Source organism: Lissotriton vulgaris, chromosome 10 (assembly GCF_964263255.1).
Source record: "Lissotriton vulgaris chromosome 10, aLisVul1.2, whole genome shotgun sequence".
Taxonomy (NCBI): domain Eukaryota; kingdom Metazoa; phylum Chordata; class Amphibia; order Caudata; family Salamandridae; genus Lissotriton; species Lissotriton vulgaris.
In genome coordinates this window covers 521,391,770-521,535,948 of record NC_141698.1, presented here as the reverse complement: position 1 = coordinate 521,535,948, position 144,179 = coordinate 521,391,770, and positions in this window count along the sequence as shown.

Here is a 144,179-nt window from a genome sequence, read left to right as displayed (position 1 = left end):
CCGACCTGGCTAGGCGCCGAAATCATACTCATATTCAAGAAAGCTTTTCCCCTGGACCCGGCCAATTACCGACCGATAAGCCTGATTGACGTCCTCCAGAAGCTTTTTTCCAGAGTCCTCCTGACCATGTTGCAGAGTTGGATGGACGATAACAACGTCCTGTCCTCTCTGCAGGTCGGATTTAGAGCGGGGGTGTCGCGATAGACCAGCTTTTTAGACTCCAGCTGGTCCATTGGAAGTCTGTTACTCTGGGGGGCAGCAGTCTGTACTTGATATTTGTGGACCATCGGTCGGCTTTTGACCTGGTTCAGAGGGACAAGCTCTGGGTCATCCTAACCGAGATGGGTGCTCCGGTTTACCTGTGCGAGCTTTTTAAGAGGCCGCATATGGGCACGTACGCATGGGTGAGGTTTGGGAAGGGGGGCACTGACTTCCCCTTTCCCAGTGGAAAGGGGAGTCAGGCAAGGATGTGTACCAGCGCCCACACTCTTCTCCCTATTCCTCAATGGCCTCATTGCCCATTTACTGGGAGTGAACAATCTAGACTCCCCTACACTAGCTGGTAGGAAAATCCCGGCGTTAATGTTCGCTGACGATACCCTCCTACTGTCCAAAACACTGGGGGGTATCCAGCGCACATTGGAAGCATTCTCCAGCTTCTGTAAACTGACGAACTTGGAAATCAATTTCGCCAAAACGATATAAATGGTGTATAACTCGATCCATCCGAACTGTCCCCACCCACATCTGGATGGAACGGCTCTTGATAGAGTCTCAACCTTTGATTATCTGGGGGTCACCCTCAATGATAAAATGAACTGGGGTTCGCAGATTGCTAAAGCCAACCTGAAACTCGCCCAGTCATCAGGCAGGATCTTAAAAGTCCATAGTGAATCTTCCCTCAAACTCACAGGACCGCCTGTAGAAATCTATAAGGCGCAGGCAAGAGGTGGTGCACTCTATGGTGCAGAACTCTGGGGGCATGTAAGTATGGCTCCTCTTTCCCTTACTGAGAACAGTTTTATAAGACGGCTTTTGCGTCTTCCCCAGAGCACTCCCCTCGTCCCCTTGAGGTTGGACTTAGGTCTGGTGCCAATACACGAGGTTGTTTCAAATCGCCCCCTGCTTTATTGGAGACGGCTATGGGCTACCCCGGAACTTGAGAGCTATAGGGAAGACTTGCTAGCCAGAGGGGGTGTGGGTAGGATCCCATGGCTGAAGTACATTCGAAGCCTCATACAGAATTTGGGCAGGGGGGACCTGTGGTCCTCCCCTGAACAGCCTTGCGCCTCGCTCTCTAGAAAAGCTTTGATCATAGCGCTGAAAGAGCATGGTAGGGCTCTCCTATTATCAAACCCATCCCTGGGCAGGCTCACTAATACCTTCCTAGAGATTAAGACCCTCCCTTCCTTTGAAAGATTCTTAGACCAAATTCAGCCACCTTTGGCTAAGAAACTTTACCTCCAGTTTAGGCATGGAACACTTCCCTTAAGGGAAACCACCGACAAGTGGTCAAAAACACCACTCCCTGCAAGTACTTGCCCAGGATGTGAGGCTAGCAGAGAGACAGATCTTCACGTTCTGCTCTTCTGCCCCTCTTACTCTAGGGCAAGAACCAAATGGTTAGTTCAGTGTTGTTGGTCTACAGGCATAAGGGACTACAGAGAAGCCTTTAGACTCTTCAAATCAGGTTGCGCAGGTGCTGCCACAGTGTCTGGAGGAGGCCCTGGCCATGCTCTCCTGTACTGTTGCCTAAGGGGGAGACGCATCAAATTTGACCATCCGGTGTGTGCTGGACACAGCCGACTCACTGGGCAGGAAGATTCCCACGTCAGTAGCACTGAGACTCTACGCCTGGTTGTGCTCCACTGTTTTTTCACGGGATGTCCAAGCAACGCTTTTGGACATGCACTTTGATGGCCGCCGCCTGTTTGGCAACAAGGCAAACAGCGCTTAAGGATACCAGAGCTACGACCAGATCCTTGGGCCTCAATTCCACCTCCTGCCCGGCGCAGTCTGCTTTTCCCCTCCCTTTCAGGTCTACAGAAGAGGTTCCCCGCCTGTTCCATCAGAGCCACAGGCCTGCACAAGCTATCCAACCTCTGCGCGTCCGAGGATGTGGATCCTACTGCCGTGGGTCAGGTGGGCCATCGGGCGGGTCAGTCTACCAGCGCCCCCTCTGCAGCAGCCTCCAAACTCTCCTTGTCCAACCTTTCAGGCCCATCATTCGCCAGTGGGCGGCAGGATTCGCCATTACCTTCCCCACTGGCTCAACATCACATTGGACAGGTGGGTTTTGCAGATAGTCCGAAGGGGCTACTCCCTCCCCTTTGAGACTAACTCTTCATCCATACAACCTCAGTTCCATTGCATGCCTGAGGATCACCTGGCCCTTTTCCAACAGGAAGTTACAGCTCTCTTGGCAAAGAGAGCCATTGAGTGCGTTCCTGTCCAAGAAGTAGGTTGTGGTTGTTATACCCACTACTTTCTGGTGCTAAAGAAGGACAAGGGGCTGCGTTCTATCTAGGATCTCCGGAACGTCAACCACTTTCTCCGGAAGGAGAAGTTCAAGATGTTGACTCTGGCTCAGGTTCTGTCTGCTCTCGACCCTGGAGACTGGATGGTAGTGTTGGACTTGCAGGACGCCTATTTTCACATCCCCATCCTGCCGGCCATCAGGCGTTACCTGCGGTTCACAGTAGACCACAAGCACTTTCAGTTTACTGTGCTAACCTTTGGCATTACCAGCGCCCCTCGGGTGTTCACGAAAGTGAAGCTCATCTGCTCAGGTCAGGGTTCCAGTCTTCTCCAATCTCGATGGCTGGCTATTGAAGGCGGGCTCACCCCAGGCAGTCGTCGCCCACCTCCAGACTACTGCAGACCTCCTGCATTGGCTGGGGTTCACTATCAACGTGCCAAAGTCACACCTGACTCCCTCTCAAAAGCTCCTTTTCATGAGAGCCGTTCTGGACACAATGCAGTTTCAGGTTTATCCTCCCGAGCAGGGAGTTTGGGATATTCAGGCCATGATTCCGATATTCAGCCTCTAACCCGGGTTTTGGTCAGAATGACCCTGAGGCTGCTGGGCCTCATGGCCTCCTGCATCCTGCTGGTGGATCATGTCAAGTGGCATATGCAGGCTCTGCAGTGGGACCTGAAGTTCCAGTGGGCACAGCATCAGGGGAATCTGTTTGATTGCATCCAGACCTCGGAGGGCACTGCTCAACAATTACAGCGGTGGCTCACGAACCAGGATTGAGTCAAGGGCAGATCCCTCTCCCTTCCCCTACCAGGGTTTACAGTGGTGACGGATGCATTTCTTCTGGGGTGGGACAGCCACATGGGAGAAGCAGAGATCAGAGGCCTCTGGTCTCCGGCGGAGCCTAGGCTCCACATCAACCTTCTGGAGCTTTGGGCGATTTGTCTTGCACTAAAGGCATTCCTTCCCTCTGTCCGGGAAAGAGTAGTGCAGGTGTTCACGGACAACAACACCTTCATGTGGTACTGCAACAAATAGGGTGGGGTCGTGGACCCTATGTCAAGAGTCTCTCCTACTTTGGAAATGTCTGGAACATCAGGGCATATCCCTGATGGTACAACACCTGGCGGGTTCTCTGAATGCCAAAGCGGACAAACTCAGCCGCAGGTGCATGAGGGATCACGAATGGCGTCTTCACTCGAATGTGATGCAAGGTCTCTTTCAGCAATGGAAAGAGCCTTGGTTAGATCTATTCGCCACCGAAAAGAATGTGCAATGTCAGCAGTTATGCACGTTGGAATTTAAAAAGCGGCTAGGTGACGCTTTTCGTCGCAAGTGGAGTTGCGATCTTCTATACGCCTTTCTGCCTATACCACCTCTGCCCTCAGTGCTGAAGAAGATCAACGCAACCGGCCCCAGTCATTCTTGTGGCTCTCAATTGGGCATGAAAAGTCTGGTATCCTGAGCTGTTTAACATGCCCTTCGATCCTCCGATCAGACTGCCTCTTCGGGAGGATCTTCTGTCGCAGCAGAGGGGACGGTCCTCCACCCGAACCTGTTCAGCACCCACCTTCTTGCGTGGATATTGACCAGCGGCAGTTGATGTCGTTTGACCTGCCTCCCAAAGTCTCCCTGAACTGGTTCCAACTGGAGTATGCCAGCAGGGCACCAAATGTGCTCTTCGAAGCAGTCTGGTCGCACTGGCAAGAGCCCCACCCCAGCCCAAAACACTAAGTCCTGTTTGGGAGGTTGTTACACCTCCCGGTGACAGGAAACCTATTGTTATACCTTCCCCTGATTGAGCCTGGCTCAGCAGCAGAATGGCAGAATCATGTTTGCTGTTAGACCATAAAAGGCTGGTGCTGGGAATGCAAAAGGGATCCCTAAGGGAGCCCCCTGTAAATGGGATCCTACATCCAACACTGGACTCAGTGTTGGGGTAGGATTCCAACATGTTTGATACCAAACATGACCGGTTTCAGTGAGCCAATATATAATTAATCATCTTGTAATTTACTTGCTGTCCACTATATGCCTAAAATGGCTGACCACACTTACAAAGCTGGGAGAATTGACTCCTTTATAGTAGGTGTTGTGAGAAGTTAGCCTCGCATATGATGTCCACTAGTTCTAGTGGGCACCTTGCACCAGTCTAATCAACCCTTTTTGATGGTGGTTGTAAACTCAACCTTATAGAAAGCTATCCTAGTGGTAGCATGAACCAGCAGTCTTCAGGCTAAGACTTCAGTAGGCGAGTTAATCAAGTTGTTTTACCAATTATAATCCCTCGGGTACCAAATGAAAGGACACCACACAAGGTATACATTAAATATATATGTTTTTAATCTAAACACAACACGTCTGCACTCTTAATGAGGTCAGAGGTAAAAATACAAGTCACACAGTTAATATACGATAAGTTGCACAGTATACGTTATGCCCTTAGGGGCCTCACAAACCATATACTAAGAAAGTGGTATAAGTACCACATCAGAATTAGAAAGCAGGCCTAGGGCCTGTGGAATCGCTTGGGCTACACTAATCGACCAAAGGTTAGGAAGTAGGAGGCCCACGGGAGCCACGCGCAGTGTCTAAACATAGGTGCGGGTTACCATTGACTTTCTATCGAGTTCATAAAAGTTACAATTAAACAATTTAAGGACACTTCCGGATGGACTAGGATGGAACCCTTTTAAACTAGGACACTTCGAGAGTCAAGACCCACGGGAGCACCGGAGTACTCGTGTTACCTCACCCAAGGAAGCTGGGTGCATAGGTGTCTTTTCGTGTCGGGTTTCGTCATCGTTTTCTATGGAGCGCTGCAAAGAAGTGATGCAGGCGACCAGAGGAAAAGTGTTCGGGTGGATCCGAGGGTGGATCGAAAATCTGAAGACCCAGAAAGCAGAAGGGAACAGAGTCTGGGTCACTAGACAGTGACCAGGAAGGAACCAGGAAGAAACCAGGCTATGTCGGGTGATTTCAGGTGAAGTAGTAAAACTTGTCTCTTCAGCTACGAGGTCCAGGAGGCATCGACGATGACCAGGCGCTGGATTCGAGCTGTCCCACAATGGATCTAGATGACTGCGGTGTTGGTATCCGGATTGGACCCAACAAGCCTTAGCAACCGCAAACCACGCAGGATGTTGAGATTGGCTCTGTTGCAGACCAGCAAGGTCTGTGGCACTTCTCCCTTTCAGGAAAGCTGTAGCAACCCTGGAGCAACCAGGAACACAAGTTAAATTCAAAGAAAGATCTTCAGGGGGCTCACTAGCCAACGGACTAGGAACTGAGAAGACATGTCGAGCTCAAATGCAAAAGCGGAGCCCACGGAACACTCGTGGAGTGTGGGAGCCTGGGCTTCAATGCAAATGGTGCTCGGGGCTGGGGCTTCAAGCACCCCAAAGCACAACTTTGAGATACCTCGTTGAAGGAGTGCAGCTTGCAAAATGCAGGATGTCCAGGAGTTACGGTCCCACGTCCTTAGTGTCCGCCATGGGTCTCAGCTTTGCTGTGGATGTGGGTCGGGGTCAGAGAAATCTGGAAGTCCAGTTCCTGTGTCGCAGATTCTTCGGGATCCAGCTGGAGCCTCAAAAATGCAGACCAGCAAGCAAAGTTGCTATTGGTGCCTGTTTGAACAGCGTGGTCACTCCTGGACCACAAGGGAGATATCTTCCGTCTTCCAGTCAGAATGGAACATTGAAGGTCCAGGATATGTCTTTCCCAGATTCGTCCAGGGTAATCTAAAGTCCTAAGGACACAGCTCCCATACTTACACTAAGGATGGGGGTTGGACTACCTGGATAGGTCCCTCCTTTGGGTGGACCTGAGAAGGGGGTGGTTACACCCTTTTCCCTTTGTCCAGTTTCACACCAGAGCTGGGGCTGTGTGCCCCAGCAACCGGTTTGAACTGGGCTATGCATGGAGCACCTTGTGTGCCCCAGGCAGTGTCTAGAAGCATTCACTGAATGCAGCCCTCCCTGCCCCAATACACAAAACCCCTGTCTGGGGGGGTGCCAGCACCTCCCTGGACAGGAAACCTATTGTCCAGGCCTCCCCTGCTGGAGTTTCATCCAGCAACAGGAGGTCAGACTCGTGTCTGTGGCAGCAGCATCCATTTTGTGATGCTGAGGCTCTGTTTAACTTTAACCGGGTAAAGCAGTAACTACATGTCTTTTCCTTCTAGAAGAGTGGAATGCTACCCGCCCCCGCCAGGACTGGGGGAGCGGGTAGTATTCCAAAGTGTTTGACACCTTACAGAAATGTTTTTTGATAAAGCCAAACTAAAGTTAGCATTAAGCGCAAGGGTTATAATGCACTTAAGCGTATATGGTATGGCTATATCATAGAACACCGATTAGGAGATGGTTTCGAAAGCTACAGAGGGGCTCAGATCATGCTAGGGCATCCTCTCCCCTAAAACCAAGCACTCTGCCGCCAGGATTGTCGAGGTCTACCATAGGAGTGGCTTATAGGTGTATATGTGTCTACATATAAAGGTAGATATAGGATATCTAAGTAAGGGGTGATTACACCACCTTACCCAGGCTGTGGGAACAGACCTGTGGTGTCAGTTTGGAAGGCAAACCAGGGGTGGCACAATACATGCTCCAGCCCCTGTTAGGCCTAAGGTGCACCTATGCCCTGGGTACCTATGGTACACTATACATGGGCTCACAAGGGTGACCCAGTAACCAATCTGGTATGTACCTAAAGTACATGGTATCACTTTAGAGAGAGAGAACAGCTTGGCTGTGGGTCTGATTAGCAGGCCACACTAAAGTCGAAAAACCAGAGAATCACAGCAAAAAGTGGGGCTGACTATAGGAAGCAGACGCTACTCTCCTACAGGTGTTCTCCTCATGCAGGGCACCGTCACACTTATAACCAAGCACTCTGCCTTCAGGACTGAAAGGCCTACGTAAGCGGTGACTTAAAGGTTTTAAGAGCAGTAACCTCAGATTTAAGAAAACTTATATTAGTTGTGAGTGGTGCTAGGACCAGCTTACACAGGTTGCAATGGCAGGCCTTAAGTCACAGTTTGAGTGGCCTCTCACGGGTGGCACAATACATGCTGCAGCCAATGGGAGCCCCTTGGTGTGGCTATGCCCTGGGTACCTTAGTACCATATAGTAGGGACTTAGAAGGGTACACAAGTTACCAATTAGGAAGGTAGCAAAAGTACTTATCAAGTCCAATTTAGGGAGCAATCACAGTGACTGTGGTCCTAAATATTAGGATCCCAGTCAAACTAGTAAAAAAAAATGAATGACACCAGCAAACGGTGGGGATGGCCATAAATGCAGATCCTACTTTCCATACAACCTCTCCCCCCATGTAAGGAGATAAGACTAACTTTGCCCAGTTGAGTCTTTTTTTTTCTAAGTGGAATTACCTGGAGTGTCCATCTGCGTTGGCATAGTTACTCCCAGGCCTGTGTTCCACTGAAAAGTCTATCCCCTGTAGGGATATGGACCACCTCAAAAGTTTGGGATTTTCACCCTTTATTCGTTTAAGCCATAAGAGGGGCTTATGGTCTGTCTAAACAAGGAAGTGAGTATCAAACAGGTATGGCCTCAACTTTTTCGAGGCCCAGACCAAAGCAAAGGCCTCCCTTTCTAAAGCTGACCAACGTTTCTCCCTGGGGGTCAACCTTCTGCTTCTGAAAGCAACTGGTTGGCCCTGGCCCTCTGCATTAAGTTGTGATGACACAGCTCCTACCTCTGCCTCACAGAAGCATCTGTCTGTACAATGAAGGTTTTGGAGTAATCAGGACTTTTCAGAATGGGAGCAGTGCACATGGCCTGCTTCAGGTCTTCAAATGCCTTTGACAGTTAACTGTCCACTGAACTTTCTTTGGCATTCTTTTGGAGGTGAGATCATTAAGGGCAGTCACAATGGACCCATTTCCCTTAAAAAACCTCCTGTAGTACCCATTCTGATGGATACATCTGCCTGTGGATTCCTCACCTTTTGAATTACCCCATGCGCAGCATTTCACTGAAACTTTTCTCCATAACTCCACATCGGGGAGGACGTCACAATGGAACGGCTCCGCAAGCGACTCCGCATGATGCAACCGGGACCACCAACGCCAATGTTCTCGACACCGGTGCAGTCCCTAAAGGAAAGAGTGCCATTGGACTGATTTCTATGACGCTATCTGGATCCGGTCCGGGACTCTCACAACCTTGTCCGGCCTCTTCTACTGTCCCAGTGGAGCTTCCATCGACGCCGGTCTCAAAGTCATCAACGCCACATCTGGCACCACCGACGCCGGTCCCAAGCATGAGATTTGGCAGAGTGGGAGGAGGAAAAGAAAGGAAAGGCAGAAAATAGCCCTCCTGAATGATCTGCAAGACCCACTTGTCCGATGTTATGCACCACAAGTGGGAGAGATGAGGATGGATTCTCCCACCAACTGGAGTGGTGTGGTCTTGCAGAGTCAGACTAGGAGTGCTTACAGGCTGCGGCTGCCGAGGGCAGGGTGGCTGACTACTTCTGGCTTCAATTCCTTAGCTAGAATGAACTGCATCCACATACTTGCATGGCTTGGGAAGCTTGTGCAGGGCGGTGGCTTGGATAGGTCTGACGTGGCTGGAAACCCCTCCCATTTCCATGAAAGGGGAGAAAGGTAGACTTGCCACATGGAGTAGAAGAGAGGCCCAAGGATTTGACCGTAGCTCGAGAGTCCTTGAACCACACTAGGGTTGAATCTGCCTTTTCCCAAAAAGGCGGGTTCAATCAAATGGCAAATCAAAGGGCATGTTCATCAAGTTAGTCTGGACATTACACAAGAAGTTAGTTGTCCTAAGCCAGGCCTATCGCCTCGAGGCCACTGTCGCGGAAATCAATCTGATCAGCTAATCTGTTGTATCAAGGCCACACCTTATAGTGAATTTTTTTGCATCTCGCCGGTCCTTAACTGCCAGAGAGAGACACTTCTGGCTTCCTACGTGACTTGTGGCAGCACTTGCTCAACCATTTCACAAAGGGAATGGGAGAAACGGCCCAACAAGCATGCATTAGTCATCAACCTCAATGCCAGGCTGGAGGAAGAAAACATGTTCATACCAAATGAATCCAGCCTCTTGGATTCCCTATCTGATGGGGAGGAAGGAACGCCCTGTGATGTGGAGGCCTGAACCACCAAACTTTCTGGGGTGAGGTGTTGGCTGAGGAACTTTTGGTCATCGGGATATGGGCGATGGAGGTGTCCAATTGTCCTATTTACAGGAGCCCCTGTGCTAGTGTTGGACCACTTGCCTAGACGAGCATCGGTAAGTGCATCATAAAAGAGCAAAAGGGGTTCTGAGATGGAAGCCCCAGGCTGAAGCACTTTAGTCAGGAGATTAGTCTTGACCTCCATGGAGGGCAACTCCAGTCCAAGGACCTCAGCTGCCCTCTTGACCACTATGACATTTGATGCCCCCTTCTCCGTAGCCACAGTTGTCGGAGAGAGCAAGCCAGTATCTGGAGAAGTATCCAGTCCACTGGCCTCCCCAAGTTCCCCATACCAGTCCAACTGCTCTACAGAGTCCTCCTGATGTCCCAAAGGGTCCATAGACCCCTTCCACTCCTCTCCAGAGTCTAATACATCCTCGAAGTGTTCAGGGTACAACATAGAATCTCTGGGTTCAATCGGCACTTGAATCGATGTCAGTCAACATTGTTCCGACTCCATTTCATCAGGGATAAGGATGGTGCTGATACCACTGATGGGTGCCTGCGGCACTGAAGGCACCGACTTCTGGTCTGATGCTGGGGAGGTTGCGGTGGCACAACTGGTGTCGATCCAGATCAGTGATCGGATCTTTGAGGTCCCACCGGCACAGTGGCCGGAGCTGATGGCGTTGAATCCAATTGGGCCCATTCCGACCCCGCGGGTCCCGATGGCTCACCAGAGGGGTTGGCCTGCTCAAAAAACTGGTGCATGGGCTCGTAGAATTCTTTGATTTGAGCGTGGGTTGCTCCGGCTCCAGGAAAGGGAGGGAGGCACGAGGTCGACTCTGACTCTGGCTCCGCTGAACCGTGTCTAGAGTGTTGGTGCTCCTTACCTCCTTCGTTGATGGACGACGTTCGATGTGAAGATGAAGCCTGTTTGGACTTCTTCTTCTTGTTACTCTTGCTTAAGTGTCCCGGCGGCTTTGAGTGGGACTAAGATGACTTTGGGCTCTGGGAGCCCCTTGCTGTGCCTATGCCCTGGGTACCTTAGTAGACCTGGGTACCTTAGCAGACCTGTTTTAACGAGACTCCTGTGGCGGATGCCTGTCGGAGTGAGCTTCACATACCTAGCGTTTTAATAAATTGTCTTTGCACTTTCCTGCGCGCTGTTTTTAAATTGCATTTACACTGTGTCTTGACTTGTGCCATTGTTTTAATTGTCCACTTTCCTCTCTCCTGAGGCGAAAAGCCGGGAGATCTCTGTCTGTACTTTTGCATCGGGTGGGGGACTCGCTCTCTTACCTACTTGGGGGCAGTTGCGCACCTACCTGCATTACTTGTGGCTGCGCAGCTCTTCCCCTGCCACTCTCTTGCCGTGCTCTTCTGGGCGCCCCCCTCTCAGCCGATTAGGAGCTGAGGGACAGACGGGGAGGCTGCGCAAATGTATGGCGGCCATCTTGGGTGAGGCAGGCTTGCTAGTCTGCGGACTAGGCTTGCTGCCTCACGGGCGGCAAGTATAAATTTAGCTTCCTTCCTGGGCTCTGGTCAGACCTGTTTTAACGAGACTCCCGTGGCGGATGCCTGTCGGAGTGAGCTTCACATACCTAGCGTTTTAATAAATTGTCTTTTCACTTTCCTGTGCGCTGTTTTTAAATTGCATTTGCACTGTGTCTTGACTTGTGCCCTTGTTTTAATTGTCCACTTTCCTCTCCTGAGGCGAAAAGCCGGGAGATCTCTGTCTGTACTTTTTCATTGGGTGGGGGACCCGCTCTCTTACCTATTTGGGGGCAGTTGCGCACCTACCTGCATTACTGGTGGCCGTGCCACTCTCCCCCTGCCACTCTCTTGCCATGCTCTTCTGGGCGACCCCCTCTCAGCCGATTAGGAGCTGAGGGACAGACGGGGAGGCTGTGCAAAAGTATGGCGGCCATCTTGGGTGAGGCAGGCTTGCTAGAGTGCGACTAGGCTTGCTGCCTCACGGGCGGGAAGAATAAATTTAGACGGGGATGGCTCGACGCAGCGGACACGTGCAGCGGATGCTCCTAACCCGCGCCGAAAGAGCGCCTAAGGAAAGCCCGTCTGCGCCCGTCAGCGTCTCGGAGGCGGACGGGTGCGGACGGGTGGGCGACCTTCGGACACAGCATCTGGGAGAAACCGGGGGCTACTCCGCAGCACAACTCCTGGGCCTAAGACAGTGTACTAACAGAAGTTGCACTGTCCATGACCACTGTTTCAAGGCGGATTCCCACTGTACTGGCTGTGGGTGGTCATTGAGGAAAGTGTGGGCAGAGAGGGGTCCCGCTGAGTTAGGGTATCATGACATCCCGGTGGGACAGGGATCATCTGACCGCTTTTTCAGCTGCGCCCTTTTAAACACTTGATCTGTGCGCAAACATGCTCAGGATCTGTTTACCTACCTTTCAGACTCTAATTCCGCCTGCCTTTTCCTTACGGAAACTTGGCTTGGCGAAGCCTCAAATCCAGATGTAGCTAATGCCCTGCCTTCTAACTATTTTATGTTGAGGAAAGACTGGTGCACAGGTAAAGGAGGGGGAGTGGCTTTAATGATAGATAGACAATATAAGTGTTCTATCATACCTACGAAGACATCCCTGGGGCGGAAGCATTGGGATTTTGTCTGACACTTTCACCCGCCCAATCTTGCGCAGGTCTGCTGGTTTACAGACCCCCAGGTCCTATTGGATCGTTTCACGAGGGGCTTGATTCCGTGGTTTCGGAAATGAGAGTACAGTTTAAACACTTCGTTCTTCTGGGCGATTTTAACATTCATTTCGATGTAGCGGATGCTGTGGATACCACCAAAGTCTTAGACATCACTACTCCTCTGGGCTTGTCACCCTATGTAGTGTCTCCTACCCACAACAAGGGGCATATATTGGAACAAATTTTCTCCACTATGCCTATTACAGCGGCTCCCCCCTTCCTGTGTTGTGGTCTGACCATATACTGGTGACCTTTAATATCCAGTATAAAACCACCCTGACTATTAGGGACAATGGGTGTCAGCCCCGGATGTCCAGTGCCCTCCATCGAGTAACACCGGATATGATTGAACAATATCTGTTAACTCATCCCTGTGCTTCGACGGGCGACATAGAGGAGGACTTAGTCCGCTTTCAAACGTGGCTCACGCAGTGTTTGGGGGAATTGGCACCACCTAAACAGACCTCTAAGAACTCTACTCGAGCGTCTGCCCCATGGTTCACGTCAGCGCTCAATACCAGTTGAAGCTCTGCAAGAAGGCCGAAAGAGCATGGCGATCAAACTATCTGGAACCATCGAGGGAGGCCTATAGGTGCCGTATTAAGGCCTATCACAAGGAAATCTATTTTGCCAAGCAAGCCTATTTTGCTCGAAGGATCGAGGAGGCTACCAACTCCAGCAAAGAGATCTTCGTGATTGTGAAGGAATTCACATCGCCAATCTCCATCACTCCGAAGTGCTCCTTCTGAGAACCTTGGGTTACGAAAATGGCAAGCTTCTTTGCTTATAAGATCAAAAGCATCCAGGCAACTTTTCCATCTGCTGTGATAGGGGAAGTGTCTAATCCAGGACCCATTCCTTTAGATCTGACTCGGGACAGCCCAGTTTGTCTAGCTTTCCTCCCATTGAGCCTCAAGTCTCACTGGAATTTCTTTCTAAAATGAGATCTGGCTCCCCGCTGGACCCATGCCCCGCTAAGTTTCTAGCCAAGGTGGCACATGTCATCAACCTCATTGTTTATCCGATTTTAAATCGGTCATTGGAGACAGGGATAGTGCCGCCTGCCTGGAAGCAGGCGTTGGTTCTTCCTCTTCTGAAGAAATCCTCTTTGGACCCCGCCATCCATGCTAATTACCGGCCTATCTCTTTGCTCCCGGTCCTGGCGAAGGTGGCGGAAAAGCATGTTCAGTCCGTTCTCTCAGACTTTGTTGAGTCACACGGTGTCCTTCATTATACCCAATCCAGTTTCCGTGCGAATATAAGCACGGAAACGGCACTGCTGGAGGTGGTGGAGGCTATTAAGGAGGTTCAGGACACCGGAGGGAAGGCTCTGCTGGTGCTGCTCGATCTCTCGGCGGCGTTTGACACCGTTCCACACGACCGCCTATTGGCTAGACTCTTGGAGATTGGCGTCGGTGGAACGGTGTTCAGATGGTTTAAGTCCTTCCTCTCTAACCGGCAACAGACAGTCTGGGCTCCTCTGTACTCGGCGGCAGTGCCGTCACTGGAGGTGGGAGTGCCCCAAGGGTCGATATTAAGCCCCACTCCTTTCAACATATATATGTCCCCTTTGGCGGCGCTGGTTGAGTCATTTGGCGCCCAGATTGTCTCATACGCTGATGACACTCAGCTTCTTTTCACATGTGGGAAAAATATGGACTTTAACGGGGATCGTATTAAAAGCTGTCTGGGAGCAGTTTTTGCCTGGTTTCAACTTAACCAGCTGAAATGCAACTCAGACAAATCTGAGGTTCTTTTCTTTGGCTGTCCTCCAAATCCCTGTTGGAAGTCCTAGTGGCCGGTGGATATGTTTCCTCCTTCTGCTGTGGACTCAGTGGCTAGGAATCTCGGTGTTAGGATGGACAATTGTCTTACTTTTAAATCTCAGATTCTGAGCCTGGTCGGTCAGTGCTTCGGGATACTGAAAATACTAAGGAAATTCCTCCCTTTTCCATCCATCGCCCACAGGAAAACCACGGTCCAAGCTATGATAGGATCAAGGCTGGACTACGCGAATGCCCTCTACTTGGGTCTCCCGAAGTACCTCCTTTCACGCTTGCAGGTGGTGCAGAATTCGGCTGCACGGGCAATCTTTGGCCTCGCCGTTGATCCCATGCTGCGGGACTGTTGGAGTCTCTTCATTGGCTACCAATTCAGAAACGCATTGAGTTTAAGGCGCTCACCATGGCGTTTAAGGCGCTCCATGGCACTGGTGCCCTCTATTTAAGGAAGAGAATTGGTTTTCATCTCCCCTCCAGGGCCTTGTGCTCGGCGTCACTGTCTCTGACCACGGTCCCAATAATTAGGCGTGCTCGGATCGGTGGGCGGTCTTTTAAATATCTTGCACCCCGGGCCTGGAATGCTCTCCCTTTGTCCTTAAGAAAGAGTGAGAGCCTACTGTCGTTCAGAAAGGAGCTCAAAACGTGGCTGTTTGGCCAATAAGTCTCTTCCTTTCACCGGGGCTTTGTTGTTATGGGTCTGATAGCGCCGGGACACTCTGCTAGAGTAGCTGAGCGCTCAATAAAACACCAGCTAACAAACACTAGCTAACAAGGTCGACTCTGACTCTGGCTCCGCTGAACCGTGTCTAGAGTGTTGGTGCTCCTTACCTCCTTCGTTGATGGATGACGATCGATGTGAAGATGAAGTCTGTTTGGACTTCTTCTTCTTGTTACTCTTGCATAAGTGTCCCGGCGGCTTTGAGTGGGACTAAGATGACTTTGGTCTCCGGGGGCCCCTTGGTGTGCCTATGCCCTGGGTACCATAGTACCATATAGTAGGGACTTAGAAGGGTAAACAAGTTGAAAATTAGGAAGGTAGCAAAAGTACTTATCAAGTCCAATTTAGGGAGCGAGCACAGTGACTGTGGTCCTAAATAGTAGGATCCCAGTCTAGTCAAAAAAAATTAATGACACCAGTAAACGGTGGGGGTGGCCATAAAAGCAGATCCTACTTTCCCACACAACCTCCCCCCCACCCCCCAATGAAAGGAGATAAGACTAACCTTGCACAGTTGAGTCTTCTTTTTTTCTAAGTGGAATTACCTGGAGTGCCCATCTGCGTTGGCATGGTTACTCCCAGGCCTTTGTTCCACTGAAAAGTCCATCCCCTGTAGGGATATGGACCACCTCAAAAGTTTGGGATTTTCCCCCTTTATTCGTTTAAGCCATAAGAGGGGCTTATGGTCTGTCTAACCAAGTAAGTGAGTATCAAACAGGTATGGCCTCAACTTTTTCGAGGCCCAGACCAAAGCAAAGGCCTCCCTTTCTAAAGCTGACCAACGTTTCTCTCTGGGGGTCAATCTTCTGCTTCTGAAAGCTACTGGTTGGCCCTGGCCCTCTGCATTAAGTTGTGATGACACAGCTCCTACCTCTGCCTCACAGAAGCATCTGTCTGTACAATGAAGGTTTTGGAGTAATCAGGACTTTTCAGAATGGGAGCAGTGCACATGGCCTGCTTCAGGTCTTCAAATGCCTTTGACAGTTAACTGTCCACTGAACTTTCTTTGGCATTCTTTTGGAGGTGAGATCATTAAGGGCAGTCACAATGGACCCATTTCCCTTAAAAAACCTCCTGTAGTACCCATTCTGATGGATACATCTGCCTGTGGATTCCTCACCTTTTGAATTACCCCATGCGCAGCATTTCACTGAAACTTTTCTCCATAACTCCACATCGGGGAGGACGTCACAATGGAACGGCTCCGCAAGCGACTCCGCATGATGCAACCGGGACCACCAACGCCAATGTTCTCGACACCGGTGCAGTCCCTAAAGGGAAGAGTGCCATTGGACTGATTTCTATGACGCTATCTGGATCCGGTCCGGGACTCTCACAACCTTGTCCGGCCTCTTCTACTGTCCCAGTGGAGCTTCCATCGACGCCGGTCTCAAAGTCATCAACGCCACATCTGGCACCACCGACGCCGGTCCCAAGCATGAGATTTGGCAGAGTGGGAGGAGGAAAAGAAAGGAAAGGCAGAAAATAGCCCTCCTGAATGATCTGCAAGACCCACTTGTCCGATGTTATGCACCACAAGTGGGAGAGATGAGGATGGATTCTCCCACCAACTGGAGTGGTGTGGTCTTGCAGAGTCAGACTAGGAGTGCTTACAGGCTGCGGCTGCCGAGGGCAGGGTGGCTGACTACTTCTGGCTTCAATTCCTTAGCTAGAATGAACTGCATCCACATACTTGCATGGCTTGGGAAGCTTGTGCAGGGCGGTGGCTTGGATAGGTCTGACGTGGCTGGAAACCCCTCCCATTTCCATGAAAGGGGAGAAAGGTAGACTTGCCACATGGAGTAGAAGAGAGGCCCAAGGATTTGACCGTAGCTCGAGAGTCCTTGAACCACACTAGGGTTGAATCTGCCTTTTCCCAAAAAGGCGGGTTCAATCAAATGGCAAATCAAAGGGCATGTTCATCAAGTTAGTCTGGACATTACACAAGAAGTTAGTTGTCCTAAGCCAGGCCTATCGCCTCGAGGCCACTGTCGCGGAAATCAATCTGATCAGCTAATCTGTTGTATCAAGGCCACACCTTATAGTGAATTTTTTTGCATCTCGCCGGTCCTTAACTGCCAGAGAGAGACACTTCTGGCTTCCTACGTGACTTGTGGCAGCACTTGCTCAACCATTTCACAAAGGGAATGGGAGAAACGGCCCAACAAGCATGCATTAGTCATCAACCTCAATGCCAGGCTGGAGGAAGAAAACATGTTCATACCAAATGAATCCAGCCTCTTGGATTCCCTATCTGATGGGGAGGAAGGAACGCCCTGTGATGTGGAGGCCTGAACCACCAAACTTTCTGGGGTGAGGTGTTGGCTGAGGAACTTTTGGTCATCGGGATATGGGCGATGGAGGTGTCCAATTGTCCTATTTACAGGAGCCCCTGTGCTAGTGTTGGACCACTTGCCTAGACGAGCATCGGTAAGTGCATCATAAAAGAGCAAAAGGGGTTCTGAGATGGAAGCCCCAGGCTGAAGCACTTTAGTCAGGAGATTAGTCTTGACCTCCATGGAGGGCAACTCCAGTCCAAGGACCTCAGCTGCCCTCTTGACCACTATGACATTTGATGCCCCCTTCTCCGTAGCCACAGTTGTCGGAGAGAGCAAGCCAGTATCTGGAGAAGTATCCAGTCCACTGGCCTCCCCAAGTTCCCCATACCAGTCCAACTGCTCTACAGAGTCCTCCTGATGTCCCAAAGGGTCCATAGACCCCTTCCACTCCTCTCCAGAGTCTAATACATCCTCGAAGTGTTCAGGGTACAACATAGAATCTCTGCTTTCAATCGGCACTTGAATCGATGTCAGTCAACATTGTTCCGACTCCATTTCATCAGGGATAAGGATGGTGCTGATACCACTGATGGGTGCCTGCGGCACTGAAGGCACCGACTTCTGGTCTGATGCTGGGGAGGTTGCGGTGGCACAACTGGTGTCGATCCAGATCAGTGATCGGATCTTTGAGGTCCCACCGGCACAGTGGCCGGAGCTGATGGCGTTGAATCCAATTGGGCCCATTCCGACCCCGCGGGTCCCGATGGCTCACCAGAGGGGTTGGCCTGCTCAAAAAACTGGTGCATGGGCTCGTAGAATTCTTTGATTTGAGCGTGGGTTGCTCCGGCTCCAGGAAAGGGAGGGAGGCACGAGGTCGACTCTGACTCTGGCTCCGCTGAACCGTGTCTAGAGTGTTGGTGCTCCTTACCTCCTTCGTTGATGGACGACGTTCGATGTGAAGATGAAGCCTGTTTGGACTTCTTCTTCTTGTTACTCTTGCTTAAGTGTCCCGGCGGCTTTGAGTGGGACTAAGATGACTTTGGGCTCTGGGAGCCCCTTGCTGTGCCTATGCCCTGGGTACCTTAGTAGACCTGGGTACCTTAGCAGACCTGTTTTAACGAGACTCCTGTGGCGGATGCCTGTCGGAGTGAGCTTCACATACCTAGCGTTTTAATAAATTGTCTTTGCACTTTCCTGCGCGCTGTTTTTAAATTGCATTTACACTGTGTCTTGACTTGTGCCATTGTTTTAATTGTCCACTTTCCTCTCTCCTGAGGCGAAAAGCCGGGAGATCTCTGTCTGTACTTTTGCATCGGGTGGGGGACTCGCTCTCTTACCTACTTGGGGGCAGTTGCACACCTACCTGCATTACTTGTGGCTGCGCAGCTCTTCCCCTGCCACTCTTGCCGTGCTCTTCTGGGCGCCCCCCTCTCAGCCGATTAGGAGCTGAGGGACAGACGGGGAGGCTGCGCAAATGTATGGCGGCCATCTTGGGTGAGGCAGGCTTGCTAGTCTGCGGACTAGGCTTGCTGCCTCACGGGCAGCAAGTATAAATTTAGCTTCCTTCCTGGGCTCTGGTCAGACCTGTTTTAACGAGACTCCCGTGGCGGATGCCTGTCGGAGTGAGCTTCACATACCTAGCGTTTTAATAAATTGTCTTTTCACTTTCCTGTGCGCTGTTTTTAAATTGCATTTGCACTGTGTCTTGACTTGTGCCCTTGTTTTAATTGTCCACTTTCCTCTCCTGAGGCGAAAAGCCGGGAGATCTCTGTCTGTACTTTTTCATTGGGTGGGGGACCCGCTCTCTTACCTATTTGGGGGCAGTTGCGCACCTACCTGCATTACTGGTGGCCGTGCCACTCTCCCCCTGCCACTCTCTTGCCATGCTCTTCTGGGCGACCCCCTCTCAGCCGATTAGGAGCTGAGGGACAGACGGGGAGGCTGTGCAAAAGTATGGCGGCCATCTTGGGTGAGGCAGGCTTGCTAGATTGCGACTAGGCTTGCTGCCTCACGGGCGGGAAGAATAAATTTAGACGGGGATGGCTCGACGCAGCGGACACGTGCAGCGGATGCTCCTAACCCGCGCCGAAAGAGCGCCTAAGGAAAGCCCGTCTGCGCCCGTCAGCGTCTCGGAGGCGGACGGGTGCGGACGGGTTGGCGACCTTCGGACACAGCATCTGGGAGAAACCGGGGGCTACTCCGCAGCACAACTCCTGGGCCTAAGACAGTGTACTAACAGAAGTTGCACTGTCCATGACCACTGTTTCAAGGCGGATTCCCACTGTACTGGCTGTGGGTGGTCATTGAGGAAAGTGTGGGCAGAGAGGGGTCCCGCTGAGTTAGGGTATCATGACATCCCGGTGGGACAGGGATCATCTGACCGCTTTTTCAGCTGCGCCCTTTTAAACACTTGATCTGTGCGCAAACATGCTCAGGATCTGTTTACCTACCTTTCAGACTCTAATTCCGCCTGCCTTTTCCTTACGGAAACTTGGCTTGGCGAAGCCTCAAATCCAGATGTAGCTAATGCCCTGCCTTCTAACTATTTTATGTTGAGGAAAGACTGGTGCACAGGTAAAGGAGGGGGAGTGGCTTTAATGATAGGTAGACAATATAAGTGTTCTATCATACCTACGAAGACATCCCTGGGGCGGAAGCATTGGGATTTTGTCTGACACTTTCACCCGCCCAATCTTGCGCAGGTCTGCTGGTTTACAGACCCCCAGGTCCTATTGGATCGTTTCACGAGGGGCTTGATTCCGTGGTTTCGGAAATGAGAGTACAGTTTAAACACTTCGTTCTTCTGGGCGATTTTAACATTCATTTCGATGTAGCGGATGCTGTGGATACCACCAAAGTCTTAGACATCACTACTCCTCTGGGCTTGTCACCCTATGTAGTGTCTCCTACCCACAACAAGGGGCATATATTGGAACAAATTTTCTCCACTATGCCTATTACAGCGGCTCCCCCCTTCCTGTTTTGTGGTCTGACCATATACTGGTGACCTTTAATATCCAGTATAAAACCACCCTGACTATTAGGGACAATGGGTGTCAGCCCCGGATGTCCAGTGCCCTCCATCGAGTAACACCGGATATGATTGAACAATATCTGTTAACTCATCCCTGTGCTTCGACGGGCGACATAGAGGAGGACTTAGTCCGCTTTCAAACGTGGCTCACGCAGTGTTTGGGGGAATTGGCACCACCTAAACAGACCTCTAAGAACTCTACTCGAGCGTCTGCCCCATGGTTCACGTCAGCGCTCAATACCAGTTGAAGCTCTGCAAGAAGGCCGAAAGAGCATGGCGATCAAACTATCTGGAACCATCGAGGGAGGCCTATAGGTGCCGTATTAAGGCCTATCACAAGGAAATCTATTTTGCCAAGCAAGCCTATTTTGCTCGAAGGATCGAGGAGGCTACCAACTCCAGCAAAGAGATCTTCGTGATTGTGAAGGAATTCACATCGCCAATCTCCATCACTCCGAAGTGCTCCTTCTGAGAACCTTGGGTTACGAAAATGGCAAGCTTCTTTGCTTATAAGATCAAAAGCATCCAGGCAACTTTTCCATCTGCTGTGATAGGGGAAGTGTCTAATCCAGGACCCATTCCTTTAGATCTGACTCGGGACAGCCCAGTTTGTCTAGCTTTCCTCCCATTGAGCCTCAAGTCTCACTGGAATTTCTTTCTAAAATGAGATCTGGCTCCCCGCTGGACCCATGCCCCGCTAAGTTTCTAGCCAAGGTGGCACATGTCATCAACCTCATTGTTTATCCGATTTTAAATCGGTCATTGGAGACAGGGATAGTGCCGCCTGCCTGGAAGCAGGCGTTGGTTCTTCCTCTTCTGAAGAAATCCTCTTTGGACCCCGCCATCCATGCTAATTACCGGCCTATCTCTTTGCTCCCGGTCCTGGCGAAGGTGGCGGAAAAGCATGTTCAGTCCGTTCTCTCAGACTTTGTTGAGTCACACGGTGTCCTTCATTATACCCAATCCAGTTTCCGTGCGAATATAAGCACGGAAACGGCACTGCTGGAGGTGGCGGAGGCTATTAAGGAGGTTCAGGACACCGGAGGGAAGGCTCTGCTGGTGCTGCTCGATCTCTCGGCGGCGTTTGACACCGTTCCACACGACCGCCTATTGGCTAGACTCTTGGAGATTGGCGTCGGTGGAACGGTGTTCAGATGGTTTAAGTCCTTCCTCTCTAACCGGCAACAGACAGTCTGGGCTCCTCTGTACTCGGCGGCAGTGCCGTCACTGGAGGTGGGAGTGCCCCAAGGGTCGATATTAAGCCCCACTCCTTTCAACATATATATGTCCCCTTTGGCGGCGCTGGTTGAGTCATTTGGCGCCCAGATTGTCTCATACGCTGATGACACTCAGCTTCTTTTCACATGTGGGAAAAATATGGACTTTAACGGGGATCGTATTAAAAGCTGTCTGGGAGCAGTTTTTGCCTGGTTTCAACTTAACCAGCTGAAATGCAACTCAGACAAATCTGAGGTTCTTTTCTTTGGCTGTCCTCCAAATCCCTGTTGGAAGTCCTAGTGGCAGGTGGATATGTTTTCTCCTTCTGCTGTGGACTCAGTGGCTAGGAATCTCGGTGTTAGGATGGACAATTGTCTTACTTTTAAATCTCAGATTCTGAGCCTGGTCGGTCAGTGCTTCGGGATACTGAAAATACTAAGGAAATTCCTCCCTTTTCCATCCATCGCCCACAGGAAAACCACGGTCCAAGCTATGATAGGATCAAGGCTGGACTACGCGAATGCCCTCTACTTGGGTCTCCCGAAGTACCTCCTTTCACGCTTGCAGGTGGTGCAGAATTCGGCTGCACGGGCAATCTTTGGCCTCGCCGTTGATCCCATGCTGCGGGACTGTTGGAGTCTCTTCATTGGCTACCAATTCAGAAACGCATTGAGTTTAAGGCGCTCACCATGGCGTTTAAGGCGCTCCATGGCACTGGTGCCCTCTATTTAAGGAAGAGAATTGGTTTTCATCTCCCCTCCAGGGCCTTGTGCTCGGCGTCACTGTCTCTGACCACGGTCCCAATAATTAGGCGTGCTCGGATCGGTGGGCGGTCTTTTAAATATCTTGCACCCCGGGCCTGGAATGCTCTCCCTTTGTCCTTAAGAAAGAGTGAGAGCCTACTGTCGTTCAGAAAGGAGCTCAAAACGTGGCTGTTTGGCCAATAAGTCTCTTCCTTTCACCGGGGCTTTGTTGTTATGGGTCTGATAGCGCCGGGACACTCTGCTAGAGTAGCTGAGCGCTCAATAAAACACCAGCTAACAAACACTAGCTAACAAGGTCGACTCTGACTCTGGCTCCGCTGAACCGTGTCTAGAGTGTTGGTGCTCCTTACCTCCTTCGTTGATGGACGACGATCGATGTGAAGATGAAGTCTGTTTGGACTTCTTCTTCTTGTTACTCTTGCATAAGTGTCCCGGCGGCTTTGAGTGGGACTAAGATGACTTTGGTCTCCGGGGGCCCCTTGGTGTGCCTATGCCCTGGGTACCATAGTACCATATAGTAGGGACTTAGAAGGGTAAACAAGTTGAAAATTAGGAAGGTAGCAAAAGTACTTATCAAGTCCAATTTAGGGAGCGAGCACAGTGACTGTGGTCCTAAATAGTAGGATCCCAGTCTAGTCAAAAAAAATTAATGACACCAGTAAACGGTGGGGGTGGCCATAAAAGCAGATCCTACTTTCCCACACAACCTCCCCCCCACCCCCCAATGAAAGGAGATAAGACTAACCTTGCACAGTTGAGTCTTCTTTTTTTCTAAGTGGAATTACCTGGAGTGCCCATCTGCGTTGGCATGGTTACTCCCAGGCCTTTGTTCCACTGAAAAGTCCATCCCCTGTAGGGATATGGACCACCTCAAAAGTTTGGGATTTTCCCCCTTTATTCGTTTAAGCCATAAGAGGGGCTTATGGTCTGTCTAACCAAGTAAGTGAGTATCAAACAGGTATGGCCTCAACTTTTTCGAGGCCCAGACCAAAGCAAAGGCCTCCCTTTCTAAAGCTGACCAACGTTTCTCTCTGGGGGTCAATCTTCTGCTTCTGAAAGCTACTGGTTGGCCCTGGCCCTCTGCATTAAGTTGTGATGACACAGCTCCTACCTCTGCCTCACAGAAGCATCTGTCTGTACAATGAAGGTTTTGGAGTAATCAGGACTTTTCAGAATGGGAGCAGTGCACATGGTCTGCTTCAGGTCTTCAAATGCCTTTGACAGCTAACTGTCCACTGAACTTTCTTTGGCATTCTTTTGGAGGTGAGATCCTTAAGGGGAGTCACAATGGACCCATATCCCTTAACAAACCTCCTGTAGTACCCAATCTGATGGATACATCTGACTGTGGATTCCTCACCTTTTGAATTAGCCCTGCGCAGCATTTCACTGAAACTTTTCTCCATAACTCCACATCGGGGAGGACGTCACAAAGGAACGGCACCGCATGCGACTCCGCATGATGCAACTTGGACCACCAACGCCAATGTTCTCGACACCGGTGCAGTCCCTAAAGGGAAGAGTGCCATTGGACCGATCTCTCTGACGCTATCTGGATCCTGTCCGGGGCTCTAACAACCTTGTCCGGCCTCTTCTACTGTCCCAGTGGAGCTTCCATCGACTCGGTCTCAAAGTCATCAACGCCACATCTGGCACCACCGACGCCGGTCCCAAGCATGAGATTTGGCAGAGTGGGAGGAGGAAAAGAAAGAAAAGGCAGAAAATAGCCCTCCTGAATGATCTGCAAGACCCACTTGTCCGATGTTATGCACCTCAAGCGGGAGAGATGAGAATGGATTCTCCCACCAACTGGAGTGGTGTGGTCTTGCAGAGTCAGACTAGGAGTGCTTACAGGCTGCGGCAGCCGAGGGCAGGGTGGCTGACTACTTCTGGCTTCAATTCCTCAGCTAGAATGAACTGCATCCACATCCTTGCATGGCTTGGGAAGCTTGTGCAGGGCGGTGGCTTGGATAGGTCTGACGTGGCTGGAAACCCCTCCCATTTCCATGAAAGGGTAGAAAGGTAGACTTGCCACATGGAGTAGAAGAGAGGCCCAATGATTTGACCGTAGCTCGAGAGTCCTTGAACCACACTAGGGTTGAATCTGCCTTTTCCCCAAAAAGGCGGGTTCAATCAAATGGCAAATCAAAGGGCATGTTCATCAAATTAGTCTGGACATTACACGAGAAGTTAGTTGTCCTAAGCCAGGCCTATCGCCTCGAGGCCACTGTCACGGAAATCAATCTGATCAGCGAATCTGTTGTATCAAGGCCACACCTTAAAGTGAATTTTGCTGCATCTCGCCAGTCCTTAACTGCCAGAGAGAGACACTTCTGGCTTCCTCTGTGACTTGTGGCAGCACTTGCGCAACCGTTTCACAAAGGGAATGGGAGAAACGGCCCAACAAGCATGCATTAGTCATCAACCTCAATGCCAGGCTGGAGGAAGAAAACATTTTCATACCAAATGAATCCAGCCTCTTGGATTCCCTATCTGATGGGGAGGAAGGAACACACCCTGTGATGTGGAGGCCTGCACCACCAAACTTTCTGGGGTGTGGTGTTGGCTGAGGAACTTTTGGTCATCGGGAGATGGGCGATGGAGGCGTCCAATTGTTCTATTTACAGGAGCCCCTGTGCTATTGTTGGACCACTTGCCTAGACGAACATCGGTAAGTGCATCATAAAAGAGCAAAAGGGGTTCTGAGGTGAAAGCCCCAGGCTGAAGCACTTTAGTCAGAAGATTTGTCTTGACCTCCATGGAGGGCAACTCCTGTCCAAGAACCTCAGCTGCCCTCTTGACCACTATGACATTAGATGCCCCCTTCTCCGTAGCCACAGTTGTCGGAGGGAGCATACCAGTATCTGGAGAAGTATCCAGTCCACTGGCCTCCCCAAGTTCCCCATACCAGTCCAACTGCTCTGCAGAGTCCTCCTGGGTTCCCAAAGGCTCCATAGACCCCTTCCACTCCTCTCCAGAGACTAATACATCCTCAAAGTATTCAGGCTACAACATAGAATCTCTGTGTTCAATCGGCACTTGAATCGGCGTCAGTCCACATTGTTCTGACTCCATTTCATCGTGGATAAGTATGATTCTGATACCACTGATGGGTGCCTGCGGCACTGAAGGCACCGACTTCTGGTCTGATGCAGGGGAGGTTGCGGTGGCACAACTGGTGTCGACACAGATCCGTGATAGGATCTTTGAGGTCCCACTGGCACAGTGGCCGGAGCTGATGGCGTTGAATCCAATTGGGCCCCTTCCAACCCCGCGGGTCCCGATGGCTCACCAGAGGGGCTTGCCCGCTCAAAAAAATTGGTGCATGGGCTCGTGAAATTCTTTGATTTGAGCTTGGGTTGCTCCGGCTCCAGGAAAGGGAGGGAGGTCGACTCTGACTCTGGCTCCGCTGAACCGTGTCTAGAGTGTTGGTGCTCCTTACCTCCTTCGTTGATGGACGACGTTTGATGTGAAGATGAAGTCGTTTGGACTTCTTCTTCTTCTTGTTCCTCTTGCATAAGTGTCCCGGCGGCTTTGAGTGAGACTAAGATGACTTTGGGCTCCGGGAGCAGTCCAACGACCTATTTTTCTTGGATCAGGGCCTCTGCAGAGTCTCAGACCATGTTGACTGCCGGGCTGCAAGGAGCTTCAATGCCTGCTCTGGCAAGGTCTTCGGAGTCATAGCCAGACAGTCCAGGCATGACTTTGAATCAAAGTTGCGATCAAGACACCCAAGGCAAACAAGGTGTTGATCGGTAACAGACATCATGCAGGGACAAGCTTTGCATGGCTTGAACCCTGTCTTCTTCTAAGACATCCTCGCACTTCATGGCAAAAATTTAGAATTCGACAAAAAGTCAAGAAACGGCCTGTCAAAAAGCAACAGAGGGGCAGCTCTTCCTAGATAAGTGCGTAAGTGGCACAAGATGAAAAGAACTGACGTCCGTCTGCCTGGGTGGCACCTATTTAGGTACCGCAATGTCATTCCCGAAGCTACCAATGCTGAAGACGTCACGTGGAGCTCAATAGAGCCACTGGATGGCGTGCCCAAGGGGTATTGCTCAGCAAAAGTTTCCGGATCCAGCGTGACACCTGGGAATTTCAAAGGTAACGAATCTGCAGCTAGAAGTCTCTATTAAATCTTCATTTTGGGCATGGCAATATGAACCTTCTGCTAGACCTAAACTATCCTTTTTGATACTTATAAGTCATTGCTCAGGTAAACTTCAAAAACAGCTGTATGACAGGGTGCAGGTTTTTAAAAAGTAGGGCATGTACATTTAATGTTTTACTTGTACTTTAGTAGTACGTCAAAGTTTCACTTAATGCTCAAGTAAGATATTACGTTCTTGTTGCGGAAATTACATTTTTTGGAAGTTGTCATTTTCCTTTCTAAAAGCAAAATGCTTTCCTAACAGTCTCCAGCCGCCACCTCGCCCCTGGTGGCTCCCCTGTGGTGAGATGTATGTTGCTCCCATAGAGTGGACAAGGGACTCTGAGTGTTGGGAGGGAGACTCCTTCCTTGACAGAACGGCATCTGAGGCTGTGCCCAGCCCCTTCCCGAGCGTCAAAGGATTCTCAACTTGTCACTGGTAGATTTTCACACCTAGGCCTGCCTCCCCATTGTCTCTCTATTCAGGCTGGCACCAAATCCAGTAGGAGTACATGAAATTACCGGAACCAGGTTAGAGGATGGGCAAAGGCTTGCCTGCTACCCACAGGCTGGCACTGGGCATAAACGTGGACCTCACAAACCTCTCATCAAAGCATTCCTGGGCCTGTGAAGAATCAGAGGAAGGACCGCCCTGCTGTCTGAAACCTGAAGAACGACTGGACCTGCGTCCACTCAAACCAGGACCTCAGAAGTGACTCCATGGGTCAAGTTTGCTGACCACTACTATGATCTACAGGGACACTGCCAGCTTTCAGAGGCCTGTTTCCCTGCAATAGCCCATCTGACCAATTCCAGCTGGACCTCCCCAGGACCCTGCTGCTGGCTTCTGTTGAAGTGAGTCCTAACCCCCAATGGTGGCTTACATATCCCGTACCCTGGGCTGGTGTTAGAATGTACTCCTCTGGTCCTCAAATTGCAAGATGTGGGACTCAGAAGTTTTTCTAAACAAAAGGGTAGCTGAACCGTTCCTGGTAGAGAAGAGGTTGTGTGTTAGGCGTGACCAGGGGTGTACATGTGGCACCCTTGGGCATCCATTTTGTTTTAAATATTTGCCTCACACACCCGAATGGGTGTCATGCTTCATCATTGGCGTTGCTCCTCGTCGGGGAGGCGGTGCACACATACTTGTGGTACCCCCTACTACATTTTAATCACTTTCAGTTCATTTACTCCATTTCCCACATACCCGCACTTCACCATAAGGCTGTTGGAAGAAAAGATCTCCGTCAAAGAGCCCCTCTTTGAGGTGAGCCCGTCGGGGATTGCACCGCCTCCCCGACGAGGAGCAACGCCGATGATGAAGCATGACACCCATTCGGGTGTGTGAGGCAAATATTTCCAACAAAATGGATGCCCAAGGGTGCCACATGTACACCCCTGGTCACACCTAACACACAACCTCTTCTCTACCAGGAACGGTTCAGCTACCCTTTTGTTTACATTGACTTGTTGGGGGCACAAGCTGACACTGGACCTTCCACTTGTTTGAGTGGTAACGAGTGCCCTGCGGATCTATTGATCACCCTCCCCTCTTTTTGATAACTACTCAGATGTTTTTGCCAACTTTTTGTCTACAGAAGTGTTGGAGATAAGGGCTGCTGTTGAAGTCACTAGCGTCAACATTGACTCACCGGTCAGCTTCAGCTTGCTGGTTTGCCTGGCTGAAGGAGATCTGAAGTCCAGCACATACATTTCTAAGTTTGAACATAGAAGGCTTCATCGAACTGTCTCTGAGCAGCATCCATTCAGCATTGACGCCTTCCCAGGCATGGACTTTGGTCTTTGCCTGCTCTGAGCATTACCACATTTGTTGATGACCGCACTGGGAGCTGCTCTTGAGCAACCCGTCATCGCCAAGCCCCACTTTGGATCCAGCTTGCCGATTGAACCAATTTTTCTCCATAAAAGTTTGAGTTAGAAGGTAAACTTAATACTGGGACAAACCTCATCCCTGCAACTCATCTGTGTTCCATCATAGTCAGGCTTCACTTTTGACTTTACCCTGTCTAGCATGACCAGACAACCATGTTTGGTGCTTTGTGGCACTATTTTTAATTCAAACTTTAAAAATTAAAACATTCATACCTTTAGTTCTACTTGTTGCATTTTGGTGCCATTTTATTATGAAAGTATTCCATATTTTTCTACATTGGTTAGATATTTTTCTTGCGTTGTGTTTTTACTGTTTGAGCACGGCATCAATACTTTATATGTTGCCTCAGAGTTAAGCTGACTGTTTTGTGCCAAGCTACCATAGAGTTAAGGACAGGCATATTTAATGACTTTTGTGGTTCACCTTGAAAATAATTGTCTAGATGCAGGGTGTCTATGTGTCTGGGGCTAGTGCAACAGGGAGGAGGTTTTCAGAAACAGGGAACAGGAAGAGGTGGTCCCATTAAATCCAAAGACTGGAAATGATATTGCCACTGTTGGAACTGGGGTCACCAGCTCCCCGAGGGTAGCATGGCACGAGTGGGCAGGCATTCGAAAGCTTATGTGTAAAGCGACCATATAGCACACGCATCCACTGAGCCAGTAAAGTGGGCACGCAATGAGTGACACCACTCCAGTTAGTTTGTATAAACATTAGATAACTTTTATATAGAGCAGAGTCAAGGTAATCAAAAATTACAGTATCGGGGGCGGAGCCAGGTCGGCGACCAAGATAGTCGCCCGGGCTCCCGGCTCCGTCGACCTTCTCCCCCTGCTGCCGGATCCAGCTGTCGAGGCGGCGCTGCCGATTTATTCTCGGACGTCGGAGAGGGACCTGACCCGCCGAGAGTGACTCTGGAGGCTCTCCGAGCTCTGGGGACGGAGATATGTCCTCCCGGTCGGTGTGGCCTACGCGAGTCCCGGAGCCGGGACCTCGCGTGATACTGCTCGCGGCCGCGAGTGGAATAACAACGGCCAGGAAGACCCGGAAAATGCCGGTCACCCACCGAGGCGTTCTGCCCTACCCCGGACATGAACCTAGCTTTCGCTGCTGCGTGCCGTCCCCCCATGCTGGACGGACCCCCCACCCCCGATTGCTGCCTTGCGGAACGAGGACAAGTGACGCCGCTCTTTGTCTCCCTGATGGAGCTTCGCGCGACCCGCTTACAGCTGACTGTATCCTGCACTTCAGGTGATCGGAGCCGGTTGATCCACGGCGATTTGGCATCGCTCGGATGCACTGGGTGGCATGGATGGGACCATCGGTGGGGAAGTGGAGATGGCTACCACATCGTGTGCAACCGGGGGGACGCTCGGATGATGCACAAGATGGCGGCTCTGGTGTGGGCTCCGGCGGCACTTATGCCGTGAGCCCTGTTTGGAAGCTTTGTCCCCATGGAGCCGTACCCGCCCGTGGTGATGGCGACGCTCATTTCAACCGGAGCGCAGAGATCGGATGCCCCCCCCTCCCCCCCCCCCGTGTACTGGCAGCACAAAGTGTGGATTGGGTTTACATGGCGATCAGACCCCGGCACATGTGGAAGTACGAGAGAGCCTGATGCCGGTATTTTCTCCATGTGACTTTGGTTTAGTGACTCCCTCTACAATATCTGGTAAGGCCCGGATGGGTGTTTCTACACGACCCTACATGTTGCTGAAAAGTGAGAGTTTGTGCGTGGTCGTTACAAAGCGAATCGTCGGAATGGCGCATGGTCCATGGGTACATGGAGTGGTCGGGATTCCATCGGATGTGAGGCTTGTGGGGTCTTATCTGTTGCCCTTTCTCCGATGGCTGATATCGTCATGCAACCCAGACAAAATTAACTGCCTACTCTTTCTGAACCGGACTTTGTCTTGCTGCTCGGAAAATGGTCGTGGGCTGTGAACGGCTTTGGGGTGTGTCGTGTCCTGCAAGATTTCCTGCCTTCCTCTGGACAACCCTGCCTATTGTACTTCTGGTACTTTGATTGTTTGGCTATGCATTGAACGGACTGGGACACGTCTCTGATTATGGCCGGGTGGGTCTGGGTTGCAAAATGGTGATCGTTTTCTTCAGTTGCTGAAAGGGGGGGCCCTCATCGAGGTTGGGTGACTGGGTGATCTGGCGTGGCGACTGCTGTCCTGTTTCGGTTGGTGTCCTGGATATTTTGCAACAGCTCTGCTATAATTGTAAGCTACGCGGGGGGAGCCGGGGGCCTGTACTGGGGACCCCCCAATATATCTTTTTCTTTTATACTTCCTCTCTCTTCTATATTTCGGGTTCCACACACTGGGCGACAGGCACGCTGCTAAGGGGGAGGTCGTAGCCGTAGGCAGGGGTGCAGGGTGGGGGGTAAGGGGAGGGGTACTACTGTTTTTTCCTTTTTTCTGTTTCTAGGGCCTCTTTTTTTTTCTCTTTTGTCTCTCTCGGCTTTCCCTTTACTTTTCCTCTTCTTTTTCTCTTTCTGGGAACCGAGTAATAGGTTGCTCTCCGTACATCCTAATGGTTCAAATTACAAGGGTGGATGTCTTTATAAAGTTCTACGTTACAGCGGGCATACACTGTATTGGTGGGCGAAATGTACAGCTTATTGTTTATCCTAATTAATGTGCGCTAGCGCCATCGTCCTGCCTACAGTAGTCCTGACTGTGAATATCCTGATCTATGATAAACCCTTGCTTTGATATTATTTGATTGTGCAGCACCAGATCCTGTTCTTTCCTAAAAATTTAAAAGAAACCTCTTTAATCCTGGTACCAATATGGTACAGACATTATCCTGAGCTACAACGGGGCATTTGGGAGGCGGACTGTTGCAATCTTATGGCTTGATTGATTTGCTTTGACTGTCTATGAACTACTGGCCGGCTGTGATGGTTGTAGGCCCGCGATTGTAACTGCTTTACGTAACAATAAATGTTTACCAAAAATTAAAATAAAAAAAATTACAGTATCAATTACTTATTAGTTTTCCTTCAGAATACATATGTTTCAAGACTTTATAATAAATACTCAGAGGAATAAATGTTAAATATCAGATAAATATTGAATATGAGATAATATTAAATATAGATAACCCCAGGCCTGACCTTAGCCTTGCTTCTTATCAGCACCTGTAAGAAATACATTAAAAAGGCAACCAAATGACACTGTATCTTATTAGTTCTGTAGGCATATTACTCACTCCTCACCAAACAAGGGTGAGCGTTCCACAGCAAAGAACATGTAAATAAATAACTGTAGGCTTCCAGTAATGCAGCACTAAAGGGTAGAAAACATTTCATTAAGGATAAACATCCCCTTGTGCGGGTTTAACCATTTTAAGAATCACTCCCAGCAAGAATGAGAATTAAGCAGTTCCATAGTAGAAGTAGAACTTTTCATTAGTTATGCACCAACATTTCATCCAAGAAGTAACCACTTCTCTGAGCAGAAGTAAACATTTAATAACAGGTAAACCATGCATAAGGCCTAGGTTGAGCAGGACACTAGGCAAAATATGGTTAATCCCTGGGATTGGGCCTAGCCCTCGCTAATACTCTTCATCATTGAACTGTAGGCATTCCATTACAGTTGTTAAACAAACTTTCCATCAGGTAAGTACCCCTTAGAAAGGCAAATCATTTCATTAGTCATAAAATAACCAGGCAATGAATTACCAGTTTCCCTATGGAGGAATAACCATTCCATTACTCAATACTCAACATGCCATAAGGCCCTAATAAACGAAGCATCAAGCAAAAGTGGAACATTCCCTTGCCAGTGAGTAAACATCTAATTAAGTCGGGGTACAACCTTTCATTAGGCAACTACACATCTCCTGATGCATGAATGAGCAGTGCATTACTCCTATGAATCAGGAAAATCTCATGAGGGCAAACGAAAAACATTCATCATCAATGCGGCACATTTAAATAATTATTTCACTGCAGGAGTAAAACGTTTCCTTAGCAGAGGACCCTCAGTGGCCTTCAGGGGCCCTGGCCCAGTCCCAATGCCTGAAGGGGCCTTCTGTAATTAATTAGGGCCAACGGGCCCAGTTACCAATTTCTATATGGCTACTTGGGGCCAGCGGGCCCAGCAACAGTGTTCCCCCAGGGGAGGGCGAACTCGGCCTCCCTGGGGATTACCTTCGATCTTCGGGCCTACTCGGGCCCCTTGGGGTGGTTGTCGGGCTTGAAGGAAGGGCTCCTACTCTTTCCTGAGCCCCTCCGTCATGCCCCGCGCTGCTATGGAACTGGTCCCGGCTCCTCAGGCCCCCGGACCGGTCAAAGACCCAGCGCGGGCGGCAGCGATAGCAGGACAGGCCCGGCCTCTCTTTCAGGCCTGCTCGGGCCCAAGAAACAATCACCGGAAGCTGAGGGAAAAGAAGGCGGGCCTGGCCAAAGAAGCGGCGCACCCCTAACACGTGATGCGGGCTAATGCTGGCTTCACTCCAGCGAGGCCTACCACGGCCTGACAGACACGATGCAAGGGCCCTCTCCGGGCTCCGAGGGCCGCCGAGGGGGCAGAGAACACGGCAGAAGCAGGGGCCAAGAAGGCCTCCAGACTGCAGCGGTGAGTCGGCACACGGCGTTTCTCCTCATAGCGCTCTACACTTCCACAGCGCTCGCACTGGCTGAGGTGTTCTGTGGCATAACACCGCTCTTCCTCACAGTGCTCTCCACAGCCTCAGCGCTCACACTAGCGGCAATGATCTTGGGCACAGAGCGCTTTCTGACACAGCGCCAGGCAGCAAATTCAGGTCCTGGGCTGATGCAGCGCTTGACATTAATGACAGATGCTGGATGTACAGCGCTTCACAGTACCTCAAGGGTCTCCAGGCAGCAGCAGAGCTCTCAGGTTCACAACGCTTCGCAGTCACAGCGCTGGTAGTGGGTTTCAGGGATCAGGTATACAGTGCGACCCATTCACAGCGCTGGTAATGGATTTCTGGTGTCAGTTGTAGGGGAAGGGAATATGGCAGTCCTGGAGATAGCGCTTATCTGGTGCTATAGTGTAGTTCCTATATTCCCAATAGGCTCTGCGCATTGGAATAGGTCTCTACTGACTACATTAGACTTAAGGTTTGCCAGCTAGCTCAAAAGTCACTAGAAACGTTCTCGAATAAACGAGGAGGAGTTTAACGTCCCTGGATAGACAAGAAGAGATTAGCTTCCAACAACCATATAACATGACAACTTTGCTCCCTCAGAATAAGAGTGTATCTCTAGAGTCGTGTGAAAACAATAGACAGCTATTTCACTCAGTCAATTGTGAGTACTTAGTTTCACCAGAGTGCAGAGAAAAGAGAGACGGGCGTTTTCAATAAAAGGTGTAATTTATTGAGCAGTCTTCTTTCTCATGCAATAGAAATGAATTGCCATAATTGCAATACTTAATTTAAAGTAAAGTGCGTACAGTAAAAAGAATATTATGAAATAATACTGTAAAAGCATTGATATGGTTTCTTAGCCATAAGATACTTTAAAATGGATAAAATATATACATACATATATACATTGACCAATCGTACTCAACTGGCGCTTCTAACTACGCCTACCCCGGTGTACCTGACCTAAGCCTAATACGTGGGAAGGAGTAAGTAAGTAGCAGTTTAAGTTAAGTTGGTTTTGCCAAGAATCTGATTCAAGAATTCTCTTTAAGGATTTAGTCAGCTCCGTACCTTGGTAATAGAATGCAGGAGGTCTGGTATCTCTCTTTCAGGACTCGATATCCCAGCAGCCCGCGAAGGCGGCTGAGAACACCGGAGCTGGATTTCTCGGCAGGAGAAAAGACAGCGTCTCTCTCAGTGCGTCAAAGGGGAGGGGCAGCGTCCGTGGGCTCTCGCATCAGCTGGGCTCTCGGGCAAGTAGATAGCTGCTCGGCTCCAAAACCACCACTGTGTGTTTGCTTAAGGCAACATTGGTATATTTATACCTGAAAGGTGCCGAGTTTGAAGTAAGGTTTGGACATAAGACGTCAATAAAGATGTCACTAAGAACTGACTGTTCCTTTAGTGTTCGCAGGAGTTCAATGACAAATCAAAACAAAAGCAAACGGGGATTTCCCAGGTTGCTGGAGGTTTGGTGTGTCGAAAGAACTTGTTGTGCTTTCTAGGAATCTAAGGAAGTAGCTTTGCTGTCATTTGGACTGCAAGGGCTATTTAATAAATATGGATCTGATTCTTATGCCATTATAGGGATATTATTGATTATAGCTGTACAAGGGCATAAAATAGCAATATTGATTTAAGTTCCTAGATAAAAACACAATACCCACTCCACGATCTAATGTCCATCATTACTAAAACTAAGCAATAGTAAACATTTAAAAGTGCATGTGTATTCCAACCCACCCCAAAATACATTTTTTTTGCATTCGAAATGGTGTATGCGAAATACACGAAAAAGGTTATTGGTACTGTACGCTTTTCAAGCAGTGTAATCATTCAGTTAAAAATGCTTATATATATTAGCTGAATGATTTGCGAAAATTACACATGAAATGGCTCTTAATACAGAAAAGAAGCTCGAGACCATTCCATCACATATAAATACAGTTGCTGTAAATGTGCTAGAGGCTGAGGTAATATGTTGTCTCTAGAGTTCCTAAAAATAGAAGCTCTATCATTTACGAATAGTTCTACTTTAAGCAGAGTACATGTGCCAGAAAAAGGTAAATATTTTGGAAGTTTGAAAAAAATTATTTCGCTTTCAGGGTAAAAAATAGTTCCAAATGTTTTCAGTAGCTTTTGTTTATCAAAGCTGAAGGCCGAATTCAGAGTTCAGTGGAACGCTGTGTGCTCGTTGCTTAAAAAGTTATTCTTTCTGTTCAGGGAGAACATCATTTCAGACAGACTCTCAAAAAATTGGTCTAAGACATCAGGTGAAAGTTCGACCAAGTTTGAAAGTGCTGCAACAGTGTAGTCGTGAGAATGATTGCTATCATCGATGTCAGGATCAGCAATGCTCACAGAAGGTCGTACCTGGGTGATGCTGCTCTCATCTCGTACTTCACTGCCACCTAATCGTAGTGGTGAAGTCTTAACGAATGCCGTCATCAGAATGGGTAGCCGCTGGGGACAACACGATTCATGAGCCGTTACAGGACTTAGCAAAGTATCTGTATCCAATGGTACTGCTGATGGTAGTGTAAGACAGACGTCCAACACGCATTCTTCTCCGCATAGCATACATCGAAGCACAGCTTGGATGCAATTTTGCCAGATCGGTCTGAATGAAAGAAACCAGGTCATATTCAGATCTCTTAGCCGGGCTAATCCAAGGACTTTAGTTATGCGGTCCCGATAGCGTATAGCTAGGATCATTTCTTCCATCATTGCTGGAGTCTTGTCTGCGACTTGGCTTGCCATATTGGAGCAGAAGGGTCAAAAATAAAATTCCTGCTACGAGTCCCAAAAGTAGTGGTAGGCCACCAAAGACAGAATGGACAAAATTGGGAAGAATGCCCAGAACTGCTTTGAAGGGTGTTAACAGTCGCGAAATAATTGTGTTAAATATATGTGGGATACCACTGGCATCAGACATATTTAGGATTTGGCTTAGGATTTCTACGAAATGCACGGGGCACTTTGTTGATAAAAGGGTATGTATCTCTGCCGTTGTCCTTGCAACCAGAAGATCATACGTTTCTTTTGATGACGTTAAAGGCACGGTTGTCTGTAAAAGAACAGACTTCATTCTGCTTAAAGTATCAATTCGAATAGAAGAGATATTCAAAGAAGGCCAAATCGTCGCCTCCGAATCTGGAGTGCTGTTTGGATACAATACTTGCATACAGCAAGTGACCATGGAACTAACGCTTACGAGATAGGCTTTCCCTGGCACCATGCCACAACAGCTGTGGTTTATTATTAGAATATAGCTCCCGTTAGAAAGCCGTCTAAAGAATGGCTCTATTTGTGTTGCAGGTGTGCCGTGCTGGTGACATGAAAGGTTAATTGAAGTCCCCTCACAGGCCCCATGCAAATTAATACCTTGACACAGAAGTAAACCACTTAGTGATTGTTTACAATTGTTACTACTAAGAAATACATTCTGTTTATTTTCACTATAACATGTGTGTGTGTAAGGCAATTTCCATGATGACTTAATGTACCCTTTACCCAACCTTTCATACTGGCCCACTGGTATATACTCTTGGCAGTATTTAAATTGGAAAGTTATTATCGGAATTTTAATTATTCCGTGTATTATCCATTCAATGACAGGTCTTTCTGACATTGTCAATGTTAATCTCTCAAGTTTTTCAATGCTCAGAATCGTATAGTCTGCTCCTTTTTGTGCCAAACTGATTTGTTCATCAGTAAGGTTAAAGATAGAGAATAATGACGTTGTGTTTATCAAACGCCATGGCACGTAGCCTGAACGCATATTTTGCAACGTCCAGCCGAGCTGTACAATAGAACATAATTGGGACTGACCGTGTTGTAACATTAGTAAGTCCTGATCTATTATATCGATAGCAGATGATACAATAATGTCCAGTGAATATATTCTGGAGGACAGAGTCATTAACCCATTGTCCACAACAAAAAGTGATTTTTCCAAATTAATTCGATCAATTTCTTGTATTTTCTCTGCTGTCTCAATTTGAGTTACTTTCCAAGCTTCTTTGTACGCAGCGTATATACCGGCCGCTATGAAACGTCTTTGACGCTGTTTGCGTGGTCCCATTATGAAATCACGCAAGTCAGCACCGTCTTTAAGTAAAGTCAAGTGTTGCTTAATTTCAGCCAGTGTGGATGTCTGTAGCCACTCAAGGCATAGTTTCCCTACACTGTATGTTGTTACTATCCCTGGATGTTGTCTCTGGCAGTATCTAGGGTCTGGTCTGGTCATTTTGAACCCCTGTTTTTTGTTCAGGAATCTATCTTGACAGTTATTTGTGTCTGTTGGCCAGATCAACCACTTTTTCCAATCAGGATGTGTTCTGTTTTGGTGTAAAATATGGGATTCGTCTATCTCAACATCTGTAGTGGTATTACCATCAGATATTGGCTTTGGAATAGACAGTTTGTTTAAGTCTTTAATTTTAGCTGGGCCAAGACAAGTAGGCTGTTGAATGGTGTCATTCAAGAATATTATTTGTTCTGGGATCATGCAGGCTCTAAATAATGCTTCTAAACCTTGGACCTGCCAATTTTTTGTACCCCAGATGGTTTTCGTTTCAATGTTGTTTTTCCAGAATTCAAAACCAAATGTAATCATTTTTTCATAAAATTATTCAGAATAAATCAATTTAGTATTTGTTAACATTGTTTTTATCCCTGGCTTATTTAACAGTTTAAAATAAAACGTTTGTGCATCACTTGTGTTAAACCCTGAGAAGTATGGAAATTTCTCATAAAATGTTTTCGAACTGCTTTTAGGTGGAGTTGCACAATGTTCCCATTGATTATACTTAAAAACATTTCTAGGTTGAGCAGATTTATGTAAATAGTGATGTGCAAAGTGATTGTAATAGTTCATTTGTTCATAATTCGACGAACCCTGTAAGTAATCATGTTCTGTAAATGTTGCTGACATTACTAAATCTGACATCATATTATTTATGCTTTCAAAGTCCCAATCATCAGAGAATGTACTTGGTTTTACAAAGTCACTTAATGAAACCTTGAATTGATGTGGATATTTCAAGAGTTCAACGGGGCCATAGATTTCATAATCCGTTTTGTCCCAAGCTACCCCACCGGGTATTGGAATGGCTGTGACATTCACTGATGATAGTTCTCTTTTCTCGATGTGAGATGACTTGTGTGGCTTTAGGACCAAGTTGATGTTCTGACTTGCTGTGTCCATTGTACTGTATTTTCCCTCAATGAATTTTCCCAAACAAAGTACCATGATGAGCCAAAGCAGGAGGAAAAGTACACCTAACACAATCCAAAATTCAATCCATGGAGAAATCAGATAGGTTTCTTTGAGTTGATGAAGGAGTTCAGTTAATTTGTCTTTGAAAGTTTTTGTTGTTGGCGTTTCTTCAGGTTCGCTTGGATCTTCAGAAAAATTATCGAAATTGATGAAGTAGCCAGATGCAGTTCTGTCAATTGTTGGAATTGCTTCGGAATTTTCTTTTGCTTTTTCATTTTTTCTTTCATTAGCATAGTCTGAGGCTACATCGTTGTAGACAGGTGTTTCTTGACGAACTGTTTCATTTTGGGTTTCAAGAGGCACAAGTTCCATGACAATGTTGCATAGTCCTTTTTTATTCACTGCAGGTTTATCAAATGTGATTAGTCTCTCAGTTTGAACCTCTTGGATTGTAGCAAATTTTGGTATTCTGCTATTTCTTGGGAGTCCACTGGGCCTACGACTTATTATTGGCCACATGAAAGTGGTTTTACCAGGTCGATGGATACAACTCGGTTCTCCTTTTTACCAGCAAGGGGCGGTAGTACAACTGATCTTGTTTCGCTGACAGCTAAGCCAGGTACTGGTTTTCCGTAAGAAGGTCCAAATTCCTTCTTCACCGCGATCTTCTCTCTGACCAGATCCCCAATCTTTGGAATCTAGACAGGCCTTGCTGGGACAGGTGGTTTATCTTCAGTGGCTGTTGGCTGCTGTTTTAACTTTATGTTGCTCAGGGGTTTTCTTGTTTCATTTAAGTCCTGTAAAACAGCCAAACGATCTTTGATATCAAAGCATTTTCTTTCTACCACTGAAGTCTGACTAACTAACTTCTGAATATGCATTTTAGTACCGAACAATAGTTCGTACGGACTGAAACCTTCTAAAGAATTTCTTGGCAGATTATTAAGACTACGTTGGACACTTGTTAAATGTTGGACCCACCCATCACCCGAACCTAATACCCTCGCCGTTATAGATTGCTTTATGTCCCGTTTTTTTCTTTCCAAAATCCCATTTCCCTCAAGATGGAAGGGACAAGAGTACCGTAATACAATGCCCATGCTGGTCATGGCCTCCTTATAAGCTCGAGAGCTAAAAGCAGGACCCTGGTCAGAATGTAGCATGCCAATTGTGTATGTGCCGATAAAGACTCGCAAATCTTTTATAACAGTTCTGGCGTCAGCCGTTGCTGGGGCCACATCCAAATGAATCTCGTGCAGGAATCCACTGCGACCATGATATATTTATAGTTACCATCCCTTTGTAAGGGACCACAGTGGTCCAGGTAAACACATGCTAATGGTTTATCTGAGATTAGAAGGGGTGTCTGCGCAGGTCGTTTCACTGGTAATACTTATGCATATTTCGCATTCTAGAACATATTTCTTAGTTTGTATTCTCATGCGCGTCCACCAATATCTCTGTTTTAATAATGATATTGTGGCGAAAACACCAGCATGTGCAGAAGTGAGCCCTTTGTGTGCCGCTGTAAGTCGTCCTAACCTGTGTTCCATGTTTGGAATTGTCCTATCCCCCACTCCAGGGATTCGAGCAAATGGAACATTATTCGCATCAGTTATGTATGAGTACTTTACTGGAAAGCCTTTCGGGAGTCTTTTTCTGTCCTGTTTTACTGACGCACTGACAGCTTGCATTATATCGCTGTCTATTTTTGTTTTTGACCGTGTGATAGCAGCTATGGAAGCCGTTTGCACAGCTGCCTTCGCAGCTTCATCAGCCAATGAATTCCCCGCAACATGAACGCCATCACGTTGATGACTCAGTGTATGTATCACGTGAGTCTTTTGTAGTTCTTTCTGTAAAAGAACTACTTGTTCCCAAGGCGTTTTATGCTTGATTGTGCCACCTTTTGCATCGTTGAAACCATTTTGAACCCAGTTCTGCAAGTATTCATTATAAGACTGAACGCAGTAATATGAATCGCACACTATTAGTGTGGGGAATTCGCGATCAGTATTTTCAAGTGCTATCTTAAATGCTAGTAGTTCAGCTCGCTGAGCTGTACAATCTCCTAGAGATTGAGTTTTAGTGACCAGTGGTCTAAATTTTCCTTTGTGCCAACGACCTTTAACAATCGCGCACGCAGCACTGTAAGCTTGTTTACCCCTAACTGCGGGTTGTGCTGATCCGTCTGTATATATTATACAGCCGTAGTGTTCTAGAGGCAAGGATTTGGGTTGGCAGAGGACATTCATATTCATATTGTAGAAATTCTTGTGTTTTTAAATTAGGATCAAATTCGTATACTACATCTGTTGCAGCAAGAGAATTAACCGATTGGATCCATCTCGGATGTAGTGCTTTAGCATTTGGAATGCTTGCTTTTGTTACCGCTTCTAGGGCTGGTACCGGTGTAACGATTATTATTCGCTTACCTTGTGCTAGGGCTCTTTCTTTTGCTACAGCAGTCTGAACCGCAGTTAGAATTTTTTCAGTTGAACTTAATTTCATTTCAGCTTGTATGTACAAATATAAATGTGATTTGTAAGCTATTGGTACCGTTTCTCCCTCATTAGAGGTCAGGTACGTGAATCTGCATCTTCCTGGGATGACTCGGATTACAAGGTTGCGTGTGTTGTCGCGAGTTTGTAATTTTGTTTTAGCTAACATGTCTGTTTGCAATGATCTCAAAATTTCTGTGTGTTTCTGAATCCAATTGATTGGTTTAAAATCAGGTTTAATTAATTCACAGAGAGGTTTAACCCTCTCTGCATAATTTAGAATGTAAGTTCTTCAGAAATTCAGGAAACCTAGTATTGATTGTAAGTTCTTCAGCGTTTTTGGTGCTTGGAGTACAGCGCACTTCTCTAAGAAGTTGTCTGCTAGGCTATTGCCTTCACTTGATATTTCATATCCTAAAAACAGGACAGTTAGGTGGGAAATTCGTGACTTTTTAAAGTTGAATTTGTAACACTCTGCTGCGAACCCAAGTATTATGGTGTTCACTCTTTTCAAGTGAGTATCCAGGTCATCATCCTTGAGATAGATGTCATCGACATAAGATAATGCCTCATCATCATATATTTGTAGTACCTCTGTTACCCTTGCTGAGAATAATCCTGGGCTATTCTTGAATCCCTGTGGGAGTTGACAGAAATTTTCTGTGACCCCATTATTGAGAAAGCGGTTAAATACCTGCTTTCAGGTGCAATGTTTTGACAAAAGAATCCATTAGAGATGTCTAATGTTGTTTTGTATTTTTTGCGAACAATGTTATTCATTAGTGCAGCACTGTGTGAGTTTTGTACTGCAAATATTTTGCAACATGAGTTAAGGTGTCTGTAGTCCAAGACTAGACGATATGAATCGTCTGGCTTGGAGACAGGAAACAAAGGATTGTTCATTTCAGAGGTGCATATTTCGATCACCCCTTGGTATTCAAGTTGATCTAAGATCTCCCTGACTTGTTTTTTACCTTCTTGCTTAATTGGGTACTGCCTTTGTGCAGTCGGTTGACATTTTAACTGGATTTTGTGAGGAGGGGAGTCCTCATCCCATCTTACATGATTTTTATATAATGCAGGAGCTTGAGCTACTGCCCAATTTCTTGCATATATGTATTTTCTATGAATTGGAATATGATTTGAGAAGGCAGGCATAATCATTTCTTCGCCTTGAGGGCACTCCCTGACAAACTCTGGTGGCCAGTCTTTCTCAGCTAATAGAATGTCATAGCCTTTTGAAAGGTTATCCCAAAACAGACCCCTTACTTTCCTAGTCTTATATCCCTCTATACGCAATGTTATTTCGTATATTTTATGAGGTTCGCTAACTCTGGTATGTAAAGTTTCCACCTGAATGTATTCATTCGTGTCCACTGTCTCCAGATGATTTATCAGGATCTTGCGAGCTATTGTCACTTCTGCTGTGCTGTCTAGCAGTGTCTGGGCCCACTCTCTGTTTTTCAGCTGTGTCCTCAGTATCCTCAGCATGTTTGATTATTTTAATACTGGCTACCTTCTTTCTTGGAAATTTTAATTTTTCACTTTGAGCAGGTTCCTTGTCTTTGGACTTGACGTGCTCTTCCCTGTGTTCTGACCGTCCTCTTCTTTCCGTTTTCTGCGAGGAAGTCTGAAAAGATCGAGAGGGACGTGTATCAATATCTTGATATCTATCAGGCTTTTTCAAATTATCCCTATTTCTAAGGTTGTATCTTTTCTCAGAGGGCTCCCTCTGGGGAGACTTATGTCCTTGGTCCGGAGATCTTTCTCTCCGCCGAGGAGACCTTCCTCTGGACTGGAATCTTTTTTCTTTGGGAGTGGATTGTTTATTTCCATCCCAGCTCTTTTTTGGACTGTTTAGATTATTTTTAATAAATATCTTTTCAGGATTTTCAGTTAGTTGGGGTTTTACCAGTTTCCCACCCAAACTATCTCTACCTAGTTCTTCATAGGATTTTTCTATGATTCTGGCAAGTTCAATTGGTTGGGCTGTTATATCTGTTTCTTTCAATTTCTGGAGGTAAGTTATATCCTTCATTGCCAATTGAACTAACTCTCTATATGCCTTTGTTAATTCTTTTATTTTAACTAAGAGTTCTTCGCTTGACATTTTATAATTGTCTGGATGTGGTGTGTAGCTGGCTAGAACCGGCCACGTTGCTCCTGGTCTACCTAGTGGACCGAGCCTGGTGATGTGATTATTATGTTTTAGGGCGCCTTTAAACCAGAGCAGGTGCTCTTGGTAATTTAGTGGGATTTCAACGTCCTCGAAAGGAGTGTATTCATCCGGAGGTTCCTCTATTTTGTAATAGTGGAATTTGTGTGTTACAGCGTTTGCTGCTGGAAAGTTTATCCATGAATAGAATACCTCTGTCTGCCGATATTCATGGGACTGTACCACCTCGTGATGTCAGTCCATTTTCTATAAGTTTAATAGTTATAGTTCTTCTTATATTTGCCGGGATGATAAATGCACCCGGTTCGTTTTCATTAAACCCTGTAACATCGAAACCCCGTTTGATTCGCATCTACTGCAGCTTCACCGGTTTCGTTGCTGTCGCCGTTAGTTAACATTGTTTTAATGAAAGTTTGCAGAGCAGGTTTCCAAGGAAACAAAGATTAGGTGCACAATATTTTGGAACACTGTATCCTTCAATGTTGACTAAACCAAAAACTATACATAGGAATCTCTTCCTACTAAGTTCCGGCAGATTTTAACCTTTTACCCACTCCAGCCATCTTTTGGAGTATTTACGGGAAAAAGGGTCTGTGTGAAAAAGCACGACTGAGTTACTCTAACGTCTTGCGTTAGATTTATCGCCTTACCAAACGTTGGGCGCCATGTAGTGTAGTTCCTATATTCCCAATAGGCTCTGCGCATTGGAATAATATATTCAGCAGTGTAGACGTAGGACTGAGGTCAACTAGGTCTCTACTGACTATATTAGACTTAAGGTTTGCCAGCTAGCTCAGAGGTCACTAGAAACTTTCTCGAATAAACAAGGAGGAGTTTAACCTCCCTGGATAGACAAGAAGGGATTAGCTTCCGACAACCATATAACATGACAACTTTGCTCCCTCAGAATAAGAGTTTATCTCTAGAGTCGTGTAAAAACAACAGACAGTTATTTCACTCAGTCAATTGTGCGTACTTAGTTTCACCAGAGTGCAAAGAAAAAAGAGGCGGCGTTTTCAATAAAAGGTGTAATTTATTGAGCAGTCTTCTTTCTCATGCAAGAGAAATGAATTGCCATAATTGCAATAGTTAATGTAAAGTAAAGTGCGTACAGTAAAAAGAGTATTATGAAATAATACTGTAAAAGCATTGATATGGTTTCTTAGCCATAAGATACTTTAAAATGGATAAAATATATACATACATATATACATTGACTAATCGTACTCAACTGGCGCTTCTAACTACGCCTACCCCGGTGGACCTGACCTAAGCCTAATACATGGGAAGGAGTAAGTAAGTAGCAGTTTAGGTTAAGTTGGTTTTGCCAAGAATCTGATTCAAGAATTCTCTTTAAGGATTTAGTCAGCTTCGTACCTGGGTAATAGAATGTAGGAGGTCTGGTATCTCTCTTTTAAGACTCAATATCCCAGCAGCCCGCGAAGGCGGCTGAGAACACCGGAGCTGGATTTCTCGGCAGGAGAAAAGACAGCGTCTCTCTCAGTGCGTCAAAGGGGAGGGGCAGCGTCCGTGGGCTCTCGCATCAGCTGGGCTCTCGGGCAAGTAGATAGCTGCTCGGCTCCAAAACCACCACAGTGTGTTTGCTTAAGGCAACATTGGTATATTTATACCTGAAAGGTGCCAAGTTTGATGTAAGGTTTGGACATAAGACGTCAATAAAGATGTCACTAAGAACTGACTGTTCCTTTAGTGTTCGCAGGAGTTCAATGACAAATCAAAACAAAAGCAAATGGGGATTTCCCAGGTTGCTGGAGGTTTGGTGCGTCGAAAAAACTCGTTGTGCTTTCTAGGAATCTAAGGAAGTAGCTTTGCTGTGCTTTGGACTGCAAGGGCTATTTTATATATATGGATCTGATTCTTATGCCATTATAGGGATATTATTGATTATAGTCGTACAAGGGCATAAAATAGCAATATTGATTTAGGTTCCTAGATAAAAACACAATAGTACAGTGCTTCGCAGGGGCCCTTCCCATAGATAAGACAGTTCAGACAGCACCAGCAGGACTGGTAGTCCAGGATGCTAGCGCTAGGGAATAGGGGCGCTTAGCCAGCAGACAGTTAATTTAAGTTGTAATCAGATAAGCAGGACCAACAGGACAGGCCACACAACAGTGGCAAACCAGCAAAAGGGGTCCCAGGTGGCGTCAGGGAGCGCGGGGAGCGACACAGCGCCAATACCTGGTTGATTTCTCAATAGTCCTGTGGTGGTTTGGTTTCTTCTTGGCGCTTTATGTTTTTTGCGCCCTTGCCCTCAACACTTGGAAGGCAGCACCTAGGCCCTGTCACTCCAAGTGTCATAGGTCCCTGTCTAGGCCCCACTGCGTAGGTTCTCCCCCAGGTCTGTGTTCCCTCAATCTGACAGGAAAGTTTCCCTCCCTTTCCTTATATAGTGCCAGTTGACAGTTGGTAGTGGCAGTTGGTGTCACCTCACCTGTTCCAGAAGGTTCTAATAGGTTCTAGGAGGTTCCACCATTCTGGGTATGGACAGGCTGGCAGGCTAGTATGGATACATTGTTTGAGGGTCCCAGCCAGCTCCTGGCCACTAGAATGCACCAACAAAGACCGTGCTGCAGTAGCAGGGGTCAGTGGCACCCATGTTAGGGGAAGAAAGCACCTGCACCTTAACATTAGTTTAACATTACACAGGGCTTTCTCGATTACACAAGGCCTATACACTTTTGTTACAATAGGGGGCACCCTAAATTAGAGGAATAAAAAGTGAAACATTTCTGGGGAAAGGCCAAGTCCCACACGTCTCCCACCCAGCCAAAAGCCAGGGTAGACCGATCATCACCTTGATGGGCTTCCCTGCTTGGGGCGGAAAAAGGTGGACGCAGGCCCGTTACTTCAATGGCATCCACCAGTTCTTCACCAATCAAACCACCCCACTGGTGTTCCCTAGTGGGATGTGGCCAGGACTGACCTCTAGACAATTCAGAAGCCTCTGGCCCTTGCCTTCTCTCAGAGTGGGGGGGCAGTAGCCCCAGGCCCGTGGTACCTTTGGACCACTTTCCTTCTCAACCTAGAGTCTAAACCCTTAGGTTGAACTGGTGACAGGGGTGAATCCTCCCTCCCCCTGCACCCCCTCTCAGAGTTCTGCACCCTCCCAACTGGAGTAGTACCCCTAAGAGTCACAACCGGGGGGACTCTGGTTACAGAGATCCCTCCTGCCAGGTCAGGCAAACCCTGTACCTGGCCACCCAACCCGGGATCTGCACCCTGTGGCTGGTCCGGTGCCAGAGGAGAGTCCTTCCTCCCTCCGCACCCCCTCCCAGAGTTCCGCACCCTCCTACCCGGAAAGGTACCCCTGGGAGTCACACCGATAGGGTCCTTAGTTACCGGTATCCCACCCTCCAGGTCAGGCAACTCCTGAACCTGAAACCCCAGTCCAGGTTCTACACCCTGTAACTGGTCAGAACCCCAAACCTCGGGTATGCTGCCACCATTAGGAGTACTTGGCACACATGATTCCAAGGCTTTCAGCTCTTACTCTTTTAGATGAAGCTGGTGCGCCAGCTTCCTTTCATCCATTGCAAGGCTCTCACTCTCCCTCTCCCTCTCGTGCTCTAGCATCTTCAACGATGCACCCCCCCCAGATACTCTACTCCCTGCCCCAGAACATCTTCCTGGTAGCACATTGTCAACCACAACAATGTTGAGTAGGCCTGGGTCTTCTGGTGCGCCCGCCCCCCTGGGTGTGACCTGCCCTCCTATTCCACATCCCCTCTCCCCTCTGGGTGGGCTCCTACCCATGCCCTCAAAGCGGTACGGAGTTCCTTCTTCCCGGTTCTCCGCCCAACAGGCACCCCCATCCCCTGACAAAACTCCTTTATGCCAGGTGGGGACTCAGATAAATCTGGGAAAATATACCAGGACGTGGGTGACAGGATTAGGTCAAACAAGTCTTGATACACTCTACAGGCTAGACAGTGGAGGGGTCAATTACTTAGGCATGCACACACAATAGGTGTGTTGCCGCATTGCAGTGCACCCTGTCCCACTGGAGGGTGCTGCATGGTCACAGGTCCTGGATCCCACCGCTCCACACCAATATGTTGGAACTGGGGTCACCAGCTCCCCGAGGGTAGCATGGCACGAGCGGGCAGGCAATTGAAAGCTTATGTGTAAAGCGACCATACAGCACACGCATCCACTGAGACAGTAAAGTGGGCACGCAATGAGTGACACCACTCCAGTTAGTTTGTATAAAAATTAGATAACTTTTATATAGAGCAGAGTCAAGGTAATCAAAAATTACAGTATCAAATACTTATTAGTTTTCCTTCAGAATACATATGTTTCAACACTTTGTAATAAATACTCAGAGGAATAAATATTAAATATCAGATAAATATTGAATACGTGATAAAATTAAATACAGATAACCACAGGCCTGACCTTAGCCTTGCTTCTTGTCAGCACCTGTAAGAAATACATTAAAAAGGCAACCAAATGACATTGCATCTTATTAGTTCTGTAGGCATATTACCCACTCCTCACCAAACAAGGGTGAGCGTTCCACAGCAAAGAACATGTAAATAAATAACTGTAGGCTTCCTGTAATGCGGCACTAAAGGGGAGAAAACATTTCATTAAGGATAAATATCCCCTTGTGCGGGTTTAACCATTTTAAGAATCACTCCCAGCAAGAATGAGAATTAAGCAGTTCCATAGTAGAAGTAGAACTTTTCATTAGTTATGCACCAACATTTCATCCAGGACGTAACCACTTCTCTGAGCAGAAGTAAACATTTAATAACAGGTAAACCATGCATAAGGCCTAGGCTGAGCAGGACACTAGGCGAAATATGGTTAATCCCTGGGATTGGGCCTAGCCCTCGCTAATACTCTTCATCATTGAACTGTAGGCATTCCATTACAGTTGTAAAACAAACTTTCCATCAGGTAAGTACCCCTTAGAAAGGCAAATCATTTCATTAGTCATAGAATAACCAGGCAATGAATTACCAGTTTCCCTATGGAGGAATAACCATTCCATTACTCAATACTCAACATGCCATAAGGCCCTAATAAACGAAGCATCAAGCAAAAGTGGAACATTCCCTTGCCAGTGAGTAAACATCTAATTAAGTCGGGGTACAACCTTTCATTAGGCAACTACACATCTCCTGATGCAGGAATGAGCAGTGCATTACTCCTATGAATCAGGAAAATCTCATGAGGGCAAACGAAAAACATTCATCATCAATGCGGCACATTTAAATAATTATTTCACTGCAGGAGTAAAACGTTTCCTTAGCAGAGGACCCTCAGTGGCCTTCAGGGGCCCTGGCCCAGTCCCAATGCCTGAAGGGGCCTTCTGTAATTAATTAGGGCCAACGGGCCCAGTTACCAATTTCTATATGGCTACTTGGGGCCAGCGGGCCCAGCAACAGTGTTCCCCCAGGGGAGGGCGAACTCGGCCTCCCTGGGGATTACCTTCAATCTTGGGCCTACTCGGGCCCCTTGGGGTGGTTGTCGGGCTGCAAGGAAGGGCTCCTACTCTTTCCTGAGCCCCTCCGTCATGCCCTGCGCTGCTATGGAACTGGTCCCGGCTCCTCAGGCCCCCGGACCGGTCAAAGACCCAGCGCGGGCGGCAGCGATAGCAGGACAGGCCCGGCCTCTCTTTCAGGCCTGCTCGGGCCCAAGAAACAATCACCGGAAGCTGAGGGAAAAGAAGGCGGGGCGCGGCCGAAGAAGCGGCGCACCCCTAACACGTGATGCGGGCTAATGCTGGCTTCACTCCAGCGAGGCCTACCACGGCCTGACAGACACGATGCGGCGGCCCTCTCCGGGCTCCGAGGGCCGCCGAGGGGGCAGAGAACACGGCAGAAGCAGGGGCCAAGAAGGCCTCCAGACTGCAGCGGTGAGTCGGCACACAGCGTTTCTCCTCATAGCGCTCTACACTTCCACAGCGCTCGCACTGGCTGAAGTGTTCTGTGGCATAACACCGCTCTTCCTCACAGTGCTCTCCACAGCCTCAGCGCTCACACTAGCGGCAATGATCTTGGGCACAGAGCGCTTTCTGACACAGCGCCAGGCAGCCAATTCAGGTCCTGGGCTGATGCAGCGCTTGAAATTAATAACAGATGCTGGATGTACAGCGCTTCACAGTACCTCAAGGGTCTCCAGGCAGCAGCAGAGCTCTCAGGTTCACAACGCTTCGCAGTCACAGAGCTGGTAGTGGGTTTCATGGATCAGGTACACAGTGCGACCCATTCACAGCGCTGTCACAGCGCTGGTAATGGATTTCTGGTGTCAGTTGTAGGGGAAGGGAATATGGCAGTCCTGGAGATAGCGCTTATCTGGTACAGCGCTTCGCAGGGGCCCTTCCCATAGATAAGACAGTTCAGACAGCACCGGCAGGACAGGTAGTCCAGGATGCTAGCGCTAGGGAATAGGGGCGCTTAGCCAGCAGACAGTTCATTTAAGTTGGAATCAGATCAGCAGGACCAACAGGACAGGCCACACAACAGTGGAAAACCAGCAAAAGAGGTCCCAGGTGGCGTCAGGGAGCGCAGGGTGGGACACAGCGCCAATACCTGGTTGATTTCTAAATAGTCCTGTGGTGGTTTGGTTTCTTCTTGGCGCTTTATGTTTCTTGCGCCCTTGTAAATAGCAGTCTCTGGGTTCCTTGAAGGGGGGGGGGTTTGAGTTGATGGCTGATATCAAATCTCCTCAGCCAGTTCCCTTCAAGTGGTCCCTCGGTTCCCCTTCCGCCGGGCCAGATCAGGGGGCAAGTTCAGGATCCCTCAACACTTGGAAGGCAGCACCTAGGTCCTGTCACTCCCAGTGTCATAGGTCCCTGTCTAGGCCCCCCTGCCTAGAACTCCTGCGTAGGTCCTCCCCCAGGTCTGTGTTCCCTCAATCTGACAGGAAAGTTCCCTCCCTTTCCTTATATAGTGACAGTTGACAGTTGGTAGTGGCAGTTGGTGCCACCTCACCTGTTCCAGAAGGTTCCAGGAGGTTCTAGGAGGTTCCACCATTCTGGCTATGGGCAGGCTGGCAGGCTAGTATGGATACATTGTTTAAGGGTTCCAGCCAGCTCCTGGCCACTAGAATGCGCCCACAAAGACCGCGCTGCAGTAGCAGGGGTCAGTGGCAGCCATGTTAGGGGAAGAAAGCACCTGCACCTTAACATTAGTTTAACATTACACAGGGCTTTCTCCATTACACAAGGCCTATACACTTTTGTTACTATAGGGGGCACCCTAAATTAAAGGAATAAAAAGCAAAAAATTTCTGGGGAAAGGCCAAGTCCCACAGCCACTTTGAAAACTACTAACCCATTTCATTATAACAACAGGGTGGGGCATTTGGAAGCGAGAATGTCGGTTGAATCCCACTTATCTAATAGAGATACTAGCCGCAGATTCCTTAACATAGAATTATCCCCAGGCTTGAGATTAGATCCAGATTTTTTTTTTTGCCACAGCATCTCTGCCTGCCGGGGGCGGTAACACGTGATTCCTTCCTGACGTCGTCCGCGGGCGTGATGTCAGCAAGGTCACATAAACCCCACCCCGGCGCGCCGACATCAGTTTTTTCCTAGTCCGCGTGCAACACGGATCCGGCTCATGCTCTGGGCCTGTTTAGGCCTTTCTCTTTCGCTATTGCATGTGTTTGTGGGAACAGTGGGTGGATGCCTTTGGGCTTTAAGAGGTGCTCGTCATGTGGACGCCTGATATCGGCGACGGACCCTCCCCTCACTTGCATGTGGTACTTGGGGGAACATCACGACTCCACTGATTGCGAGGCGTGCCAGCAGTTGAAGCCGAAGTCGCGGCGGGAGCGCCGGATGAAACTTCTCTCGGCTTGCATGTGCAGATCAACTTCCTCACCTCGATCAGATTCTGCGGAAGGTTTTCGAAGCCGCCGTCCTCGTCCTTGTCCCTCTCCTATGCCGCAAGAGCATTGCTCGCCTGTCTGTAAGTGTCGCAGTTTGTCCCCGAGGGATGGTTTCTGGCCTGTTGGGGGTGTGGGTTCTCCGAAGGTGATGCAGCCCCACTTATCATCCCCGTATCCACCGTTTCCCAGTGAGGGGGCGTCGAGAGCCCAGATGAAGACACATGCGGCGGCTTTGCAGGCCTTGTTGGCTTCTCCTCCTCCACCTCCTTCTCCTCCTGGGACGTCGGCGAATCGTTAAGGAATCTGCGGCTAGAATCGTTTCTACCAGATACATCGTTACTGAAGGTAAGTATCTCGTACACCAGGAACAAAATAGGAGTATAGCCCAGTCTCGGGAGAACGTTGTGCAGTAATGTGCCCAGACCGAGATCTCAACATTTTCCGTGTTAACAAGGTCCTGTGATGCAAGTACTGCAACCTCCGATGCCACAGCAAGATGGAGGACATTATAGATTTAATTCAAACATGGACATGAATGCAAATTAGAACGTGTCTCAAAGTTACCTAGTGGTTGAGACTCCCAATGTTAACGGTTCAGACCAGTCCTTTTAGCGGTGCCTTGGGGGTGGAGGAAGACTGTTCACTTGGCGCAGTCTTAGAGTTAGACGAGAGTGAACCATATGTTGATACTGATGTAGATGGCCACAATGTCACTTTCTTGATAGACACTGGTGCTACCCGCAGAGGTCACAAACCTACCCCTTTTGGGAAAAACTATCCAAGTTATAGGAGATGCGTATAAGAAATTAGCAAGCCCTCTGTCTGAAGAAGGACCTGTTAAGGTAGGGACCTTTGAAGAAAATCATCAATTTGTAATATGTTTCTCGAATCCTGTGTGCCTTTTAGGACATGACTTGCTCATCTGATAGACTACTAGCCACAGATTCCTTCACGTAGAATTATCCCCAGGCGTGAGACTGGATCCGGAAAAGTTTTTGCCACTGCATCCCTGCGCGCGGGGGGGTGGGGTGTTGGCATCACGCGACTCCCCCCAAGTGTCGTGCGCATACGTAACATCAGCGAGGTCACATAAGTCCCACCCCGATGCGCCTACTGCATTTTTTTACTCTTCCGGGTGCAACGCGGATCCGGTCTCTGTTCGGGCCTGTTTGGTCCCCCTTTTTTCTTTCATCATTGTGTTATATTTTTGTGGAACAGTGTGCAAATGCCTTCGGGCTACAAAACTTGCACGTCGTGTGAGCGTCTTATGTCGGCGACGGACCTTCACCTCATTTGCATGTGGTGTTTAGGGGAAGGTCAACATAAAAGAGAAGAGGGGGAGAGTGGGGATCGTTATGATCCAGAGGGTTTAGATTACCACTCAAAAGGTGAGCGGAAGGTTCAGCCACAGTCGGAGCCCTAGACAATGAGGCAAGCAAAAGAAGACTGGGCTGTTCCTGGAGGGTCAAACGGTCACTAAGGTGCAGGGAGGAGTGCTCAGTGGAGAACTACCCCAGGGTATCCATTATGTTGGGCAGTTGTTCAACAGGTAGTACAATATCTGTGCTTTGGTAAACTGACACTTATGTAGGTCATGTTTTGTAGACAGTAGTTCTGCTTCATTTTAGGTCCTGAAGAATCGCATGTCAATGAACGTTTAGCGAGAAACATGTTGACCATATCTCTTACACCTTATTACTGTCTCGTACGTGGAAACCTAAGTTCCAGCGAATACAGACTAATCTTGACTTTAGTTGAGGCAAAGGACCACCTGAATAAAGTTGTTTTCCGGTACCTCTTGCTTCATTTTACCCTCACTTACACCGTCTACACTGTCCTGGCCCCACACCCCCACTTTACCCATAGGCAGTTGGATAAAAAGATCTCCGCCAAAGAGCCCCTCTTAGAGGTGTTGCCTGTTGGGAATTGCACCACCTACCCAATGAGGAGCATTGCCTATGATGAAGCATGACACCCGCAAGGGTGTGAGAGGCCATTATATCCAACATAATGGATACCCTGGGGTAGTTCTCCACTGAGCACTCCCCCCTGCACCTTAGTGACCGTATGACCCTCCAGGAACAGCCCAGTCTTCTTTTGCTTGCCTCAGTGTTTAGGGGAAAATCACAGCACCACTGACTGTGAGGCATGCCAACAGCTAAAGCCGAAGTCGCAGTGGGAGCCCCGGATGAAACTGCTTGGCGCGTCTTTCAAGGTCGGCTTCATCCCCTCGATCAGCCTCGGCAGACGGTTTCAGAAGCGGCCGTCGTCGTTGTCCTTATCCCTCTCCGATATCGCGAGAGCGGTTCTCCATGGTGGGTAAGTGTAGTAGCTTGTCCCCGGGGACTGGATTTCAGCCTGTTGGGGGTGTGGGCTCTCCGCGGGTGATGCGACCCGTGTGTTGCCCTCCTATCCACCGTTTCCCGGTGAAAGGGCATTAAGAGTCCAAATGGAGACATATGCGGTGGCTTTACAGGCCTCGCTGGCGTCTCCTCCTCCTCCTTCCCTTCCTGGGGCATCAGCCGATCCCTTCGGTTGCGAGGGCCCTTTGCGGCGTCACCGGCGGCTCCAGGCTGGGAGGATGTGGTGCTGTTGGGGTGCGGCCTTTGGGGGTCCCTCCTTCAGACCACGGCACCTCTGCCTCACAGCAAACTCCTGTGGGCGGCACCACAGGGGTCGGTGGACCCTCCTTGTACCGGTCTCTGGGTCGAGGCTGGACGGGGACCGCCCATCCTCCTTCGGGCCTAGCTCGTCATTCCGCGCAGGCGGCTACCTCGTCGGAGGGCGAGTCAGAGGTTGAATCAGCCCTGGCAGCACCGCATGGGTCAGCAGGCCACCTCAGTCACATTCTGGGCCAAGGCTGGCGGAGGGCTTCGTGTCACTCCCCTGGTCCCTCTCGTTTCTCCAAGCAAGCGGCTGCCTCATCGGAGGTCGAGTCGAGCTGTTCCGGCACCACTCCTTGGCCACTTTGGCTTCGCGTCAGTTGAAGGAGCCCTGTCCGGCATCTCCTTCAGCGACGGATGGTGATGACGTCATACCTCGGACGGCAGACTCTACGGCACCAGACAGGCGCTGAGTCGCGAATTCGTCTTCGGATGCTCCCTCTTCTCTGGAGGTTGCGTGCCTACTATGTCATCCTCCCCGGAGACAGGCTGCCGCGTGGTGGCTTTTTTACCGGCGTCATCAAAGGGCAAGGTGTTCGCCGGAGGAGCCATAGGTCCCCCATTCTTCGGTTCCTTTTTGCCTGCCCCGCTCTTCTTCGGGGACGGCTGCCTCAGTTTACAGCAGTCACCCATGTAGGAGCTGCTTTCTCCACCGCAGGGCCCTATGGAGGTGGGTGTGGCCTATGCTCACGCAGTGTCCACGGCTGTGGGTATTCTGCACATGGGTGACTTGGTTGCTCATTTTTCGGCAGACCATCTTTTGGAGGTTCTCCACCAGGGCTCTGGTGGGAGGGAGCTATTGCTTCCCTTTGAGGGTTTGCTCCTTTCTTCCCTGATGGGGCCTGGAGGCACCCCACCTCAGGGCATCTGGGGCCTCAACACCTTCTGCAAACCGGCACCTTCTGGCGCCGCGTGACCCGGCATGTCTTTCCCTCCACCCCTCTGCCTCCAGTCCACTTTTGCAGACTGTTTTTACCTCCCTGCCACCACTGTTGTTTCTAGCATCCCGGGAGGCCCGCTGGCTGCACTCTTGGGAGCACAACATGTTCGCCTCAACCAGCGCTGCCCTGCGGGCCCGTAACACCTTATTTTTGTTGGCTAGGGCCTCCTCTTGTTTGTGGGACTCGGCTGAGTCCTTGGGATCCGCCGCTTCACAGGTGACTGTTCAGGTGGACTTACGACATCATGCGCTGGATGGCCGGGAGCTTGCAGCGTTTATTCTCCACTCTGCTCTGGACATCTCGGAGGTGCTGGGCTAGGCCATGGCTTCCTCAGTCGCCCTCTGCCACCATGCTTGTCTTCGGGACGGCGTGTTCCCTGAAAATGTTCGGGAGCGGCTGATTGATCTTCCATTTGATGGCACTCTGTTATTCTTACCCCAGCAGACTCTTCCATCCAGAGGTTCTCCTCCTCCTTAGCCCACCTACTCCTTCCTCTCCTCAGTGACTGCTGAGTTGATCTGGTTCTGGAACTTCTTCTGGGCCGGTTGCCCTTGCTGTGGGGTGTGTTTTATGGCCACTTGAGTCCTCCTTGCTGGAACTGTGGTGTGGTTGGCTGCTGGACAGCCCTTGGTTGACTGTGTTTTTGCTAGAGTTATCTGCACAGACTTGGCACTGTGGTTAGGCCTTCTGTTTTTCTCTTGGGCTGCTTGATAAGCCTCCCGTGGGGTTTTTTTCCCCGTAGTGCTTTCGTTTTTTCCTCTGCTGCGGAAGTTTCTTCCAAAGAGGGTTCCCATGTCTTGGGTCTTAATTTACCCTATGTGGGGTAGTGGTAGCTGTTATATAGATTGTACTCTTCTAGGGAGTTATGGTCGCCTTCGAGCCCCTACTCTCCATGGCGTTTATGTATGTTGCCGATGCTTCTTTAGGCCGTGTGCGCGGACACCTTATAGTAGTGTGTCCGAGCACTTCCTCACCTTCCTGCTCCTGTCCTGGAGGCTGGGATGATTTTGTGTTTCTCCCTTTGTCAGGCGTCGACTGCCCCGTCGTCCGGGGCTCTGGGCTGTTCTTCCTGCTTCTGGTGGTTTATTACTGCTGGCGCAGCTCTGTCTGGTCTGTTGCCCTCCGTCTGTGGTTGGCTAGCCTTTTTTACCCTCGTTTCCTTGGGCCCTCTAGGCTTTTCTTCTTCCTCTTCCTTGTTCTGGCATTGGATGGAAGCTCTGTTGCCTGGTAGGGGCGTGGGGTGCTTCGGGTCTCCCTGTCCTTGTCCTTGGTTCCTCTATTGTGAGTGAATGGGCTTCTTCAAATCCTTTCTTCTTCCCACATCCCTCTTGGGGTCGGTGGTGGTCTGCTTGTGGGGGTTTTTCTCCCTTGCCTGGGAGGAAGGGGCTCTTCGCCCTGTCGATTGGACTAGTCCCCTGTGGGTCTTCCTGTTAGCTCAGGCTGGTGGGGACCTTATGCAGACCCTCCTTCCCCATGGGTATGGCTAGAGTATCTATTCTACATGAAGGAATCTGTGGCTAGTAGTCTCTTTCAGATGTACAAGTTACTTACCACCGGTTACTATGTATTTGGTAGAGACTATTCTATCTGCAGATTCCTTCACGCCCGCCCTTCCTCCCTGTTATGCGAGGACCCTTTGGCTTGCCCTTCTGCACTTGCCTCCCGGTGTCGGGCTTGAGTGCGTGTATTATTTCGCTCTTGACGAGCTGTTATCTTGCTTTTTGTTCCTTCCTCTGCTTGGTACAGTTGAGGCTGGATCTATAGGTACTCCTGGGCTCCTCTGCTCTGGTTGCTCCAGGATTGAGGCTGGCCTTCCTTTGTCCCTCCGTTTCCATCCCTCTTGTTTCTGAAGGTCCTGGCTCCTCTGCTATCCTCTGGGCTTGGGTCATTTGGCCGTGCCCTGCCCTGGCTCCCTTGGGGGGTGGTCACACTCTGTGCTTGGGTTGCCTTGGAGGTCTGTCGTTCCCTGTTTGTCTTGGAGCTGGTTTCCATTCATGGGTCTTGGTTGGGGTTGTAGTCCCGCTGCATGTTGTCATGACATTTTGCATATGTTCCTTGTCTTAAGGGGGGTACTGTTTTCAAGACTGGCAGGGTGGCTGCTCAGAGCTGTGCTCTGATCTTTCTCCTTTCCCTGCTTGAGTACTGCTGTGATCGCACTGCTCCTTATGGTGTTCTTTATTACCATTCCTTTTCCTTTTTCTTTTTTGCACACTGTTCCCATGCTTCCACAGTTTCTCTGCTGGCTCTGCATTGTGGTGCAGAAAAGTTCTTCGAAGAAAACTGACGTAGGCGCGCCGGGGTGGGACTTATGTGACCTCGCTGACGTCACGTATGCGGACGGCGCATGGGCGGGGTCGCGTGATGCCGTCCCGCCGGGGCGCAGGGATGCTGTGGCAAAAAGTGTTCCGGATCCAGTCTCACTCCTGGGTATAATTCTACATGAAGGAATCTGCGGCTAGAATCGTCTGTACCAGATACATCGTTACAGGAGGTAAGTAACTCGTACTTCAAGTTACATTGCACCATCTATTGTATGCCAAAAGGAATAGAACTCCAGAAAAACGATTGACATTGCCTTTAAGTCAGCAAATCAGAACTTTAAGCATCTCACTGTTCCCCATGTTGACAGTGGAAGACTTTCCATTGGACCTCAGAGATACGGTGAAAGACGTAGTTTGGCATTTTACTGGAAAGGACACCAGACTCATCCGAGGGATTGAGCCAAGCGGTATCCAAGTTAAGTCACCTCACATGCAGAATATCTGAGAACACCACAGTATAATTTGATGCCCGAAACAGTGGCTGGAATTACTCTTGTGATTGAAACAATGGTTGAACAAGGCATTTTGAAGGAGATCCTGGGGAGTCCATGTAACTCACCCAACATGGGCTTCCAGAAGCAGAGCGGCAAGTACCGCATTGTACAGGATCTTTGAAAAATAACTTGACTGTGATGCGAATAAAGCTTAAGTAAAACATGACTGTCTCGATGTCACCAAACCCCGTCCCAACATTTCTGATGAGCCATTACCTGATTCTGATTACACCCTGTTTGTGGATGGCTCCTGTCTCCGGGACAATGATGGAAACCTGAGAGCTTCACATGCTGTCTGTACTGTTACCGGAGTGGTGGAAGCTGCCTGGCTTCAAGGAGTCTTCTCAGCGCAGGTGGCAGAGTTACTAGAGCATGCTGCTTTTCAGATCAGCTAAAAGTGACAATATTCACCAATAGCCAGTATGGTTCACGATTACGAACAGTTATGGTCTCAGAGGGGTTTCATGATATCATCAGGATCCCCCACCTACAATAAAGAAAGCACAAGAGAACTGTTAGAGGCCCTCCAAATGCTTGTACAATTTGCTGTTAAGTGTCCTGCTCATTTAAAGGAAATTATTTTTTGACAGTTGGCAATCGCTAAGCCAACAAAGTCACATGTTACAGTGCACTGAATGTCTGTAGTTTTAATGGTGAATACACAAATGAGTGAGCAGATTAAACTGATTTGAACCTTTTGATGACAATTGCTGATACATGGGAAGAAGTGAAGAGATTGCAAGAGGAGGTTACAGAGGAAGAGCAACAAAGTTGGATAAGAGCATGATGCCATTTGAGTTTTTCAGGAGATGGGAGACCAGTATGGCCTAATAGTTTGTTGTCCCCAATGACTAGTTATCACGATGATGCAGATAGGATTAAACCAAGTCTGCCTAAACAACCTTACCATGGCATCCCTTCCTAACTTTTGAGCGATGACTGAGGCATTGTGTTACCGGTGTGTGATTTGTCAACAAATGAATGTGGGAAAACAAACTGCTGTCACACTGAGTCATACAGGGAGATCTGGGGGCCCTTTCAACAGGATGCAATTGGACTTTGTTGAGATTAAGTATGGGCGGAAAATCCGTTACGCTCGCGTATTTTGCGGATTTTCGGTAAATTCGCAATCCGCGAGATTTGCGAATTTCCCGCAAAATCCGCAAATTCGCACGCAGCGGATTTTTTTTTTCTTGGTGATACAATTTTTGCGGCGTGCGGCGTTTATCATCGTTTGCCGAGTTGTTTTTCTCGATATTTTGCGAGTGCTGCGCCATTTTGGACCTTGCTGCGGGATCCCGCGGGAATTTGGCAAGCGCGATTACGTAATCGCGGCTTGCCAACTTTTGCAGCGAGCGTTTGTCAACGCGAGTACGCCGAGATCACATCACCCGGTACTTGGCAATTGCGAGATTTGAGATGCGGCGAGCAGCAATAATCTCGCACACGCAAAAATATAAAATTTGCAATTCTGCACAAGAAATCCATCAGCAAGCAGCATAAACCTTCTTGAAATGATGATTTTTATCTGAATAACTCCTTAGGTTGACATTTGCCTGCACTTTTTTAGCGAGGAGTCCATTTTGGGGAGGTGGGGAGGGGGGTGGGAGGAAGGAAGTGCCCCACAGTCTTCAACTTCCTGTTCCTGTCCAGCAGGCTCCTCCCAGTGCTTTGTCCATCTCCTGGTCACTTTTCATTTGGATCTGGAGCTGGAAGGATTACTTTTTGTGGATGCTTTTCACCAGGGGTATTGAGTCTAGCATGGGCCTAGTCTTTTTGTGGGGTGTCTTGAACTTAAACATCATGGAGGGCATGGATGGAATGGGATTGTGCTGATTTTTCAGTGATTTTCGATTTTTGGGGGTGTTCATGGGGAGGGACAGGCCATGTGGCTGGGGGCCATTTTGAGTGCTGCTACAGGCCCTGGCCATGTGCAGGGAGGCAAGTGGCCATTTTGAATGTAGGCATTGTTGTTAGGCCTGCAACCATTTTGCCTACTTTTCAACCTTTATGCCCAGGGGTAGTGAGTCTTGCATGGGCCTAGTCTTTCTGTGGGTTGTCTTGAATTTAAACATCATGGAGGGCATGGATGGAATGGGATTGTGCTGATTTTTCAGTGATTTTCGTTTTTGGGGGCTGTACTTGTGGCCTTTTCACCAGGGGTATTGAGTCTAGCATGGGCCTAGTCTTTTTGTTGGGTGTCTTGAACTTAAACATCACGGATGGCATGGATGGAATGGGATTGTGCTGATTTTTCAGTGTTTTTCGATTTTTGGGGGTGTTCATGGGGAGGGACAGGCCATGTGGCTGGGGGCCATTTTGAGTGCTGCTACAGGCCCTGGCCATGTGCTGGGAGGCAAGTGGCCATTTTGAATGCAGGCATTGTTGTTAGGCCTGCAACCATTTTGCCTACTTTTCAACCTTTATGCCCAGGGGTAGTGAGTCTTGCATGGGCCTAGTCTTTCTGTGGGGTGTCTTGAATTTAAACATCATGGAGGGCATGGATGGAATGGGATTGTGCTGATTTTTCAGTGATTTTCGTTTTTGGGGGCTGTACTTGTGGCCTTTTCACTAGGGGTATTTGAGTCTAGCATGGGCCTAGTCTTTCTGTGGGGTGTCTTGAACTTAAACATCATGGAGGGCATGGATGGAATGGGATTGTGCTGATTTTTCAGTGATTTTCGTTTTTTGGGGCTGTACTTGTGGCCTTTTCACCAGGGGTATTGAGTCTTGCATGGGCCTAGGCTTTCTGTGGGGTGTCTTGAACTTAAACATCATGGAGGGCATGGATGGAATGGGATTGTGCTGATTTTGCAGTGTTTTTCGATTTTTGGGGGTGTTCATGGGGAGGGACAGGCCATGTGGCTGGGGGCCATTTTGAGTGCTGCTACAGGCCCTGGCCATGTGCTGGGAGGCAAGTGGCCATTTTGAATGTAGGCATTGTTGTTAGGCCTGCAACCATTTTGCCTACTTTTCAACCTTTATGCCCAGGGGTAGTGAGTCTTGCATGGGCCTAGTCTTTCTGTGGGGTGTCTTGAATTTAAACATCATGGAGGGCATGGATGGAATGGGATTGTGCTGATTTTTCAGTGATTTTCGTTTTTGGGGGCTGTACTTGTGGCCTTTTCACCAGGGGTATTTGAGTCTAGCATGGGCCTAGTCTTTCTGTGGGGTGTCTTGAACTTAAACATCATGGAGGGCATGGATGGAATGGGATTGTGCTGATTTTTCAGGTTTTTTTGGGGTGTATAACTGAACTGATGTTCCTCTGTCTTCCATTGTTTTTAGGTGCACAAGACTCAAGAGAACCACCAGTGCCAGGAAGAAGTCCTGCAGCGGTGTGTGTGTGCAGCATAACGTCACGCGACGTCACGTCTGGCCTCAGACAACTCTACAATTCGTGCAACTGCGGCCTGCTGTCTGACCTGCTCTGAAGAAGATGGCCCCAAAAAAAGGTCTCCGTATCTCCTCTAGCAAGAAAGTTGCTAGTAAGGAGCAGAAGAAGCAAGTTACCAAGGAGGCTGGTGTGACAACCGCCACGTTTTTTGGGAGCAAAAACAAAAGTACACCTGCAGCAGCAGGATCTGCTGGGGACCAAGCTGGGAGCAGCACCCCCGCTCCATTGGGTTCAGTGCCTCCACCACCACGCCAACTTAAGTCAAAGCCCTTGAGTGCTTCAGAGGCAGTCAGTGTACTTCTCCAATCACCATCGACCAGTGATGTTGGCTCATCGCAAGAAAGTAGCAGCAATGTCCCTGAATCAACACAGGTTGTTGTAACTCATCTGACAAGTGTTGAACAACCACAGCCGCAACAACAACATGTGCAAGTAGTACAAGCCCAAGTACATGTGGAAGGAGAGGCAGCGCAAGGAGATGCGCAAGCAGAGGTGCATGGAGGGTCACAAGTGCCCAAAATAGTTGTTCCTCCCGAAGTAGGGGCACATCAGGAAATTGACAATCAGACCGAGGTATCATTTGAGGAAGCCACTCCTCCTGATGATCATTCATTGTCTTCCACATCCCTAGCAAGGAAAAGATCAAGGGGGGTGTCTACATCTTCTTCAAGCCCACCTCCTACTGATGATCTGGATGACGATTGGGTACCACCACGGCAGCCTGAGAGTGAGGCACACCATGATCTGACAAAGATACCTAAGCGTAAAAGGAAGGTCGTCGAAAAACTCATAGCTATGGAGTGTGATGAGGCTCAACAAGAAGTGACGCATACTGCTGCTGCTGAAGCCCTTCACAACAACGATCCAGTCATCATAATGGTCACTGCAGCCCCAGCGGGCATGCAGCAAAGAGACATTTTGACCCTATCCCGAGAAGCTGCTGAGCGTGATGATGATGTCGACGAGGAGTCAATGGAAACACAACAATCATTGGATTTGGAGTTAACTAGTACACCAACACCTACCGCTTCCATATTTCTTCCTCGCAAGAAGGGACTTCCATCCACCTCGACCTCAATTAGTGGTGGTGAAAGTGCAAAACGTACTGAAGTTCGGCAATCCACATCCTCCACTTCATCTGGCATTAGCAGCAGGACCACCACCACCAGTATCGCCGCCTCCTCCGGCCCCCAAAGACATTTCAAGTCTCCAGTTTGGGACTTCTTTAGTGTTTGCCCAAGAATGGAAAACGTAGCCATTTGTAGCATGTGTAAGCTTCGAGTTAGTCGTGGTAAGTTTGGTACCAACTATGGTACCGGAGGCCAGAGAGGTCATCTTAGGAGAGCGCACTCTGTCCAATGGTTTGCGCACCTAGAGGCGGTCAAGGAAGCCCGAATTGCACGTAATGAAAACGTTGAATTTTCATCTGATGATGACGAGGAGGAAGAAGACGATTCAAACACTTCACTTACACCCAGTACCCCTGTCAGCAGCACACCCCATGTGAGCCACACTAAGAGTGTGGGAGAGAGTGAGACATCAATGCGGAAAAGTTCATCAGCGAGCGTAACTGGGTCGAAGATATCATCATCATCCCGTAAATCCTTGGTCCAGGGCAACATTAAAAAGATGTTGTTTACAGAAGCGCAATATGAACGCAACCACCCACTGACGCGTCTGTATAACACTAAGCTGGCTAAAATGCTAGCTCTGGACCTTCTCCCTTTTTCTTTTGTAGAAGGGGTGGGTTTTCTAGAATTAGTGGCAGCGCTCTGCCCTAAATGGAAGGTTCCTAGCCGGTTCTATTTGGCCCGAGTTGCGGTTCCAGCACTACATGAAGATGTTCTGAAGGTGATTGGGGCAGCTTTGCAGAAGAGTGCTGTTCACACTATACATCTGACAACAGACATGTGGACCAGTGGCGCAGGCGCTGATTACATGTGCATCACTGCACACTGGGTCTCTTTTTCAGGGGCTAAAGCAAAGCTAAACGCAGGTGTTGACGCGGACATTGTTTTTAAAGCTGCTCGGAAACATGCAACACTAGCCATGTTTGGTTTGGAGAAACGTCACACAGCAGAAAACATTTTGGATGTCTTTAACACAAAGGTCCTTAAGTGGCTGTCCCCAAAAAAACGCCAGGTTGGTTATGTTTCCACGGACAATGACGCCAATATAGTTAAGGCCATGAGGCTGGGTGACTATTTCAGAGTGCCGTGGTTGGCGCACTGTATAAACCTGGTTGTCCAAAAATTCTTGGGTAATAAAGGCAATGCAGCGTACAGAGTATTGGACACCTGCCGAAAAATATGCAACCATTTCAGCCATTCTTTTAAGGCCCGGAAGCAGCTGAGGAGCCTGCTATATCAACGTCAAATGCCAGTGAAAGCACTCATCCAGGAGGTGGTAACACATTGGAACTCAACCTTCTACATGCTTGAGCGTCTGTATGAGCAGTATACGGTACTCGATCAATATTTCTTAACAGAGGGTACAGCTCAGGAGGACCTGAGGATGGGTGCGGCGCAATGGAACATAGTTCAAAGCCTGACACGCATGCTTCGTCCTTTTGAGTTCTTCATGCGTGCAGTCAGCAAGGAGGACTGTAATTTGGGAAAAGCTATATCATTGTTGTACATGCTGGAGCACCAACTGAAGGAGGTGTGTTCTGTGTTTGAAAAAGATGTAAAAAACCAAGACTCTTTTGTTCTGGCTGAGAAATTATTAGAGCTCCTACAAGGTGATGAACGTCTTAAAATGATCCACTCAGAAGAGCATTACATTTGTGCTACTATTCTGGATCCATGCTACAAAAAGGCGCTGGCAGGCCAAGCATTCTTTCCTTTTGATGATGAACATGTTCCAAAGTACAAACGTTGGCTAGCCTTGTCAGCCAAGAGGTTTGAAAGAGAACGGCAGAAAATTGAAGGAAATGGCAGTACATCAGCAGGCCATCCCCAGTCAAAACAATCCACTTCTGCACCTGTGGCTGTGGCACAAGTGACCTCTCAGCCGTTAAAGACACCGGCAACCGGATCATCTGCACCAAACACAACAGAAACATTGGAGGCTGAAGAGGATTGGCTAGCTCGGCTTGGGTTTGGTTATCAAAAGGTCAGAGGCACAGCAACAGCTAAGCAAAGTGGAGGAACCTTGGATGAGGACCTTGAGTCGATGGTGAAGGACTATCTGAATGACTCAACAGAGGTCTATGTTAATGCTGACCCATTGGCGTATTGGCATGGGAAAAAAGAATTGTGGCCACAGCTCACCAACCTGGCTTTAAACTACTTGTCTTGCCCACTCGCAAGCGTGTTTTCTGAACGTGTTTTCAGTGCTGCTGGTGGCATTGTAACTTCCAAACGGAGCCGCCTCTCGCCCAAAAATGTGGAGAGATTAACAATGATCAAGATGAATCAGCACCTCATACCACCAGATTTCAGAGTACGAGAAAGCGCGCCGGATGAAGACGTGGTGGCCAGCAACATAGATGAGGGAATTTCTACTCTGTCAGGTGGCACTGAGCTCACCCTGCCTGAATTCGCAGAGTATGATGACGAAGCCTTATTCTTATTCCTGGACCGTGATACCGAGCCCTGAAAATGAGACAACGAATCAATAACTTTCTTTTTCGTCCTTATTCACTTTTATTCCTGTGTGTCCGTCTTTCTTTGTTGTGCACAGTTAATATATTTCAAACTTTAATCAGATAATCACAAAAACAAGCCCATCAGCAGAACTGTCTTCACTGGTTTGCTAATTGATTTGAAGGTGCAGCAGTCTGCATTCCTCAGGTTCACAAGTTCAGAAGAACATGCTCCTCTATCCTCCTCCTCCAGACTCCTATTTCCATCAAAGCAGAGGGCTGGTTTACGCCCAATGAAGAAAGACTCAGCACTTGTGGGGGTGTTGTTCTACCTCTTTGCAGGTGAGTTGACGGCTCTGGGACCATTGTTGGGAAGCTCTAATACCGGATAAAAGTGGTTTGGACCAAATCCGAGGCTCAAATATTTTAGTGTTTTTGCTGATTTGCTTGCCCTTGAGGTGCTCTTAGGGGGGGGTTCCGTCTGTTTGTGGGTGAGTTTTGGGGTCTGTCAGCACTGCTGGGACACTCTAATCTTGATTGAATTTGCTTTTCAGGAAATCCGTGGTGGCAACCCCGACTTATGGCCTAGCTACGCAGCGCGTTTGGACCGAAGGTCGAGAAATATTGTAAGTAGGAGATGTTGCTTTTGGCCTGTTTGGGGGTGTTATGCTTTTTGGCGGGTGGGTTGGCGGGTCTTGGGGCATTCCTGGGAAGGTCTAATACCGGGTAAAAGTGGTTGGGACAAAATCCACGCCAATTTTTTTTTTGCTATTTCTGACATTTTGCTCAATGTAGCGTTTTCGGGGGCCTGTTTGGGGGGCTTCCTGGTGTTTGTGGGTGAGTTTCGTGGTCTGGGAGCACTGCTGGGACACTCTAATCTTGATTGCATTTGCTTTTCAGGAAATCCGTGGTGGCAAACCGGACCTATGGCCTAGCTACGCAGCGCGTTTGGACCGAAGGCCGAGAAATATTGTAAGTAGGAGATGTTGCTTTTGGCCTGTTTGGGGGTGTTATGCTTTTTGGCGGGCGGGTTGGCGGGTCTTGGGGCATTCATGGGAAGGTCTAATACCGGGTAGAAGTGGTTGGGACAAAATCCACGCCGATTTTTTTTGTTGCTATTTCTGACATTTTGCTCAATGTAGCGTTTTCGGGGGCCTGTTTGGGGGGCTTCCTGGTGTTTGTGGGTGAGTTTCGGGGTCTGGGAGCACTGCTGGGACACTCTAATCTTGATTGCATTTGCTTTTCAGGAAATCCGTGGTGGCAAACCGGACCTATGGCCTAGCTACGCAGCGCGTTTGGACCAAAGGCCGAGAAATATTGTAAGTAGGAGATGTTGCTTTTGGCCTGTTTGGGGGTGTTATGCTGTTTGGTGGGTGGGTTGGCGGGTCTTGGGGCATTCCTGGGAAGGTCTAATACCAGGTAGAAGTGGTTGGGACAAAATCCACGCCGATTTTTTTTGTTGCTATTTCTGACATTTTGCTCAATGTAGCGTTTTCAGGGGCCTGTTTGGGGGGCTTCCTGGTGTTTGTGGGTGAGTTTCGGGGTCTGGGAGCACTGCTGGGACACTCTAATCTTGATTGCATTTGCTTTTCAGGAAATCCGTGGTGGCAAACCAGACCTATGGCCTAGCTACGCAGCGCGTTTGGACCGAAGGCCGAGAAATATTGTAAGTAGGAGATGTTGCTTTTGGCCTGTTTGGGGGTGTTATGCTTTTTGGCGGGTGGGTTGGCGGGTCTTGGGGCATTCCTGGGAAGGTCTAATACCGGGTAGAAGTGGTTGGGACAAAATCCACGGCAATTTTTTTTTTGCTATTTCTGACATTTTGCTCAATGTAGCGTTTTCGGGGGCCTGTTTGGGGGGCTTCCTGGTGTTTGTGGGTGGGTTTCGGGGTCTGGGCGCACTGCTGGCTATATATACTTTACTTTGCAAGAGGTTTGAAGCAAATCCATGGTGGCAGAGGGGAGTTAGGGCCTAGCTGCAGAGCGCGCGCGGAGTGATTTGGGAAATTTGGAAAAAAATGACAAAGTCCCCATTTTTGTACTTTTGCTCTTTGGCTGTTTGGGGGTCTTCTACTCGTTTTCTCCTGGGTTGACGGCTCTGGGGCCATTGCTGGGAAGCTCTAATACCGGATAAAAGTGGTTTGGACAAAATCCACGCCAATTTTTTTGTTGCTATTTCTGACATTTTGCTCAATGTAGCGTTTTCGGGGGCCTGTTTGGGGGGCTTCCTGGTGTTTGTGGGTGAGTTTCGGGGTCTGGGCGCACTGCTGGCTATATATACTTTACTTTGCAAGAGGTTTGAAGCAAATCCATGGTGGCAGAGGGAAGTTAGGGCCTAGCTGCAGAGCGCGCGCGGAGTGATTTGGGAAATTTGGAAAAAAATGACAAAGTCCCCATTTTTGTACTTTTGCTCTTTGGCTGTTTGGGGGTCTTCTACTCATTTTCTCCTGGGTTGACGGCTCTGGGGCCATTGCTGGGAAGCTCTAATACAGGATAAAAGTGGTTTGGACAAAATCCACGCCGATTTTTTTTGTTGCTATTTCCGACATTTTGCTCAATGTAGCGTTTTCGGGGGCCTGTTTGGGGGGTTTCCCGGTGTTTGTGGGTGAGTTTCGGGGTCTGGGAGCACTGCTGGGACACTCTAATCTTGATTGCATTTGCTTTTCAGGAAATCCGTAGTGGCAAACCGGACCTATGGCCTAGCTACGCAGCGCGTTTGGACCGAAGGCCGAGAAATATTGCAAGTATGAGATTTTGCTTTTGGCCTGTTTGGGGGTGTTATGCTTTTTGGCGGGTGGGTTGGCGGGTCTTGGGGCATTCCTGGGAAGGTCTAATACCGGGTAGAAGTGGTTGGGACAAAATCCTCGCGGAAAAGCCTTTTGGCACTTTTTGTAACTTAGGGTTCGTTAGGGTTAGACCTAGCAGCAGGATTGCATGTGTTTCGGGGTGTTCTAGATTTTTGCAACTGAGTTCTGGGTTCTTACAGCACTCATGAGAATGTGTAATTTTGGTTGCAAGTACTTTTTTTACAGGGTGTCTTCTGGTGACCAACATCGATGGACGAAGCGTCGGCTGCAATGGAGGAGTGCCGCTAATAAGAGGATTTTTTTTCTGCAGGCAACTTACTTACCACTTTCAACAGGACAACTACAACAACATACAGATACAGTATCCTTTGTCTTTTTCTCTGACTGTGACTGCATTTCTTGGATCTCTCTCTGCTTCTAAATTGATCCCTTAACACATCACTTAGTCCACTCCACTATCACATCTGCACCACACATAGTCATTTGTAAGTGCTCTTACGTAATTTGCAAGTCGCAGCACGCCCCAGCCCGTAGAGGACTGGGATGGCCCCAATGATGAAGCATGTCACCAAGGGGCAACCCTGGTGAGTGAGGGGACACCTAGAAAAAGAGCAATTTCTCCTTTTCTATCTACTATACCTTCCAGACCAACCCCATTGAGTGTTGTGAATGGATTTATAGTGACCAGCAAGGCTCTCAGGTATCTGGCAACAGAGACCTTATGTTGAATATAGTTATCAATAATTCCACACACGCCCTGTACTGTCGCATTCTTCTTCCACAGTTGTCGAAAGTACTACTTACTTTTCACTGACATGCATGCAGTAGTGCATGCACTTTCAAAGATTTATGGATAGGTTTGTACCCAAAGATTTGTTTATGTTCACAATTGTTTGTCCATGCTGTGCTATTTTTTCTTGTCTCCCAAAACCTTTCCCAAAAACCCCCGTACCCATCCATTTTTCAAACCCTAACCCTCTTCCCCCGGGCTGTGTGGTTTTGATTGATGTGTGACTAAATTACTTAACACAAGGGGTGGTGATGGACAGAGTCTCTGAATTAAACAGAATACTCTCACCCAGTCAAGAGATCAGGGCTAGATCCAACACCGTTTTTTAGCTCACTGCACCATCCCAGTTTCAGAACCTGGCTGTATGCAAATTAGTCTGTTCCTGTCCCAGTGCATGATGGGAACAGGGCAAACCAAACTACAAAAGCCAATTCTTACACTGGGAAGGAAACAAGCTACCGGGGACCGGTTTCTGGCATTTCAGCCGTCTTCGGCCCGGCTTGCCTGAATCCTGATGGTGCAATGAGCAAGGGACTCACATCTGAGTATACCCTTCCACGCTTAGGGTGGACAAAAATATTTAACACAAGGGGTGGTGATGGACAGAGTCTCTGAATTAAACAGAATACTCTCACCCAGTCAAGAGATCAGGGCTAGATCCAACACCGTTTTTTAGCTCACTGCACCATCCCAGTTTCAGAACCTGGCTGTATGCAAATTAGTCTGTTCCTGTCCCAGTGCATGATGGGAACAGGGCAAACCAAACTACAAAAGCCAATTCTTACACTGGGAAGGAAACAAGCTACCGGGGACCGGTTTCTGGCATTTCAGCCGTCTTCGGCCCGGCTTGCTTGAATCCTGATGGTGCAATGAGCAAGGGACTCACATCTGAGTATACCCTTCCACGCTTAGGGTGGACAAAAATATTTAACACAAGGGGTGGTGATGGACAGAGTCTCTGAATTAAACAGAATACTCTCACCCAGTCAAGAGATCAGGGCTAGATCCAACACCGTTTTTTAGCTCACTGCACCATCCCAGTTTCAGAACCTAGCTGTATGCAAATTAGTCTGTTCCTGTCCCAGTGCATGATGGGAACAGGGCAAACCAAACTACAAAAGCCAATTCTTACACTGGGAAGGAAACAAGCTACCGGGGACCGGTTTCTGGCATTTCAGCCGTCTTCGGCCCGGCTTGCTTGAATCCTGATGGTGCAATGAGCAAGGGACTCACATCTGAGTATACCCTTCCACGCTTAGGGTGGACAAAAATATTTAACACAAGGGGTGGTGATGGACAGAGTCTCTGAATTAAACAGAATACTCTCACCCAGTCAAGAGATCAGGGCTAGATCCAACACCGTTTTTTAGCTCACTGCACCATCCCAGTTTCAGAACCTGGCTGTATGCAAATTAGTCTGTTCCTGTCCCAGTGCATGATGGGAACAGGGCAAACCAAACTACAAAAGCCAATTCTTACACTGGGAAGGAAACAAGCTACCGGGGACCGGTTTCTGGCATTTCAGCCGTCTTCGGCCCGGCTTGCTTGAATCCTGATGGTGCAATGAGCAAGGGACTCACATCTGAGTATACCCTTCCACGCTTAGGGTGGACAAAAATATTTAACACAAGGGGTGGTGATGGACAGAGTCTCTGAATTAAACAGAATACTCTCACCCAGTCAAGAGATCAGGGCTAGATCCAACACCGTTTTTTAGCTCACTGCACCATCCCAGTTTCAGAACCTGGCTGTATGCAAATTAGTCTGTTCCTGTCCCAGTGCATGATGGGAACAGGGCAAACCAAACTACAAAAGCCAATTCTTACACTGGGAAGGAAACAAGCTACCGGGGACCGGTTTCTGGCATTTCAGCCGTCTTCGGCCCGGCTTGCTTGAATCCTGATGGTGCAATGAGCAAGGGACTCACATCTGAGTATACCCTTCCACGCTTAGGGTGGACAAAAATATTTAACACAAGGGGTGGTGATGGACAGAGTCTCTGAATTAAACAGAATACTCTCACCCAGTCAAGAGATCAGGGCTAGATCCAACACCGTATTTTAGCTCACTGCACCATCCCAGTTTCAGAACCTGGCTGTATGCAAATTAGTCTGTTCCTGTCCCAGTGCATGATGGGAACAGGGCAAACCAAACTACAAAAGCCAATTCTTACACTGGGAAGGAAACAAGCTACCGGGGACCGGTTTCTGGCATTTCAGCCGTCTTCGGCCCGGCTTGCTTGAATCCTGATGGTGCAATGAGCAAGGGACTCACATCTGAGTATACCCTTCCACGCTTAGGGTGGACAAAAATATTTAACACAAGGGGTGGTGATGGACAGAGTCTCTGAATTAAACAGAATACTCTCACCCAGTCAAGAGATCAGGGCTAGATCCAACACCGTTTTTTAGCTCACTGCACCATCCCAGTTTCAGAACCTGGCTGTATGCAAATTAGTCTGTTCCTGTCCCAGTGCATGATGGGAACAGGGCAAACCAAACTACAAAAGCCAATTCTTACACTGGGAAGGAAACAAGCTACCGGGGACCGGTTTCTGGCATTTCAGCCGTCTTCGGCCCGGCTTGCTTGAATCCTGATGGTGCAATGAGCAAGGGACTCACATCTGAGTATACCCTTCCACGCTTAGGGTGGACAAAAATATTTAACACAAGGGGTGGTGATGGACAGAGTCTCTGAATTAAACAGAATACTCTCACCCAGTCAAGAGATCAGGGCTAGATCCAACACCGTTTTTTAGCTCACTGCACCATCCCAGTTTCAGAACCTGGCTGTATGCAAATTAGTCTGTTCCTGTCCCAGTGCATGATGGGAACAGGGCAAACCAAACTACAAAAGCCAATTCTTACACTGGGAAGGAAACAAGCTACCGGGGACCGGTTTCTGGCATTTCAGCCGTCTTCGGCCCGGCTTGCTTGAATCCTGATGGTGCAATGAGCAAGGGACTCACATCTGAGTATACCCTTCCACGCTTAGGGTGGACAAAAATATTTAACACAAGGGGTGGTGATGGACAGAGTCTCTGAATTAAACAGAATACTCTCACCCAGTCAAGAGATCAGGGCTAGATCCAACACCGTTTTTTAGCTCACTGCACCATCCCAGTTTCAGAACCTGGCTGTATGCAAATTAGTCTGTTCCTGTCCCAGTGCATGATGGGAACAGGGCAAACCAAACTACAAAAGCCAATTCTTACACTGGGAAGGAAACAAGCTACCGGGGACCGGTTTCTGGCATTTCAGCCGTCTTCGGCCCGGCTTGCTTGAATCCTGATGGTGCAATGAGCAAGGGACTCACATCTGAGTATACCCTTCCACGCTTAGGGTGGACAAAAATATTTAACACAAGGGGTGGTGATGGACAGAGTCTCTGAATTAAACAGAATACTCTCACCCAGTCAAGAGATCAGGGCTAGATCCAACACCGTTTTTTAGCTCACTGCACCATCCCAGTTTCAGAACCTGGCTGTATGCAAATTAGTCTGTTCCTGTCCCAGTGCATGATGGGAACAGGGCAAACCAAACTACAAAAGCCAATTCTTACACTGGGAAGGAAACAAGCTACCGGGGACCGGTTTCTGGCATTTCAGCCGTCTTCGGCCCGGCTTGCTTGAATCCTGATGGTGCAATGAGCAAGGGACTCACATCTGAGTATACCCTTCCACGCTTAGGGTGGACAAAAATATTTAACACAAGGGGTGGTGATGGACAGAGTCTCTGAATTAAACAGAATACTCTCACCCAGTCAAGAGATCAGGGCTAGATCCAACACCGTTTTTTAGCTCACTGCACCATCCCAGTTTCAGAACCTGGCTGTATGCAAATTAGTCTGTTCCTGTCCCAGTGCATGATGGGAACAGGGCAAACCAAACTACAAAAGCCAATTCTTACACTGGGAAGGAAACAAGCTACCGGGGACCGGTTTCTGGCATTTCAGCCGTCTTCGGCCCGGCTTGCTTGAATCCTGATGGTGCAATGAGCAAGGGACTCACATCTGAGTATACCCTTCCACGCTTAGGGTGGACAAAAATATTTAACACAAGGGGTGGTGATGGACAGAGTCTCTGAATTAAACAGAATACTCTCACCCAGTCAAGAGATCAGGGCTAGATCCAACACCGTTTTTTAGCTCACTGCACCATCCCAGTTTCAGAACCTGGCTGTATGCAAATTAGTCTGTTCCTGTCCCAGTGCATGATGGGAACAGGGCAAACCAAACTACAAAAGCCAATTCTTACACTGGGAAGGAAACAAGCTACCGGGGACCGGTTTCTGGCATTTCAGCCGTCTTCGGCCCGGCTTGCTTGAATCCTGATGGTGCAATGAGCAAGGGACTCACATCTGAGTATACCCTTCCACGCTTAGGGTGGACAAAAATATTTAACACAAGGGGTGGTGATGGACAGAGTCTCTGAATTAAACAGAATACTCTCACCCAGTCAAGAGATCAGGGCTAGATCCAACACCGTTTTTTAGCTCACTGCACCATCCCAGTTTCAGAACCTGGCTGTATGCAAATTAGTCTGTTCCTGTCCCAGTGCATGATGGGAACAGGGCAAACCAAACTACAAAAGCCAATTCTTACACTGGGAAGGAAACAAGCTACCGGGGACCGGTTTCTGGCATTTCAGCCGTCTTCGGCCCGGCTTGCTTGAATCCTGATGGTGCAATGAGCAAGGGACTCACATCTGACCAGGGACAGACTGATTTGCATATAGCCAGGTTCTGAGCTGGGATGGGGCAGTGAGATAAATAACGGTGATGGATCAAGCCCTGATCTTTGGACTGGGTAAGAGTGGTCTGTTTAACTCAGACACTCTGTTCATCACCACCCCCTTTTCTAAATCGTTTTTGGCCACTATAGGTGTGGAAGGGTATACTCAGACATGAGTCCCTTTCTCACTGCTCCATCAGGATTCAAGCAAGCCGGGCCGAAGAAGGCTGAAATGCCAGAAACCGGTCCCCGGTAGCTTGTCTCCTTTCTGGTGAAGAATTGGCTTGGTAGTTTAGTCTGCCCTGTTCCCATGATGCACTGGGCCAGGGACAGACTGATTTGCATATAGCCAGGTTCTGAGCTGGGATGGGGCAGTGAGATAAATAACGGTGATGGATCAAGCCCTGATCTTTGGACTGGGTAAGAGTGGTCTGTTTAACTCAGACACTCTGTTCATCACCACCCCCTTTTCTAAATCGTTTTTGGCCACTATAGGTGTGGAAGGGTATACTCAGACATGAGTCCCTTTCTCACTGCTCCATCAGGATTCAAGCAAGCCGGGCCGAAGAAGGCTGAAATGCCAGAAACCGGTCCCCGGTAGCTTGTCTCCTTTCTGGTGAAGAATTGGCTTGGTAGTTTAGTCTGCCCTGTTCCCATGATGCACTGGGCCAGGGACAGACTGATTTGCATATAGCCAGGTTCTGAGCTGGGATGGGGCAGTGAGATAAATAACGGTGATGGATCAAGCCCTGATCTTTGGACTGGGTAAGAGTGGTCTGTTTAACTCAGACACTCTGTTCATCACCACCCCCTTTTCTAAATCGTGTGACTAAATTACAGCAATAAATCCACACACTTGCTGGGGAGGATAAGGTGATAGCAACAGGCTGGTGAAGAAATCCGAGGATATATTCTTACTCTGCTTGACAAAGACCCATGGCTAATGTCAAAGAACTTCAACCGAATTAGTAGTTATACTTTACCATTTGTTAGGCTACAATGTGGCACTGTTCTAGTGTACTTCTGTCACCTGCTATATTCTCTATTGTACCGTTGAATTGCTCAGGAGGACAACCCAGATTTAATTTTCTTTTTTTCCATAGGCATGCAACTGCCACTGTGTCACACCACTAGTACCACCGCTATGAGGAAATTGTATCCGCCCAGGATTGCCAACCTTATTTGCTGTTTCCCGTGGAGCCAGCCCTGGGTCTAGCCCTACTTTCAAACACAAATTACAGGTAAGATAAGCGTTTGGTGGTTTGGGGGTATAATGGAGTATTAGGAGAGACGAGAGACTGACGGTAGTACTACTAAAGTCCTAGGACTATAAAATTCACTACACTTACTCTGTGAGAGGCACTTAGTGTTGAAAACATTTGGGCATTTACACTTAAAGGAAGAAAATGGAACTAAACTTTCAGCAAAACAAAGTCACTGTTAAACCCCCACCCACCAGGCAAGCAGTAAAAAACAGGTATGCTCAGATAAAGTTTGAAAAAGTATATTTAGATCCCTAACAAAATAATCTCCCGCAAGACCCTCCCTAACCCCAACGATTGTCCTTCAAAAGTCCCCAAAAACCCAACTCCCAATTCCCACCCCCAAAAGTCTCTAAAAAAGGGGCAAGGGACACTATGGGTGGATGCTGTTTACTTTTTGGGCCAGGGCATCATGCTCCTGGCGGAGCAAGGCGTGCTCTACGCGGAGCCCCTCCAACACGTTTGTAAAGTGGTGGAGCTCCTGCTGAAGGCGGGACACTATCAGGGTACTGCGGCGCAGGCGTGCCTTCACTGCCTTGCAGGTGCAATGGCTGTGAGAGGCAGCTGTTGTCCTTGCTGCTCGGCGGTGGCGTTTGGCTGGGTGGAGCACTGTGCTGGGTGGCAGCCCGTGGTGGCACGGAGGCCGATGCTGTTGTGGTCGACTGCACACTTTCTTCGTCCTCCAGGGCCACCAGCCGCCGATATTCTGCAACAGTGGCATCGATCCTCCGTTTCCGGGCCGCTCTAGCCAGCTCCTTCCTCCTTGTTCGTTTGGAAGGAGCATCTATATGAAGAAAGAAAGACAGTCTGTAACCAATGCTCTTTAAGATTAACTCAATCATTCAGCAGAAATTTGTGTTGCAGTACAACTAGCAACTTGCAAGCGCATTACATAACTATTGAGGCCAGTATCTGTCTAACCTCTCACTTCTTCATCCTTGCTCTAACATTAGTGGGAGTTTAAGGAACAAATTCTACGAGCACTATGGAGTATGGACTTCCATTGGAGTCGACTATGAAAGTACACCAGTCTTATTCTTCTTCTTGTCTCTTGTTTAGGAAAATTGGTACGTTATCTTCTGCAAGCCGGCATAATGCCAGCGCAGTGAACTTGCACCCGAGAAAAAGAGACGCACGCCATGATGAGTGACCTAGACTTGCGTTGCGTTACTGTACCCGTCCAGTACATGCAGGTGGTGAAGCTCTTACTTTTCTATTACGGGTGGCACTGAGAATACTCTGTTACAAGGGCTACTGCTTAATTAATTTAACTTTTACCCTACAGTGCAAATGAGTACTAGAAATGGAAAATTGAAGAAGATAAATAATCTGATTATCTATCACTTCACATGGGATGTTTTTGCTTATATATGGGATGACTTTAGGTGCTTTGCTTTTTATTGAGTGACCAGTGATACATCCACACATGAATGACTGAGTACTACTAAACTTATTAAGAGAGGTAGGGAGTGGCCACCGTAATAACCGGATCTATGCTGTGCTTGCAATACAAACTACTGCTACTCTTGATGGTAGTATTTGGACAAAATTAAAACTTCTTTTCCTTGCCTTTCCTACACTGGAACGGACGTGCGGGTGCAGTGTTACATGCTCTTCAAAGTTACACTTAGTTCATTCACTGACCGTCTACTCTCTCTAGATCATGGGTACTCACAAACTTTCTCTCAGGGGCTAAATTTACAGTGTAGTTTGTGGCCGAGGGCCGCACTGGTGGGGGCGGAGTCAGAGGGGGCGGGGCTAAAGCAAAACGAAAACTTGTGACCATGAGGTTGCACACAGGTCCCTGCAGCAGATGCCTTCATCCACTGAGCCACCAGACCCAGCATTTACATACATCTCTCTCCCTCATGCTCTCCCTCCTGCCCTCCCTCTCCATCTCTCTCTCCCTCCTGCCCTCCCTCTCCCTCCCCTCTGTCATCTCACTGTGTGTGTGTCTGTCTGTGTCAGCCTTCAGCCCGGGCTGAGACAGCTTCCTCAACGCACACACACAGACAGCCACACCAAAGTACTTAACAGGTCTATAAAAGACCATTAACATATTATTGAGGCTTTGTTTGTTGTAGCGCCCCTGCATCTCCACCCTGACAATCACTGCTTGCCCGGCCCCACAGAGCAGAGGCTTTGTTCTATTTCACCTCTTTGTGGCCCTGCATCTCCACTCTGCTCTGTGGGGGCCGGGGGAGCAGTGATTGTCTGCAAGGTCTGCGCACCGCCAAGGAAGGCTTGCCGGGCCGCCACCGGCCCGCGGGCCGTACTATGAGTACCCCTGCTCTAGATACACATATGCTATCTAAGAGTCAGATAGTAGCATGATCTGGGTATATGGACACATACAGTTTCTGTGTCACCCACCCAGGCTGTTGTCCTTCCACCAATCATTGCTTCATCATTCACCCAGCCATGCATCTCATATTCTTTCCTTCCCAGCCACGTCTTCAATCTCAATAAGTAAGGAATATATAAGAGCTTACCTCTGCCCGCCACCACCACCGTCTGAACTCTCACAGCCGGCACTGGAACCGCCGCATCCTCCCCTGAGGAATTGCCCTCCGCCTCCGTGTCGAGCACCACCACCTCCGCGTTGGCCCCGCCACCAGATGTTCCACCTACAAAGTACATTTAAGAATGTTTGAATAAACCACTCACTAGTATTTGGTCTAGGAATGAAGACATGTGAAAACAATGTAATGCACCACTTTTTGGCACAACTGATGAAGGCTGGCTTTTTAACACGCACCATTTTTTTCCACACAGACAGAAGATGGACTTCTAACAACAAGATCAAGTTGAAACAAGGTGAGAGCTCGGCTCGACCACAAGAAATGTCTTCAATTAATCGTCAGCACTAACCACTTTTCCGTTCTCAGTTAAACGTTTCGTTTTTTATTATGACTTCATTTTAATAAATGTGTTTACTTTTAATAAAGCTTTTAAACTTAGAGAGACTCTGTGTTTTTTGGTCCAGACTAGAGTGACTGAGTGAAAGGTTTTGCAATTTTTGCAAGCATGAGTCCGTGCCTCTGACACTTCTTGACTCTGACTCCGTACTCTTCAGCTACGTTCGATAATCATCATTAGGGATCAATGATCGATAAATTCGGGAGGTAAATGACTGTGCCACACTATGTAGTCAGTCAGTAAGGACATTGGGGGTTCAAAGTCTGTTATCACAGAGGTATGTGGAAACTCTAACAGCGCCTATTATAATTGATAAGCAATGCACTATTTATTGTCCATAGTTCTGTTTCTGCAGAAGAATTGTCCGCGCCACTGTAGTGGTATGGATTGTCCTCCTATCCAAACCAAAAGGTAGTATCTTATTCTTTCTTGGTGGTCATTCACATTTTATAGTTGGGAATTTTCAAAGCAGATAGAAGACTTCAAAAGACATTATGGACAATCCCAGAGGACTGCACTAAGTTGATAGAGCTATTGCTGACTAGAATGGGAGTTTCGCCAACCGTGCAATCTTAGTTAGCTACACAGACAGACTAATAAGAATAATCTAGTAATACCACAGGGAGTCATAGTAGAGGCAGGATAAGAATTTAGATACAGTCTACAAGAAGATCAAAGACGATTTTGAAAAAATCAAATGAGGAACGCTAGGAAAAATAGGTACTAGTCTAAAATGAAAACTTACTGGGGCCAGCAAAGGAGCCCTCGCCTGCCCGATCCTGGCCCTGTTCAACAGCATCCGCCGCCTGCTGCTCCTGTGTCCTCCCCTCGCCCCTGGGGGGAGCTGACGTACAACATGAAAGAAAGAACAGAAAACATGGATGATTGTTGCTTGTCAATGTCAACCAAATCAAACATTTCAAAACAACAATAACAAAATATTTCCGCGAAATTATATTGATTAGGGTTAGTTTTCATTGATTTGCGGACCTGTGACTTCGAAAGTCACGTAACTCACTAAACAAAGTACTGGGGGTCGTTTGCTGTGTGTGTTCCTGCTGCCGCTGGGAGACCAATTTTACTACTTGCGGAACCCGCTTCGCGGGTCCCGCTGCGCTGTTGCCGCCACCGGAGCCCAGGAGTCACAGGAGCCAGCTGGGTGAGAGAGCGTGCGACAGGGCTGCGAGCGAAGGAACCGGGACTCGCTTTCCCAGGAGTCCCGGCAATCCTCCGGCCTATCATCTGGCCCGCTCTCCCTGACCGCCCCGCCCAGCTCACCTTTAAAAATCCCCGCCTCCTATTGACTTTGGGGTCGTTTGCTGTGTGTGTTCCTGCTGCCGCTGGGAGACCAATTTTACTACTTGCGGAACCCGCTTCGCGGGTCCCGCTGCGCTGTTGCCGCCACCAGAGCCCAGGAGTCACAGGAGTCAGCTGGGTGAGAGAGCGTGCGACAGGGCTGCGAGCGAAGGAACCGGGACTCGCTTTCCCAGGAGTCCCGGCAATCCTCCGGCCTATCATCTGGCCCGCTCTCCCTGACCGCCCCGCCCAGCTCACCTTTAAAAATCCCCGCCTCCTATTGACTTTGGGGTCGTTTGCTGTGTGTGTTCCTGCTGCCGCTGGGAGACCAATTTTACTACTTGCGGAACCCGCTTCGCGGGTCCCGCTGCGCTGTTGCCGCCACCGGAGCCCAGGAGTCACAGGAGCCAGCTGGGTGAGAGAGCGTGCGACAGGGCTGCGAGCGAAGGAACCGGGACTCGCTTTCCCAGGAGTCCCGGCAATCCTCCGGCCTATCATCTGGCCCGCTCTCCCTGACCGCCCCGCCCAGCTCACCTTTAAAAATCCCCGCCTCCTATTGACTTTGGGGTCGTTTGCTGTGTGTGTTCCTGCTGCCGCTGGGAGACCAATTTTACTACTTGCGGAACCCGCTTCGCGGGTCCCGCTGCGCTGTTGCCGCCACCGGAGCCCAGGAGTCACAGGAGCCAGCTGGGTGAGAGAGCGTGCGACAGGGCTGCGAGCGAAGGAACCGGGACTCGCTTTCCCAGGAGTCCCGGCAATCCTCCGGCCTATCATCTGATCCGCTCTCCCTGACCGCCCCGCCCAGCTCACCTTTAAAAATCCCCGCCTCCTATTGACTTTGGGGTCGTTTGCTGTGTGTGTTCCTACTGCCGCTGGGAGACCAATTTTACTACTTGCGGAACCCGCTTCGCGGGTCCCGCTGCGCTGTTGCCGCCACCGGAGCCCAGGAGTCACAGGAGCCAGCTGGGTGAGAGAGCGTGCGACAGGGCTGCGAGCGAAGGAACCGGGACTCGCTTTCCCAGGAGTCCCGGCAATCCTCCGGCCTATCATCTGGCCCGCTCTCCCTGACCGCCCCGCCCAGCTCACCTTTAAAAATCCCCGCCTCCTATTGACTTTGGGGTCGTTTGCTGTGTGTGTTCCTGCTGCCGCTGGGAGACCAATTTTACTACTTGCGGAACCCGCTTCGCGGGTCCCGCTGCGCTGTTGCCGCCACCGGAGCCCAGGAGTCACAGGAGCCAGCTGGGTGAGAGAGCGTGCGACAGGGCTGCGAGCGAAGGAACCGGACTCGCTTTCCCAGGAGTCCCGGCAATCCTCCGGCCTATCATCTGGCCCGCTCTCCCTGACCGCCCCGCCCAGCTCACCTTTAAAAATCCCTGCCTCCTATTGACTTTGGGGTCGTTTGCTGTGTGTGTTCCTGCTGCCGCTGGGAGACCAATTTTACTACTTGCGGAACCCGCTTCGCGGGTCCCGCTGCGCTGTTGCCGCCACCGGAGCCCAGGAGTCACAGGAGCCAGCTGGGTGAGAGAGCGTGCGACAGGGCTGCGAGCGAAGGAACCGGGACTCGCTTTCCCAGGAGTCCCGGCAATCCTCCGGCCTATCATCTGGCCCGCTCTCCCTGACCGCCCCGCCCAGCTCACCTTTAAAAATCCCCGCCTCCTATTGACTTTGGGGTCGTTTGCTGTGTGTGTTCCTGCTGCCGCTGGGAGACCAATTTTACTACGTGCGGAACCCGCTTCGCGGGTCCCGCTGCGCTGTTGCCGCCACCAGAGCCCAGGAGTCACAGGAGTCAGCTGGGTGAGAGAGCGTGCGACAGGGCTGCGAGCGAAGGAACCGGGACTCGCTTTCCCAGGAGTCCCGGCAATCCTCCGGCCTATCATCTGGCCCGCTCTCCCTGACCGCCCCGCCCAGCTCACCTTTAAAAATCCCCGCCTCCTATTGACTTTGGGGTCGTTTGCTGTGTGTGTTCCTGCTGCCGCTGGGAGACCAATTTTACTACTTGCGGAACCCGCTTCGCGGGTCCCGCTGCGCTGTTGCCGCCACCGGAGCCCAGGAGTCACAGGAGCCAGCTGGGTGAGAGAGCGTGCGACAGGGCTGCGAGCGAAGGAACCGGGACTCGCTTTCCCAGGAGTCCCGGCAATCCTCCGGCCTATCATCTGGCCCGCTCTCCCTGACCGCCCCGCCCAGCTCACCTTTAAAAATCCCCGCCTCCTATTGACTTTGGGGTCGTTTGCTGTGTGTGTTCCTGCTGCCGCTGGGAGACCAATTTTACTACTTGCGGAACCCGCTTCGCGGGTCCCGCTGCGCTGTTGCCGCCACCGGAGCCCAGGAGTCACAGGAGCCAGCTGGGTGAGAGAGCGTGCGACAGGGCTGCGAGCGAAGGAACCGGGACTCGCTTTCCCAGGAGTCCCGGCAATCCTCCGGCCTATCATCTGGCCCGCTCTCCCTGACCGCCCCGCCCAGCTCACCTTTAAAAATCCCCGCCTCCTATTGACTTTGGGGTCGTTTGCTGTGTGTGTTCCTGCTGCCGCTGGGAGACCAATTTTACTACTTGCGGAACCCGCTTCGCGGGTCCCGCTGCGCTGTTGCCGCCACCGGAGCCCAGGAGTCACAGGAGCCAGCTGGGTGAGAGAGCGTGCGACAGGGCTGCGAGCGAAGGAACCGGGACTCGCTTTCCCAGGAGTCCCGGCAATCCTCCGGCCTATCATCTGGCCCGCTCTCCCTGACCGCCCCGCCCAGCTCACCTTTAAAAATCCCCGCCTCCTATTGACTTTGGGGTCGTTTGCTGTGTGTGTTCCTGCTGCCGCTGGGAGACCAATTTTACTACTTGCGGAACCCGCTTCGCGGGTCCCGCTGCGCTGTTGCCGCCACCGGAGCGCAGGAGTCACAGGAGCCAGCTGGGTGAGAGAGCGTGCGACAGGGCTGCGAGCGAAGGAACCGGGACTCGCTTTCCCAGGAGTCCCGGCAATCCTCCGGCCTATCATCTGGCCCGCTCTCCCTGACCGCCCCGCCCAGCTCACCTTTAAAAATCCCCGCCTCCTATTGACTTTGGGGTCGTTTGCTGTGTGTGTTCCTGCTGCCGCTGGGAGACCAATTTTACTACTTGCGGAACCCGCTTCGCGGGTCCCGCTGCGCTGTTGCCGCCACCGGAGCCCAGGAGTCACAGGAGCCAGCTGGGTGAGAGAGCGTGCGACAGGGCTGCGAGCGAAGGAACCGGGACTCGCTTTCCCAGGAGTCCCGGCAATCCTCCGGCCTATCATCTGGCCCGCTCTCCCTGACCGCCCCGCCCAGCTCACCTTTAAAAATCCCCGCCTCCTATTGACTTTGGGGTCGTTTGCTGTGTGTGTTCCTGCTGCCGCTGGGAGACCAATTTTACTACTTGCGGAACCCGCTTCGCGGGTCCCGCTGTGCTGTTGCCGCCACCGGAGCCCAGGAGTCACAGGAGCCAGCTGGGTGAGAGAGCGTGCGACAGGGCTGCGAGCGAAGGAACCAGGACTCGCTTTCCCAGGAGTCCCGGCAATCCTCCGGCCTATCATCTGGCCCGCTCTCCCTGACCGCCCCGCCCAGCTCACCTTTAAAAATCCCCGCCTCCTATTGACTTAGTGGTCGTTTGCTGTGTGTGTTCCTGCTGCCGCTGGGAGACCAATTTTACTACTTGCGGAACCCGCTTCGCGGGTCCCGCTGCGCTGTTGCCGCCACCGGAGCCCAGGAGTCACAGGAGCCAGCTGGGTGAGAGAGCGTGCGACAGGGCTGCGAGCGAAGGAACCGGGACTCGCTTTCCCAGGAGTCCCGGCAATCCTCCGGCCTATCATCTGGCCCGCTCTCCCTGACCGCCCCGCCCAGCTCACCTTTAAAAATCCCCGCCTCCTATTGACTTTGGGGTCGTTTGCTGTGTGTGTTCCTGCTGCCGCTGGGAGACCAATTTTACTACTTGCGGAACCCGCTTCGCGGGTCCCGCTGCGCTGTTGCCGCCACCGGAGCCCAGGAGTCACAGGAGCCAGCTGGGTGAGAGAGCGTGCGACAGGGCTGCGAGCGAAGGAACCGGGACTCGCTTTCCCAGGAGTCCCGGCAATCCTCCGGCCTATCATCTGGCCCGCTCTCCCTGACCGCCCCGCCCAGCTCACCTTTAAAAATCCCCGCCTCCTATTGACTTTGGGGTCGTTTGCTGTGTGTGTTCCTGCTGCCGCTGGGAGACCAATTTTACTACTTGCGGAACCCGCTTCGCGGGTCCCGCTGCGCTGTTGCCGCCACCGGAGCCCAGGAGTCACAGGAGCCAGCTGGGTGAGAGAGCGTGCGACAGGGCTGCGAGCGAAGGAACCGGGACTCGCTTTCCCAGGAGTCCCGGCAATCCTCCGGCCTATCATCTGGCCCGCTCTCCCTGACCGCCCCGCCCAGCTCACCTTTAAAAATCCCCGCCTCCTATTGACTTTGGGGTCGTTTGCTGTGTGTGTTCCTGCTGCCGCTGGGAGACCAATTTTACTACTTGCGGAACCCGCTTCGCGGGTCCCGCTGCGCTGTTGCCGCCACCGGAGCCCAGGAGTCACAGGAGCCAGCTGGGTGAGAGAGCGTGCGACAGGGCTGCGAGCGAAGGAACCGGGACTCGCTTTCCCAGGAGTCCCGGCAATCCTCCGGCCTATCATCTGGCCCGCTCTCCCTGACCGCCCCGCCCAGCTCACCTTTAAAAATCCCCGCCTCCTATTGACTTTGGGGTCGTTTGCTGTGTGTGTTCCTGCTGCCGCTGGGAGACCAATTTTACTACTTGCGGAACCCGCTTCGCGGGTCCCGCTGCGCTGTTGCCGCCACCGGAGCCCAGGAGTCACAGGAGCCAGCTGGGTGAGAGAGCGTGCGACAGGGCTGCGAGCGAAGGAACCGGGACTCGCTTTCCCAGGAGTCCCGGCAATCCTCCGGCCTATCATCTGGCCCGCTCTCCCTGACCGCCCCGCCCAGCTCACCTTTAAAAATCCCCGCCTCCTATTGACTTTGGGGTCGTTTGCTGTGTGTGTTCCTGCTGCCGCTGGGAGACCAATTTTACTACTTGCGGAACCCGCTTCGCGGGTCCCGCTGTGCTGTTGCCGCCACCGGAGCCCAGGAGCCCATTATCTTCACCGCATGTAAGGGCTACCATGGAAGTTGCAACTACTGTAACACCTGAGGCATCACCAATGGTGGCTACTCCGCTTGTTGAGGTCCCCAATATAGCAGTTTTAGTTAACAGTCAGGGGCCCTTACTTACAAACTCATCGACTCCTCCTCCACCTGTAGGGGATTTCGAACTTTTACTGAGGTCTCTGTTGCTACCCGTGATTGAGAGTCTTAGGAAAGTCGAAACTAGATTGACCTTAGTAGAGGCTGCCTTAAATAGTATGGCCACGGTGACCAGGGCTCAGGGGAGTGGGGGAACACAACCAATACCTTGTACTGGGGTCTCGTCTAGCGAGACTGTAAAACCCCCAGTAGCTACCCCCTCTGCTCCACTCCAGCCGTCTAAACAGTCGTCTCAGCATCAGGGAAAGACGGCGCCTGCTATACATAAAGAAAATCCTACAATGAACCCGATCATCTCTGTAGCTGGGACAGAAGGTGGCGCTAAAAGGCCAATGGCAAAGGCTCCCCCAGTAAACAGTAGCAAGAGACAGGGGGAAGGGGGACGCACCAGAGGTCCTTTTACTAGGGTACCTCAAGTGGAAATTCCACCTCAGGCGGTGCCCTATGTAGTAGTCATGACCGGGGTTCCTCCTTTAGCAGACAATAAGAAGGAAGGTTATGGCCAATTGAAAAATAAAATAATTCACTGGTTGAGGACATTCAGGCCTATAGCCCCAAATGTGGATGGAGATATTGTACATGTTAGAAGGATCCCGTGGTTGGGTAATACTAGGAAAGATATTGACGGGGATCTAGTGGTGGTCAATTTTAGAGACCCCCGTGCAGTGGACTACATTTTAAACTGGCCATATGCAGGAGGAGGAAACTCTATCACACCTAGGCCCTTAACCTACTTTTACCCGAGGCCGGTTCCTTACCCCCCCAAACATAGGGAAGAGTCTTATGCCCTATGGCCCAAGCAGTTTGGTTACAATAGTACTCATCAGGTATTTGGGCAGCATCAGCTTTACCCTAATGGTCAGGCTGGTTGGTTTACGGTTCCACAGAGACACCACCCAAGCCACAATGGTGCAATGGAGCACCTTAGACCCTTCACCCCCTTAGATACTTTCAATAGGTTTTCGCAGCTCAGTGGCATGGAGGACTGCGATTGATGCTTACAGCCTATGGAGGAGGGAGGCGGTAGCCATGGAGTGGAGCCCCAGCAAGGAGGAATTATTTGTGACAATTCCCAGGAGGTTACCATAGATGACTCTAATGCCATCCACTCGAATATGCCTCATTTTGATGCCCCGGATATGTCTATTGTTGTTGATTGTTCTGAACCCGACAGGCAATTTTGTTGTGTGAGTAACAGCCACCAATCTAGAGGTGTGGGAATGGAGCCGGGGGGGTGATCACGGAAGGGTACTCTCTAGTGCACAAGGGTTCTAGGGTAATAAATCTGATTTCCTGGAACGTAGCCGGGCTAAAAAGGAAATTAGACATTCCTGAATGGCATGAATTCATCGAGAAGTTCGATGTCTGCCTGTTTCAAGAAACTTGGTGCTTGATACCAATTGATAAATCTGGCTACACTACCTTCTTTTCCCCAGCGATAAGTAGAGGGAAAGGTAGACCAGCAGGAGGTCTTTTAGTCTGGATAAGAACTGACCTAGATTGGGACATGGCCTCTAATGACACCCAGTGTAATGATTTAATGCACCTTTCTTCCAGGGGTCATATCGAGGGGATCAGGCTTGAACTTTTTAATGTGTACGCTAGAGGGGCTGTGGGGGATAATACTTCGGCAACCATATTGAGCCTTGATTCTGCTCTAGCTAATTGCCCTCCCTCAGCCAGAATTATGGTGGGTGGTGATTTTAATTGCACGTTCGAACCTCTTCTTGGTGATGATCCACTAGGTACTGAGGAGGACGACTCCAGGTGGTCTATCCCCCCCTTGACGGTACCCCCCATCCGGAAATGGTCTGCTAGGGCAATCCAACTGAACGCCCTCACTAGGGAGCACAAATTAAGAGCCCTTAATGGCAGGACCCGGTCTGATATATTAGGTGCAACGACTTTTAACAGGCTATCGGCCCCGTCCAGAATTGATTATATTTTAATGAGTGTTAGTATGTGGATGGACCTTATTGATATGGAGGTGGTACCCACCCAGGATAGCGACCATAATCCGCTTTGCTGCAAGTTTAAATGGGGCAAAATTAAAGAGAAAGGGATGAGTGCACCGTTGAAATTAACCAAAGAGATCATCCCCTACGAAAACAATCGTAGATTGAAGTGGGACAAGGCTCAGTTAAACGCAGACCAACTAGAGACCATTAAATTTACCATTGAAGCCCTGTACAGGGACTTGGAAGTAATGGATCGGGTGGTTGCTAGCCCTCCGTGCCTTTCTTTACAACTAGATTCTGCATATAAAGGCACGATAGATCAAGTGAGTCTTTATTTCACCTCTAAAGGGAAATCCCCCAGATCAAATAGGACTCCCCCCATATCCAGCAACCCATGGTATTCAACGGACTGCAGGGGGAAGAGGAAAAGTCTGTGAGTTGCTTTGCTCTCAAGGAATCCTACTCTGGTTAGAGCGGCCAGGAGGGAGTACTTGAGAGCAATTGCTCTGGCAAAGCGCGAGTGGGAGGAGGAGCACTGGAGGGAAATAACAGACGCCGTCAGCAGGAGGGACTCAACGTTATTCTGGGATTTAATCAATAGAGCTAGACAGGGTAAATCCCAGCCTTTAGCAACCCATATAACCAGCCTGCAATGGTTCAATCACTTTTCATCTCTGTATGGCGGCAGTGAAGATACATCTGGCCCCTTGGTTGCTTGTGGGGAGGGAAGGGATCCTGATGGGGAGACGGAGTGCTTATTTATGGCCTCCGAAGTAGTGGCAGCAATTAAACATTTGACGCCCAAAAAGGCAGCTGGGCCGGATGGGATCCCTGGGGACCTCTTGATTGCTGAACCCCTAGCCTGGGCAAATTTAATAGCCACCATAATGAATTTGTTAGTAAAGGGACACCCCGTGCCAGATTCATGGAAGGGTGCCGAGGTGGTCACAGTGTACAAGAAGGGGGCAAGAGATGACCCTGCCAACTACAGACCGATTAGTCTGATAGACATAGTCCAGAAAGTGGTTGGCAGGGTCATTATCGCCAGGGTGGTCGACTGGATGGAGGAGGAAGGCATTCTCTCTCATCTGCAGGCCGGATTTCGCCAAAGGGTGGGCACGATGGACCAGGTCTTTCGGCTGTTTGGGATCTATTGGAAGGCAGTTACCATCAAGAAGGGGAGCCTATATATGGCCTTCATAGATCTCAAGACGGCCTTTGACCTGGTCCCCCGTGCTAAACTGTGGGAGATTCTGGAAAGCTTGGGCTTTCCTGGCTCACTCTTAAGATTAATTGTAAGACTCCACGAGGGGACATACGCTAGGATCAGATGGGGTACACAGGGCCAACTGACAGATAGGGTACCTGTGAGGAGTGGAGTCCGTCAAGGGTGTGTCATGGCTCCGACTCTCTTCTCCTTGTTTGTGAATGGAGTGGTGGACCATTTGAGAGGAGAAGAGACGGATGCCCCAACCCTGGCGGGGGAAAAGATTCAGACCCTGCTCTTTGCTGATGATACCTTACTGATAGCTAAATCCCCGACAGGCCTGCACAAACTCCTGCAGCGTTTCTCCTCCTTTTGTACAGAGAGAGGCCTAACCATCAACACCACTAAAACTAAATTGATGGCCTTTTCACCCACCAAAAATTTTAAAAACAATTTTCTGCTTAATGGGACTCCCTTGGAGTTGGTCGAGGCATTCGACTATTTAGGGGTCCGGCTAAATAGCCGAATGACCTGGAAGGATCATTTAGCGAAAATGCTATTGGGCCACAAAAGAGTGTCGGGGGTGATCTTACGAGAGCACCGGGCATCAATTAGCAAACCAGTGTCCCCGGTAATGGCCATCTATGATGGCCAGATACTCCCGGCTGCATTGTACGGCTCCGAACTATGGGGGTTCTACAATGTAAATGAGCTAACCTTAGCAGAAAATAAGTTTTTGAGAGATGTGGTGGCACTCCCTGCTTCCACCCCGCTTATCCCCTTGCGGTTAGACCTTGGTAGACGTGCCCTAAAGGATATAGTGAGGCTGCGACCATTGCTTTTTTGGGTCCGCCTGAGAAGGACAAAGGAGTTGGCCAAATATGCAGAAGTACTGGACGAGCTAATTTTACTCGACTCTGGGTGTAAAATTGGCTGGTTGAAAAATTTGAGGCTATTGGTCTCCCAATTGGGTTTGAGAGATATTTGGGAGTCTCAAGCGCCCCCGCCAAAAATGGTGATTAAGAAATTATATTGGGATTGGGTGCAGGCTGAAGCATCACGTGGTATAACAGGGGGTTCACTTACAGAGTCCTTTCTGGAGTGTAAGAGTGTAAGGAAACTTGAACCCTTTCTTGACTTGATAACTAAGCCTCTAGACAGGGCCCTCTTTTTAAAATTAAGGTACGGTACCCTCCCGGTACGCGAATTTACTTCAAAATGGTCCAACCAGGGCGGCCCCTTGCGATCTTGTCCTGGCTGTGCGGCCCCTAAAGAGTCCGTGGCCCATCTTCTTTTTGCCTGCCCCGCGTATAAAGTGGCGCGGAAAAACTGGTTGAAACCAGTATGTAAAGGCTTGGGGATGAGGTGCCATCGCTCGGCCTTACGAGTGATCACATCGGATCTATCATCTACCCCATTGATATGCGGGGTGGCAAAGTTTTTAGGTAGTGCCTGTATTATTAGATTAAGATCTCTGGGAACGATTGCAAGGCCTCTACCTACCTAGAGTGGAGTTGTTTGAAGCTGTTAATTCTGTGTGCCTGGAGTATTTTTTGCCTGTGGTTTTATTAATTATGTCAGTGCTCTGTCGTATTTTAAGTATGGTCACCCCTTGTTGTTGCTAGTATAATTTGATGAAATGTATTTTAAAATGTATATTGTTGTCTTTTATGGTGATCAATTTACCGAATAAAGATTTATACACACACACAAGTACTGAAAGGTTCACCTAGGACTGGCAGGCAGCAGTCCGCAGGCAAGACGTAAAGTGACAGACAAACTCCATTGTGATTTCAGTCAGATCAGTGACAACACTAACAGTTGCCTGCTACATTACCAGTCATTTAAATAGTCAAACTATCAATCCACCGCCACTATTTTTCTTATTGTCAGGGGTACAAAGGAAGGGGCAGATTTAAGCGCCTTACGGCTCTTTTGCTCCATTCTTGCGTGACTTTTGTGACGCAGCAGCTAAACAAAAGAGGCGCCATGGTGCGGCGTATAATATTATAACAACGTGACGCATTTGGGAGATGCATCCCGTTATAAAGCCCTGCGCCATCAGGGGGCGTTCCGGCGCAAGGGAGGGCATTCCTGCGCTGGAACACATCCTAAAAGTGGCTGAGGGAAATCTACAAAATTTCAATCAGTCATCTTTAGGACAATGATGCGTCACACAAACCCTGCACCTGCTTGAAGCAGACGTACGGCTTGACCCAGCATTGGGGAGATAGGGTACCCCAGAGCATTGCTGGAGCTGCGCCATCGTTGCGACGCAACTCCAGCAGTAAAGCTTCGGTGACGTTTTGGGCCCATGGTGCGCCGCATTGCAAATATGGCGCACCATGTTTGGTGGTGGTAGCGGGCCGCACAATTAATGGCGCATCCCTGCTACTTTGCAGGGATGCGACGGTAATTGCAATTCTGCCGCATCTCCAGAGATGCGCCAGATCAAATGCGTCACGCAAAACTACCCTTGCGACACGGCAGATGCGCCTCATTTACAATGCGGCGCGCCCTGGCGCAAGGGTAGGCACTTGCGTGACGCATCTCGTCACGTAAGAGCGGCGCATCGCTGGAGTCACGTCGCCAACGCAATGCAACTCCAGTAATGCTCAGGGCCACCAATACTTAACATGCTGTGTCAGTCCTTACGCCTGCTTCAAGCAAGCATAAGGAATTGAATTGACCTAGCAGCGTCGCAGAAGTGCCTGCGTTAAATCTTGTAGATTTCACGCAGGCACTTTTGCGAGGCGCACAGCCGCCGGACCGCCCACCCTGCGTACTAGGAACGCACCCATTGTGGTGCAGGCCCATGGCTTTATAACGTGACGCATCTCCCTAGATGCGTCATGCTGTAAATGACTCGCAGGGATGCGCCACGTTTACGCCGCTGTTGTGTCACGCAAGGCAACGTAAACGTGGCGCAAGGGGCTTGTAAATGTAATCTGCCCCCTAGTGTCTAGCATTACGCAGTTCTGTAAAGTACACTCATACATAATAGTTACTCAGGCCAATGAGACCACAAAATAGAAAACAAATAAGCATAGTAGCAACGCCACTGAGAAGAAGAGCAGTGCACCTGAAATGCACAGAAGATTTTGAAATATAATTTAACTACAATGTAATCGTCATCAGCGGCATTATTGGCTTGCTCCATGTAAAACAAATATTTGCAATACAACAACAAAGAGCAGGAGAAAACATCATAGTAGTGAGTGATGAAATAGCTACTACTACTCACCAAGCCCGGGGATCTCTAAGCCGAGCTGGTCCAGCAGGTCGCGCTCCCAGTCCAGGAGGTCCGTCCAGCGGTGGGTGACCTGGCTGTAGGTGCGCTGGACCCCGTAGAGGTGGGATATGGCCCAGCACACCTTCTCCCACCGCTTCCGCCGCTCCCGGATGTTGTAGCTGCCGGCCGCGATCCTGCCGCCTCCCGCGATGGTCCTGGGCAGGCGGCGCTGGACGAAGTAGACCAGCGCGCCCACTTCCTCCGGGCTGAAGATCTCCCGTCGCGTCACCTGCTCCCCCCTCAATTGACCGCATGCTGTCCTGGCACGGGGTCCAGGACTCCTCCTCCCCGCCGCCGCTGCGGCCCTCAAGTGCCTGGGCAGCTTCACGGCGCCTGGCTTCACCATGGTCTGGGCAGGTAAGGTAGGAAGTAGAAAATTAAGAAGGAATAGGATAGGGAAGAAGAAAAGAAAAGAGTTTAAAAAAGTAGTTTAAAAGTAAAGAAAAATAGCAGAAAAGAGAAAAATATACAGCTAGGAAAAGAGAGGGATAGATAAGAAGCAAAATCGTAAAAAAAAAACTGAAAACAAGCAAAGGATGGCAAAGATAGCAAGAGGATTAAACACCATGCCCAGACACAGGAAATGAATGAAAAACAAGATGGCCGCCCGTTCACGAGCGCGAAAGTAAGTTCGCACGAGATTTTCCACGCAATCTCGTGCGAACTTGTACTCGCAATCCGCTTACTGCGCGAGATTATACATAGCGGGGGGAACGGAAATACGTCACGCAAACAAAATGGCTGCGCCCGTACTCGACCTTGGGGTAAATTTGCGTGTTGCGCTGCAAGCGGCTCGCGAATACTGCAAAAAAACTCGCGAAACAACAAGCCGCAAAAAAATATAAAGCTCATTCGCACGAATTGGCGGCTTCCGCGGTCGGTTTCGCACGACGCCGCGCCTCGCGAATAGTGCGAAAAAAACGAAAAACGATTTTTGCAAAAGCAAAAGCAATGAGCAGGTGCAAAAGGTCAACCTCATCATTTGTAACGATTCCCTGTAGTGCTTCCTGAGGGGGCCCTCCAGAATTCGGTTGCCTGCTTGCAACTATTGTGTGACCCTGCTCTGACCTTAACTGTATGCCACAAAGGTCCTGATTTACAGCTAAGGGAGCAGACAAGCAGGTGCCAGGCTGGAACTTCAAATTCAGTGACACATTAATTAGCCCCTAATTCATTATTGTCAGTTGGGGCAGGGCAGGTGTTGTTAATAAACTAACCCCAAATTAATTCATGTCAGTTCAAGCAGGGCAGGTGGGCTTGCTTTTCCCCCCCATCTTCTACAGTGATGATGAACTAGAGGGTGGCATTGATGTAACAGAGGGTGGCATGGGTCAAAGAGAGGGTGGCAGTGGTGAAACAGAGGGTGCTGGGAGGCTGTGATGATGAACCAGGCATAGAAACAACATAGTCGCGACCGTTGCGAGCCGACAAGTAAGTTCGCAATTGCGAACTAGTACCAAATCCTCGCGAACTGGCAGAAACACTTGCGAACAAAAAAAAATAAATCCGCAAATTCGCGGATTTTGCGGATTGCGAGTTCGCAAACCTGCAAAATTTGCAAACGCGAGATTCGCAAAATTCGCCCATACTTAGTTGAGATGCCAGTATGAAATGGATTGAGGTACTTTTTAGTGGTGGTATGCATCTTTTCACGTGGGGAGGAAACCTATCTGCCTAGGAGGTGTGATAGTCTCACTGTAACCAAGCTGTTATTGAGGGAACTCATTCCAAGATCCAGATTTCCAACCTCTTAAGAATCAGACCCAGGAACTCATTTTAATAATGAGGTCTTGAGAATGCTATGTGCAGCATTGCAGGTGGAGCAAAGATTGCATTGCAGTTATCAGCCAGAGGCTTGAGGTATTGTAGAGCCAGTCAATGGCACTTTGAAATCTAGAATTGCTAAAGAATGTGCTTCAACATTTTTGAAGTGGCTGGATGGTTTGCCTCTTGTGCTGATGAGTCTTCCCACTGTCCCACATCAGAGAACAGGGCTCGCACCTCATGAAATCATCATGGGGAGGGTTACGAGACTGCCTGCTGTGCCCAGTAATATGTTAGTAAACATCACTGACGATGTGGTACTTTTTTACTGTATAGGATTGGCTGACATAATTTGTTCTGTGTCTCATCAAGCTGAAGCAGCTACCGCACCACCACATCAGGAGCAGTGCCATGACCTTCATCTGGAGACTGAGTCCTGATGAATAAACATGTGAGGAAAAGCTGTCTTGAGCCTCTTTGGCATGGTCCGTACCAGGAGATCTTGGTCGCTCCAACACCTATGAAGTATGGTGGTCTTCCAAAATGGGTGCATGCATCCCACACGCATTGAGTGAGAAAAAGCACCACTTATAGAAGAGACACCAGCAGTGGTCTAAAGACTGCAGGAAGATGCAAGTCAAGCTGTAGGGGACCAGCTAAAGTTGGAAACAGCACATGGACAATTTGAAGGGGGTCTCGACAAGTCTGCAGTTGAGTCTGAATTCTAACCAGTGGATGTTGTGCTGGAGAGTGAAAAAGATTCTCACCTCAATGAAGAAGCTAGTGCTGTGAGACCATGAGTGGTGGAAGAAAGCTGTCCAAAAGATAAGGAGTGGAGACGACTGATGTCTTCGGAAAGTGCTCTTGCACCAATATCAAAAGCCTCTGGTGAATTGAAGTGGGGTGTAGAGAAAGGTGAAGGGTCAAATCTTTGAAAGTACAAAAGACTGAGGGTGCCTTGTCAGAGGTACGCTCTCCTGAGTGGACCTATATGGTTACTAATGACAACGAGGGAGAGGAATGAGCATTCCGGACCTGCTAAAGATTCTGGAGACTAGCTTGAACATTTTTCTTACATTTTCCCTTCCGTACCCGACAAGACTGAGTGGTTAGAGACTGCTAATATTAAATGAAACTGGATTTCCTCATCTGAATTCGGAGGAGTTTCCAGAGAAAGTTGCAGAACTGAGAGAAATGTTATTGGAGATGCTCATTAATGAACTTGGTCCACACATTATCAGAGATGATGAATGAACTTTGTGTTGTTGTCTAAAGAGGAAAACCTAGGTCTGAGTGGAAAAAGAATAAAATTAGGGATTCCCTTTAAAAGAACATGGAGTAGGGTTAGGGAAGCGTCATGAAGATTGTACATAGTATAAATAAAGTTGAAATCAAAGAGACTGATCTACAAATTAAAGAATGTTTTGAAATGTGCACAAGTAGAGACCAACAGATAACATTATGTTGCTGTTATAACTCTGCCCACTTGGTCTGAATCTAAACAGTATAAAATGAATAATAATAGTCGTAGACTTAATTACATAAAAGTTGCATTATTATTAACATTAGCAATGGGTCTAATAGCACTAACTGGAGGGTTATGCTTGAGTCCAACTAAGGTTGAAGAAGAGACTCACACAGTTGTACAGTAGCCAAAACATAAACAAGGTGGAGGGTTGTATACATTAGAGGGATGACATTTACATCCTGATTCATCGAGAGGAGATAATACATCAAATGCATACACTAATTTGCTTTATGAATACATTAAGATTAAGGAAGTCAGAGATTGTGAAGTTGCATGTAGTTGCCTTCTTCAGTGGAAAAGTGGAGCACAAGACAGCAGGAAACTCAGGAGCATTGACATTAGATTGGCAACACCAAGAGAAATTGTGGATACATAATGATAAGAATACTTGTGATACTGTTCCTGTAGGATAAAGTGAATGTGATCATACCTTTGAGGTTAAAGAATCTTGGAAATTATTTTTGGATGGTTCAGACCCTGCAATTCCTGAAGTTTAATTTGTGTGGAAAGATTGCCTTTTTTAAATTGCATAACAATTGGTATGGCACATGTTATGTAGGAGTAGTTTTTCCAAAGATCTATCACTTAGAGACATTTGATCATCCTGTGTGGGAGGAAAAGTCTAGATCTAAAAGAGGTGCTCTTGCTGGAGAGATACTAGGAGATATTTTAAGAGCTATAATTCCAAGTGTAGGTGTGATCTTAAATGGTATCAAGATTAGAAAACTTTCCACTGTAGTTGATAGGTTGTCTACTAACACTGCTGTTTCTTTATTGCTTGTAAATGATGAGATGGTTGCTATTAGAGCTATGGCTTTGCAAATTAGGATTGCCTTAGACATATTACTCACAAAAGAAGGCTGAGTCTGCCGATGTTAAAAGTCCAACAGTGTACTTATGTCCCAGATAAAAGTAAGGATTTGCAGACATTTATTCCCAAAACTGCATATCCACATACGAAGCGTTTTTTCAACTCCAACAGTATCCACCCATCACTTACCCTTTATTCACCTTATCATTCCTTAGTTTCCCAAACCCCCGTACCTTTGTCATCATTAGGTTCCCTTTTATTCCATTTACCATTTCATTATTATTTAAATAAATCATACCCTTTCTTTATAATGTATCTGTTGTCATGTAACATAATGATACCTCCGAACTTTAGGTCACATTACTCCACCCCATTAGATTTATCCCTATTGAGTAGGAGTGCCAGCATTCAGTTCGGAACTTTATCTATCCGTTCCAAGATGTCCGACACCGGACGCAGGATCATCCAGTATATCCAACCTTGTCCCTCCTCTCACTCGACCATCTAGCAGCGGGACTCCACCTCCGTATTAGCTGCATTGCGCACGCAATATGAAGATAAATACACTGCCCATTTACCCGGCGTTCTCGCCCAACCTGGATATACTATCAAGGCGCCAGATGACCCCACCATAGGATCGCTTGCAGGACTCCTCATTCAGGTACCTATCCATCCTTACCCACACCGACCCCGATATCACAGAGCTTAACTGCCCATTCCGGGCTTCTTTCAAGCATGTCGGTTTTATGTTTGCCTGTGCATTTTCTTGTTTTTTCAGATAACCTCATCACGGAATCCCGACTTAAAAACATTGTGGCGATTAAAGCTCCTTATCCACAGACCCCCCAATAGCACCACCGGACAGATCGCCTACACAGGTATTACCTATGGCTTTTGTTACCGCTTAGGCCACTTAATCCACACAAAATCAGTGTCTACATTTATAGGCAGTTGTTTCATCACATTCCAGCAACCTACCCTCTGACGCTTTTTATATATACTTTCACTTCATCTGCAGATAATTCGGCTATAGAAGTTTTATCGCCTCCTATTCTCGTAGATTGCACCATCTACTTATCAGACCCCAACATTGGAATACGTGACGAATTCAGTGCACAGGTATCCGCTCTTTTAGGGTACTTCATCTCTGAGACTAAACACATTTGAAGCACCATTTTTTCTAAACCCAATTTCTTTTTCTTCTCCCTGTTTCATCCTTAGCATTGTCTTAAAGTTGACCCCGCTGGCAACATCCTTATTAATGGCCCCGGCCGCATTAAACCTCTTCAAATAAGGTACTTAGATCTTTTTAACACTATCACTACATTGCGCCTCTTGGGTTTAGAAACCTCAATCTAATCGTTTGTTCTAATTGGAACCCAATGCCATCTCTTTCTGCAGCCATTATTGCTCCGCAACGATATATCCTTTTAAGGCCGCCCTCGATATCATCAACTTCCATTCAGGTACCAATATAATATAACCATCATTCTAAACTCTCACTAACCGCTCTTCAAACCCCCCCCCCACCTTTTTTCCCTTCCCCCACCCTTTTCCCCTACTTCAACAAACCCCCCCCTTCCCCACTTTTTCCCCCCCTTTCCCCCCCCCTTTCCCCCTTCCCTCCTTCCCCGATGGAACACATAGACCTTAGAGCAAGTACAGTTCATGTAAATAGCTAGTTAGGATGCGCACTAAGTTTTAGGATTTGTATATTTGTATATATGTAGATAAGGAAAGTGAGGCAGTTTTGTGTCCCACTTGCTTTGACTAAAAATCTGTAAATATTGTATAAAAATAGACACCGTTAAGGGCTTTTTGTTGAATGTATTTGTTTAGGACAATAGATTGACACTGATATTTATAGACTGACACTGATATGTATTTTTATGTATATATTTCTCTGTATAGGATTTCTTGGAATACTCATGGCTTCCTGATGAAGGCTCACAGCCGAAACGCGCGTAGTAACCTGTAACCTTTAGCCATGTTTTAGATTAAAATGTTCAGTTGGATCTACAATCACTGTAATGTAATGCAAACATTAATGAACTGGAATGTATAGCATGTCATATATGTAGATAGTTTATCACATATATATATATCTAGCAGCTAAAAATGATTGCTTTTTAAACAATGACTGAATAACAATAAATAAAGAATACATATTTTTGTAACAAGATCTTTTGTTTAGATACACTTATTACTGTCTGATGTCAGTTCTAGTCCACAATTTAACTTGTTCCTAATTTATTGTTTCTTCAACTGATTGGTTCATCCCGAATTAGGAACCATAGTCGGAGGTACCCCCAATTTCTTGCAAACATATAAAGATTACGGACATGCATAACAAAGTGAATGGATTGACAGAAGAGGGTGTTTGGGACAAAGTTGGGCATAGATTTAGGGAGATGGTTAGCAGATTTAGGAAGTTGCATAGTAGGATCCATCTTGAGACCATTGCTGATTATTGCTCTTTGGGCATAATACCTGATTATGGGAGTGAAGGTATATAGAAATATAGGAAATAAAGAGGGATTTCTAGGAAAAAAGAGGATTTGAAACCTAAAAGGGAAACAGCATGATTATTATAATAAAATAAAATGTTTGGAGGAGTTCAAGAAAACAGCAATTGCCACAGTAAGGGTTTAACTTGGTTAATCTGATGCGATCAGGAGATAAGAGATCTCATGATGGGTTAATCAATCGGACATAAAAGAAAATTGCGCCAACTATCGAGGAGAGGAGTTCTCAGGGGTGAGGAGAGGAATGATCAAATACACATCCCACATGTTTCTAAAACTGTTTTGCTCTGTGCTGAGAAGTACTGTGAAGAATTAAAGCATTCCTACCCTGTAGCTGCAAGAAAGCACAAAATGAAGTTATGCGCACAAAATAAAGTTATGCACGCAAAATGGAGTCAATGGTCACCATTGTACTAACTGTATTAGATTCCACCCTTTGACTATTAACTGTCATAACATACAGGTCTAAAATAGATTGTTCTAGGTTGAAACATGGATATAAGATGAGGCACACACTGCGCAAAGCAACACAATAAAGTCATAAGACATTACTATGATTATCCCACTTAAAATAGAAACAAAGCTTGTCAAAGTCAGGTAACTACCCAAATATCCAAATAAGGAGTGTGGCTGGGTTAGAGTCTGCACATACCCATAAAAGCAATTGAAACCCTAAATTCCTCTGGATGCTCAAAGGATAAAGGGGAAACAGACACCCACTTTCCCAAATATGTCTGTGGACTAAAAAGTTCCAAAAATCATAAGTCACAGTCAATCTTTATCCTGAGCAAATAACAATAATGTCAAAGGGTTAGAAGAGTAAAGTGATTCAAGAATATTCTTCTTTATTTTCAAATGTTCATTCCATATATCTTGTCAGTTAAATCCAACAGTATAGTTGTTTCACTCTCGTTAGTGCAATGGATGTTATAGTCAAAACCTGATGATAGACGTAGCCATAGCCAACACATGATTCGTCATTGAGTCATCATTCTTCAACTTCCTCAGGGCTGTAATATCTAATAACGTCTATAAGTGAGAGTTCCAAGAGCGAAATATTCAATATTCTATTATCCTATATCCTCTAGTTGTCCTTAGTAAAATATATTTGTATAGTGAATCTTATCGCAGACAACAGCTGGATACTGTTTGGGAGCACTCTCCATTGTCTGCGGAGAGACCAACTCTAATTTCCGCTTTCACCACCTTTGATATGCTTGGTAATATTCTTTTCCATATTTGTTATCCCAACTACGCACGGGTCACCGACTACTGTGCACACTCACACACACCACCATTCTTAGCCAAAATAAAGTCCACTGCATATGGAGTCTGTTAGGAATATATCTGCATACTTTCTAACTGAGTGGTAATATCACCACAGTCATGTTGGATAAAATTTTTAACTTATACCCAAAGTATTCTCGAGCCTTTTCACCTCTTGCCATGGCAGTTCCACCTAATGTAAAAATAGAAGACATAATATATCTAAAGGTAATACCATTACTGTAATTATTTATCTCAATATCTGTGTCTCTCTCACAAAACTCCTTCATCAACGTTCTTTTCACCTTAGGGCTTGCACGTTTATAGGGCACGCCCAAGGGCAACACCATCCCAAGGGCCACATCTTTTTTCCTGTTATGAACATTAGAGTATGTCCCATTAGACAAGAAGAAAAACCCTGGGTGTACATAAATGGGCCTATCATAATCCACTGAAGAATATCGAGTATTTATTCCAACAGTACTTGGATCATCTGCTCTTAGCAAAGGGATTGTCTCTTTATACAGCACTAATCCAGAACAATTTATGTACAATGACGTGTCAGTACTGTTGATAATAGGACAACAAGCAGGATAATGACCAGCTTGCCGGGGTATTGTCAATTTTTTGTAATGCCAACGTACTAAAGTTATATTTTGTTCTTCCATATATATTTATCACAATTGGTGTTGGTATCACAGCCAAGATAACCCTCCCCAGTGGTTTTCGATGGTACAAGCATGGCCCTGAATAACCAGATCCAAACACTCCTTTTATCTCTACAAAGTCAGGGGGTTCAGTATATGTATAATTCAGTAAAGATACTGGATTTGCAGTCCATAAACTAGTAACAGAATCAGTGGGTTAGCATGCTCTTCCATTACTGAAGAATCTCTTATGCGTCCCCAGGAATGTGTTACGTGAAGCTTCTCTATTATTTCTTTTTGGAGAAATACCTTTACCTTCACTGCGTTAAGGTACGCTATAAGCATTTTCAAAAATCCACAATTCCCTACATAATATTGTAATCAACAAAACTGCAGGCAACACATAAATCAATTTTCTTTTATGCGTCCATACCCCATTATGTTGAGCAACAGGAACCATCGGCTGCTCTTCTTCGGCAATCAACCTACCAAAAGGATGCATAACGAATGATAGAATGGGGTGATAAAATGCAAAGGAAATATATAAGTTCCCAGAGTCTGTCAGAGCCTCACTGGTACAGGCTCCTATTGTCCATCAATACGTCGGCACGCTTAAACACCGGCGGTGGAGCTTGCTCTGTCCTAAGCTCGTATCCCAAGTCGATCACGGTGGTACACCTTCATGGTATACTTCGATCTATCCTGTCCAATCTTCAAACAGTGCACATAGCTCCCATAAACCTGAACTAACTCAGTTGGTACTATAACAAAGTACACCCTAACTTACACAGTTCATCACTAACTAATCTTTCTACTGTTTTGGTGCACCGTCTCTAAGCCGAGGGCGCAAGTTGTGCGTGGTTGCCTCAGGCACAGAATGATCAATGAATAAGGGCTCCTGGATAGCTCGTATTCTCAGAGGAACAGCTGCATTCAACATGGCATCATGTTCCTTATCTGTGTGTGTACACGTCAGTTGGGAATCGCTGAACGGGACAAACCGAGGCATCATCTCGCACTCTGAGTCCTCAATGCAGTCTTTTACCCACTGGTCTTAAGGCAAAGGCAGAGTGACCTTGCGACAATGGGTTGCATGATCCAGTTCTTACGGCCAGCGTCTTCCACTGTGGTGCACGTTACTAAAAGCACTTGCTCTGGCCCCTTCCACTGCGGCTCCAAACTCTTCCTACACTAAAAATTCTGAATCGATATGAAGTCTCCAGGCTGAATATTATGGCCAGGTCCTTCTGGGGTGGAAGGCAGGGAATCCCTGACCTGTTGCTGAATAATATGTAACCTTTCTTTTACCTGGCCAAGATAATCCAACAACACAAGGTACTCAATATCAGAGAACCAAAGAGGTCGCAGGATGTCCCAGACATTTACAGGGCATCCAAACATGACCTCATACGGTGACAATCCTGTTTTAAAATGAGCTGCTGTTCTTGTTGACAAAAGTGCTAACGGTAAAGCATTCAGCCATTGTAACCCTGTTGTCTCCTGAATTCTTGCCAATTTGAGCTTAAGAGTGCTATTGTACTGCTCAACCAAACCTGCCTACTGTGGATGATTGGCAGCATGAAATGTTTGCTTTATGTGCAGACCTTCACAAATCAATTGAATAACTTTTGGATTAAAATGACTTCCGCTATCACTCCAGATCACTCGGTGCAAGCTGAAATGAGGAAAAAATTATTCAGGAGTACTTTTGAAGTCGTAATGGCCATATTATTTTTGTGGGGTAACCCTCGACCCATTTACTGAATGCACATACAATCACCAAAACATACTTCAAATTATTGCATCTCTCCAACTCTATATAGTCCATTTGAAGGACCTCAAAAGGAAAAGTAGGTGCTGCAAAACTACCAGGTGGCGTAGGGCTACCTTTCCCAGGATTATGCATCATGCATACCATGCAGTACTTCACTAAGTGTGCAGCTGTCTTAGAAATATTGTCATTCTGCCATAAGTTATCTAACAATTTACAAATGCCTTTAGCACTAATATGGGCTGAACCATGGGCCATAGTAACCACAGGAAGAACATATGCATCTGGCAACATCCATCTCTGTTTCCCTGATTTATCAATCCGAAATCCTTCATCATTCAATTGTGCTTTACTTTCCTGTCACACCGCTTATTTTTCTATTGTGGCTGCACTTTGTATCTCCTCTACACTTTCAAAAGTATCTTTAAATATAACAACCTCAGGAACCCACCTAGCTGGACCTGCTGCAAACATTCTTTTCATTTTTGTCTGGGACTTTCCTTAGCTGTCTGATCAGCAAAAGCATTTCCCCTCCATACACCATTGGTGATCTTCCTGTGAGCACTACATTTTACTATTGCCAATTTCTTAGGGAGTGTCAAAGCAGACAAAAGCCTCAATATAAGATGTCCATGTTGGATTTTTGTGCCAAGGGAAGTAAGAAACCCTCTCGCAGCCCAGAGTTGCCTAAAATTATTTGTGACCCCAAAGGCATACTGGCTGTCAGTATAAATATTGACAACCAGTCCCTGACTCAATTCACATGCTTGAATAAGGGCAGCAAACTCAGCAGCTGGAGCCGACTGATAAGGGACCTGTGATGTCTCAACTACTGTACACAGTGTGGTAATAGCATAAGCTGCAGTTGTGGTGCCGTATGGAAATTTAAAAGGAGACTCATCGACAAATAGTTCCCCTTGTGGGTCCGATATGGGAACATTAGTCAGGTCTACCCATCCTTTTGTCTCGACTTCCTCACTCTCTAAAGGGAGGGGTAGCAATGTGGCTGGATTCAGAGTATCACATCTTTTAATCATGATATGTTTAGCAAAAAATGTCAATTCATAGCCAGTAAGACGTGCATAGGAAAGGTGCTGTGTCTTTGTCTTATTCAAAAGTGTATTCACTGCATGGTGTACCACGACTGTGAGATCAGTATCCAGTACTGCTCCAGCCGATTGTCTGATCAAAGTGGCCATGGCCGCAACCACTCTTAGACAACTTGGGAGGGCTCTCACAACTGAATCAAGGACATCAGAGAAATAAGCACACGATTGTTGCTTATCTCTCAATTTTTGATTTAGAACAGAAAGCGCACAACCAGCCATCTCATGGACATACAACACAAACAATTTTCCATAATTAGGTGTGCCGAGTACTGGAGTCGAACAATGTGCAGTTTTCAATTGCTCAAAATACTGCTAACATTCAGGCGTCCAAGGCAAAGGCTCATGCACTTCTTTTGTTATTAGTGCATGCAAAGGCTTAATTAGCAAAGAATAGTTTGGTATCCATTGGCGACAGTAAGAAGTGATACCTATAGAAGCGCGCACGTCTTTTTGAGTTGGTGGAATAAGCATTTTAACAATGGTACTGATGAGCTATGGGGTCAACCTCCTACCCTCCTTCGACAGTAGGTGACCTAAATAGGTGACCTACTGTAGACAATACTGAAATTTAGAAAGGTTAACCTTAGGGGGGTGTGACCGAGCCGGCGACCAAGATGGCTGCCTGGCTCTGGAGCCGATGCCCGTACAAATCTGCACATCGCACCTCCAGAGGTGACTGAGGAGCTCAAAAATGCAGGAGGTGACTATTTGAGCAAGCATGGATGAAATGGATTGCCGGCGGGCAGATCGGCGTCTGCAGTGACGAGATACGGCCGGCGTGCTCTCGGGCCTGGCACGACCCTCGGAGGCCCCGAGACGACAGGGGTCTAGGGTGAGCCTGAGAGCCCAGAGAGTGTAACACGGGCTGATGAGCTGATCCTGAAGTGTAATTAAAAACAGAGCACAATGGCGCTCAACTGGAGGAGTGTCATGCTGGGGCCTGCTTGAAGTCTCTAATACCTGCAAGTGACTGTATATGTTAAAGAAGGCACATATGGCTGGGGGCGCCTGGAGACTCAAATAGATTGGAACTGGGCTGCAACACACCCTTGCTAGTGAGAGGCCATGTCTGGTCCTCAGCAGTGTCCGCTTGTTCCAATAAAGGAGGAAGGGCATCAAGATGACTGCAGCAACAAGCACATATATCACGCACAATGAGAGCCCCCTGTGCATTCCCCCTTTTAAATACCCAACAATATTAATAGGCCCCTCTGCACTGAGCAACTAAGTGACATATCTATGACGTGTGCTACCCCCCTGGGCGAGTAGATGTTGGTGCGCACCCTGGAAGAGGCTGATATCTTGGTACACACAGGGATTGCACCAACAAAATACACAAACACACTTTACTATGAAGAACTCTCGGCTCTCTATTCAACACGAATGGCTACATGTGGCCATACACAATGGGGCGAACGGACCCCAAGCAGCACATGCTGAATTTTGAGGCTGAGAAGACTCTCAGATGAGAGGAGACCGAGGGCATTGCTCGTTCCCTTTTCTGGCCAAGGAGGTGGTGACAGATGAAGAGGGCAGGTATGTTTTAGATTGCAATATACATTGCACAACTAAACAGCAACAAAATACTTATGGGGGGCTTTAATCTTACTCTAGATCCCATGACAGATACAACAGGACTGGGACATATCATGAAGCTACATGCAATGCAGGGCCTCACCTCGCTACTAAACTCCGCACTGTTGACAGATCCCTGGATTGCACGAAACCCAACTGACCAAAACTACTCCTTCTATTCAGGCCCACATGGGTCCTGGTCGCAAATAGGCCATTGGTACCGTACACCCCGATTCCTACTGGAGGGCCAGACAATTTTTTATTTACCTCGCACACTATCAGACCACCCTCTGGTTCTTCTCAATATGGAATTGTCCTCAATAATGCAACCACATAACCTGTGGAGGTTCCCGCTGAAGCCCTGCCCAACTCTGTTTTTCATGCTGAAGTAAGGGAGGCCATTAGGGAATTCTTTCAGCTAAATGAGAGTACAGTGACTCTACAGTCCAGACTGTGGGACACATTTAAGGCTTATATAAGAGGGGTGTGTATATCCAAACATACAGAGAGGCTACGTTTCATACAAAGGGACTTAGAGGTTGTGGAAGGGAAGCTTAGAGATATAGATACAACTGCGCAGGTGGCCGTTTCCCCCGTACACTACATGACCGAGTGACATTGCTGACCGAGTTCACTGATCTAGCGACCAGCGAAGTAAAATATTTGGGCAGATATGCTAGGGTTCAAATATATGGCAAGGGGGAAAGACCCTACAGAGCACTCCCTAGGTTACTTTGCCCTCAATATCAATTAGCATATGTAACTCACCAAGTAATGGACAACGACGTCACGTTGACACAGGGGAACAAAATCACTGCTGCCTATCTCTCTTACTACATTCTCTTATACACAACATGTGATTCCCCTGTGGTACAGGCTCTTGCAGATTATCTACACAAAGTGGCCATGGTATGGATAGAGAAGGGGCAACACAACTGTTTGTCTGCCCCAATAGATGAGGACAAAATCAAACAAGCGATCAAGGACCTAGCCAGTAATCGTGCCCCAGGCTTTGATGGCCTAACAGGAGAATTTTACAATTCAAAATGACTAGCCCCCCATTTGCTGGAAGTTTATGATGAGGCCCTGCAGGGGGGATCCCTCTCCCCGATGATGCGGGAAGCCATAGTTGCACTCCTGCTCAAGCCTGGTAAAACACCCGCAGCTGCAAATCCTACGGACCACTTTCCCTACTTAACCATGATTACAAACTCTTGGCCAAGATTCTAGCTACCCGCCTATCATTATTAATTGACAAAATCATATGCCCCTTTCAGTTGAGCTTTGTCCCCAGCCGCTCCACTACAGTCAATCTACGTTCCATATTTGCTGCTATGAATCATCCGGAGCCCACCCTTCCAGCAGCAGCAGTCCTTCTCAATGCTAAGAGAGCATATGACTCTTTGGAATGGCCTTTTCTATAAGCTGTATTACAGAAGCTGGGAATTCCAGTTGGGTTTCTCAATTTGATTCGACTTCTATATGCAGCTCCAGTCGCCTGTCTGAAATTGAATGGTGAGATAACCTCTCAGTTTCCCCTGACATATGACACCAGACAGAGGTGCCCCCTCTCGCCCCCTATTATTTAATATAGCTATGGAACCCTAGCAAGACATATCCAGGAAAGGCATCGCCATTGTGGACTACAGCTCCATAGGGCCCTCTTGTGGCTTCACTCTATGCGGATGACATGATGCTGTTTGTGCGGGAGCCAGCCACTAACCTGTCCCCATTGCTACGCAAGGTAGTCCGTTACAGAGTGTACTCAGGACTAGTTATCAACTGGGCCAAATCAGAGATCTTCCCACTGACTCTGGCCATCACCCTGGTAGATGTTGAATTCCTGCTAAAATGGTGCATTGACCCCTAAAATATCTTGGTATTTTTCTGCACTGTAGCGCACCGAAAATGATTCGCCTCATTTATGGGCTAGCAATTAACAATCTATCAACGCAAGTTGAACAATAGATTAAACTCCCTCGCTCCATGGCAGATAGAAACGTCGTCATGAAAATGGTGTTACTTCCACGTTTTTTCATATCTTTTTTTAAACATTCCCATTGCACTCACCACAAAAAATGTTGATACACTACGGACTTTACTTATTCGACTTATATAGTGTGAAAACAGCCACACATAGGCTGGGATACCCTCGTCATGCCAAATGAGCGAGAAGGATTTGGAGTCCCTGATTTCTATTTATATTATCTAGTCTCACAAATCCACTTCACATATTATTGGTGTCACCAAGATGCCCGGCTCCAGTATTTTAAACCAGAACGATCCCTGATATAACCTAATCTATTATCGGCCATATTGCCACAGAGCCTAGCTCGATGCCCCACTGAAATTCAGACATTATACACAGTGTACTGGGCATGGTCAAAACTACAAGGATATCTACAAGCAGAGGTCCTGTATTCTTCACATATACCACTGGCTGATAACCCATGGCTACCCCCCACAACGGAAACCCTTACTAAGCACACGCTGGGCAGAGTCGGGTTACGAGAAGTGGGAGATTAAGTTAAGGATTCGAGACTGCGCGCTATGGGGGAACTCACCCCCCATGGAGATATATACTAAATGGGCATATTCCTCCCGCACACGGTCCGCTGCTCCCTGGTAGGGGCGCTTCCAGATGCGGCAATGGAACCAGTGGATTTTCCACCACTTACATTAGTCATAACTTTTCCGGACGAGGAATATTTGGTATCACGATTATATCATTTATCTCTGGCTCCTTTGCCCTGCAGTCTGAACAAAAGCACTTATACTCACAAAACATAATAGAATCCGTAGGACTTAAAAAAGCTACTAAGAATCTACCTCTAGAGCCAAGTGTAGAGGCACTAACAACTCACTGTGATGTTGAATATACGGTAGAGCAAAGAAAGCAAAGAGAGAACAGAGAAATTATACTCAGAACCACCTAAGGATAACTGGTATCCCCTCATTACACAATCATGTGCCCAGTGTCATCATCTGGGGTCTCAAACAACCCTCTCCTGTCCCTCTTGATTATCAGAGGGAAAAGGGAGAAAGAGTTGTATCCTTCTGTGAAATTCTTACAAAAGGAGACAATCAGATGGGATTTACTTAGAGAGTAGGTGATTGAGATAATCTCTAATGTGCAGTGCAAACAAAACTGTGAAAAAATGTGACTCAAAATGATAAACCACTGAGATGGTATACTACCCTTTCCTGATGCTAATGCTAACAATCTCTCATGTGTTTTCTTATTTAAAATCAATGTGGAAGTGAGAAAAGGTATGAAATAGTTGGAAATTAATCACTGTTTCAGCGGTCGACATGTTTCAGGCACTAGGATTACTCTCCCTGGCTTTCTTCAGGACCTATAACAACCTTTGTCACAGCAATCACAAAAAAAGAAGTCATACATACAGTATTAATGCTGTTGTATTCGTATTCCAATCCTTGATGTAAGCATGATCTGGACTGCATCTAGGACAAATAATAAATAAACAAAACATCTCTCTGTGTATCATCGCTTTCCAATGTCATCATACCTCAATATGACTTATATTTAAAAGTTTCTTCGAAAACTTTATTGACAAAGGCTTACCATTACTTCTCAAGGGGTAAGCCTCACCTCTCTCTGCACCAGATCAAGTTGTGTTAGAGGCCCGCTATAAAAAGAAGAATCCAACAACACTAGTTTGTGGAAACAGCATTGATATACCTGATTATCACTGTGTAATTATATATCCATAACAAACCGGGCAAACTGTTAAAAAGTACTCGCTACCTTCACGAACTAAGTGAGGACCTAGCTATCATGTATCGGATACCTAATGGAGGTGTTTTGTCCCCAATTAGTTTTTCCATTAAGGTTCTATTCAGCCTATCCTGGATATAAAAGGAACAACCAGAACCCTCAATGTTTTTTTTATATGGGAATTTTGACAGATAAGTGTGTCATTATCTGCAATGTTCAAAAGTATTAGCCTGTAAAAGTAATAGCCTATGAAAGTAAGCCTGCTATTCATTTGTATAGGATTAGCACAGAATCAGAAAAATACATAAACGCACTGTTTGTGTAATGGACATCGTGTATAAGTGACACAGAGAAAAACACGAAAAACAGAGAACATTAATCTTTCTGCTGTGCATAAGGAAATATACATTGCTGGAAGGCAAACTTCCAATTAGGATGTGGTTTTGAAGTGTGCATGTGCTGTTTGCAATGCTTAAACATTACTAGTCCATAGCCAGTAAAAACGGACACCATACCAACAAGAGTACAAATTAAGAAAAACAACAAAATAGAATGACTTTCTGTCTTGCTGAAAACATTCCGAAAGCCGGTAACAATGTGTTTTTAAACCGGGAAGCTGTATTCAACTGGGGCCTCAAACAGAACTTTCCTGGCGATAAAAGCACATTACTGCTGTCTTATCTGCTAGAAAGCGGGGCTGACTTATACCAAGATACCCATATATCAATATCATATACATGATGTCTACACCCGGATTAAAGAGAATTTAGCAACCCACGTGGAAAGTTCAAATAAACCACAAATAGCTGTATAATCGGTCACGTTTACACGCCTACCTGTCCGTTGGTACCCCAAATGTGAAGTTCACTGGAGTGGAGGTATCTGGGCGGTCGGCGGGCAGCCATTATATTGTCAGTGGCGGCTGGTGACATTTGAAAGTGGTGGGCGGAAAATTCTTGGTGTAGCACACCGTGCGAGCGAGCGCAGCGAGCGAGCCTGAACCAACTAAGGCGAGTTCGGGGGGGTTCTCCTCCCGAGAAAATTTTGAAAAATTAGCAGGCAAATGGTGGATTTTGAAGACTTTCGGAAGCCTTTGTGCTTAACAGAAACAGGCCACTGCCTCCCCTAAAACTATCACCAGTTCCAAGGCCTCATGACTAAACCATTCTAAATTGCAATAAACCACAATTAATTTTAACAATGTTGCATAAATAGGTTGGATCTGTCTACTGACCCAGTGCCTTCATGAGATAAAGTGGCATTCAAGCTAGCCCACCAGAGTAAAATGCCTACTTTTTCCACATAGAATTGAATATAATATTGGTTAGTGTTCATTCTACCTACAATCTATCTTTACAGAGGGAATATCTTTGGAGCAAAACGGTATGAGTAATCAACACCAAGGACCAAATATTTAAAATTGCGCCAGTGCCCACCTTTCAGGGGTCAACAGTGCAGGGGCCCAACTTTTAGGCGAGCAGACAGAACCAGTGTCATGGCACCTGGCAATAAACTTGCACTTATTTACTTTTGCCTTCCTCCATACCTCTCAGTCACTGGTCAAACAGTCTTCTATTTTGTTCCTGTGTATTTTCCATTTTTTGCCCGTAAACTCAGCATGCTTCCAGAAATACAACTTATGTACGTTTAGACAGAGACCGTCCAACTCTTTCAACAGGAACCGCAATGAGGCACAAGCACAACACCTTAAATAATGTCAAACTCATCCATCTAATCTTTTAATACACCCAACACATGCCCTGCCACTTGTATTTTGGAGATTAGTGGGCCTTTCTGAGCGCAGTTTAGTTAGAAGAAGGGATGCTACTGTAATTGACAATCACAGCATCTAGTATAAAGTTAAACCTACAGCAATATACTCGGCCACATTAATTGCAACCCAGACTGAGCCAACAAGGCCCAAGAGAGGCCTGGACTGTCAGATGCATTAACGCTTATACGTGCCCAGTACCTCACGAACCAGATCCAAAACAGGTTATTAGAAAGCTTTTAAAACGTGTCAGAGAATTATTCAGCAGCAGCCGAGGTGGTGGTTTTTCAGGCGCCTCATTAAAAATGCTTTCCTTTTAACAGTGTATAAAATCAAGTATGTATTGTATTCCTCACGTTTCTCTACATTTCTACTAAATAATAATTAAGAACAAGCAATGGCATAGCCAAGAGGTCTCGCCTTTGGGACCATATAAGTGTTTAGCCATGCAACGGTTGATGTTGTTGCACCAGGGATATTGTGCTGGATAACTAAACACTTATAAAGTCACAAAGGTGAGAACTATTGGCTATGCCAATGCTTGTGTGTAATGTCTTTATTGTTGTTTAGATACATAAACAGCAAACACATTCATGTTGCACTATAAGCAAACCCAGAAGCATATAAAGACAAAATGTAGAGAGATATGCAGTGAGACAATACACAAAAGGCAACATGCAAACACAGGTGGTTGTCAATGGATGCACTGATGGCTGTTAAGAGGAATACATAGTTAAAGAGACTGTTGGATGACTGTATGTGCATATTATGGTGGAACGGTGTTAATCACATAAGTAGCTTGATGCACATGCGAACATATGGGTGAACAGCCGGGTGTTAGAGGATGGATCAATGCGCAGCTAAGAGTGGATGGATATGTGCTTGGTTGAAGGTGGTTCAGGGATGAATAGGTATGGATGGATATACAACTTTACGCAGATCCATGTGGATAACTGAGCAGGATAAGTGTGCGTTCAAGGGTGGTTAGGCCAAAGATTAAGTGAGTGCATAGCTGGGGGCATGGGTAAGGCTAGGATGTGTGGATGCAATTGCATAGGTGAATGGAGGAATGCATAAGCGTGTGAGTGGATGCCTCCATCCACATTTAAATAAAATGAGTCATAGTTTGCTCATGACATTCTAAACATAAAACATTGGGACCCATAGGAGATTAGTGTTGAATTGGTATAGTGAAACATGCAGGTACATTTTAAGTAGTGGATAGGTTAGTCAATTATTTGGTTTTGGAATGATAGCAGAAGGATAGAGGAGGAAAAAAGGTTTGTATTTACAGCACAGGATCACAAAATGGGAACTCTCTTAAAATCATGTAAGTGTGAAATAAGTGGTCTTAAAACAGGCACATAAACAAAATAGCAATTGATTCATAAAATATAGTAGCATGCCTTAGGGAACATGTGTGGATTTGCATTTTAATAGTAAATAAGCTTGTATGCAAGTGAACTTACTTTTTCAGTATAATAAAAGAGCTTTCCTTGCCTACTCAAACTGTGACCCCATAAGCATAACCACTGTACTAGGCCCAGTTTAGTCAGAACCCCTATGTCAGCCTATTACAGTTCCGCATAAAAAATATCTGAAGTGTAAGGTGCAATTATTGAATTCATCTCAGTCAAATGTAACTACCCATAGACGAATTCTAGTCTATTGCTTACTGTTCCAATACACACAGCAAGCCCCCTCTGCAAATCAGTATAGGCCCTTCTGCCCTCTGTTTCACTCGTTTTTTGTGCCCTTCTGCCCTCTGTTCCACTCGTGTTTTGTGCCTTTGTGCCCTCTGTTCCACTTAATTTCCCCTCTTTGTTTGTGCCCTTCTGTGCTCTGTTCCACTCGTGTTTTGTGCCTTTGTGCCCTCTGTTCCACTTCATTTTCTCCTTGTTGTTTGTGCCCTTCTGCCCTCTGTTCCGCTCGTGTTTTGTGACTTTGTGCCCTCTGTTCACTTCATTTTTCCCTCGTTGTTTCTGCCCTTCTGCCCTCAGTTCTACTCGTGTTTTGTACCTTTGTGCCCTCTGTTCCACTTCATTTTCCCCTCGTTGTTTGTGCCCTTCTGCCCTCTGTTCCACACGTGTTTTGTTGTGCCTTTCTGCCCTCTGTTGAAAACTAAACTACTGCTTGTGTTATGTTAGTGTTATTCCATGGTGGAGTGGAGGAATAAAGGGAGCTAGACTAGTTCACTACAATCAACACAGTAGCAATGTTGTACACCAATATTTATCACACCGAAGACGGGTAGTCGCCATACCAAGAAAGATCAGTGATCAGCATGAAATTGGACTTCAACACACGCTCAACAATGTACCTGTAGTACCACATTTGTTGAGTTTGGCTTCACTACACACATCATAAAGATATTGTACTACATACTCTGGCACACCAGTGTGTTCCATGCTCCTGCACGTACACAACAGTGTAAGAGACAATACATAACATAGTCTTAAACACCAGGTAGTTCCATGCTGTAGTACCAGCACGCAATCGCACCAAAAATCTTGCATGTGGGTGAGTTCTGTGCTCACAGGCACACACAACAGCCTAGAGCCACTGCACAATATTCTCTTGCTCACAAGCCACTGACTGTTACAGCAAAAATTATGCCACAATCATGATTCACAATGTTCCGTTCGCACATCATCATTCAAGCATAAATAGAATACAGTTGTACCTGTTGGTGACCAGTTTCTTGCATGGAATGTACATATGTACAATTTCGGATGGCATGCTGCCAAGTTGCACCGTATATTTCACTGCAATATTGTATGTATTTGCACTGTGTTTTTGTGTGCAGGTCGTCAAGCATGCACTTGATATATTTTGCGCCCGTGCCTCGCTGCATAACATGTCCTGTCGTTGTTTGCATGCTTAACTAGCCACTTTTTGTTAAATCTGTCCTTCTTTATGCAGAGCATGCTGTCTAGGTCCTTTAATTCCAAATACTCTGCAGCCAGCAGCTTTCATTCTGGCAGATCTAGGGATCTGTTTGGCAGCCAGGGCAGTGTTGCCTTGAGTATGGCAGACCGAGGAGGCTCTGGTGTGCACATTGTCCGTGTGACGTGTGAGTACCTTCTGCAGGCCTATAATCAGTTAAAAACTGCCCGCCTGTGGGGCCCTACCTGCCCGAGTTCACAAGTCTCTTCTACTCCGGTCCGGACAGCAACCTGCAACCAAAATGGATGGACTAGGCTGCTGCTGCAGGGCACGACTGGTCCGCTTTCCTTCAGGAGTCAGGACAGAGGCTCCGACCACCTTGACCTCGGCTAGTCTCCGCTCGACCGCTCCTCTACTGCAGTGAAAATCCGTCTGCAAAATTGCTGCTACTTCTCCAACTGCAAAATTATGCGTGGGAAGAAGTCAGAGTCTGCACAGACGGTCCCTATCCCAACTCGTCACAGGGTGGGTCTCACCACGCCCTGTGACGAGTTGGGAGGGGTTGAGGTGACATAACAGCAAGCTCCACTTTCTGTTTGATGTGGAGACGTTAGCAATCCCGGGCTTGTATTAAAAACGCCCGGGGCTAACTTAATCTCCACGCCATCAGGGGGTGGAGACTGGGCCTCCAGACTATGTCTTTGCCTACCTGATGACATCACAGCCTTCAGGGCTGTGAGATTCTCAGCCGGCAAAGACATAGCAGCAGTGGGCCCCGGAGCAGCAAATCAGATTCTTCAGTGATGTCATGTGAGTCACATTGGTTTAGTAACTTGGTGCGGCGGTATTGGCAGTGGGGCAGCAGACTCCAAGAGAGTGCCCGCCCGTGTTCTTTGGGATTATTTATTTTTTACAAACAAAAAAGAAACATGATCTTCATTTAATTTTTACTAATAAATAAAAGTGATAAATTACCTGGGGTGGAGCCCCGACGCCCGCAAAGAGAAACCGCCACTGTATATTTTGGATTCTAAGGGTGTTCGTCATTAGCCCCTTCGGACTCTTGCCGATGACGTCATCACAAGGAACTACCCGGCTATTCTATTGCCGATTGAATTTGTAGTTCCTACTAGATTGTTAAAGTTTATGAATACATTACAATTCTAGTGAGAATAATCGCTTCTAGTCTATAGCGATTTTGGAATGAGAAGCATAAATAACAATTCTCCCTTTCTCTCAGGGTGATAAAGTGATGTATATGAGTTGATCAACGTTTGCTTTTAGCAGTGTCAAACGAATCTCAATAAAATTGGAACGTAGCTCATTGTGTTCTGATTATTCAATCTCATCAGCCGCATACTATCTTTTTAGTTTTATTATGTCCTCAATACTTGCATTGCCTGTGTAAAGTGGCACCTGCTTTTGACAGTGTCAGTTCTATATCAATAAAGTTGGAACAAAAGCTCATTACGTTTAAAATAACAGTGCAGAATCAAAAATTAGCTAGCATTCGTGCCAAGAATTTTCATTTCTATTAAGGACACGGAGGCGAGGATTATGCTTCTCTTTCTTTACTGTAATTTACACAGCAGCCAATAAACGTTCAGTTTAACAACAATAAACTACAAAGACCATGATGCTCGGCCTTAGCTATGCCTCCATTAGCCCTCAAAAGAGCCCTGGTAACATTCCCAGTGTCCTCTTTCTTTGCACGAACTTGCAGAATAAGTCCAATAACAAAAAGTCTATAATCTTCTCCAACATGGAATAACAGGGAACACAGTTCCAACTTCATTCTTCAACGGAAGATTCCTCATTAATTTTTCTTGTCGCTGCCTAGAAAAAACAAATACGACAACCCGTAATTTCTGTATAAAACAGTCTCAAACATATCATAACGGGTGGGTAAGCATGATCATACATTGAACATATCCGGGTGGGATAACCTCGCCTCCGTGTCCTTAATAGAATTGAAAATTCTTGGTGCGAATGCTAGCTAATTTTTGATTCTTTTACAGGACAGGAGGCTTCCGATTATGCTAGTTTAACACTGTATCAAAAACAATAGATGCAATATCTCCCACCGGCTTATAATAAAACTGTTTAAATGTCGATTCAGACGACCAATCCGCACAATGCATAATATCCTGAATATTAGCTCCCAACAGAAACGATTTTGATGCCATGCAATCACGCACAGAGTGCGCCCCAAACAGTTGAACATCAACCCCAGAGTCTTTCATGATAAATGTAAGCCATCTAGCAATAATGGCCGAAGACACAGGCTTAAACGGTTTCTGTACAGCAATCAAAAGCTGGGTCACCCCAGCCGGTCTCAAGGCACGAGTATATTCCTTGTAAGCTTTCAAGCATTGGACCACACATAACTTGTTGTTACTAGGAAAGGCATGGTATTCAATGTGTCTAGAAAGTGTTTTCGTACGACCTGTAATAGTAAAGCAAACTCCTTCCGGAGTAAATACTCTACCTGTAACTTCCAAGGCACGTACATCCGATGATCTCCTACAAGCCGACAAGCATAATAGCATGGTCAATTTCGCAGACAGTTGCTTCCTGGACAGCAAGTCGTTAGAGGGCCAACTATCAAGTAGTTTGATTACCCGAGAAACATCCCAAAGCCCAGAATACTTGGGCTTGGGAAGATTTGCGACTCGTATGCCTTCAAGGAGCTTGCATACCAAAGGGTGCACACCCACCGGTTTCCCGTCAATGTGGGAATGCCCCGCGGAAATGGCTGTCCTGAAATTATTCACTGAATGATAAGCCAGGCCTCCTGCCGCCTTTTCCGATAAAAGGTTCACTACATGTGAAAGGCTTGCTCCCACGGGATCCAAATCCCGTTCCACGCACCAGCACAACCAGCCCTTCCAGGCTGAAGAGTACCTTTTCTTTGTGGACAGGGCCCAAGCCTGCTTGATAAAGTAATTAGCCGTTCCTGAAACTCCAGGCAAACTCCACTGTTGCCTGAAAGCCTCCAAGCCATCAGCGAGAGGCGTTGAGACAGGATCAGTGGATGTTGCTCCTGCAGAGGTCACAGGAGTAGAGACTCCGACCAAGGCAACATCCTGAGGAGATCGCAGCACATCCCCAACAGCATCGGGAACCAAGGTTGCGATCTCCACAGAGGCGTCACTAGGACCACTTCGCCTTCTGTTTGAGAATGTGCGAGGCCACTCTCGGAATGAGAAGGAATGGCGGGAACGATAATTGACCGATCCCGACCAATCCTGCAGAAAAGCATCCGTCGCTGCGGCCGCTGGATCCGATCGCCAGCTGAAAAACGTGGGCAGTTGTCTGTTCAGCCTGGATGCGAATACATCGATCTGGCACGGACCCCACAGGTCCTGTAGCCCTTGGAACAGTCTGGGAAGCAGCTGCCAGTCGCTGTAGTCCCGAAGAGGCCTCTAGTTCCAGTCCGCTACCATGTTGGACTGACCAGGGATGTACTCTGCTAAAACCGTGATCTGACGGCTGAGACAATAATGCCAAAAATCCTTGGCTATTTTCACCAACATGGACGACCTTGTCCCTCCTAACTTGTTTATGTAACGTACCGCCGATATGTTGTCCATCCGCAGAAGGATGCAACACGAGCTCTGGTGCGGAGATAGGGTATTGATCGCGAAGGACCCTGCGAGGAGTTCTAAGCAATTTATGTGTAACTCTAGTTCCTGAGAAGACCACCTTCCTCCTGTAGAAACCGTGCCACAGCGCGCCCCCTCACCCCCAACGGCTGGCGTTGGACTCTATGACCACATCGGGCAACGAGCCGAAAATGGCTGTGCCGTTCCACGCTTCCACGTGGCTCAACCACCAACGCATCTCGTCCCTCACCTCTTGAGTCAAAGGGACCAGATCTGAGTAAGCCAGACCTTTCTGAAGGTGCTGGATTTTCAGTCTCTGTAAAGCCCTGTAATGTAGGGGCCCGGGAAATATTGCTTGTACCGACTATGCCAATAAACCCACTACTCTGGCGATCGTCCTGAGCGAGGTCATCTGTCTGCTGATTAGGGATAAAATCTCCTTCTTTAGGTCCTTCAATTTGGACCGTGGGAGACGCAGTTGCGCCGACTGTGAGTCGATCACAAAGCCTAGAAAATCCGCTGACTGCCGGGACCAGGGCCGACTTGGTCTGATTGATCACAAACCCCAGGTTCTGAAGTACTGCGACTGTCATCTGTAAGTGTTGTGACACCAGTTCTGGACTCTGAGCCATGATCAGAATGTCGTCCAGGTAGATTATCAACCGCAATCCTTGTTCCCGAAGGTGCGCGACCACCAGCTTCATCACTTTGGTGAAGCACCAAGGAGCGGAGGAAAGCCCGAAAGGAAGGGCAGGAAAATTGGACCATTGTCCGTTCCACTGAAACTGGAGGAATCGACGATGAGGGGGGAAAATTGGAATAGATAGATAGGCATCCTTGTCGTGTTCTAATCTAGGACCCTATACGGCTATAATCCATTCATACCCCTATAATGGCATAAACGATCAGAGCCACATTTCAGAATCTCTTCCTCTGCAGCTCATTACAGCAGATGACACAGCAGAAGCCACTATCTTAGATTCCTAGATTACACTCCGAGTTCTTCAACAAGATAAAACTCAGCAACCTGGGAAAGCCCTGCTTGCTATTTTTTGATTAGTAATAGAACTCTAATGAGCACTGAGAGACGATCACTTCCTAGTGACATCTTTATTGACGTCTTATGTCCAAAAACTTACGTCAAACAAGGCACCTTTCAGGTATAAATATTACCAACGTTGCCTTAAGCAAACCCTGCCGCGACGACATTGATGATAGCGATGGTGTGGTGAATACAGGAGCAGAACAGCTGTCCCTTGCAGAGCCCAGCAGATACAAGCTGCCCACGGACGCTGCCCCTCCTCCTCCTTGACGCGCTGAGAGAGACGCTGTCTTTTCTCCTGCCGAGAAAATCCAGCTCCGGCGTTTCCAGCCTACTCTTGCGAGTGACTGGGATATCGAGTCCTGGAAGGAGATACAAGACCTCCAACATTCTATTTCAGAGGTATGGTGTTGACTAAACCCTTAGAGAGAATTCTTGAAGCAAACCTTGGCAAAACCAACTTAACTAAAACTGCTACTTACTTACTCCCTCCCAAGTATTAGGCTTAGGTCAGGTACACTGGGGTAGGCGTAGTTAGAAGCACCAGTTGAGTACGTTAGTCAAATGTATATATGAATGTATATATTTTATTCATTTTAGCCATTGTATGGCTAAGAAACCATATTGATGCTTTTACAGTACTATTTCGCAATCCTCATTTTACTGTACGCACTTTTTATAATAACTAGTCTTGCAATTGTGGCAATTCATTGCTCTTGCATGAGAAGAAAGACTGTTCAATAAATAATACCTTTTTATTGAAAACGCCCGTCTCTCTATTCTCTGCATCTTGGTGAATGTAATCTGCACAACTGACTGAGTAAAATAACTGTCTATTGTTTCACACGACTCTTGAGATTGACTCTTATTCTAAGGAGCAAAGTTGTCATGTTTATGCGGTTATTGGAAAACTGAATCCCTTCTTGTATGAGCCAGGGGAGCTGATCACTCCCTATTCAGTCAAGAAAGTTTCCAGTGACCTCTGAGCTAGTTGGTACAAACCTAATTAAGTTTAGCATAGTCAGTAGAGACCGGGAAGACCGCACTTCTACGTCTATACTACTGTTTATGTTATTCCAATGCTCAGGGCCTATAGGGAAAATAGGAACTACACTACATGGCGCCCAACGTTTGGTAAGGCGATAAAACTAAAGCAAGACGTTAGAGTAACTCTGTCGTGCATTTTTCACACAGACCCCTTTCTACCGTAAATACTCCAATAGACGTCTGGAGTGGGTGAAAGGTTAAAATCCGCCCGAACTTAGTAGGAAGAGATTCCTATGTAAAGCTCTGGTTTATTCAACGTTGAAGGATACAGTGTTCCAAAATATTGTGCACCTAATCTTTGTCTCCTTGGAGACCTGCTCTGCAAAAATGTTTCTGACAATAAAATGTCAGACACTGAAAACTGAACCGTTGATGCCGCAGTAAATGTGACTCAGCAGGGTCCCAATGAAATTAATGAACCAGGTGCAATAATCATCCCGGTCAACATAAGAAAAACTATAACGTCAAAACTTATAGAAAATGGACTGACCACACAAGGTGGCACAGTCGTCTTCGTGATAGAGGCACACAAATATCGGTAGACAGAAGTATTCTATTCTTGGATAAAATTTCCAGCGGCAAACACCGCAACACACGAGTTCCACTATTACAAAATAGGGGATCCACCGGAAGAGTACGCTCCTTTCGAGGAGATTGAAATCCCATTAAAATACCAAGAGCACCTGCTCTGGTTTAAATGCGCCCTAAAACATAATGATCATATTACCAGGCTCAGTCCACTAGGTAGACCAGGAGCAACGTGGCCGGTTCTACCCAGCTACACACCACATCCGGACATTGCAAAAATGTCTACAGAAGAACTTTTAGAACAGCTAAAAACATTATTCAAAATACATAGACAATTAGTCCAATATGTAATGCGGACTGCAACAGTCCAAACAGCTGTTAATGTACCACAGCTGACCCCTCATCAGGGGAACACAAATAATATTACACCACAGAACATACAATCATGTCTTGGTAAAACACCCATAAAACTGGAACAAATTCCTTTCTGGTTAGCGCAGAAAATTACTCAAATAAAGGCAGTATATCCGAATACTACCCCTATTGAGAAACACAGAATTCTGACCATCTGCCTTCCAATGGGGGTCGCACCACACGTGGAGGAATGTGACACTTGGGGTACAGTCTTTGCTTCCATTTACACAAAAACACATTATGTTCCGTCAATGGCGGTAATACCAGAAGTGCTAAAACAGATTCAGAATGAATACGGTCCAGAACCTGCTTTAACTCTTGGTATGAAATTACTGAAAGACTTCAAGCAGGTCTCGGCTCTACTACTAGCCAACATAAAAGGAGAAGCAGCATCTGTGGCGATCCGCCAGAAATTGAAAGAAACAGATATCACAGATCAACCAATTTATTTTATTTATTTATTTTATTTTTGAGATTTTTATTGCGCATACAAATACCCGAAGGTGTCTCGGCGCATAAAGGGCTAAGAGCGATCAAACAGCAACTCACTGGTTAAACAACCATGTCTTTAATAGCCTACGGAAGCTCATCAGATTGGGGGCAGTTTTAATCGCCAACGGCAGCACGTTCCACAATTTGGGTGTGGCCACCAAAAAGCGCCTGTCTCCCCATGTGACAGTTCTAGTACGAGGCACTGGGAGAAGGCGGGTGTTAGCAGATCTTAGATGCCTCTTGGGGATGTAGGGCTGAAACGCTTCTGTCAAAAATTTAGGCCCAACACCCTGCATTGCCTTATAGGCAATGCAGAGGGCCTTAAATTTGATACGATTCTCTACTTTTAACCAATGTAGATGACGAATGGCAAGAGTAGTGGGCTGGCGGCGGGGGATATCAAGAAGAATCCTTGCAGCCGCATTTTGTATTGACTGTAATTTCGCTATGACATGTTTCTGAGTGTTTAAAAACAAAGCGTTCCCATAGTCAATTTTTGAGAAGACCAGGGTAGAGACCAAGGTCTTCCCAGCTGAGATAGGGAGGTAGGGCAGTAATTTCTTGATTTTCTTTAAGATAAAGAATGCGGCTGACAGAATTATAGAAAAATGTTATGAAGAACTAGGTAGAGACAGCTTGGGTGGAAAACCAGTAAAGCCCCAACTGCTCGAAAATCCTGAAAAATTATTTATTAAAAATAATTCCATGGATTATTGTATGGGGCTGTAACGCCCGGTATTTGAGGCTCGTGGTTGCCCCAGAAAGCATTATAAAATCTGGAAGAGGTGGGCCGACTACAGGGGGTTGTGGCTGGAGCCGCCGCCGCGGCAGAATGCAACTGAAGATCATTTGTCCTGTGAGCCGGGGTGAGGATGTGAGTGCTCTACCGTTATTTTATAGACTGATTTGCGAAGATTCAGGTAACCATCGTGGACAGGGCTAGGGTGGGACCCGGGAGGGGGTGGTTTTATGGGGTTGGGGGGGATCGGGTACTTCAAAGTTAATGTCTTATCCTGTTTGTAGCGTTGATTGCTTTGCACTGCCTCTTGATTATCTGCTCACAGCCCCTCCGGTGTTCGGAGCGCTGTGAATGTCTTGCAATCATATCTGAAATGCCAATAAAATCTAGTTCTGAAAAAAAAAAAATAATAATAATTCAAACACTCCTAAAAAGAGCTGGGATGGAAATAAACAATCCACTCCCAAAGAAAAAGTTTTCCAGTCCAGAGGAAGGTCTCCTCGACGGAGGGAAAGAACTCCGACTCGAGAACACCAGTCTCCCCAGAGGGATCCCTCTGAGAAAAGATATAACCTTAGAAATAGGGATAATTTGAAGAAGCCTGATAGATATCAAAGTATTGATACACGTCCCTCTCGATCTTTTTTGCAGAAATCGGAAAGAAGAGGACGGTCAGACCCAGGAGAGCACACCAAGTCCAAAGACAAGGAACCTGCTCAAAGTAAAAAATCTCAATTTCCAAGAAAGAAGGTAGCCAGTATTCGAGTAATCGAACATGCCGAGAATACTGAGGACACAGTTGAAAAACGGGGAGTGGGCACAGACAATGTTAGACAGTGCAGCAGAAATCACCATAGCTCGCAAGATCCTGATGAGTCATCTGGAGACAGTAGACACGAATGAATACATTCAAGTAGAAACTGCCGACACCAGAGTTAGCGAGCCCCATAAGATATACGAAATAACACTGCGTATAGAGGGTGATAAGACTAGGAAAATAAGGGGTTTATTTTGGGATAAACTCTCAATGACATCCTGTTAGCTGAAAAAGATTGGCCCCCAGAGTTTGTCAGGGAGTGCCCTCGTGGCGAAGAAATGATTATGCCTGCCTTCTCGAATCACATTCCGATTCACACTAAATATACTAAATATATATATGCAAGGGAATGGGCAGTAGCCCAGGCACCAGCACTATATAAAAATCATGTAGGATGGGATGAGGACTCTCCTCCTCAAAAAATCCAGTTAAAAAGTCAACCGACTGCACAAAGGCAGTATCCAATTAAGCAAGAAGCTAAAAAACAGGTCAGGGAGATTTTAGATCAACTTGAACACCAGGGGGTGATTGAAACATGCACCTCTCAGATGAACAATCCTTTGTTTCCTGTCTCCAAACCAGACGATTCATATCGTCTATTTTTGGATTACAGACACCTTAACTCATGTTGCAAAACATTTGCAGTACAGAATTCGCATAGTGCTGCACTAATGAATAACATAGTTAGGAAAAAATATAAAACGACACTAGAGATATCAAATGGTTTCTTTTGTCAAAATATTGCACCAGAAAGCAGATACTTGACCGCTTTCTCAGTAATGGGGTTTCAGAAAAATTTCTGTAGGCTCCCACAGGGATTCAAGAACAGCCCAGGACTATTTTCAGCCAGAGTAACAGAGTTACTACAAATGTATGATGATGAGGCATTATCTTATGTAGATGATATCTATCTCACAGAGGACAACTTGGAGACTCACTTGAAAAGAGTGAACACCATAATACTTGGGTTCGCAGCAGAGGGTTACAAATTCAACTTCAAAAAGTCCCGAATGGCCCATCTGACAGTATTATTTTTAGGATACGAATTATCAAGTGAAGGAAAAAGCCTAGCGGACAACTTCTTAGAGAAGTGCGCTGTACTCCAAGCACTGAAAACGCTGAAGAACTTGCAATCGATTCTAGGCTTCCTGAATTTCGGAAGAACTTACATCGTAAATTATGCGGAGAGGGTTAAACCTCTCTACGAACTAATTAAACCTGATTGTAAACCAATCACTTGCACTCAAAAACACACAGAAATTTTGAGATCACTACAAACAGACATGTTAGCAAAAACAAAATTTGATACACGTGACAACACACGCAATCTTGTAATCAAAGTCATCCCAGGAAGATGCGGATTCACGTACCTGACCTCTAATGAGAGAGAAACGGTACCAATAGCTTACAAATCACACTTGTACACACAAGCAGAAAAAACATTCAATCCCTCAGAAAATACTGTGAAAGCAGTAGAAGCTGCATTAGCGAATGAACGAGAACTAGCACATGGCAAAAGGATCAATATCCTCACAGCGGAAACCGCCTGCGAGGCGCTATTCAGCCCAGTAAACCTGCCTACAGTGTCACTGGATCCGAAATGGATACAGTGTGTAAATTCTCTTGGAGCGGAAGATGTGAAATACTCAAGTCAAGTCAAATGATCTTTATTCGGAGTAAAAAACGTCCATAAAAGTACAGAATACATAAAAATTATCATGATTAAAACAACAGGTACATCATCACAAATAATGATTTGTGCAAAAGTTATATTGAAGGTTAAAAATATCATTTCATAAAGAGGAGAGCTTACACATGTGCAATCATAACAAGCACCCATCAGAAATGTGCAAAGATAAGTTTGTGCAAAAGATGCGATTTGACTCTTTTCATCATACTACCTCCATAGAAGTACGGGATCGGACTGCAGCTTTAAGGAAGCTGCTTGCACAAAATATCTCCTCGTCTGACTTTAACATTCGAAAAGTTTTTAATGCCAGATTAAAGTCTCTAATTTCATGTCTGCGACAGTACGGCATTAAATAACGAGTGGTATACAACCGGTAAAAGTTACAGAAAAAGAAAAAGTTCACCAGGCTTTGTTTACCACCCGTCAAACAAGGACAATCCAGCTTATCAAGATGTTTGTTGTATCCCAAGGGGAAATTTAACAGATTCACAATACTACCTTCCCGGAAACGGAACAAAAGGCTCCTATTCCATCTGCCTAATGTGGTAAGCAGATATCTCTGTGGTGTCACTAGTATACCAACATTAGAATCACAGAGGGCGAGGTACTTAATAACAGATGGCTTTAGATATTCGAGTCTTGTCCGTTCCATGTTATACAGGTTGTACAGAGCCCCTTTGATTTTGTTCTTATGGGAATGGTCTATGGTATTAGGGGAAGTAAATAAAGAACCATACCCCACGCTAGTCAGACTTTTTTCGACCGCGTTCAGCCATGGAATATGGTGGGACCTATCACTTTGTAGGCAATCCATTAGTATACTGCGTGTTAAAGTGGCTGAAGGATTAAGCCAAATTTTTAGCCAAAAAAGTGCTGGTCTTGATCGGATGAAGTCTTCTATAAACGGGAGGTTAAGTTCTTTGTGGCAAACATACGTTGCAGCAGAGACAACTCCCCCCAATACCTTTCTACAAAATCTGTTTTCCTCAGATTGAATAGGGGTGCAGTTAGAATATCCCCACACCTCTGATCCATACGTGCCAGTGGGTTGGCACTGGGTACGGTAAATCTTTATAAGGGAGGAGACAACATCTGCATGTCTGGGTTGGCGAAGGGAAAGAACTGAATTAATAGATTTCCCAATCTTGTTTCTCCCATACGCAACATGTGGTTGCCAGGATCCAGAATTTGAAAAAAGTAGTCCCAGATACGGAAAAGTGCTTGTGCTTTTTAGGGTATATTCTCCAGATTTAATTGTAGTAATATTATATCTTTTGGGGCCGCAGTTCATGATATACGATTTATTAAAATTGGTAGTTAAACCCAAGTCTGCCATTAAGGAGACAAAGCCCGAAATTAAAATGCGTAAGGCTTGGGTGTGCGGCCCATTAGCACGGCGTCGTCCGCATATAATAGGGCGGGAATAGGGGTGCCGTTAACGATAGGAACATCATTAGTAAAAGTGCCTAGGGTGTTGCTCAACTCATTAATGTACAGAATAAAAAGCAGGGGGGCGAGAACACAGCCCTGTCTAACCCCCCTGCCAATTGAAATATCCTTAGAAAGTTCTCCCTCGCTGTTGATGCGAACACAGGCTTTTAAATCTCTGTGCAAATAGGAAAGAAAATAAACCAGGGAATCATCTAAACCATATTTAAGGAGTATTGACCCTAACCGTGAGCGATTAACAAAATCAAAGGCAGAACTTAAATCCATAAAACCAAAATACAAGGGGGACTTTTTAACTATAGTATATTTTGCTGTTAACAGACTTAAGTTCAAACATTGCTCAACAGTACCCACGTTGGATCTGAAGCCGAGCTGGCATTGGTGTAAAATATCATTATCGTTGGCCCAGCTGTTTATCCTCTTGAAAAGCACCCTCCCGAGAACCTTTAAGGTGTTGTCAATCAACGATAGCAACCAGGGTCGGATCTATCGCCTTTTTTAAATATCGGGACGATAACACTGTTAGACCATGAATCTGGGATGGAGTTATCAGATAAATTATTGAAAAGGTTACAAAGGAGGGGTGCCCAAAAACTAGTTTCAGATTTGATTTGATCTATTGAAAGACCATCAGGGCCCGGGGCTTTATTGCCCGCGCTTTCTGATATAGCGTCCTCTACCTCATGTAGCTCAATCTTCAACGGCCTAACAGGGAAGGCAGTGTCAATGGAGGGCCGTGAAACAGCATAAATTTTAGAAAAGTGCTCAGCTCATGTATCCCCTGTGATGTTACAATTAATAGGTGATAAATTAGAGCAGAGTGATTTAAGGGCTTTGACCTCCCTCCAAAACCCAGTAGTGTCTTTTAGGACGGCAGTGCGTACAAGAGCCTCCCAATGATCCTTCAATAGTGCTTCAGAGCGGGTACGTAATGTGGACTTGTATCTGGCCCTCAATGTTCTTACAAATGCCAAATCTCTCGGTATGGTCTTGATAGCATCCCTCAGATCTCTATTAGCCCGGGAGCACGATGAATCAAACCAGCGTGGGTTGCTAGTTCTATTGGTCCGTGCTGGTTTAGAGATCTCTCTTTTGATGACAGTACAAAGTTCGCAAAAAGAGTCAATGATAACGTGCCCCGGTTTATCACAGGCCAGGCAGTTCATTATTAATGTGAGGTGTTTATAAATCACATGGGCTAAAATGCCCTTATTGTCCACTCCCTTCCATACAACCCTTAACCCATCAGTTGAAGCTTCCAAGTTTTTTGTTCCGATTAACCTATTGATTTCGACTTGATTACTCCCATGATTTTTTAGTTGTATCAATAGTGGGTGGTGGTCACTGTATGGGGAACTAACAACCTCAGCTTTTTCCAAAATGTCACACAGTGTTGGGGAGACAAATATATAGTCAATAGTTGAGGTACTTCCCTGGCCAATATATGTAGGGGTAGAGACATCATTCCCCTCAGTGCCAGCAATTTCCATAACATTTAATAAAACACGGGGGGCAAGATGGTCCCTTAATTCTTCTCCACTCCTACACGTATAATTGCTTCGATACATATGGGCGTTAAAGTCTCCGCCAATACAAATGCCATCAAAAGTTCCATGTTTTTGCCCAACAATCACATCATCAATAAATTTAAACAATATTAAAAAAAATTCATTTGGGTGGGATATAAAATCATTATTATAAAAATTAATTAAACATAACTTTAACCTGTTGGTGCATTTCAAGGCCATGAAACACTTTGCGTTACTCTTGATCAACTTGGTTTGGACTCCAGCTTTTATCTTTACCCAGATTGAAAGACCCCCACTTGGTCGACCCATAGGCGGGGCATTTACAACTTGATTGTGACAGCAGAACCCTTCTAGTGTAAGTGGGGTGGTACACCAGGTCTCCTGCATCATTAATATGTCAAAGTTTTTTATCCAGTCTGTCCATTCTTTGATTTTTAATTTCGACTTGAGGCCAGCTATGTTCCAGCTCAAAAGGAACAGGTCGGAATTCTGCCCTGGCGTTTCTGTGATACATGACAATTTATTTTTAACAGTAGGGGAAGTGGTCACAGAGGTCGTTATTACTAAATCTTGGTTAGCTGGCACTGATAACTGATCAGTCACTATAGTCGGTGTTGACTTGACTACTGGTGGTCAGTCTAGAGTATCTAGGTCTGATAGGGGTGCAAACCTATTGTATAGCCCAAAAGGGGAGAGTACTTGATGTGGTGGCCTCTGTGGGGGTCTATAAAAATAACTTAAGGGAAATGGAATTACAACAGTGGATGGGCCTGGACGTGCCGGGTTTATATTAAGCAAAAATCTGACTGTGCCGGGATTCCTAAAATTAATAACAATGCAGTCGCCTTGGATATCTTTAAATAGGGGGCCTACCCACGATACCCTGCGGACTGAGACGATCTCATTTGATATATCGTAGCCTACCCCTTTGTGCTTTGTCAGCCAGTCAATACATTTGTTATTTAACTGGACCCATGATTCGCCTTGTCCCTCTCTGAGTGATGGAACGCCTGCCAAAACCAGGACATAAGGGCAGGCATCGGGGGCAAGTGCAAAGCGGGTCCCTGGTGTTTTATGGGTCTACTCTCACTAGACCGACCAGTTGTGCTAGTACTGGCCAAATTAGGCCCTAGTCTTGCTGGTATCTGAGAGTCTTTCGAGTTACTAGTGGTAGGGCAGGCACGTTTTGGAGCGCTCGAGACATTAGATATAATAGTTTTAGGTTGCAAACTAGTTGTGGTCTTATTCTGACCGGCACTGTTAGTTCTAACAGGAGGGGGAAGGGGTGGTTGACTGGGTGTCTGGGTGCCACCAATTTTGAGTGCATTGGCAGATTTAGTACTAGTGGTACAATGGGTAACAGACCCCCCAGTGGATAGGGTATTGCTTAGTGACTCCAAGTCTTTCAGTAAACGGTCGCCCCTAATCTGGTCAAGGACGACAGTTCCCTTTCTTTTTGCTTCCTCATTTTTTACCAGGTTTTCCAGCCTATCCAATCTCTTAAAAACATTCTTAAACTGTACGATCATTTGACTCTCTAAACGTTTAAAAATAGTATCCACAATTGTCTCTATTAGGTTCCCATTTTGTTTAGTTAAGGGATTATTGTCCACTACTGGGGTAGTCTGTGTCCATATTGTGTTGTTATTGCCAATAGGGATGTCAGTAGGAGAAGAAGTAACATCGAGATCAATAAGTCCCGAATCGGCTGTGGAAATTAATGGCCCAATCAAAGTTTGTTGTTTCTGCTTGGTCCGCATACTCTGTGGTGTGGGCTGGTTCTTATTGCATGTGGGTTGTCTCCTTTTGTTGGCAGAAGGTTTAGTGGAGGCCCTTTTACGTTTTTCCCCTGCCGGTTTATTGCTTCCATTCGCCATATTGGATGTAATGGTATCGGACTGAAAGTCAATGATTATGGCAGAGCCAGTTTCGTTCGGGACAGGCTCCTGTGGCAAGGAGCCAGAAGTGGATTTCGTGATCAGAACCACAGGGGAAATAGGGACAATGTGAGTATGTGGTTCCTTAGAGGTTATGTTAGAATTGCTCATTGACATTCTCCTTTCTGTGTTGGCAATTTCGTTGGACACCATATTTAAAGCATTTTCTAATATAGTTTCGAAAGAAGGGGGAGGGAATGGGAAGTCATCTGGTTCAGGCGTGATAACAGTACTTGCCATGATCGATGGGACTTCACTCACCTAAGAAGAAATGTCAGATGGGTGGGCCGGCCGGCCGGCCGCTGAAGTCCACTGACGGCCACAGGCGGCCCCGCCCTTCTCCCGAGCTTCTCCCGGGCACCTCCCGCGCGCGACTCGCGGGGCGAGAGGCGTACCTCTGTTCTTATCGCGCCTCCGGGCGCTCTCCTGTGACGGGCTGCGTCCGCGACCGCCGGGGCACCTGGGGCTTGGAGTCCGGCCCTCTCGGCGGTTGCGGTGGTGATGGTGACTGCAGCGCCCCTGCCCTGGCTCAGCTCACAGCAGTGTTGCCGTTTCCCTCACGGCTCGTTTCCTCCGATTTTGCCCCCAATGTGCGCTCGGCGCACCTCTGTTCTTATCGCGCCTCCGGGCGCTCTCTTGTGACGGGCTGCGTCCGCGACCGCCGGGGCACCTGGGGCTTGGAGTCCGGCCCTCTCGGCGGTTGCGGTGGTGATGGTGACTGCAGCGCTCCTGCCCTGGCTCAGCTCTCAGCAGTTTTGCCGTTTCCCTCACGGCTAGTTTCCTCCGATTTTGCTCCCAATGTGCGCTCGGCGCACCTCTGGTCTTATCGCCCCTCCGGGCGCTCTCCTGTGATGGGCTGCGTCCGCGACCGCCGGGGCACCTGAGGCTTGGAGTCCGGCCCTCTCGGCGGTTGCGGTGGTGATGGTGACTGCAGCGCTCCTGCCCTGGCTCAGCTCTCAGCAGTGTTGCCGTTTCCCTCACGGCTCGTTTCCTCCGATTTTGCCCCCAATGTGCGCTCGGCGCACCTCTGTTCTTATCGCGCCTCCGGGAGCTCTCCTGTGACAGGCTGCGTCCGCGACCGCCGGGGCACCAGGGGCTTGGAGTCCGGCCCTCTCGGCGGTTGCGGTGGTGATGGTGACTGCAGCGCTCCTGCCCTGGCTCAGCTCACAGCAGTGTTGCCGTTTCCCTCGCGGCTCGTTTCCTCCGATGTGAAATACTATTTCGCCCCGCAACTGAAAAAACTGAATGATTTGACTTATGAACAAGAATATCCTCTGCCAATCGAAATTCTGCCTCTCCAACAATACTCCTGTATAATCTATACAGATAGATTTGTACAGCATTTCAACGTAGAGAGCAAATCCTACGATGCAGCCTGTGCGATTATTAAAGGTCGCTGGCTGTGTGGTAAATTCAGACCGAAAATAACAAAAACTGAATCCGTGAGAAACTGTTCGGCTCAGAGAGCTGAAATCGGATCTTTAAAGATGGCGCTTGAAAATGCCGAATGTGAATTCCCGACACTAATCGTGTGCGATTCGCATTTTTGCGTCAACTCTTACAATAATAAATTACAGAGCTGAGTTAAAAACGACTAGAAAGATGACACAGGTGCCAAAATCAAGCATAAAATGCTTTGGAAACAGGTAGTTCTTTTACAGAAAGAACTACAAAAGACTCACGTGATACACACTATGAGTCATCAATGTGATGGCGTTCACGTTGCAGGGAATTCATTGGCTTATACAGCCATAGCGGAAGCAACTAAACCGGCTTCCGTAGCCACAAAAAAGCGTTCAGAAAAATACATTGATGGGGAAACCATGCTGGCAGTACAAACGTCCATAAAAGGCGACTGTGCAGCACTACCCGTGAACTATCCACTCAATTATGCATACGTAATTGATGCAAACTCTGTTCCTTTTGCTCAAATCCCTGGAGTGGGGGATAGGGTAATTCCAAACATGAACAGGAGAGGCTTCCTATTACAGGAAGCACATATGGGGTTGGGTCTGAGACACCAAACAATCAGGGACTCTCTGAAAGAATTACAATCAAAATACTGGTGGCCGGGAATGAGCGTAGATATTCATTATTTTGCAAAAAATTGTGAAGACTGCAACAGAGATCTTAGTGGAGAACCGGCCAGCGTAGTGTCAGGAACCCTAATAGAAAGCATAAGGCGCTCTAAACGCATAATCAAAAAAGAAAAATGCGTCCCATTATATATCATTTAGACTAAAATTCACTTAAAAAAATGTGGCACCAGCACTCGGCTGACGCCAAAACGGTTATAAAAGATCTGCGAGTCTTTATCGGCACATACGCAATTGCCATGTTCCATTCTGACCAGGGTCCTGCTTTCAGCTCTCGAGCTTATAAGGAGGCCATGGCCAGCATGGGCGTTGGCTTGCGATACTCTTGTCCATCACACCCCGAAGGGAACAGTGTAGTGGAAAGAAAAAACCGGGACATAAAGCTATCTATAACAGCGAAGGTATTAGGTTCGGGTGATGGGTGGGTCAAACATTTAATAAGTGTCCACCTCAGTCTAAACAATTTGCCAAGAAATTCTCTAAAAGGTTTCAGCCCATACGAACTATTGTTCGGAACTAGAATGCACATTCAGGACTTAGATAGTCAGGTATCAGTGGTAGCAGATAAGAATAAAGACTTTGACATCAAAGACCGTTTGGCTGTTTTACAGGACTTGAATGAAACAAGAAAATCCTTAAGCAACATAAAGTTAAAGCAACAGCCAGCTACCACTGCCGAGTCACCACCAGCCCCAACAAGGCCTGTCTGGATTCCAAAGATTGGGGATCTAGTCAGAGAAAAAATAGCGGTGAAGAAGGAATTTGGGCCTTCTTACAGAAAAGCAGTGCCTGTCTTGGCAATCAACGGAACAAGATCAGTAGTACTACCGACCCTTGCTGGTAAAAAGGAGAACAGAGTTGTATCAAAACCTGGTAAAACCACAAGCATGTGGCCTATAATCAACAGTAGGCCAAGTGGACTCCCAAGAAACAACAGAATACCCAAATTTGCAACAATTCAAGAGGTTCAAACTGAAAGACTAATCACATTTGATAAACCTGCAGTGCACAGAGAGGGACTACGCAATAATGCCATGGAACTCGTGCCTCTTGAAACACAGATTGAAACAGTTCGTCATGAAACACCAGTCTACAATGACGTGGCATCAGAATGTGCTACCGAAAGACAAATTGAGAGAACAATTCCAACAATTGACAGAACTGCCTCTGGCTACTTCATCAATTTGGACAACTTTTCTGAGGATCAAAGCAACCCTGAAGTAACGCCAGAAACAAAGACTTTTAAAGAAAAAGCAACAGAACTCTTTCATCAAATCAAAGAAGTATATCTGGATGCACCATTGATTGAGCATTGGATTATTTCAGGGGTATTTATACTCCTACTATGCCTAATTTTAGTTTTAATTTTCGGAAAGTTTATTACAGTTCAATGGACACAGCAAGTCAGAACATCAACTTAGTCCTCAAACCACACAAATCATCCCACGTGAAGAAAAGAGAACTGTCAACAGTAAATGTCCCAGCCATTCCAATACCCGGCGGGGTAGTATGGGACAAAACTGACTATGAAGTATATGGTCCGGTTGAAATCCTGAAATATCCTCACCAGTTCACGGTTTCCTTAAGTAACTTTGTAAAACCAAGTACATTTTCTGATGATTGGGATTTTGAAAGTATTAACAATATGATGTCTGATTTAGTGTTGTCAGCAAGATTTACAGAACATGATTATTAACAAGGTTTGTCTAGTTATGAACAAATGTATTGCTTCTCACATTAGGGAGATGATTACTTACATAAATCTGCACAACCTAGAAATGTTTTTAAATATAACCAATGGGAACATTGTGCTACTCCACCTAAAAGCAGTTCTAAAACATTCTATGAGAAATTTCAGTACTTCTCAGGGTTTAACACCAGTGATGCAGACACGTTTTATTATAAACTATTGGATAAAACAGGGTTGAAAACTATGCTGACAAATACTAAATTGATATATTCAGAAGCATTTTATGAAAAAATGATGACATTTGGTTTTGATTTTTGGAGAAATAATATTGAAACAAAAACCATCTGGGGTACAAAAGAATGGCAGGTACAAGGCATAGAAGCATTATTTCGAGCCTGCATGATCCCAGAACAAATAATGTTTTTAAATGACACAATTCACCAAACAACCTGTCTTGGCCTAGCTAAGATTAAAGACCATAACAAACCGTCTATTCCAAAGCCAATACCTGATAATGCAACAACAGATATTGAAATAGACGTATCTAATATTTTACATCCAAACAGAACACATCCTGCTTGGAAAAAGTGGTTAATCTGGCCTATTGACACGAATAACTGTCAAGATAGATTCCAGAATAAAACGCAGGGGTTAACAATGTCCAGACCAGACCCTAGATACTCCCAGAGACAACATCCAGGGATAGTAACAACATACAGTGTAGGGAAGCTGTGCCTTGAATGGCTAGAATCATCCACACTGGCAGAAATTAAGCAACACTTATCTTTACTTAAAGATGGTGCTGATTTGTGTGATTTCATTCTGGGACCACGCAAACAGCGTCAAAAACGTTTCATAGCGACCCGTATATATGCGGCTTACAACGAGGCTTGGAAAGTCACACAAATTGAAACAGCTGAAAAAATACGAGAAATTGATCGTAATAATTTGGAAAAATCACTTTCTGTTGTGGACAATGGGTTAATGACTCTGTCCTCCAGAATATATTCACTGGACAGTATTGTATCATCTGCCATAGATATTATAGACAAAGACTTGCTAATGTTACAGCATGGCCAGTCGCAATTGCATTCTATTGTACAGTTAGGCTGGACGCTGCAAAATTTTCATTCAGGCTATGTGCCTTGGTGTTTAATCAACACAACGTCATTGTTTTCCATCTTTAACCTTACTGATAAACAAATCAGCTTGGCACAGAAAGGAGCAGACTATACAATCCTGAGCATCGAAAAACTTGAGAGATTACCATTGACAATGTCAGAAAGTCCTGTCATTGAATGGATAATACACGGGATTATCAAAATTCCGATAACAACTTTCCGATTTAAAAATTGCCTTGAATACATACCGACTGGCCAGTATGATCGTTTGGGTAAAGGGTACATTAAGTAAGCATGGAAATTACCATATATACAAACATGCTATAGTGACAGCAACAAAAATGTATTTCTTAGTGGTGAAAACTGCAAACATTCACTAAGCGGTATACTTTTGTGCCAAGGTATTAATTTACACAGAGCCTGTGAAGGAAATTCAAACAACCTTTCATGCCACCAACATGTCACACCTGCAACGCAGATAGAGCCTTTCTTTAAGCAACTCTCGAACGGGAGTTACATTCTAATAACGGATCACAGCTGTTGTGGCCTTTTGCCAGGGAAAGCATATCTCGTACAAGTAACTTCCATGGTAAAATGCTGTATGCAAGCATTGTTTCCAAACGGCCCTGGAGACTCCGAGACTCCCATATGGCCTTGTTTGAATGTCTCTTCTATACGAATTGATACTTTAAGCAGAATGAAGTCTGTGCTTTTGCAGACAACAGTGCCCATCACGTCATCAAAAGAGACGTATGATCTCCAAGTTGCAAGGACAACATCAGAGATTCATGACCTTTTATCAACAAATTGCCCCGTGCATTTCACAGAAATGCTTAGCCAAATTCTTAATATGTCGAGTGCCATAGGCATCCCAGGCGTATTTAAGACCATTTTTACGGGACTGTTAACACCATTCAAAGCAATTCTGGGAATCATTCCCAATTTTGTCCATTCAGTCTTAGGCGGCATACCCCTGATTTTGGGACTTGTAGCAGGCATTTTATTTTTGACCCTCCTGCTCCGATATGGCAAGCCAAAACACAGACATGACTCTGGCAGGGATGGAAGAAACGATCCTAGCAATACACTACCGGGACCGAATAACTAGAGTCCTTGGATTGGCCAGGCTGAGAGATCTGAACATGACCTTGTTTCTTTCATTCAGACCTATATGGCAGACCTGCATCTTACCTGTGCTTTGATGTATGCTATGAGGAGAAGAATGCGTGTTAGACACCCGTCTTGCACTTCCATCAGCAGTACCAATGGATATCGATACTTTGCTAAGTCCTGTAACGGCTCACGCATTGTGTTGTCCCCAGCGGCTACCAATCCTGATGACGGCATTCGTTGAGACTCCTGTGCTACGACTAGGTGGTGACAGTGGAGCGAGAAATAAAATCAACATCACCCAGGTACGACCTTCTGTGAGCATTGCTGATCCAGACTTTGATGATAGCAATCATTCTCACACCTGCCAAGTTACAGCACTATCGAACTTGGTCGAACTGTCACCTGATTTTGTAGACCAATTCTTTGAGAGCCTGTCTGATATGATGTTCTCCCCTGAACAGAAACAATAATTTTTGAAAAGCATTCCGACACACAGCGTTCCCATGAACTCTGAATTCGGCCTTCAGTTTTGATCAACAAAAACTACTGAAAAGGGTTGGAACTCTATTCCCCCGTTCACCAAGAATTTTTTTTTTTAATTGAACTATTTTCCAAAATATTTACCTTTTTTTTCTGGCACGAAATTCTTTGCTTAAAGTAGACCTATTCATAAAGAACAGAACTTCTATTTTTAGGTACTTCTAGAGACATAATGACTTTACCTCAGCCTCTAGCACATGTTACAGCAATTGCATTTCTATGTGATGAAATTATCTTGCCCTTCTTTTCTGTATAAAGAGATATTTCATGTGTAATTTTTTCGCAAAATCGTTCACTGATTACATATGCTATAATTTTGAATGATTTCTATGCTTAAAGACGTACAGTACCAATATTTCCATGTATTTCAAATACGCCATTTCAAATGCAGATATGTATTTTGGGGTGGGCAATGTTACACATGCATCTTATTGCTTTAGTTTTTAGTAATTTGATGGACATAAATTCGTGGAGTGGGTGTCGTATTCTAATCTAGGACCCCAATCAATACTGTGACCTTATGCCCCTATACGGCTATAATCCATTCATACCCCTATAATGGCATAAACAATCAGAGCCACATTTCAGAATCTCTTCCTCTGCAGCTCATTAAAGCAGATGACACAGCAGAAGCCACTATCTTAGATTTCTAGATTACACTCCGAGTTCTTCAACAAGATAAAACTCAGCAACCTGGGAAAGCCCCGCTTGCTATGTTTTGATTAGTAATAGAACTCTAATGAGCACTGAGAGACGATCACTTCCTAGTGACATCTTTATTGACGTCTTATGTCCAAAAACTTACATCAAACAAGGCTCCTTTCAGGTATAAATATTACCAACGTTGCCTTAAGCAAACGCTGCCGCGACTACATCGATGATAGCGATGGTGTGGTGAATACAGGAGCAGAACAGCGGTCCCTTGCAGAGCCCAGCAGATACAAGCTGCCCACGGACGCTGCCCCTCCTCCTCCTTGACGCGCTGAGAGAGACGCTGTCTTTTCTCCTGCCGAGAAAATCCAGCTCCGGCGTTTCCAGCCTACTATTGCGAGTGACTGGGATATCGAGTCCTGGAAGGAGATACAAGACCTCCAACATTCTATTTCAGAGGTATGGTGTTGACTAAACCCTTAGAGAGAATTCTTGAAGCAAACCTTGGCAAAACCAACTTAACTAAAACTGCTACTTACTTACTCCCTCCCAAGTATTAGGCTTAGGTCAGGTACACTGGGGTAGGCGTAGTTAGAAGCAACAGTTGAGTACGTTAGTCAAATGTATATATGAATGTATATATTTTATTCATTTTAACCATTGTATGGCTAAGAAACCATATCAATGCTTTTACAGTACTATTTCGCAATCCTCATTTTACTGTACGCACTTTTTATAATATCTAGTCTTGCAATTGTGGCAATTCATTTCTCTTGCATGAGAAGAAAGACTGTTCAATAAATAATACCTTTTTATTGAAAACGCCCGTCTCTCTATTCTTTGCATCTTGGTGAAAGTAATCTGCAAAACTGACTGAGTAAAATAACTGTCTATTGTTTCACACGACTCTAGAGATTGACTCTTATTCTAAGGAGCAAAGTTGTCATGTTTATGCGGTTGTTGGAAAACTGAATCCCTTCTTGTCTGAGCCAGGGGAGCTGATCACTCCCTATTCAGTCAAGAAAGTTTCCAGTGACCTCTGAGCTAGTTGGTACAAACCCAATTAAGTTTAGCATAGTCAGTAGAGACCTGGAAGACCGCACTTCTACGTCTATACTACTGTTTATGTTATTCCAATGCGCAGGGCCTATAGGGAAAATAGGAACTACACTACATCCTTGAGATCCAAACGGACCATCCAGTCTCCTTGTTGCAACAGATCTGCCAACAGATGGATCCCCTCCATCTTAAAGTGGTTGTAGACCAGGAAATAATGGAATTCTCTTAAATTCAAGACCAGCCTGTGACCTCCCCCTTTTTCTGAACTAGAAAGATATTGCTGCAAAACCCTTGTGGACTGAACTCGCACACTGTTATGGCGTTTTTGCAAAGCAATTCTTCTATCTCTTTGTCTATAAAAACTCTCTCTTGTTGGGAAAAATGGAGAGTCCTCGGGGTTATTACTTGTTTGGGTGTCTCGTAAAACTCTAGTTGAAACCCCTGAGTTGTCTGCAAAACCCATGCATCCTGAGTCAGAAGACCCCAGTTGTATAAGAAATGTCATGTGCGACCCCCCAATGGAAGAAGAAAACAGTCCATTGCGCTCACCTGCTGAGTTCTGGGTGTGGAAACCTGCTCTGTTGCCACCTCCTTGGAATCAGCCTTTGGAGAACCGGCGTCTTGTGGGATAAAACGTGCCGCCTCTGGTTGAATCCCAGTCGCCTCAACCACGTCCGTAATCTCCTCTGGGGGGACCTTGATTGGCAAAGCGGCCTGGCGAGCGTCCCCGACCTCGCCCGGCCCTGTTAAAAATTTGTTGTTGGAAGACCCGCTTGACCCCGGTTTGGGATTTATCTAATGAAGTGAAGGTGCCCACGTATTTGGAGACATCCTTCACGAAACGGTCACCAAACAGGTTGCCTTCCGCCAAGCTCCATCAGATTAGAGTCCATTCTCATCAAGAGTGACTTACGGCGCTCCGTGGACAATGCACAATTTGCGTTGCCTAACAAACAAATGGCCCGCTGAGTCCAGCCCGCTAAGATATTCGGGTCTACCGGGACGTTGGACTCCTTTGCCTGCAGGGCCATTTTGAGGATTTTGGCTAATGGGCCAACTACATCCAGTACCTTATCCTGGCAACCGCGCCAGGGTCGGTCGATCCCCTTCTTGGGGTCCTTAGCAAATTTCTTCAAAAATGTAAGAAGACTGACGTCTATCTCCGGGGTCTCCGCCACCTTATGGGCAAGGTTGGGACGTGGACATTCAGATCTCAGGCGATTACGAACCTCCTTGTCAAACCCTTTTCGGATATTCTCCTGAAGGTACTCTGCCACAGCAGGGGCCGGAACCCAATCCGCAGATCTAGGGTGAACGATCTTTGTAGGATTGAAAGTAAAGGGGGTATCAGGAGGAGGAGGAGCTGCATCGGAAGAGGCAGATTTCTTTGCCTTCTTCTTCGGAGGGGGTTCCTTATCCATGTCTGTAGTATCAGTGGTGGTAGTAGTATCAGTGTCCACATAGTGCTGTTTACTCTTGGCCTTGTCACTGCCAGAATAAGCATGATCTCGCTTCGGTGCAGGCGGGAGGGAACCTAACGCGTCGGCATGTGGCCATTGTTTGTTAACGCCTGCCTGACTGGCTGGTGGAGTCTTCTTTGTGGGCTTATCCTCTGTAAAGCCATGTCGTTTGGCAACATTTTCCAGCTGCTTAGTTATGGGTTTAAGTGCAGCCGCCAATGCTTGTTGCACAGTCGCAGGCACTCTGCTTTCCACTGCCTTATTAACTGAGGCCTGGACCGAAGCGTCCAAAGCCTCCACAATCTTGTCTTCTACAGCAGCAGCAGGCTGCTCTTCATAAACATCTTCCCCTGCCTCCTCATCAAATTGCACTCACTCCTCCATAATTAACTCACAGTGGGGCAACAAGAAGTTTTAAAAGTCACCAGAGGTAGGCACAAGGGGAGTAAAGGGGGGTGGGGGGATCAGCCCCACTGCACACAGACAAAAGTAACTTTCCAGTACCAGACCCCCTCAGCAGTGCTGTAATCAATGTTTTTGCAGCCCAAAGAGCGTAGGAGCCAATAAAATATAGTGAGCGTGTGCTCACTCCTTGAAGGCAAACTATTAGGGCAACCAGTCAGGTGTCACTCTCCACCAGCCTAAAAGTGAAATCGCGGTGTAAATGTGGGCAAAATCGGCAAGAAAGCGCGGTTAGCCCAACGCGCGCCCAAATCCTACCAAAAGGTAGCCCAACGGGCACGCGTCATGCTACACGTGCTATTGCCGGGTGGTGTGTGGCTCCAGAATGCGCTGGGGCGATTAGGGAAGCCCACGCGCAGACCCAAGCCGGCCGAGGCATGGCTGAGGAGAGTAATTTGACCGCCGCGCGGCCCGGTACTGGAAGCGCCGAGGTGCGATCAGCAGAAGCCGGAGCGGAGCTGCGATCCCAAGCGTAGAACGCTCCACCCAAAGCAGCTGCTAGCGGACCCCCAACAAACCTGAAATAAAGCGCGGGAATACCCGCGACCTGAATTTGACACAAATTGGCAAATATACTAAATATACAAAATCACCATAAAGCATACGCTATGAGCGCTGTCATCCGCAATACAATAAATTGCAATTCAGTAATTAACCGCCTGATTCATCAAGCTACATTGCACTCGCAAAGGGCAAGATTCTCAGAATCTTGCCTTTTGCGAGTGCAATTTTTGCATTTGGGATTCATCATCCCAAATGCAAATTTTGCTATTTAAGAATTCGCACATTTGCGAAGAATTGAATTTAAGGAATCTCTATTTGAGATTCCTTAAATGCAATTCATGAAGCATTTTAAAATTGCGAAATGGCAATTTTGGGCCGCTATTTACCGAGAGGTCAGACCTCTCGGTAAATAGCAAAAACTTGGAAAAATGCATTTAAATGCATTTTTCTAAGTTGCATGTTACACACACACATGTCCTTTGGACATGTGTGTGCGCAACACCAATGTAGATTACATTTCAGGGGCGCTACAGGGTGTCCTTTGGACACCCCTGCACCCTTGAAATCGCATCCTTATTTGCGATTAGCTAATTGCTAATCGCAAATAAGGAATAACTCCCCATGCATTCCTATGGGCCTGTAGGCCCATAGGAATGCATGGGGAGTTATTCCTTATTTGCGATTAGCAAATAGCTAATCGCAAATAAGGAACATGTAGGAATCGCAATAATTATTGCAATTCCTACATGAATCCCGTTTTGCAAGTCCTTAATAGCGATTCCTTATGAATCGCTATTAGGGGCTCGCAAAACGGGAGAATGATGAATCAGGCTGGAAGCATTTTAAAATTGCGAAATGGCAATTTTGGGCCGCTATTTACCGAGAGGTCAGACCTCTCGGTAAATAGCAAAAACTTAGAAAAATGCATTTAAATGCATTTTTCTAAGTTGCATGTTACACACACACATCTCCTTTGGACATGTGTGTGCGCAACACCAATGTAGATTACATTTCAGGGGCGCTACAGGGTGTCCTTTGGACACCCCTGCACCCTTGAAATCGCATCCTTATTTGCGATTAGCTAATTGCTAATCGCAAATAAGGAATAACTCCCCATGCATTCCTATGGGCCTGTAGGCCCATAGGAATGCATGGGGAGTTATTCCTTATTAGCGATTAGCAATTAGCTAATCGCAAATAAGGAACATGTAGGAATCGCAATAATTATTGCAATTCCTACATGAATCCCGTTTTGCAAGTCCTTAATAGCGATTCCTTATGAATCGCTATTAGGGGCTCGCAAAACGGGAGAATGATGAATCAGGCTGTAAATCTCTAAACATGCAAAATGCCATTCATAGAGAAAGGAGCAGAGCACTTATCTCTTTCTGTGAGAGCAGCAAAGAAAGAGGACGCTGGGAATGTTACCAGGGCTCTTATGAGGGCTAATGGAGGCGTGGCTAAGGCCGAGCATCATGATCTTTGTAGTTTATTGTTGTTAAACTGAACGTTTATTGGCTGCTGTGTAAATTACAGTAAAGAAAGAGAAGCATAATCTGAAGCCTCCGGTCCTGTAATAGAATCAAAAGCCACATGTTCATTTTGTTCATAACTATTGTATCTCATTTAAATGCCAGTAGTTCTATATAGTAGCGTGTATTGGAATTCTCTTTAGGTCTATGATTAGTAATTGGTTAGTTGAGGAAAAAATATGGTTAATTGAGAAAAAATATATATACGTTAGACAGACCAACAGAGTTCTGCAGTATGGAGGTTGATTATGAATATTTCTAGTATGCTCCAAAACTACAGATGTGACATATAATGGGTATTTTATAAAAAAAATTTGTTTTAGTATGCTTATCTCATATGATTTGTGTTCCCAGCAAACCTATAGTGTTTGGCAACTCTAGATAGAATATGCGTCATGCCAGGTCCTATTAATGCATGCTACAGACATCCATGCATTATACAGAGACTCTTTCTATCATAATGGATAATGCTTCATTTGTTCGAAAGGGTCATCCAGGGGATGATATCGTTAAAGCCTATAACATCACTTGACAGTTTAAAGACCCACCGTTGTTTAAGTTGGAATAGCAAATTTGAGAAATCACTAATATGTGGTGGAATGAAGGGTTTCTCCAATACGGTCCATTCAAAATCATCTGGCTTGTGATTTAAAAAAAAAAAATGTCAAGTAAGTTTGGTCACTGTTTTCTTGCACCTAAAGGTGCTCTTATGTTCCTTCATCCGGAGCTTCACTTTTCTTGTAGTCATGCCTACATATTTGTTGTTACAAGGGCACGAAATTAAATAAACAAGGTTTTCACTATTTCAATTTGTGAAGAACCTCTGTTTCCAAGGTTTCGCACTTCATATGTCAACTGACTTGGATTGTCTAGTTTAGGCACAAACCCCACATGATCCACAAGGGAAATGTCCTTCAACTTTAGGCAGGTTCCACGGGGTTGTGTCCGAATCTTGTCTCAAATTCGATGGTCGAGTATGGACCAAGCTGTCTTTTAGGTTGGTACTTCTCTTTAGAGCAAACAGTGGTAGGGGTATCTTATACAAACAGCTATTCAGAATGTGCCAATGTTTCCTGACGCTTTTCTGAATATTATTGGTAAGAGCACTAAAGGTATGTACAAATGTCAGATGTCCCAAGGGAGGTTTTTTGATTGGTACCTCAATCAGTGCCTCCCTGTTATTGTTTTTGGCTCGTTCTTTAGCTTGTCTGATCAAACTTTTTGGATAATTCTTTTCTTCAAGTTGGTGTTTCAAATTACTAGAGTGTTCTTCATATTTCTCCAGGGTGGAACAATTTCTCTGCACTCGTAAAAACTGCCCATAAGGCAGATTCTCCTGGAGCGATTTCGGATGTTGGCTATCGAAACACAGCAATGAGTTACGAGCCATGGGTTTCCGATAGAGTTAACTTTGTAATCTTCCTTGTGTGTGAAAAATGGTCAAATCAAGAAAAGCGACAAATATGTAGGCATGACAACAAGAAGAGTGAAGATCCGGATGATGGAACATAAGAGCACCTTTAGGTGCAAGAAAACAGTGACCAAACTTACTAGACATTTTTTTTGAAAAAAATGACAAGCCAGATGATTTTGAATGGACCGTATTGGAGAAACCCTTCATTCCATCACATATTAGTGATGTCTCAAATTTGCTATTTCAACGTGAACAACGGTGGGTCTTTAAACTGTTAAGTGATGTTATAGGCTTAAACGATGACGTTGTGTGGTAGTCGTGATCGCACTCAGGTGTGTTGCTGATAAATTAGGTTCGTGCTTGTAGGTGGTGCTGTCGAAGTATAGCCCACTGTGCTCTGGGCTGGCTATGATCCAAGAAGCGGCACTTCCCCCCAGGAGTGACGTCCACGTTCATTAGTCATGCACGTGGTATTTTTTAATAGCGCACGGAGACCCCGTATGTCACAGGTTAGAACCATTCTCTTAATCTGCAATCTTTGCATGATGCACTCCCCTAACTACAGCGTTAATTCACACACATGGAACACGACCGGCACTTAGAATCCCTCGATTGAATCACGACCCTACAAGTGACACTCCATCCCCATCCGTGCACTGACTCATCCGTTCACTATTTCGCCAGAGTCAGTTAAACCCACGGGTAACTAAACCGATGACCATTATTAATTCCGTCTTTCCGAATCCTCCCGACGCTATTTTTTTTAAAAATACCACATGCATGACTAATGAACACGCTAGTTTGATTCTTTATGTAACGCTTGTTATATGAAACCACAGTTCTCTTGTATTATTTCACAGAACTCTCAAGTCCCCTGATGAAGGGCACATGCCCGAAATGCATTGGTCACAATCGTAATGAAACTCTTTGAAACGTATTATGAAAGAATAACACAAATCAAAAAACGCAAGAAATAAACAAAATTGAAGCATTAATGACCATTTTCTCTGTTGCAGAAGTCAATGAGACCATCATCAGGACAAACAATAATGCAGAGGTAGCCCCTAAGGTGAGTTGCGAGGGAAAGCAAAGATTCTTTGATGCAAGCCCTAAGTGGTGGTGGAAACGTGACTCGAGCAGATCTGCACGTTTTTAAACAGTACTGTAGAAGATTCCAGTCGTCAATTGAGCAACCGCGGCAGTTACTGTTAGTTGAGTTTGGTCGTCCGTATGTTTTCACGGTTCGAGCATAGGTTCGGGCGAAACACCAGGAAAAACTCCGTCAGCTGGAGATTCCGTGAATCAACAGAGACCGAAACGTCAACCCTACACTTTGTCTCCTAAGGACATTTGTGTTCTTCAGAGCTTCTCTTTACCAGCAGTTGGTTTCAGTGGCTCCTCCCTAAATTAATGGAGACTATGTTTTGTTATGAATTGATTTGTTGATTCTTCCATATATCTGTTCATGACTTTTCTATGGGTGATCAAATCACTTGTCTGTTCCCCTTCAATTGATTTTTTGAAATATAAAATAACTTATATTTTCATATATACTAGGATTTCCTTGTGTTCTTTTCTTTTCTCTTTGTTCAATTGAATGTCAAAACTTTACAGATGTCTTGTTGACACGCCTGAGTAAGATTGATAACAATATACTCCAAAACTAATGCCTATGAATAATTGAAATTATTGTATTAACTAAATCCCTTGTATCACCAATAGAGCAAGTTTCAGAACACGAAAATTTAGGGAAGCCACCATGGGCTTAGAAGCAGAGATGAAGGCAATTTAGCATAAACTGAATATCCAAACAAGAATCAATTCGAAGTAGGATCTGGACAAACTTAATTTGATTAAAAAACATTTGGTGGTATTCTCCAAGAGAAAATACCTCCGTAGATGGGAAGCAAGCAAAATAACCCATTTTGAATTTGGGGAAGGGGCAGGGAAACTACTTGCCTGGAAAGCTAAAACAGATCAGATGCATAATCACATAAACAAGATAAAAGTAGGAGATGAGCTATCCTCTCGTTCCTCAAACCAAGATATCGGTTTGGCCTTCTTTTACTTTTTCCAAGATATATACAATGAGTCCATCATTGAAGACAACGATAAAAGAAAAAGGTGGCTGGAAAAGGTCATCCTACCAACTATCACGGATGATCAAAAAACAGATTTAGAACAGGAAATAACAGAAGAGGAAGTAAGAAGGGTCATAGACCAGTCCAAAAGAGGGAAGGCAGCTGGCCCGGATGGGCTTCCAGGGGAGCTATATTGATCCTTAAAAGAGATTATCATCCCAGCACTAGTCAAAGTCTACAACAACATACTTTTGAAGGGAGAAAATCCCCCTTGTTTGTGGAGTGAGGCTAAAGTCGTATTGATTTTGAAACCCGGTAAAGACCCAACCAACTGTGGGTCTTATCGACCAATCTCACTCCTGTACAATGATTATAAATTTTTCGCTGCCATCTTGTCAAATAGGTTGGGGGTGGTGGCTGATAGTATTCTCCACCCATATCAAAAGGGCTTTGTTAAATGGCGCCACTTAGCGGATCTCACCTTTGACCTGGTTAGCACAATTGATATTGCCTCCCCTTTTACACTGCCCCTGGCAGTTTCAACCTTAGACGCAACCAAGGCCTTTGACAGGGTAAACTGGGGATACCTGTCTGAGGTCATGAGAAAATTTAACCTGGGAGACAAATGTTGCCGTTCCATAAATCTGATATATCAGGCCCGACAGCTAGATTACTAGTGAATGGAACCCTGACAGACATTTTTAAGATCACCAGGGGTACGAGACAGAGCTGCCCTCTCTCCTCGCTGCTCTTCAACTTGTACATTGAACCATTTGCACAGGTACTTAGGGAAGATCATAACATCACTTCCTTTAAATTTGGAGACTGGGAGAGGAGGGTGGCCCTGTACGCAGACGATATCCTGATTCTAACAGCTGACTTGGATACAGCTTTTCCTACAGTTATTAAACGTACAGAGGAATTTGGCCAAGTTTCTGGATATGACATTAACACCAGCAAAACCGAAATAATGGCATGGAACATAAGAGACACACAACACCAAGTAGGGTCTACTATGCGATATCTGGGGATTAGAATTATACAGGAGGTAGGAAAAAATTCCAGAATATAACTGTGATCGAGTCTTTAAAGAATATCAAAAGCAGATGAAATCGGGGGCTCGCCTCCCCTTATCCATCTTGGGGAGGATTAACCTGAGTAAAAATGTCAATCCTGCCTAAGCTCACATTTCTCTTTAATACCATCCCGCTGTTTTTTGACAAGCATCAGATAGAAAAATGTCCACGAGAGGTAAATTCCTTTATCTGGAAGTACAGAGCTACCAGGTTGGCATGGAAGAAGCTCAGGCGGAAGAGGGACAAGGGAGGATTGGCGCTGCCTGACATGTAATATTATGCCTGGGCATTTCAGCTCTCACATTCAAGAATGCTGTTGAAAATGCCCACTAGTACAGGGGGAGGAGAGATGTTTTGGGCAATGTTAAGGGGGTCAGGGTTACCGGAGGAAGGTTTTATGTTTAAGTTCGGAGACCACATTTTTTTTTCAAAAGTTAAACTAAAAGTTCTCCACTCGATGGTAAAAAACTAGACCATAATAAGAAACAACGTGGGGCTCAACTACTTCTCAAATTTAGCGCCACTGTGGGATGCCCCATGTACACCCGTATGCTTCCAGGATAGTTTGATTAGACCAGTGAGAGATTCTGGGATCACAGCATGAGGAGAGCTATTGAATGATGGTTCTTTTCTCTCCTGGGAAGATCTATGTGAGAGAGTAGGGACTGGCCTTTCCAGATTTAAGTATATCCAGATGAAAAGCTGGGCTCAAGCCCAGGCTAGTCACAATATATCATTTGGGAAGGTTAATAAACTGGAAGAACAGCTAGTGGCAAGACCGGCGGGTAAAAGAGAGGTCTCTGTGTGGTATTGAGCAATTGAGGAGGAAGTGGATGGCGTTTTTAAACTTGCAGACAAGCTATGGGGAGAGCAGATGGATATACAGTGTGATCTCGTATGGCTGGACTCATTTAAAATCCTACATAGAATAGTTAAACCTGCTCGGTTGAAGCGTAATCATTTGTTTACGGTACATAGAGCGTATTTTTCCCCTCTTAAGCAATCAAAATTTTTGAAAGGGAAAGTTTGCAACAAATGTGGGATGCCTGAAGCACAAGACATTCATATGTTTAAGGATTGTCGCTCTATCTGGCACTTTTGGGAAAATGTGAATAATACTCGAGTCCATCTTGAAAGTATCATTAGACATTAACCTGCCCCTAATTA